Below are 144,179 nucleotides of genomic sequence, written 5' to 3' on the forward strand. Positions count from 1 at the left end.
ATGCGGTTTTATCATGTATTTAAAAAGTTATGTTAAAAAAACTCTTTCATATTAAATTAAAATTATGGTAAAAAGGGTGGTTTTTTCATGAAACCTTCACATGTTATATATTTTTAGAAAGCATATGAGAAGACCTTTCTTGTGGATTGACAATTTTCAAGATCTGACTTACCTATCTAAAATTACAAGAATTTTTAAAAATGGTCTGAATTTACATAACCTCAAATGGTCCCGTCTGATCGCCACGTAAAAAGCCTTGTAGAGCCATTTTCCTGAAAGGCGGTGTCTGCATAATCTTGACAAAAAGTCTGTAGGAAGTCTATTTTTTTACTCGTCACTTATTTTTATTAGGACCTCTTAGGTGCTGCGATCACGTTAGGGGAGATCCATAAACCATGTGGACACTTTAGGGGATTGTAATCACTTTATAAATGAGAGGAAGGCACCAACCACCTAAAGGTGGATTAAGTAACGTTTTTATACGTGAAAAAAATTGCCAAAATTTGCGTTACGTAATAAAAGAACGCTCCCTCAAATTCTGCTACATGCAATCAAAATGAGTAATTTTACAGTATAGATCGGGGACATTTACCGAAACATACGAGTTTGGGCAATATGGTATCAAAATTCATGTTTTTTAAAACTGGGCAACCTGGAGTGGAAGGTCCTTCTTGGAAGAATATTTATGACAATTTTGCCGACAAATCTATCAAACAAAATAAAATGATTTCATTCTCCATTTCACTAACAATCCGAAAACATCCACACTTAAATTTTATAACCGAATTCGGTAGTTGAAAAATCGGTAAAGTTTTGGTAAATCATCTGTTAAAATGAACAAAATTTTGACAAATTTCGGTTGTACGATGAACAATTGGCCGATGCAGGAAGTGATTTGTTTACCTTTGTTTGGTACCCTCCGCAAACGTCAATCCATACAAAATTGCTGCCAGATTTTTTTCCGGGAGAGATCCGGAAAATGATCCGGCAGCAATTTGTTTTGATTTGACGTTTGCTGAGGGTGCCGAAAAGTTTGGTTATGTTTGGCTTGCAAAAGACAATGTTTTGTGAAGGCAGACAAAAATCAAAATACGAGTGCAACCTGTCAAAGCCTGTTGCGCCACCACAGGCTGATGTACACGCTTACACCAAACCACTCAATTTTTTACCGAATTCGGTTGTTCTCGGTTAACCGAACTGTTCAGCAGTTGAAAATTCGGTAAAATTTACCGAATTCGGTAACCAAATCTAAGTGCATCAGCAATACCATTAAAAGAATAGTTTGAGGGCCTCGTGGCGCGGTGGTTAGAGGCTTCGGCTGCCGATCCCTAAGTTGCTATGGGGCGCGGGTTCGATTCCCGCCTTATCCTTCTGGTGTTTTTCGTTCTATGCTTGTCTCGTTTAATATTAGTATTCAGACTGCAAAGACGGTGTTATTGTTTTTAATTATTGTTTGGTCCTATGTCTTTCGGTTGTGTCTTGTACTTTTTAAAAATATTTCCAAAACCACCGGTTTTGATTTTTTTAACTGAGCATTAAAAAATGAACACAAAACTCAACCATACTTTAAAATAGTCCAAATTTATTCAATAATGCAAAACAGAGTGGAAAAATGCATTTTTCAACTACTATTTCTAATAAACCAATTGAAATTTGTTTTTTTTTTTGTATCTTGATTTTTGTTTGCGTTATGTTACAATACATTTCTTTGCAAGAATACTCTGCTGCTAAGCAAATACAATTACCCAAGTAACCATCCAGCACTAAAACAAGCTGTTGTTAAGCATGAAAAGCGCTTTTACAGCTACGAGCAAAAGCTAACATGTTTTCACATTTGCATTAAATGCGCTTTTACAGACGATTTGCAGCTGAGTTTGGACTTTATGTTGCTGATTTAGTGCTGGGCCCCTACTGTTGTTGATCCACCCCTGTAGAAATGTCAAAATATTTTTTTGACAAACGTCACAAAATTTAGCGCGGCGAGAGTGAGAGAGGCGACAATCGAAAAAAAAGCTGTCTTTCTTTTGCCAATGGAGCATTTCCATTCGAGAAGTTTTTGCTTTTTTCTACAATGTATTTCTTATGGAGCGAACTGTCAAAAACTGCTCGACTGCGGGTACTCCATTCTGTTTTCTGGTCTGTTTCGCATTTCCGAGGCATTTTTTTTTGCTAGCTTTCTCCCTCCCACTAACTGCAAACTCTTGCGGCTCAGTGTGTTGCTGCTGTCACGTTTCGTAAGTTGAAGTTTTTTGCTGCTATCTGCTGAGTAACGGTCCTGATCCTTCGTCCTTTACATTACCTTTTAGGCGCTCGTTCATTTGATCCATCCGGGCTCGGTTGGGTTCACTTAGTAGCTAGAGATATTAGTACTTTCACGGTGAGTAATAAATAGATCATTCATTATTTTCAACTATTTACCAAATGAATTGATATTTTTCCAGAAAATCATGTCGGCCAAGAAGAAGGAGCCTACGCCGGAAGAACTTTTAAAACGATTAGAGAGCAGCAGGCTAATCTTGCTTCCCATTCCGGCGAACCTATTTCGGTGACACAATTGGCTGAAATCGTGTCAAAAACTCTAACAGCTGTGACCGGTTTGGAACCATTGATTAAGACCCACACCAGGATGCTCTCTGAGCTCCACGTAAAAATTGACACGATCGGTGAGAACGTGGACAAACTCATAAAATATTTCGGCAGCGTTGGACCCGGAAGTGCCCACATTACCCCTCAAGCAGAACATCGAGAACCGAAATTCGCGCCGGTTAAATCTCTTGAAGGATTGAAATCCTCGAATCCAAAAGCGCGGATCCAAAGTTTGTGCAGGAGACTGTGTGGCATTTTTCGCGTTTGCACGGTAAAGATAGATTTGTTGGAAAAGGTTTAGACGTGTGCCATCAAATCGTCAACAGCTTTTGATCCCGAGTTTTTGATCAGCTGCTCCTGGACTGGAGGAGGCCGAAATGTGAAGAAGATTCCATTCATGGTGTTTGGGAAAGTGATTGATCTTTTCCTACAAGTCGTGCTCAATTCTGACCCACAATTTTCCATGGATCAATTGAAAGGATTCTTACACCAATGTTTGCGCAATGCAAAGCAGCGCGCTAAGAATTTGGGCGGCAAAAAACCCATGTCCCGGAAGCGGAAACTCCCAGATGGATTACTGGAAACGTCGTCGGAGCAAGGACCGGAGCTCCCAATGGCTGATGAAGAAGGATACGACGAAGTGGACGATGAAGCGGACGACGAAGAAGAAGCATTTGGTCAACAAGACTTAAGCGAACCATCGTTGAAGATAGAGATCCTCGACGAGGAGATCCTTTAGTAGGGCGGCAACAATTAAGTTGTTCTTTTATTATAACTAACCATAAAAACTAATTTTAAGTTGTTGTTTTTTTTATTATTATACGGACCATAAGATCAAACTAGTCAAGATCCATTGCAAGTAATACAGGTTGTATTAAATCTATAAGTAGTTCTATTTGTGGGAATAAAACTCATCAATTCAATTCAGTGCATTTTATTTTAACTCATTCATGACAATAAATCGATCCATTCACGGTAATGAATGAACAAGCGGTACAAAGGTAGTTTCTGATCTCACAGTTACAGCAACTAGTTTACAAAATATATCCTCTAATTTGTACTCCACTTCTGGTTCAAACTTATCAATTGTCTTAGTGCAGTACACGTTAATATAATCTGACGGCAAAGGTTTTCGAAAACTTTATAAGTATACTTTAATTGTGAACCATAAACAGAATGGTTGTTGGTAGCAAAGTTGATTGATGCAACCTTAAAATCGTTAGTAAGAAACCATTTGTCAGCAAAATGATTAGCTTTTAGGGTGAATCCATCCCTTATAACAATGCACGAAAATTTAGTACAATCATGTTTGAATGGAACTACAACTAGCGGGAACTTAAATATTAAAGGTTTTGTTTTCTGGGCAAGTAACTCTTTCTCGTGAATTCTGTTAATTATCTGGTTAAGGGGTAGCCTACCAGACCGTACCATATTTTTCAACTGGTATAAATGATTTTCAAATGGATAAGACGAATTTTTTGGTAACGGTCCAAACCTTTCTACCTCTTCTGCGACGTGAATCAAGTTGTGTGTGTTACTTGTTATACATTTGAAAAACTTCTTGTAGTTCTTTACATAGTTTTCAAAGAGAGTTTTAGCGACTGGAATAAATGCTTTGTAGTGATCTGACGAGCATATTGTGTTTGCACAAAACAAGCTCAAAAAGTGTTCGTAGTGTTCAGTACTAAGAAACGGTTTAAGAATAGCAATTCCAACATAGTTAAGAAAAGAAGCTAACTCTGTCCCTTTCCAGTGGCATAAATAGTTCAGGCTTCGCATCTGTCTGTGTATTTCTACTGGTAACTTAGTGTAAGCTAAAATTTCATTTAGTTCCTGCAGCGTAATTTGTGTCCATTTTTGCAGGTACATATTGCCATCTTTATACATTGAAAGCAATTTCTTCATTCCTCCCAAATGAAGCAGGTGCAGCGAATCCCCCACAATAATGTCTTCGATCATGTTGATGTTAAGGCGCAACAAAGGGCTCTCCACGTACGTTTGCTTTAACTTGCCAGCTTCTTTGTACTTGTACACTTGGTGATGACCATCGTAACATTTGTTACGGTAGCCCTGGTCCGTCCTCTTCGGGGCTAATGCTAGCGGGTAGGTATTAGTTCTCTGTTCCGGGCAGCGTTTTCCAACCGCTGTGCACTTGATGCACCCGTGGAAGGAGTTAAAGTTGACACAACCTGTTTGTAAAAGTATGGTTTAGAAATTAGTTATATAATACTAAGAATTACTTTCTTACCTTTGATAAATGATCTCGCCGGAGAGTCACAAATAAACATTCGAATTTCAACAGAAAGTAAGTGTCCGTTAATCTCGATTCCATTTTGAAAAATTAATTCACATTCTGAAACAAACTGATCCAAAACTGTTCGATCAGTTTTGGTTTCGTACGACCGCAATAAACACCAATTATCATGGGCTTCATGGTAGGTTCCTCGTGGACGTTGAACAGTATTGGCCAAAGTTGGTCTGTCCCGTTCTTGAAGATGGGAAGGCCATCAATATTGATGTTGATCGAGATGTTCCGAGGATTCGATAGTTTGTTGAACGCAATCCGTAGACTGTGCTCTGAAATATGTTTTTTTAAGTAAATAAAAGTTTTTAACTAAAAATAATGCCAAGTTTTACCCAATCCATGGTGCCAGTACTGGCCACCCTCAATCTGAATCAATTCAGGTTCCTTTCGGGGAGTCCCCAGCAATCGTCGCGGGTCTGTTGATAACGTTCGATCCACCAAACTCAATCGATCTAGTAAGGGCTTCAAGGCAGAGTGGGTGATTTTGTGTTCCAGACTCCAGCGTTGTAGAAAAACCTCCAAACTCTCAGGTTCAGTGTCCTCGATAGTATCTTCCTGGTCAGACCATTCATCTGGACTGTAATCGGCGGAATCGTCCGCAGGCTCCTCGGCATCGTCCGCAGGCTCCTCGGCATCGTCCGCTGGCTCCTCAGCATCGTCGTCGATGGTTTCGCCGGAGTTTTCAACAAAAAAATCGTCGACTGCGGCGGCGGCGTTCTCAATAAATGCAGATTCCTGAAGCGATTCTTCGTGTTCCTCTGGAGAATCCGGAACCTGGCTGTCTTCGGAATAACGCGTCTTCGATAGATATTGTTGCACTTTCCGTTTAAAGTTGGTACTTTTCACGAATGTTTCCCAGCAACCAGAGTTTTCCATGGTCGAAAAAGTGTGAAAATACTGGAATTGAACAGACAGATTTGCTCGATTTGCTGGATTTTTACGGTTTGACAAGCGAGACAAAGTTGCCAGTTTGTCAAAAATCTATATCGCTAGCAGTGTTTCCAGTTTTTGCAGGTAATCAGCAATAAATCAGCTGAGGGTAATGCAAATCGATTTAGAGCTAATTAGCTAACACTGTGCTGTTATATGACTGATTTGCTTTAGCGTGCTGGTTAATTACAGATTTATTACTAATCGTTAGTGCTGGATGGTTACTTGGGTAGTTTATCAGAAAAAGTTTGAATATGATGCATTGCTATGGTTAAAAGATTCAGTCCATCACTAATAAAGTACATAATAAAATCAAGTGCATTTGCCAAATTCTCCGCACTGCATTATCGTGTTTCGTCTAGCAAGATAAGATTATTTTTGGCAATTCACTGGCATCATTATAATTTCTGCTGTCAAAAGTTAAAAATAGCGTTGACGCATTTAACTCAATCTGAACAAAATCTGCGAATTTAAAACAAGGCATTAATCTAATCGTAACTTTCCCTTCCCCTACAGGCAACTTCCTGGGCACACTCTCCTCCCTCTCCGCCGCCGATCTCGGTGCCGTTGCCATCAAGGAGGTCCTGAACCGCGCCGGCGTCCCACCGGCCGACGTCGACGAAGTCATCCTCGGTCAAGCTCTGACCGCCGGCCAGGGTCAAAACCCAGCCCGCCAGGCATCGCTAAAGGCCGGCATCCCGAAAGAAGCGCCCGCCTACCTGATCAACTTGCTGTGCGGTTCGGGCCTTAAAACGGTCGCCCTCGGCTATCAGGCGATCCGCTGCGGAGATGCCTCGGTGGTGGTGGCCGGTGGCCAGGAGTGCATGTCCAAGTCGCCGCACGTGTTGCACCTGCGCAGCGGAACCAAGATGGGCGAGACCAAAATGGTCGACACGATGCTGTGCGATGGGTTGACCGATGCGATCTACGACATGCACATGGGCGTGACGGCGGAAAATCTGGCCAAGGAGTTTGAAATAAGTCGCGAGGAGCAGGACGCGTTTGCCGCCAAAAGTCAACAGCTGGCGGAGGAATCGCAGAAGAAGGGTTACTTCGTGGATGAAATTGTAGCGGTTCCGGTGCCGAGTCGGAAGGAGACCATCAACTTCGACAAGGATGAATATCCGAAGCATGGGACCACGGTGGAAGGGCTGGCCAAGTTGAAGGCGTGCTTCATTAAGGATGGAACCGTTACGCCGGGTAATGCGTCCGGAATTAACGATTCGGCGGCGGCGGTTCTGTTGATGTCCGGAGCCGAAGTTCAGAAGCGTGGAGCGAAGCCGTTGGCCAGGATTGTGGCCTTCAGCCAGACCGGAATTTGTCCCAAGGTTATGGGCGCTGGGCCAATCACTGCTGTGACGAAAGTGGTAAGTTTGATCGGTTTCCTAATCCGTTATCCCTCCTGACGAAAATGTCTCCATTTCAGCTCGAAAAGGCCGGCTGGAAGTTGGACGAGGTGGATCTGTTCGAGCTGAACGAGGCGTTTGCGGCCCAGGCACTAGCCGTCAACAAGGGTCTCGGCGTGAACCCGGAGCGGGTGAACGTTGGTGGGGGTGCGATCGCCCTTGGCCATCCGATTGGGGCGTCCGGTTGTCGGGTGTTGGTAACGCTGCTGTACGCGCTCAAGCGCACCGGAGGTAAACGGGGCGTGGCTTCGCTGTGCGTTGGCGGTGGAATGGGCGTGGCCATGGCGGTGGAAATTGTTTAAAGATTATTATGTTGTTTTTCTAGTTGTGTTATAGATTTCTACTAACAACGATAGATTTCCCTCCCACCAGATAACGATGGCTAGTATTTTGATTTTGGTACAACCGTTACTTAATGCCGCAAGTCAATTTTGTTCAAGTATTTTCGTTTTTGTACTGTACTCCTCGAAGTGTTGTAGAATAGTGTAAAAAAAGTGGAACCGAGGACAATAATAAAGCAACTTTTGTACTTACTTACCACGTTTTCTAGAAATCACTGTGTTTTGAAAGAAATTTCTTTGTGTTGCATGTATTTTGGATAAAAAGTTTTGAGTTATCGCTTTTTTGATATATTTTCGTATTAAGGATTTCAGAAAATACTGAAATTTTCACAATAAAAGTAGAAGCTTACGCTGTTGTTACAAATTCTCCTTGATCGTGCTATCTTACCGCATGTGCGTTTTAGGCAAACTTGAGCTATGAACGCGAATTTGTGTAGCTTTCAATTCCTCACCTTTTGACCTACACAGATCTCCAAAACTCGATTGCAATTCAGAGAAACCGTAAAAGCCCCGTACACTCTTGTCACTCTTCATATGAAATGTGGTTCCGATCGAGCGGGCTATCTTGGCACACCCTGTAATTGCGACATCTTGCCAAAGTGAATATTGGTCGAGACCGTTTCATCACTCTTGCATGCCCGTCGACTGTTTACATTTCTGGAGTTCTAACACGGGAATCGGGCACCCAAATTCAACCAAATTTTGGGTTAATTTTTACGCGGTGCTTGTTTGCAATATATTTTGATGATAAAATCATATAATTTGAATTTGGTTATTTGAATGTGCCTCTAGACGGGCTCCGATTTAAAAAAAACGCCAAAAATTCATTTTCAATTAATTTATGATATTTAAAAAGCATTAGAAAGAAGAACTCTTTAAATTTTACGAGAAAAATAAAAAAAATCGAAAAAAATTGCCCAGTAGAGGAATAAATGTCGAAGATTAAAAAGACAGATTTCGTTTTGTTGCTCGAAATGAAGTAAACCTGAGAGAAAAGAATTAAAAAAAAATTGCAATTTAAACTTTCAAAAATACAAAAACTCGAAATAAACAAAAATTAAAGAAATCAGAATTTACAAATTTTTAATCAACGAAATATAAAACAACAAAAATAAATAAATTTAGAATTCAAGACGTTTAAAAATTGACAAATCTAGCGATTTCAATGTTTAATTACAGTTTGTACACTATTACCAGATGTCCCCGCCAAAATTTCACTTAAGATAATCGAAACACGAAATTTTTCTTTTTGTTTTCAAAATGTATGCTATACCTAAAATGCAGGCCAAGGGTGCATGATACTGATGATACTCGTCGGTTGACACACCTAGGCGAGGAACATCCCGGAAGGAGCCCAATTACATCCGTAGTGCTGTTTAGACAAAACAGCATGGCTCTGGTTCCTTGCAAGTGTCCTATTTTCTTACCTCCACGTTGGCTTGGTTTAGTCATCATGATGACAAGGTGTAACCTAGCTGGTGGCCTGTGGAAACGACTCGTAAACCTTTGACCAGCGAGGGTCAGAGTAGAGACGGCTAGAAGAAAGGGGCGCGACATTGTGGGAAAGGAAAGTAATTTGTGATTGTAGACGGTATTGTTTTGATTCGCAGTATGTTGAGTCAACTGCTGTGGATGTACCTGAAACATCGCACAACGGGGTTTCTCTTCTCTTCATTCTCAGCTACCACCTATCTTCTGTTTATTTTGTTTCACTGATTTTCTAACGCGGCTTCTGTTTACTATCCTCCATTTGATTTCGATTTTACTCATTTGATTCTCTTATTTCTCAACGCTTTTTCACTCTATTTTACCAATTGATGCTGCTGTAACAAACTGTCTGCTTTCCCTTAATTTGGCAGCGAAATCAATTTTGTTTTGTTTATCATGTGCCTTTTGTTTATTTATCTATTTGAATAATTTCTCATCTTCCCTGTAAATTGCCCTCAATACAATCTAAGCTTGTTTGTTAAATTCTTTATCTACTTCATAAATTATTATCTTTCTTTTACTATTGATTCTTTACATAGTATATTTCCTTCACTGTCCATTGTTTTGAAACTTCACCTTTTTCTTAAGCAAGTGAGGTTCGAGCCCTTACTTAATTTATGGAATGATTAAAGTATTAACACAAATATTACTATTGTACTTTTGAAAAACTTTTTTAAAATGCTTAGGACCAAAATATTGTATCAAAACACCGCGACAAAAGAAATAGCAACATATAAACACGACTCAACACTAGGAAAGATTTCAGGAGAAAACAATACACAGTAAATAACAATAAGTTTTTGAATTCAAACTAAAAATAAAACAGTTTTTGCTTTGATGAAAGTTGATAGGCACACTATAGATGGTTAGGCGCTTATACTTACATCAAACCCTACGTAATGTACCACCCCCGGCCGAGTTAAAATGCGTAACCGGAAAAGAAGGTGTGCATGCCTGGCACGAACACTCAAAGCGTGTTCTAGCGTGCTGCTCGTACTGACTCAGAGCAAGGGTGAGATGTAGGTGTAAGGGCAGTGCGTGTTCGTCGGGAACCTAGTGCATAAGATCGGTCAAGGCCCGTTCTTACACTGAAAATTGCGAATTGCGAATTGCGAAAATATATGCTATACCTAAAATATGATTTGCAAAGTTCTATGATCTTCTGTTTTTTAAGATGACGGCAAACATGGCGACATTTAAGAACTTAATATTATTTTTTCAGACATTTTCAAATTTAGGATTTTAGAAATTTAAGAATTAATTAATTCAAGGATTGAGGAATTTTAAATTTTCAGAGACTTCAACTCTGTTACGGCAAAAATGGCAACATTTAAGATCTTGATATTTTTAGAACGTTTTAATTTAAGAATTTAGTAATTTTTAAGTGTATTCATTTAAAGATTTAGTAATTTTCCATTTTTATGATTTGCTTTTGATATTTTGATTTTTTTTACGTTTTGAATTTTTGAAGCCTAATCTAAGATGTAGGCAAAAATGGTGACATTAAAGATATTAATATTTTAAAACATTCTAATTAAAGAATTTTGAAATCAGACATTTTAGAATTAAGAAATTTTAGAATTGAGAAATTTTAGAATTTATTTTTTAAAAATTTAGTAATTTAATGTTTCATATTTTTGCATTTCAATTTAATTTTTTTAATGTTTTACTTTTTAAATTTGAAATTCGTTGTTTATATTTTTTATGATATTTTGTATTTTTTTACGTTTTAATTTTGAACTCTGATCTCAGAAGACGGCAAAAATGGTGACACTTAAGATCATAATATTTTTAGAACCTTAAAATTCAAGAATTTAAGAATTTAAAAATTTAAGAGTTTAAAACACATTAGTTTAAAAATTGTGCTTTTTTATTTTCTGTTTTTAATTTTCTATCACACTCTGCCTTATTTCATTTAATATTTCAGGTGAAGCCGTTGATCATTTTCGAAGAAAATTGATCATCAATCCTGTATTGAATTAAATATAAAGAATTTCAGCACCAGAATGAATCAGCATGTGCCGGTTGTTGCCTTCTTGAAGCCACTGAAAGAAGTTTTGGTTTTAATCAAATGTGTTTTAAAATCTATATATTTTTTTGGTACAATCATTGACGGACGTTTGGCAATCATTGATACATGACGATTTCCATAACTTTGTAAGGAATGGGATAAACGTTACCAAAAGGAATCAGCATTCTAAACAACTTGTAGAAGGAATATTGATAATTTATATCTTTGAACAAAAAATCATGGCAATGATGGAAGTCTTCACGTTAATTACTTTTCAGACAATTTTAAAGGTAATTTACTATATAAAATATCCTACATAAAATTATCTTCATTTAATATATAACATTTAACTATATATTTATACACTAAATACAACTTTCACAACAATAATGCAAAAATACACCGGAGCGTTTGGTACGGTATGTCCACGCATCCCTCCACCCCTGTAGATTCTGTGAAATGTGATCCGTTCAGTAGGGCTGGCCGCTTTAATTTTTGTATTACATTTTCGGGTGTTCTCGGATGTGCTACAATTATTAATATTGACAAGAAAAGTGCTTGGGGTGTAATCTAATCACAAGACTTTCCAGCATGATTTTATCGGACTGGCTACGTTTGTGTTTGATTAGATTCGATTAGATTTTCAGTTTTTAATTTTCTATGAAATAAAATTAATTCTGTTTATTTTTTGAATTGTCAAATTTGTAATGCCTAGATTTTTTCGATTTTTTGATTTTTTTTTTGCGATCTGAATAATTATTGATTTTTTACCGTTTTGAATTTTTGAAGTTATTTTCTTTTGAAAATTTGATATTTTTCAATGTAGGTATTTAAAATTTTACATTTTGTATTTGTATTCAGATTTTTGAAAATTTTAATCATTATTAATTTTCCCCAGAACCTCAAGTGAACCCACCGTCACACGCCCTCAAACCCGAACCACAGAACGAACTTCCAACATTTCTTGACCTCGTTTTTCACACACGATTAAGGCCGATGCAAATATTTAAAAAAGTTTTTGTCCCACGGCCCTGGCCGAGGTCAAGGAGGGGGGGGGGTCTTCACATTTAAATAAAAAAAGTGTTTTAAAATGCATTTTACACTAGTTCATTTGTTTGGAATCATTAGTTTTCAAAAAATCTAAGATCTGACAAAAACAAAAATTGTATCGAAAAAAAAAGATTTTGCATCGAAAATTTTCAAAAAAACTTAAGATTTTTTAATAAACCCAAACATGCTAAAAATTATTTAAAACGCAGAAGAATGTATTTTAATTTGATTTCAGCTGGTTGCACTTGAATTTTCATTGAAATTTTAAAGTTTATTGTAAAAATACTTTTTTTGCCCCCTGTTTTTTCGGGCCAATTTTGAAGGGGGTGACAAAAACTTTTAAAAATATTTGTACCAGCCTAAAAACAATTTCTGATAACTTTTTTATTTTATTTTTAATAAATTCACCAGACATTTTGTCGATGGATTTATGGTCCCTGAACTGTAAAGTAGGAAAAAAAAAGTAGGACCTTTTCAGTTAATTTTTGAAAATTGATTTTAAAATCCCTTTAAGGATTTAATTGCGGTCGTACAAAGGGTTATTGTATTCAGAAAAAAAAGCTTTATCGTAGTGACAAATAATATCACTATTTTGTGCTTAGTTTTAGGACGCAATGACCTAAAATTGTAAAAGTTTATGTAAAAAATCGGTGCTCAATGTGAAATCTAACTGAGTCCAATTTTCAAGCATTGTACACAATTTTTAGGTGATTGAACCACGGATTGAATGCACTTGGAAAGGAACCGGTCAAGGAAAATTTCCAAAATTTCAAATAAACATCAGCGGCAGCGAAAAAAAGCCAAGAAAGTTGATCCCTCTCCTTTGGAGCTGCGTATTATAATACAATACAATTACAATACAATTGGCCCTTAATTAAAAACTAAATTAATCCACCTATGTGGTTGGAGCCTTCCTCACTCATTACCAACAATGGCTGATTTGATGGGGTTGTACACAAATTTCATCTATTTTTTAGATCCGGAATAAAAAACTACATAAATATCACTTAAGTGACCATATCTCAAGACAGGGTTGCCAGATCTTCAATGTTTTGGACTCATTGGAAAGGTCTTTTGATAACCTAACCAATGATGGGTCGGATGGTGGAGCCGGACATAGTTTACATACATTTAAGTGAGATCCGGCTACAAAAAAATACATAAATATCACTTAAGTGACCATATCTCGAGACAGGATTGCCAGATCTTCAATGTTTTGGACTCGTTAAAAAAGTCTTTCAACTACCTAACCAACGATGGGTCGGATGAGGGATCCGGACATAGTTTACATACATTTAAGTGAGATCCGGCTTCCAAAAAGTACATCAATATCACTTAAAAGGCCATATCTCGAGACAGGATTGCCAGATCTTCAATGTTTTGGACTCGTTGGAAAGGTCTTTTGATAACCTATCCAACGATGGGTCGGATGGTGGATCCGGACATAGTTAACATGCATTTAAGTGAGATCCGGCTTCCAAAAAGTACATAAATATCACTTAAATGGCCATATCTCGAGACAGGGTTGCCAGATCTTAAATGTTTTGGACTCGTTGGAAAGGTCTTTTGATAACCTATCCAACGATGGGTCGGATGGTGGATCCGGACATAGTTTACATACATTTTAGTGAGATCCGGATATATGTGAAAACACATTTTTATAAATAACTTTTGAACTACTTATCGAAACTTCAATCTGTATAAAACTCGATCTATGGGACCCTAAACCAAGTCGAATGCAACAGGTTCGGGTCAAATCGGTTCAGCCAGTGCTGAGAAACATGAGCTAGTTTGTTGGTCACATACATACTGATAACCACGCGAAAGACAGGTATCGGTCGGAGCTAAATGAAAGAAGATGTTGTCTGCTTGCTGGTCGTAATCGAAAAGGGACGACTCGATCGTTCGGCTTTATTACTTCACCTCTGTTCACATTGTCATTTGTTTCCCTTAGTATTGGTGTGATCTCAAAAATAGTAGGGATGTTCACATCAGTTCTCCCTTCTTAGGAATGGTTTTACATAATAAAATAAAGAACATAGTTTAGAATTCATTCATGTATCAGTTAATACAAATTTAGAGCGCGAATACAATTCACTAGTTATAGTTAAATTCACTGTCCACTTTTGGATTCCTTATGCGTTTAGAACGCCGAAGACAAATCTCTGGCAAATCTGCCTCGGCGGCATCCCGCTTCCGTCTCCTCGCTCTTGGTTGAACCGGTTCCGGAAAACCTCGGAACGGGCCTTCACCGCATCCGGTGCCCCGCAATATCTCAAAATCTTCTCCCATCTCGAGCTCCAGGTTGTCTTCAGCTTCGTTCGTCACCGGCTTCGCGAGCGGCATCATCAAATTTGGATGCCCGTGCCGGCGTTCACGTCGCGGTTTAAGCTGTCCGCGCTGCGCGATTAGCACCGCGTTTCCAATTTGTATCTGGAAAATATTTTTAGAAAATTTCTTTAAGTACGTAGCCAAAATCCATTTATTTGGTAATTTAACGTCGTGATTTTTATACCAAATAGTATCTCCTGCAATCAGTTCATCCAACTCGTCATTCGACGATTTGTTGGATACTTTAGGTACTTGTACCTCATCACAAGGAGTTTGTTTACGAGCTAAATGATTTTTGTATTGACTTTTAGGATTTAATAAATCTAACATTATCTTTGGCTTATAAGAGAAAACTTTCTCTGAGGGAAATTGCCCTGAGCTCGTCGAAATGTTATTTCTAAAGTTAAATAAAAATAGATTAATCTGGTCTTCCAAATCAATGTTGTCCAACTCCGGATCTAACAAAAATTTCTTTAAAACGTCTTTAGTTGTTCTTACAAGTCTTTCCGCTTGGCCATTGCTCTGCGGGTTGTATGGAGGACTTTTCATCACCTTAATTCCTTGCCTTTCAAGAAAAGACACAAAGGAAAAAGAGTTAAATGGAGGACCATTGTCCGATACCAAAACGTCTGGCAGACCAAATCTTGCAAAATAAGCAACCAATTTCTTCAAGACCTTTGCACAATCCGTGCCTTGTTTCATCCATTCTACCTCAAGCCACTTGGTGTGTGAATCCACAATCAGAAGAAAAGTGTGGCGAGAAAAATAGAAGTAATCAATGTGAATTCGGCTAAAAGGTCTAGTAGTTGGCGTCCAATTAGACGAAGTTTGAATTTTTGGCACCACTGCCATACTACCACAAATATCGCATGTTGAAACATATTTTTCAATATCTTTGTTGATTCCAAACCAATAAACTTGTCTACGTGCCAATTGTTTCATTTTAACTATCCCTGCGTGATTGGCGTGTAAAAGTTTTAAAATCCCGCTTTGCATTCCACGTGGTATCACCACCCTGTCTTGGTACAATAAGCACCCTTCAACCTCTTCCAAATCATTCTGATTTGCAAATACGTCCATAAAGCGTTTGTCCACCTTTTCTGGCCAACCATCACGCAGATAGCTTGAAATTTGTTGTAAATAAACATCGTCAGTTGTCGCCTTGGCAACCAAAACAAAGTCTAATGGGAAATCTTTACTGAAGTTAATGCTCCTAACGAAATCTTGATCCAATTCGGCAGGCACCGACTGACTCAAAGGAAACCTCGAGCAAAAATCCGCATTTCCCATCTTGGCAGACGGCCTGTACCGAAGCTCAAATTTATAAATGGAAAGTTCCAAAATATAACGTTGAAGTCTTGTAACGAATATTGAATTTTTGCCTTCTTTGCCGAAAATTCCTAGCAACGGTTTGTGATCAGTGTAAGCAATGAACTCTTGTCCAAATAAATATTTATGAAATTTCTTGATGGTGCAAACCAAAGCTAAAGCTTCCAAATGAAGAATAGGATACTTCTTTTGTGCGTCATCTAAACTAAAAGATGTAAAACAAATAGGCTTCTCAACCCCATCGATCACATGAGCAATTACTCCTCCTAGGCCATAGCCTGATGCGTCAGAAACAACTACTATTTCCTTATTAGGATCGTAAAATTCCAGAATATTTGCCGAAAGCAACATTTGTTTACTTTCGTGAAAGGCTTTGTCGCAATCGCGATCCCAAATGAACCTCGTATTTTTCTTTAGCAAGTTATATAAAAAATGTAATTTTGCAGACATATTTGGCACAAATCTGTTGTAGTAGTTTATTAATCCCAAGTAGGATCTTAGTTCATTAACATTTGTAGGCACTTTTGCTCTCTGAACAGTCGAAATTTTGTCTTGGCAGGTCAATAAACCTTTGTCCGTAATAATATGCCCTAAATATTTCAATTCTGTAACAAAAAATTTGCATTTCTCCCAATTTACCTTAATATTTGCCTTTGCAATCCTTTTCAAAACAGTAATCAACTTTTCTCGACAATCATCAAGAGTTTTCCCTGCTATCAGAACATCATCTAAATAGCAAAACACATTGTCAATTCCACCCAAAATTTGATCCATAATGTGCTGAAAAATTGACGCACTAGGAGAAGCCCCCTGTGGTAAACGATGATAGGTAAATAAACCTTTGATTGTATTGATAACCATGAATTTCTTGGACCTCTCCGATAACGCAAGTTGTGTGTATGCACCCTCAAGATCTAAAGAACAAAAAACTTTGCAATTCGCCAATTTAGCAAACAAATCACTAGCAACTGGCAAAGGGTATGCATTCGCCACTAACACTTTGTTAATAGATACTTTACAATCAATAACAAGTCTGATTTTATTATCCTTTTTCATGACAACTATCACCGGAGATGCCCAATCACTGGCTTCAATGGGACTGATCACATTTTCCTTCTCTAATCTATCCAAATACGTTAAAACTTTCTCCCTTAACCTGTAGGGAACGTCATACGCTTTCTTAAATATGGGAACTTCACTTTTCAAGACCAATTCAGCCTCAAAACCCTTAATCGGAGTAGAAAAATCTTTCACAAAAACATCCGAAAAATCTCGTTTAATCTCTTGAATCAACTCATTACCCTTTGACGCACACACACTGTTAATTTGTTCATCAATCGTCACATTGTTAGAAAAGAATTGCCTTCATTGAGGGAAGAAAACATCCATCCAATTCCTGCCAAATAGCGGAATGAACTTGAAATCAGAATTTAATACAAGTAATTTCAACTTATGTTTGAAACCATTTAGTTTAACACAAACATCTGTCTCTCCCTCAATTTTGAGTTGATTTCCATTAACTACCAAAAGCTGTTTATCACATTTATTCAAAGGTTTGTCAAAAAGACTGAAATATTGAGTTTTTCCCATCACTGTTACCGTTGACCCACAATCAATCTCCATTTGGACGAAAACATTATCAATCATGACATTTGTCAAACAAGGTTCGCTTATTTTGTTAATGGACTCCACACACATACATTGTAAACTACCTGGATTCCACTCGGAGTAGCTTTCATCATCCGATGTCTCCGCCCTAGGAACATCCGTTGTCCTCATGCGCCCCATCAGATCTGACAACTCCTTTTCAGCACTGGTCCCTGGCTTCGCGGCCTCGATGAAATTCACCGCATCTCGCCGCAGGTTTCTCAATGTGAAACACTTTCTTTTTATATGACCTAACTCCCCGCAGTAATCACATACCATCTCTGAATAATCCCTCTTAGGCCAATTGTTGTAGTTGTTACGACCATTTAGTCTGTTATTGTTACTGTAGTTTGTGTTTCTTTGTGTGTTGTTACGGTTATTGTAGAGTTATGAGTTATTCCAAGTGTAGCATTTACACCTACCATTAGTAAACCAAGTTCAGCGTGTACGCGGAGAGAGCTGTCAGATTAACGAACGAACAGGAGCGAGAGAGTAAATGTCAATCGGCAGTTTAGATTGGATTGCAGCATGGAACGGACGTGTTCACGGGAGCGAGGATTCTACAATTGGCGCAGCCGGTAGGATACAATTTGATTGATGCTTGATGTTGTGATTTTTTTTTGCTTTGCTATTTGGTGGGTCAGCGGATGTTTTGATTCAGGTGAGAAGAGTGAACACGTCAGTGGCGCAACGAGCGAGTGAGGTGAGGCCGCCTGAAGCTGTATTTAATGATAAATTAGAAGTTTGGTTTTGTTGTTGTTGTTTTACTATTTGTGAGTAAATAAAAGAGCGGAACCGGTTGAAGCCCGAAGCGCCACGTAAATAAAAGAGCGGGACCGGTTGAAGCCCGAAGCGCCATATAAATAAAAGAGCGGGACCGGATGAAGCCCGAAGCGCCACGTAAATAAAAGAGCGGGACCGGATGAAGCCCGAAGCGCCACATATATAAAAGAGCGGGACCGGTTGAAGCCCGAAGCGCCAAATCTAGAGAAACAGGAACGAGACCAATTGAAGGGGAAGGACGGATACCACGAAAGAGGTGCAATACATTTGTTGTTTATATTGTTTACAGTTTTGACAGTTGCACGCAGAGAGGTCTGAAAAGGTCGACTCGATCCCTGGTTGAAATTTCCTACAAATGAGAGGATGAATTCGGTGATGTTGTGACAGATGGCCGCATAGGTCTAGCGTGAAGCGAAATTTGTCCACGGGAGAAAATACGTAAGTTGACATCTTACTGAAAGACGCGAGGGGTATGACAGCTCTTGACAATGCATTTGAGGTGGCTAGGTAGGACAGAAATCAAGATATGTTGATGTTGTAGCCGTTGCTAGGATACAGTGCAATGCTGATGAAACTGTTTATTGTGACCGACTTGTTGGGTAGTCGGGAACGAACTGTACTTGGAGTGCTGGTAGTTAGCATGGCCTACTACATCTTCCCCCTTAGGAGATTTGGCGGACGGCCAATCTTTTTGCTAGTGGATAGCTTCACCGGTGGACGAGCATCCGGATGTAAACGTTTAAGATCGTCTCGCGGTGGCCAAGCCAGGTGTGGTCCGCGATCGACGCTTGATGGCTTGAGATGCTTCTTGAACCAGGTGATGTATGTGGGATGATCTGTGACCACTTTTCCCCCTTCGGCAAGCCGTTGGAGAGATGCGATGCATGATCTTCATTGAGAGCTTTCGGAATGTCCACAGGGCCACCAACCAAGGATGAACGGAGTTGGCCCAGGAACTGCTGTCGGCGGTGTCGGCAAGCTTGATGGCGTCGTCGAGTCCGGGAACACTTTCGGAGGGCTCCGTGCGGTGTGCATCGTTGGTTTGATTCGAGCGATTCGAGACGGCCAGATCGACGCGTTGATCCAGAGCGACGACGACCTCGTTGCCTTGCATATTGTGTGTACGAGCGCTGCTTTTAGATTCATGGCACGCAGAACTGTCTTGTAGCGTCCAAGCGATTCGTGGTGTTGATCCGGATTCATGGCAAACAGCGTGGCGTCGGAAGCAGTATCCAGCTGCATCGGTAGGGTCGTCCCGTTGAGCGCTATGCGGATGTGCTTCTTCTTCAGGTCCGTCTACGCGACCTGCTTGAAGTTGGCCACACGATGGCACTCTTCCGTAGCATGGGCGCTAGACACAGAGATGTGTGCTTCCTCTTGTTCTCAGTGTGAGTATGGTGTGGTTTCATCTGGATGGACTGCTAACTGTTTTTTTCTTCAATATCGAACCTTGTTGTGCGCGTGATGCAACACACTTACTTTGTGGTGTGCTGCGGGGTTGTGTTCGCATGTTTCGCGAGATGAGGTTGAACAAGGGATCAGGATGATCGTGAAATTTATAGGTGTCATCGAGACAGCGGACTCGGAACATTGTGTGTATTGACGGTGTTTACTAGAGGAAGAATCTAGGGAAGGATGGCTTTGAATATTGTTGTCATTTCGGAAGTTGCACCGAGTGAAACTCTGCGCTGACAAATAGAAGACTCAGTAGTGGTAGCAATGTTTGGATGGGGCCAAACGAGGAGATACGATGAGCCTGTAACGGTAGATATTTGGTATGGATTTGGTCAAAGAGCATGTCTTCTGGGGGAAAGACTGACTGTTGAGGTTATTTGTTTGTGTTCTCTTTGAAAGGAAAAGAAGACTTCAACACCTGTATGATATTACAACAGAGAGCTGTGCATGAGATAAGTTCGATCAACTGTGGAAGACAGTTGATAGTAAGTTCAGGTATACTGGAGAGATAATGATAGCAAAGCAATCCAATTTAACGACCCCCGGGTCTTTTGTAATCTCTGTTGCAAGTTTCTGCTCATTTCTAGGCGTCCTAAAGTTATGTATGGTCATTGACCAATCATCCAAAACCTTTTTTACACAAATGGACCGACGTTTTACTTCCCCATTCGATAGAAGGCGAGTGCTAATGATAAGTTGATTTGAATCCTTGAGGAAAGTTAATGAAGTGTATGATTGTGGCAGTTATATGCAAGTTTATTCTTTTGATATAAATATAAGTATTTTTTTTAGAAGGCGAGGAGAGAGATGAAGTACTTATATTCATAAGAATCGATTCTAGCATTGCCTACATGTGATGTCTAGAAAGAGTTAAATCGTAGACAGGGTTGTCTATAAATTAATAGAATAATATAACAGAAGATTCAGTTGTACATGTGGTCTTGAGAATAAATGAATTGAAGGCAAAGAAGGTGTAATCATTATTTTCTACGGCAGTGAAAATTGAATATGTGAGACAAGCGATCATAACTTTAATTCTGCTCCATAAGGAGGTGATAGTGGTTGTTGAATTTAAAAAGGAAATTGTAACCATTGATTGATTGTTAATCTGCCTTGGGTTTTGGAAGCAAACGCGATCAGGCCCAGTTGTTGAATAAGCGAATTTCTAGTTCGGGTTGAGGTCTATTGGAGAAAATAGTTGATATTACAAGATTGCTCCGTAGCTGGTTTAGGAAACTATCGTGATGTAGCGGAACGTATTGAAATGAATCTGCTTCGTAAAAAGCTTCAAAGATGGATTATGTCATTGACAAATCTTTATTGATTTATAATGTTAAATGAGACGTATTAGTTGTTAGGATCGTGGAATAGTGTTAGATTTTTTTTGTGACAGTTTTAACAGGGAGTATTTTTTTTTCTCGTTTATTTTCTTCGGACAAGGAGAGAGATGTAGAGTTATGAGTTATTCCAAGTGTAGCATTTACACCTACCATTAGTAAACCAAGTTCAGCGTGTACGCGGAGAGAGCTGTCAGATTAACGAACGAACAGGAGCGAGAGAGTAAATGTCAATCGGCAGTTTAGATTGGATTGCAGCATGGAACGGACGTGTTCACGGGAGCGAGGATTCTACAGTTATCACCTTGGAATCGAACTGTACGTTGAGTGTTTTGTGAATTTTGTGTGCGATTGTGATTGTTGTTGTTGTAACCAGATCTGTTGTAGCCATTTCCCGATCTATTGAAACCGTTACTCTGTCTATTGACATTGTTTTGTGTGCGTGTGTGTTGTCTTTGATTGTAGGGATGGCCCAAACGCTCGTGAACTGGTCTTCTCACTTGGTTAATCATCTCCGGAGGAGGGTAGTTGTAATTAGCGCACGAATTTTGATTGAAAAGCGAATGTACATTGCGTTTAGCAATGTTCCATGTAGTGATAAACTTGTCCAATTTTGCCAAATCCAACTTTTCCTCCTTCAGAAGATTTTCCTTCAACACAGCATCACTAAGTCCAACCAAAACTCTATCAATGATTGCAACTTCTTTGAAATTTTCAAACCCACAAAACTCAGCTTGAAGTTTGACCGCTTGCACAAACTCCTCAGCGGTTTCGTCCGGTTGTTGCGTTCTTTGACTGAACCGAAACCGTTGTACAAGGTCAGGCTCAACTAAATCAAGTTTAAGCTTGAGTTTTGCCACAATGGTAGCATAATCAGCTTTGTCTAATTCATCCTTCTTGAAGAGAAGTTTAAGTTGAGAATAGATAAACGGACCACAAAGGTTCATAAAATGTGATTTTTTAAGTTCACCCTCCACTTTGTTGGCCTTAAACGTGTATTCTAGCCTATCGGCCCAATCTCCAAAGACTGCGCCTTTGCGGTACTGCTCGATACTCGATGCCATGCTCATTTTGCCCTGAATAAGTGCCCCAAAATTTGTATAAAATAATAAAACAAAGAGAAAACACAAAGTACGAAGACTAATTAGTCTTATGTTGCAGGGGTGAAAAAAAAAACTGAATCACTCACCGTTTCTCCTGTTCCGGCCGTTGCCAGCTTATTTGGCCTACTTAACTCAAGGTCACGCCAAACAATGACTTCCAAGCACCTCCAACAGCGACGTCCTCGAGCTTCCGCTGGTAATCACTGTCTCGATCGTACAAAATGGCGTCGTACCACCGCACCAGACTACACAGCGCGTCCTCACAGATGACCAATCGAGCTCGTTGTCCTGTTGCTCGCCCAGATGCCGGCCAAAATCACGTAAAGCTAGCACGACTCGGACCAAGAACCGTTTAAACGCAACCACTAATCTATTAAATATAAGAATCACACTCTTAATTGATCGAAATTAAATCAAACGTGAAAAATAAAGGCAAGCGCACAGCCTTGCGCACAGTAGAATTCCACCCAAGAGCAAAAGAAACAAAACACACTTTTTGTCGAACAAAGTTTAGTCGACTTCTTTTGTGATACGAACAAAAGAAATATTATTTGCCTCGAGACTTACGCGCACCGCCTGCTTTACCAATGTCGGACCAGCTCCAACAAAATGACGTCGTCCTTTTGTTCCTCCGCAGCACACACCACCTTTCAATGCGAGAACCCCAGCCGGAACCGTAGAAAGTTCTACCGGAACAGCCTTCCGCCGGACGTTTTCCGCTATGTTAAACGATTATTACGTGCTGCACACCTTTTTCCGGATTTCTGCCGGCCTACCGCACTTTTACTCCAGCTGGAGATCGAATTTTACTGCCAAGGCCACCACTAAGCAGACGAGCAGAAGGAAAAAAAATTGTGCCGCACCAAAAACAAAATGTTCACTTTTGAGCCCGTCACTCAAACAAAAGAAAACACGTGTTTTCGCTCTGTCTCGAAAAATGGTTTTACCGGTTGTAGTTCGCCGTTTTCACTGCGTGTTTTAATTACCCGATTTTACCAAACTCCCGGACAGTAAGCAAAAACTTCCAATATCCCCGTCGCCACTGATAACCACGCGAAAGACAGGTATCGGTCGGAGCTAAATGAAAGAAGATGTTGTCTGCTTGCTGGTCGTAATCGAAAAGGGACGACTCGATCGTTCGGCTTTATTACTTCACCTCTGTTCACATTGTCATTTGTTTCCCTTAGTATTGGTGTGATCTCAAAAATAGTAGGGATGTTCACATCACATACATACACACACACATACACACACACATACACACAGACATTTGTTCAGTTTTTGATTCTGAGTCGATATGTATACATGAAGGTGGGTCTACGACGTTTTTATACAAAGTTCATTTTTAGAGCAGGATTATAGCCTTACCTCAGTGAGGAAGGCAAAAATGGTTTCCTTGTTCAACTTGCGGTTCCTCCGGATTCACGCAGCTTGAAAATGGAGGTCTTCAAAAAATTTTTGGCGATAAATGCGAAACTTTGAGATGGTTTCAATAAGGCCGAACTGGAAGAAAATCGAGATTTTTTTTTAATTCTAAAACAGGTGAAACATTTGAGCTTAAGCTGATCAAAAACTGTTGATTTCGCTTGATCAAAATAATGTCATAAATTAAAGCTTTGAAACATTTTTAATTTCTTTGTTTAAACGTTACTTAATCCACCAGAAGGTGGTTGCTGCCTTCCTCCTGAAAGCTTTGGCTAACGCTTACTTAGTAAAGACACTATACATCTGAGTGCTGCCATCTATGATTAATTTTTATTATTCAGTTGAAAGCACTGCAGTGTTTGTATGCGTGCACGACGTGCACTGAGTGGAAAGTTCCGACAGCTATCCGCCGGAGCTTTCAAATTATGTAAATAATGACCCTTTTTAGTATCAACCAAAACAGTTTTTCTAACATAACTTTTGAAGTACTGCACCAAACCGGATGAAATTAAAAAAAGACTTAAAGGACCTGAAGGCAAATCTAAAAACATAGATCCGGACAAAATCGGTCGGGCCAGTTCCGAGAAAAGTGAGTGAGAAAAAAAATTCTACGTCCATCCACACGCACAGACATTTGCTCAGAATTTGATTCTGAGCCGATATGTATACGTAAAGGTATATCTAGAAGGCTTTTTTAAAAAGTTCAATTTTTGAGTGATTTTATAGCCTTGCCTCAGTGAGGTGAGGAAGGCAAAAACTTAGCCTTTTGAAAAACAACCCTTCATTCATAAGTTCACGCAAGGGCATTCATTCCATGTTTTCATTCGTGCCGGCTTGCCAACCTCTCCAGTCTCGTTTATTTCTACCACCCGCCCGACAGTGCTAGGACGGCTAGGTGGAACTTGTTCCCATATCCCCCCGACATCGACCTTCTCTCCCTCACTGGGTTCGAAACTGTCAAACTCGCTCGCTCGCGAGCATGGCTTTCTACCTAAGGTACTCGCGATTGAGTGTGTAGTAGTGCGGTTGTCAAAATCGCTATCTCTGACTCTCTCACTCCACTGACACTGGCATTGTTTATGTTTTGGTTTTCCTGGCACGGTCCATCGAGAAATTAAAAGTGCAACATGGAGTTAAACTTTTTGTCAACATGCTGTGAAGTTTTCCATGACAGCTGTGAAAGTTTCACTCCATGTTACCGGCTCACATCTCTCTTTTTAATTTCTCGATTGTTCTTTTGTTATTGTTTTGGTTTTAGTGGCACGGAGTCATGCACTCACACTCATGCAAAGCAAGATGGCGAGTACCTATGATATACAGCCTTGGCTCGCGAGCTCATCTTCTTAATATTTGCATCACATTCACTCCTCCTTCAGTGTGCCGCTGCAGGCTGACACGTCCCTTCTTTTCGCAGCGCCGTGCCGTGTTTTGTTTGCTCCGCGGAAATTAAAAAAAAAAAACTGTACCGTAACAACGCCGCGAGAACCCGTTTTAATCTGTCCGCGGTGGGATGTTTCGCTGAGCGCCGCGGGAGTCGTTTCGAAAATTGTGTGGTTTTTCTGTGGGGTAGCAACAGGAAAAAGAGGAGAAGGAGGAACCATGATGGCCCGGTTCCAGGTCGTTTTGCTGGTGGGGTTGGCGATGGTGGCCGCGGTTGCGGCCAGCGAGGCCGGTGCTGTCGTGAATTCGGGTGGACCGCAAATGGTCAAGCTGCTTGATGAGGAAGGCTGTGCCCAGCTGCGGAATCTGTGTCCGAACATTCCGCCCGGGGCGGAGGATCTGAAGGGGCTGGAGTGCGTTCAGAATCTGTCCCAGGAGCAGGTGGACGCGCTGAGTGACGAGTGTCAGCACCAGATCTGGAGCCACACGTTGGCACTGATGGACGACCGGAACATCCAGCGGCTGGTGCAGAAGGGTGAGTTGATGATAAATTGTTTTGAAATTTCAATTTTAATTTTATTGTGGTCACCCGATAAGAAGTGGGGAGGCCAGCATCAGGCATGAATGAATGAACGGAATGCACTCGGAAGGGGCAGTGGTGCCAGAGATTCTGCTAAAACTTAATTTTCTCTCCTTTCACAGGTTGTCCCAAGCACTACGACAAGTTCCCCTGCACGGTCAAGTCCGAGCCGGGTCAGTTCCTGGCGTGCGTGATCGACCATCGCGAGCTGGTCAAGGGCAACGGCTGTCGTGAGTTCATCCAACGGCTCGAGTACGTTGCCTTCTCCGATTACCGGCTGATTGGCCACTTCCTCAAGGACTGCACGCGGGACATTGAGGCGCAGGGCTGCGGCCGCATCAGCAACGACAACCGGAAGGTCTCCCAGGGTGAGACGATTTCGTGTCTGCAGAACCGGCTGGACAATCTGAACGGAGAGTGCAAGAAGGGCGTGCTGCACCTGTCGGAGATTCAGTCGGACGACGTGAAGCTGGACCGGCAGCTGTTTCTGTCGTGCGCCGTGGATGCGATCCGGTTCTGCCCCTCGATCCCACCCGGGTCGCAACTGGTGCTGCGGTGTCTGATGAAGCACCGCCAGGACACAACCATGACCGAACATTGCCAAAAGCAGCTGCTAAGACGGGAGCGACTGATCGCGCACGATTACAAGCTGAGCAAGGGACTAACCAAAGCTTGCAAGGAGGACATCAAGCTGCACCACTGCCGACGGGGCGTGTCCGACGACAAGGACGTCCGATTGGCGCAGATCCTTCTCTGCTTGGAAGCGGTTCAGAAGAACAACACCAAACTAGGGCCGGACTGCCTCTCGGAAATCAACGACCACCGGCGCATGCTCATGGAAGACTACAAACTGTCGCCGGAAATTCTAACCGGTTGCGCCGACGACATCGACAAGTTCTGCAGCAATCTGGACGCCGGTGGCAAAACCATCCACTGCTTGATGGACCACGCGCGCCCCAAGAAAAAGAAGGAACGTCGCGTGACGGAGGTGTGTCAGCGGGCGCTGGAAACGCTCGTGAAGATTGCGGACGTCGGTGAGGACTGGCGGGTGGATCCGGTGCTGAGGAAGGCGTGCAAACCCGTTGTGGACATGGCCTGCGCGGATGCGGAGGGTGGCGATGCGCGGGTAATGTCCTGTTTGATGGAGAAGCTGGGCACGAAGTACATGCAGCAGGATTGCGAGACGGCGTTGCTGCAGATTCAGTACTTTGTGGCGCGGGACTTTAAGCTGGATCCGCAGTTGTACAGGTAAAGTGGAAATTTTTGGTTTTGAAGGGTAAACCACTGCTTAATTTTGACGTAGAACTTCGTCTTTGGGCTCTATACGGGGTAGCAATCCAACATTTTCGAGTCACGAGATATCGAAAGATGAACTTGATTTCGCCATGGTAGTAAAGAGTTTGACGGTTTTGACATCTGAAAACGGCGGTTTTTCTGCTGTTGCGGCCAAGTGCCAGCAACAACAAGTTCAGTCCGCTGGTGGAGAACAACAACAACAACAATGATAACCCAGCTGGGACCGGACGCGTCCGACCGGTTCCAATGGCTAAGAAAACAGCACTTCGCCAAGCTGAAGGGTTTCATGTTGTCGTGCACAATCAGGTCAAGCTACAAGCTGACTCCGTTTGGGATCAAAATGCTGTGTTTCTCAGAAGACCGTTTCGAAACCGCGCGGGTCCACTTGATTGAGAACAAAGTGGAGTTCTATACCCACGAGACTCCCACCGGCTTCACCAGAATACTTCATGAAGAACCTCAAGGAATCGCACAACCTGGAAGTTGTGGAGGTGCATGACATCAAGAGAGAATTCGCCAAGTCCAAGACAAACCGAGCCGAAGCGGTGTGCTAACTGCTCTGGAGCCCACGAAGCGGGCCGTACCGCAGCTACCCCACGCGTTCGGATTCGAAAGCCCCGCAAACTTCGTTTAAAGCGGCATAAATGGACCGGAAAAAAAAATCAAAAGGGACCGGACTAAGGCAAAGTACAAAGACCGAAGGCAGAGCGGGTCATCGAATTCACGCGCCATTCTAAATAGAAACCCGAGTTATCGATAAGCTTCTTGCCAAATAGGACCTCCTAGGCCCACCTAGTGTGCAGTCAAACGAAGACACCTTGCATCAGTTGGAGAACTTGTCGAGGTGAGACTGAAGACCGCAGAAGTCAGCGAGGTTGTGAACGGACAGGAAGATTTCTAAGTCATCGGCATACAGGAGCTTGCATTACTCCCCTGTGTGACACCCGATCCGTTTGAGATCTCGACTGACAGTGATGTACAAATCCTTACTTGAATTATCAGTCCTTTTAGAAAAGATTCCAGTCAGCGGCACATGCGAGATGAGAATCCGAGCATAGCTAGTTTCTGGAGCTGCCTTCCAGTCGGTGTAAACTGCATCTATTTGTCGACCCGCAGCGATTCCAGGCATAAACTCATGTTGCTCGAGACAGATGAAGCTGCGGCAACGATTCTAATAGCTACGATCCAGGGCAGAGAGAAGTGCGCAGAGAGAAGTTGTGCCCATTTTAAATACCGGAAACAGCACGGATTTCTTCCATTCAGTTGGAAACTTGGATTGTTGTGAGTACAGGTTGACAATTTGGATTTTGCAAAGGACCAGAACTGTGACGGATTGCGGTGAAGATTTTTTTTGCGTCTTGCGGATGAAGCTTCTGCAGTGGCGCTTGTTGTAGGATTTGTATCGGTAAGCGGCCCGCGGATCTGGGTTTACCGCTCGAGGGAAGCAGCTCGTTGCTTTTTGAGCAGCTGTCCATACTAAAACGAAGTATGAAAATTCAAAAATCAAATTTTTTTTGATCGATTTGGTGTCTTCGGCAAAGTTGTAGGCAGGGCTGCGGAGTCGGGTCATATTACAAGCGACTCCGATTCCTGCTTTCTGAGTTAAGCCGACTCCGACTCCGGCTCCGGCTTTCCACAAATTGTTGACTCCGGCTCCGACTCCGACATCTAATCTGTACAGTAGTTGATCGGTAACTGGGCTGAGAACGTAGCCCAGTCGCCGAATGTTGCTCGTTAACTGGGCTGAACAAAAAATAGCGAGGGGACCACCGATGAATAATATTTTCCTGATGAAACATAAAATCAAAAGTTACTCAAATTTATTTACAAATCTTACTTTTCATATTTTTTTAATTGTAACTTGAAATTAAACAAAAGCTTGAAAAAAGTTTTTTTATTTATTGAATATGATTTTTGCATCCATTAACCCTTCGGTCATTTTGGTTTGTTTTGGTTTTTTGGCTACGGCCCAGTTATCGAGTGCCCAGTTAAAAAGCAGCCCAGTTAAACAACGCCCAGTTACCGAACAACTACTGTATTTTAAATATTATGCATTTTCAGCACAACAATTTTCTGAGTAAATTTGAATTTTGCTGTTTGAAAAATTGGAACATTCTATTTAACTACTTTAAATTTACAGTAATTTTTTTAAGTTAATAAGCTAGCTACACTAATTGTTGTTTTTTTTTCAGCAAGTTTTCATTTACTGAAAATTTCAGTAGTGCAGATAAATTTAACTGAGTTATCGGTAATGAGAAATTGGTGTGCAGTAACTATCAAAGTTTGAAATAAACAATTTTCAAAGTAACTATTTTTTAAAGTTTTGCCTTCCTCACCTTACTGAGGAAAGGCTATAAAATCACTCGAAAAATTAACTTCTCAATTAGACCTCCTAGACCCACCTTCATGTATACCGATCGACTCAGAATCAAATTCTGAGCAAATGTCTGTGTGTGTGGTGGGATGTTGACCAAAAAGTTGTCACTCGATTATCTCGACATTGGCTGAACCGATTTTGTTCGTTTTGGCGTCATTCGATCCGTCTTGGGGTCCCATATGTTGCTATTGACAATTAAGGAGTTTAGTTAAGTACTTTAAAAGTTATGCTAAAAAAACAATTTTAACAAAAGTTCGGAAGATTGTAAAAAGGGTGGTTATTGTAAGAAAACCCGTCATGCTATACATTTTCAGAAAAGTATTTAAAAGACCTTTTCAATGCGTCCAAGACATTGAAGATCTGAAAACCCTATCAAAAGTTATAAGCACTTAAGTGTTATTTACGCAATTTTTGGAGGCCGGATCTCATGATCATCTCATCTTATCTCATGATATTCATGCGACATATCTTTGGATAGACCTTTTCAACGAGCACGAATTGGATTGAAGATCTGACTACCCTATCATAAGTTGTAACCACATAAGTGCCCTGCAATATGAAGATCTGACTACCCAATCTAGTGGTATGAATAATGAGTCAAAATTGATAAAACTCTGAAAAATACCGCCATTTTGTGTCTATTTTGAATAGCACCCTTTAAATGTGAGGAAGGCACCAACCACCTAAGGGTGGATTAAGTAACGTTTTTTTTTTAGAAGACGTACAGTGAGTCAAATATTTGTCCGTACCCCCCCCCGTACGGGAAATGTTTGTGATATAAAAGTACATAAAATTCGACTAAAGTGCCATGTTTTATACATCAATCGACGCGGCAAAATGTCCTCTTTAAGACACTGTCATTGGATTTGCAAAAAACTTTTTCTTGAAAAATACAAAAATTGTTTACTGAAAAAGTCAAAAAGAGGTCAAATAATTGTCCGTACCCTAGTAAAAGTACAAAATCTGATCGATTTAAGTGAATTCATTTATGAAATGTTGTTTCAGTGTCAAATACTAGTACCTTTAGCCAGTTTGTGACAACTTTGAACTTCTGATAAGTTTGTTTAGTTAATTTATATTAAAATTGGATTAAATTTAGTTTTTAAAGTAAAACTTGTCAAAACATTAGTTTATAAACAACTATTTTTATAAAATTGCTATTTTGTGTTGTAAGAGTCTCTATTGAACAAGTTTCAACAATATTTGTTCAAAATATACATTGATTTCATCTTTTTATTGACATTTTTCGACCAAAATACTGTTTCGGAACAATACCGTTAAACAATCCGGATTGTCCCGGAACCCCTCGGAGGTTTTGTGGTGATCAGATAGAGGACAAAAAAACCCACCTCTTGCAATTTGAAGCATCCAATTTCGTCCACTACAGCCCGATTACGATTCCCTAGTCTGAAATTTGAAATTTTCAAATTCCCCAAGCAAAACATTCTGACCCAGAACGGTACAGAAATTCTCAGCACGGAAAGTGAAAATTTCAAATTTCAGTCTAGGGACTCGTAATCGGGCTGTAGTGGACGAAATTGGATGCTTCAAATTGCAAGAGGTGGGTTTTTTTGTCCTCTATCTGATCACCACAAAATTTCCTCCGAGGGTTGAACCGGTTCCGGGACAATCCGGATTGTTTAACGGTATTGTTCCGAAACAGTATTTTTGGTCGAAAAATGTCAATAAAAAGATGAAAACAATGTATATTTTGAACAAATATTGTTGAAACTTGTTCAATAGAGACTCTTACAACACAAAATAGCAATTTTATAAAAATAGTTGTTTATAAACTAATGTTTTGATAAATTTTACTTTAAAAACTAAATTTAATCCAATTTTTAATATAAATTAACTAAACAAACTTATCAGAAGTTCAAAGTTGTCACAAACTGGCTAAAGGTACTAGTATTTGACACTGAAACAACATTTCATAAATGAATTCACTTAAATCGATCAGATTTTGTACTTTTACTAGGGGTACGGACAATTATTTGACCTCTTTTTTGACTTTTTCAGTAAACAATTTTTGTATTTTTCAAGAAAAGTTTTTGCAAATCCAATGACAATGTCTTAAAGAGGACATTTTGCCGCGTCGATTGATGTATAAAACATGGCACTTTAGTCGAATTTTATGTACTTTTATATCACAAACATTTCCCGTACGGGGGGGTACGGACAAATATTTGACTCACTGTACATGGACATTGTGTGATCCAGCCCAGTACACACTTTAAACATACAAATCATGAGAAAATTCTAATATTTGAAAAATAAATTAAATTATATCAATTAGGCCGATGCAAATATTTAAAAAAGTTTTTGTCCCTCGGCCCTGGCCGAGGTCAAGGGGGCAAAAATAAAAAATATAAAAATTTAAATAACAAGCCATAGTCTTCACATTTAAATGTAAAAAGTGTTTTAAAATGCATTTTACACTAGTTCAGTTGTTTTGCAATCATTAGTTTTCAAAAATCTAAGATCTGACAAAAACAAAAATTGCATCGAAAAAGATTTTGCATCGAAAATTTTCAAAAATCTTAAGATTTTTAATAAACCCAAACATGCTAAAAATGATTTTAAACGCAGAAGAATGTATTTTAATTTGATTTCAGCTGGTTGCACTTGAATTTTCATTGAAATTTTGAAGTTTATTGTAAAAATATTTTTTTTGCCCCCTGATTTTTCGGGCCAATTTTGAAGGGGGTGACAAAAACTTTTAAAAATATTTGTACCAGCCTTATATCACCCCGATTTAAGGCATTTGTTCGATATTATTTAAGGATCAACACTTTAAGAGTTTTTAGAGAAATTGTAAACATTGGGGTAATCGATATATCTAATAAATTCAATGACTCGTATATGCAAAGTTGCATATGCGAGGCATAAGAGCACCGGTTTAACTGTATTTCAAAATTAGTTGCAACTTATTTTCGATATTTTTTGTCAGCTTGAAATGTTTTCATCACGACACTTTGATTTGTTTTTATTTACATACAAAATGAGCATGTTGCGTTCCAAGTAGAAGATTGATATAATAGTTGATAATGTTTAAACAGCATAATCATTTTTGTTAAATACTGTTAGTGAGTTTTCCAATCACAATAAAAATGCTTCAAAAACATCATGGTACTTGATAAATATCTTGAATTAACAAATAAATTAAACAAAAAATATCAACGCAGTGCACGCAATTCAATAAATAAATAAAAATATTAAAAAAAAACGTTACTTAATCCACCTTTAGGTGGTTGGTGCCTTCCTCTCATTTATAGTGATTTCAATCCCCCTAAAGTGTCCACATGTTTTTGGATCTCCCCTAACGTTCGCAGCACCTAAGAAGTCCTAATAAAAATAAGTGACGAGTAAAAAAACATTCTTCCTACAGACTTTTTGTCAAGATTATACAGACATTGCCTTTCAGGAAAATGGCATCCCTCTACAAGGCTTTTTACGTGGCGATCAGACGGGACCATTTGAGGTTATGTAAATTCAGACCATTTTTTAGAATGCTTGTAATTTAAGATAGGTAAGTCAGATCTTGAAAATTCTTAATCCACAAGAAAGGTTTTCTCATATGCTTTCTAAGAATATATAACATGTGAGGCTTTCATGAAAAAACCACCCTTTTTACCATAATTTTAATTTAATATGAAAGGGTTTTTTAACATAACTTTTTAAATACATGATAAAACCGCATGAATTTAAATAGCAACTTAGGGGACGTTAAGACGGATCGATTAAAACCATTCCGGCCAAAATCGGTTGAGCCTGTGACGAGATATTCCAGTGACATTGATTTGGTACACATGTCTACATACAGCCAAACACACAGACATTTGCTCAGCTGGTGATTCTGAGTCGATATGTACAAATGAAGGTAGGTCTAGGAGGTCTAATTAAAAAGTTCATTTTCCGAGTGATTTTATAGCCTTTCCTCAGTATGGTGAGGAAGGCAAAAATGGAATTAATTCGAATTATAACAAATATTGAACAATAAATAAGTTCGTAAATTATATTAATTTTTTGACAACTCCGACTCCAGCTCCGACTCTGGGTCTATCAGAAATTTACGACTCCGGCTCCGACTCCAGCTATAGAGTTATCTACGTGCGCATGTATTGCGTGTACATACACGAAAAAGATTGAGGTTAAATTTTGTCCGGCCAGCCAAATCAAATGGTGCGCTAGTGTGTGTACGCGAAACGTCATAAAGCTCTATTAGAGTTTTGACGACTCCGACTCCAGGTCCCCAAAAAGACCCGACTCCACCGACTCCGGCTCCGACTCCACAGCCCTGGTTGTACACTCAAAGTAAAAAGTATCCTTTTTTCAAGTTCACCCGTCGTCACCCTTTAAAAGGGTATCGAAAATGTACTGAATTTACCTTTTAAAAGGGTGACGCCGGGTGAACTTTAAAAAAGGATAGAAAGTATCTTTTTTGAGGATTGAAAGTACCCTTTTGAGGGATACTTCTGACTTTGAGTGTAGGTATGGATATGAACTACACTGAAAAAGATGATACACGGTAAACAAAATTTTGGTGATTTTTTTATTTAACTTTTTGTCACTAAAACTTGATTTGCAAAAAAAACACTATTTTTTTAATTTCTTGATATGATTTAGAGGACATCAAATGCCAACTTTTCAGAAATTTCCAGGTTGTGCAAAAAATCGAAATATTGGTCGCAAACATTTTTCAACTTCATTTTTTGATGTAAAATCAAATTTTAAATCAAAAAGTACTTAAGTGAAATTTTGATAAAGTGCAACGTTTTCAAGTTAAGGCCATTTATACGTATTTTTTTTTTTTTGAAAATAGTCGCAGCTTTTAATTTTTAAAAATCAGTGCACATGTTTGCCCACTTTTGAAAAGGCCGACATTAGAAAATGGTGTGTAGGTTGGGTGGGACTTAGAAAACATCAATTTTCATGTTTTTAAACCTTTGCATGGCAATATCTCAGCAACTAAGGGTCGTATCAACAATGTTCAAAAAAGCAAAATATAGAGAATTTTCTCAGCTCTTCAAAATTTTTTTTCAAAAGTGGGCAAACACGTGCACAAATTAAAAAAAAGGAAAAACTTCGACTATTTTCAAAAAAGTTACCCAAAAATGGTTTTAATTTGAAAACGGTGCACTTTATCAAAATTTCACTTAAGTATTTTTTAATTGAAAATTTGATTTTACATCGAAAAACGAAGTTGAAAAATTGTTGCGACCAATATTTCGATTTTTTGAAAAAAAAATCAGTATTGATTGAAAAATTCATAATTCGGTCAAAGATTTTTTTTACAACCTGGAAATTTCTGAAAAATTGGCATTAGATATCCTCTAAAATAAACCTAAAAATGAAAAAATAAAAATAAAAATTAAAATAGTGTTTTTATGCAAATCAAGTTTCAGTGACAAAAAGTGAAATAAAAAATCACCAATTTTTTTTTACCGTGTATCATTTTTTTCAGTGTAGTCCGTGTCAAAAGATACAGATTTTTGAATACATCATTTTTGTATGGACTGCTGCCAAATTTGTATGACAAATTATATGGACAAACTAATGATGCAAAATAGCTTCTTTGGACATACCGAAGGCACCAAAAAAGATTCAGTCGGATTAAAAAATACAAAAAAAAATCGAATGACCGAAATCTGAGAGAACTGCTCAGTATGAACATGAATTTGAGCCTTCTGTAAACTGTCTGGCGAACGAGAACTTTTTTTTTTTTGCAATTCCGTCGTGAAACTACTTACTTTTCCTGTCATTCTTGAACGACGAAATAGCCTACTTTTCTGTACCAAAAATAACAGAATCGAATAGCAACACTTTTCAAATTAAATGCTGAAAAGTTCAATTTTTCAGCACTTAAATGGGTGCTGAAAAGTTGAACTTTTCAGCACTTGTTTCGAAAAGTAACACTTTTCAACATTTTTTTGATTTAAACGATTTATTGACAAAATACATGAAAATTTGCATAAAATTTCACTCAGTGTGTGTTTTTTGGAATTGCAAAAAATGTTGTATGGAACTCGTTGCAAAACTTGATTTTTTCAGCACTCTTCGTATTTATCCAACTCGGTGAAAAAAAACTCTACAAAATTAAAAAAAAATCACGAAAATTTAATCCCTTTAATTCCTCCAACAGAAACTGCAAAGACGACGCCATCCGCTTCTGCAAGGCGAAGAAAACCTGGGCCGACCTGGACGCCGCCCAGATGGACCCGGAACGGGGCCCACTAATTCTACCCTGCCTGCACCGGTACGCGTACCACCCGGAGAAGGACATGCAGCTGCGACCGGAGTGCTTCCAGGAGGTGAAGCGGGTGATGCGACAGCGGGCACGGTCGGTCGAGTTGATTCCGGAGGTCGAGGATGAGTGTTTGGATGATTTGGCGTATTTTTGCTTCGATAAGACCGGGAAGGGGGAGGAGATGTTGTGCTTGCAGGAGAATTTGGAAAAGTTGCAGCAGCACTGCAAGGACGCGGTTTCGAGTTATACCGAGGAGGAGGCGGCGCACATTGAGTTGAATCCGGTGGTGATGACGGTCTGCGGGGATGCGATGCAGCGGCACTGTGCGGAGTTGCTGAAGAGTGGCAAGGACGAGGGCGAGATGATGGAGTGTTTGATTTCGTACAAGAACGATCCGGATTTGAGGGCGGATGTAAAGTGTCGGGCGGCGATCGAGCACTTTCAGATCATTTCGTTGAAGAATTACCACTTTACGTACAAGTTCAAGGAGGCTTGCCGGTCGTTTGTGACGAGGTTCTGCCCGCAGAGTAACACCAAGTACGACGTGGTGGCGTGCTTGTCCGAGGTGATGCGGAATGACACGATTAAGGGGGCGAAGCATTCGATTCCGAAGGAGTGCCGGCAGCAGGTGAGGGCGCAGTTGTACCAGCAGCGGGAGAACATTGACTTTGATCCGAAGCTGAAGGCGGCCTGCAAGGAGGAGATCGAGTCGTACTGCTTCAACGTTCCGCACGGATCCGGCCAGGTGAATACGAACAATGCAAGTGTGGTTTGTCTATTGCTTCTCTGTTTCTCATTCCATTTCTTGAAGCCGTCTTCGTCGAATATATCTTACCGATTTCCTATTTCCAGGTCCTGGAGTGCCTCCTCACGCACCACGGCAAGCTGGGCACGCAATGTCAGCACCTGCTCTTCACCATCAAAAAGTCCGAGCTCAGCGACTCCAGCACGGACTACGTCCTCCTCAACACCTGCAAGTCCATGATCCAGCAGTACTGCCGCGAGACGGAACCGACCGCCATGCTGGGCTGCCTCAAGATCCACAAGGACGAGAACCTGTTCGACGGGCAGTGCCACCTCGTCGTCGTGAACCGCATGATCGAGCAGAACATGGACTATCGGTTCAACCCGACACTGCAGAACGCGTGCGCCCGCGACATTGCCGACCACTGCACGGACATCGTGGCCGGTGCCAAAGCGAACGAAGAGCTCAACGGGAAGGTCGTGGGCTGTCTGAAGACCAAGTTCCGTGAGGGCAAACTGCACGCCGACTGCGAAAAACAAATGACCGAAGTCCTGCACGAGCAAGCCCTCAACTACAAGCTGAACCCACTCCTGCAGAGCGTTTGCCGGGACGAGATTCAGGTGCTGTGTAGTCCGGCGGTGGACGCCGCAGCCGTCGAAGATCACGGCACCGTCGAGGAGTGCCTCAAGCAGGCCTTTATCGGCAAGCGGCTGGTGAATCCGGCCTGTAAGATCGAGGTGGCGGAGCTGATTCAGGAGGGGAAGGCCGACATCTACGCGGACCCGATGCTGCAGCGAGCGTGCGCCGTTGATTTGCTCAAGTACTGCTCGAACGTGCAGAGTGGGAACGGAAGGCGTGAGTTGGATGTGCGTTTTTAAATGCGATTCGGTTTTTGTAACAGAAATTTTCGGTTTCATTGCAGTGCTGAAATGTCTCGAGGTGATTCTGCAGGACGAATCGAAAGCCCTGGACGACGACTGTAAAGGCACGCTGCTCAAGCGGTTGGAAATGTTCCGGAATGCGGCGGTGGTAAGTTTCACATGCAATTTTTTTAATTTTTTTATTTCAGGTTATTTTTGTGCAGAGAATATTGTTTTTTTTTTGTTTATTTTTCTCCGCTAACATTTTGAATAGCGTAGCCTTTGCGTGAGAAGAAAAAAATCCTTGCCGGTGCCCGGTTTTGGCAGGATTTTAGCAAAAATAATGTGTGGATCTAAAAATCTAATCTAACATATGAAAATGTTGGGGCTTAAGCGGTATACGCACATCGGAAGGAACCGGTCAAGACAAAAATCAAATGGGCAGCAGCGGCAGCGCAAGCAAGTCCGAGAGGGTGAAGAAAAGCCCCAAGAAATCGCTCCCTCTCCTTTGTTCTGCTGTTCGTAGAGCTGTTTCTTGACCCTTTTCCTTCCGATCTGCATACTAGCCTTTAGGGGGGTTGATTCCTGTCTTGCTGGAAATAGTCAGAATTAGAGAGCCTATATGGAGAGGCGAAATGTCACTCTCAGGGTTCCAATCGAACTGTCAAATCGGGGTTCCAATCGAGCAACAAGGTCATGTAAGAACAAGGTCGGAATCAATTTAAAATCATTTTGGCAAAAAAACGAGACTTATAACAATCAAAAGTATTGTAACACTGTTGTTGATAATAATCTGATAGTTTTTGTTATGTTTGTGCTTGTTCGGTACAAGAAAAGTGCCAGCACCAAAGAAAAACTACAAGTTTTTCAACCTTAAATTTGAATGACTTCACTCAGAAAAAAGTACTGGAGAAATCCATAAGAACGTCTTATGACCATTCGACATCAGGATTTTATTCGAATGTCATAAGATTTTCTTATGTCTGGGAGGGGAAATTTGACAAAGCCGTCATTTCTCAACACTTCAACAACACTTTGAAACCAATTGAGATTTGGCACAGGCAACACGAATCAGTAACTGTTACTAACCTTCGGGTGAACGGCTTTCGACGAAGCGATTTTCTCTTAGATTTTGATTTTCTTGTTAGGAAGGCAGCAACACCACCCAGGAGCAAAAATGCTAGCAAAACTTCCGTAGCATCAAGCATGATTCAGAAATGTTTTCAAAAAACACATGTCAAAACACAACATGACAATAGGTCTATTCCCGTACTTGCAGAATTGCAGAATTTCTGAAGCTTCTGCAGAATTCTGCAGTCAGCATAAGTCATTTTTTTTTTGCAGCACGTTCCCGTACTTTTCAGTTCACTCTCTTCATCTCTCTCTTTTGCAGAAGTTCTGCAAGGAGAGAAACCGCAAAACTTTTGCTTGGGTAACGTGTTCCAGTACTTTTTCTGCAATATTGTACACAGTTGAGTGGATTTACTCAAATTGGGTATTGAAGTTTTTTAATTATTTCAACAAATTAAAAAAATGGTTCACAAAAAAGTAATTGAAAGAAGTTTACCTCTATAACGGGGATATTATTTGTTATGCAGTACAACGTTTTATTTAAAAAAAAATAAGGATGTATTATTTATTAAGTAACTAGAAATTAATTATGCTTAGGTAGAAATTAATATTAGACACAACTCAAATTATGTACATTAGGTAAACAATTTTACAAATTAGAGCGGCAGGTACGTTTAATAAATATGATTAAAAAAAACAAACAAAGGTTTTATATAGAAGGGACCAAAACCACATGTTTTAATTGCTGAATGTTTGAGAGATTATTCATTATTCAAATAAATTATGACTGTATGTCACATGAAAGAACAACGGTGACGTAGCAAAATTGACAAATTTGAAAAAAATGAATCCATTACTCAAAATTTTTGAAAAACTTAAATTAAGAAATCTGGAAATGAAGAAATCCATAATTAAAAATATAAAAAAAAACTAATATTTTCAAATTGAGAAATTTTTAAAAAACATAAATCAGATACATGAGAAATTTAAAAATGCAAATAATTATATCAGAAAATATAAAAAAGAGTAATAAATCACAAATTCAAAGCTTAAAAATTCAAACAGTTGGAGCCTAACATTTCAAAAGGGCACATAACTTTTGTAAACAATAGTGTATCCCTTTCCCTCAAATGACAGTTTACATAAGGTGTGAAAGGGACACACTCTTGTCGAAAAAAGTTATGTGCCCTAATGAAATGGCAAGCACGAGTTGTAAACTAAATATTTTAAAATGTTTAAAATTTCAAAAGAATTTTAATTTTGAAAATTCAAAATAAAAAAAAAGATTGAAAAAAAAAATCGAAATAAAAAAAAAAACAAAAGTTTGAATATTTATGAGTTCAGAACACCAAAAATTCAAAAGCAGCAGTTAAAAATAATAAGAATAAAAATTAAAGAAATAATAATTTCAAAAATAAGTAAAACTAAAAAATTCTATTAGCCAAACATTTTAAAACTCAAACATAAATAAAATAGATACTGTTCAAATTTCCAATCTCTAAATCCTCTAAATTTAAGTTTCTAACCTAAAATATGACTCCAAAAAATGTAGGTTTTTTATGAATCAAGATTGCGAAGAATTTAGGAACTTAAGAATTTAATAATTTGAGAATTTAGGAATTTAAGAATTCAAGAATTTCAGAGTTTCAGAATTTTAGTTTTGACAAAATTACATTATTTTTTTTTTTTCATATAAGAATACAAATTGGTAGCATCGTTAAAGGTACAATTTATTATTTGCCAATTAGATTTACCTATTATTTTAACACTACTAAATATATACTAAATTCAAAATCAATTTAAGATCAAAAGTTATTCTTAAACAAATATTTATTAAACTCTTATTAAACTCAAAGGAAATGTGTCCTTTAAAAGTTTTAAAAACAATTTGTTTTTATAATACATTTTGTTTTGTTGAAGTACTAGCCGTTTTTATCAGGTAAAAACAAACACTAAAAACATCGCTTTATCATTTACATGAATGAACTAAGCCTGAAATCGTAAACTTAAAAAAATCGTTTTCAATAAAACCAGACATAAAAAAAACTACCCCAAAATCATTTATTATTACAACTAATAATAAAATGCTTGATTTCACCCAACTTGCAAATTTTATGTAAGCGTGTACTCAACATCCATCACACCAAATTGCAGTAACTTTTCAACAAGAAAGAGAAGAGAGAGCTTGCAGAAAAGTACGGGAACGGTTTCGCTGCAACTTCTACCTCTCTCACTGCAGAAGTTCTGCCTGAGAGGAAAGTTACTTTTGTTGCAGAAAAGTACGGGAACGCTCTGCTGCCGTTTTTGTGCAGAATTGCAGAATTCTGCAGTACGGGAATAGACCTAATATTTCAGCGATCGAACAGCTGTTCTCAGTACGCAACCATGGTGTTCGAGCCTGACAAGGTCAGCTCGAAGAAAATTTTGGTTTGATTTTGGCAGCACTGTGCCTGCTGCGACGAGAACGGAAAAGAAGGTGGCAACCCAGCCTGCGTCGTTGCCAACAACAACAAGAAGCGCGCGCAACGACTTGCGCGAGTTAGCACGACGACGCCCGAAAGGGAGAAAGAAGCGCACAAACGATGTGCGCGGCAACAGCGCGCCGTTGATGACGATGGTGCTAGAAAGAGAGCGACAACCCGAACGACGAGGAAGAGTGGAGAGTTTTTTGGCGCGCAACGGACGAGTTTGCGCGATCGTTCGAAGAAGCAGCAAGTTTGTCGCAAGCAGCCGAACCGGTCGGACGTAAAGTCACCTCGTCGCGATCGTCGGAAGAAACAGCTAGAATTCTTTAGATTAGTTATTAGCAGTAAATAGATTAGTTTAGAGAAACTTCTAGTGTTTTGTTGCTTGTGATAATTCCGACCCTCCCAAGCTGGTTCCCCAAGTCCGCCTGAAGTGAAGTAAAAATACAGTCCGCTCCGAACATGGTCCAAACGACCCGGATAAATTGAATTAGAAGTGGCGGGATTTGCGGGGAAAGTGAAGGAGAAAAGGCGGAGGGTCGATTCTATCGCGGCAAGTGGGCACAAGGCCCACAACGTGGAAAAAGTCGCCGCGAAGAAGAGTGAAAACGGACGCCATCTTGGCTAAAGCGTGGTGACTGGAAAAAAGTGCTCAGAGTGAAAAAGGCGACGCCATTTTGGAATCGACCAGAATGCGTCCGAAGAGCAAGTGTAAAAGTGCTAAGCGACGCCATCTTGATGCGTCCAGAACCTTCTGAAGCCGGAAAAAGGTTCCGGAAAGAAGGTTCAAGTTCCGGCCAAGAGGACACAAAGTTCCCCCAAGTACCGTGATTTCAGACTTGGCTGATTTCCGTGCTTGGTTCGGACACTGGGTCCGATCGTTGGTGTCCCTCTTGTGCCGGAAACTGCCATAAAGTGCCTGCAATAATTTCCGGGAGCGGCGCTGAGCAAGGACGCGTCGACTCCAGAGAAGAAGAAGCGGAAGTTGCAGGCAGAGACGAAAACCTTCTGCGAACTTGGTCCGGAAGTGAAGACGCTTGCAGTGAGAAGACTTCCGCGAAAGTGGTTCCGGAAAACGCGAAGAACGTTCTGGAAAGTGGTTCCGGATGTTCGACGTAAAGTGAAGTGAAAGCGAACGGTTCCAGCAGCCGTTCCGAGCTCAGTGCTCCGCCACTGTAGCATCGGTGGCCAAAGCGCTTCGCCCGAGGAAGTCACCGGAGAGGCTGGTGAACTCGGAGAAGGCGGCCACATTGAAGAAGAAGACCGGCGGCAAGTCCGGTCACTAAGTACACTGAATGATCCCCTGCGGAGCGAGCAGTGTAAAGGAGCTGGCGGAGATGGAGCGTTTCAACGACGTCGTCCACCAGCGTGAGCTGGCTCAAGGTAAGCTCACCACTATTCTTGATAGCTTGAAGATGCCACGACGCTCACATGGGCAGCGTTGAAGACGTGTCAGAAGGAGGTAGAAGCCGCGTACGATGCGTACCACACGGCGTACGGGCAGATCCTTGGCATGGTTCCGTCAACATCACGGGACGAGCAAGATGCCCTCTACGACGCCTTCGACGACCTGCACACAGAGGTCCTGACCGTCATCGAAGAGAAGCTGCTAGAAGTAGGCCAGCCCACACGACAAAGAATCGCGTACACGCCTGGTGTACCACAATGGGTGGACGAGACAACGAACCCAACAACAGCTAAGATCGTCGGATGCACCAACGTGATGGCCATCGACGAAACCCCGAAGAGTTCCTGGAAGCAGCTGGAAGAGCTGCTGGACAGTGATCAACCGGAGTTTACCATCCAGCATGGTGAACGGTCCGAGAACGCCAAGACTGAGCAGCCCGTCATCGAGACGAACAAGATCGCTGACGTGGAGGACACGTCACAAGCCAACAAGACACCCGGAAAGACTGCAACGGACGACTCGGGTCAGCAGACCACCGGGAGCGATCCGGCACAAACGTGTGACATGTGCGGACTTGGCCAGCACAAGAGCTGGGAATGTCCGCAATTCTTGGAGAAGACAGTCCCCGAGCGGCTGTTCAAGACAAAAGAGAAGCGCCTCTGCTTCAACTGCCTCCGGACGGGACATACCTCGGCGCAGTGTGTGTCCACCGGAGCGTGCGCGACGTGCAAGAAGCGGCACCACACCCTGCTGCACGCCGAGTGCCGGAGAAACCCCAAGCAACCGACAACACAAACGAAGGTGGAACAACCTGGTGCTCCACAACAAGCCAAAGCGAGTCAAGGGACGCCAGAGGCCAGCTCCTCTGGACATCTAGCGCCGGACGCGCTGTCAGCCGTCGCGGACTTTCGAGACGAACCCTGCAGCCCAAACCCCTGCCATGGTTTATTGATCCCAAGTAAGTTCGATACACACTTGACGAAAAACACTCTGGACGGACACAACGCGAACGAGATGGCTGGCGTCGAGCAGATGCAGCCACGTTCCGACACATCGATGATTCCTGCTGGAGTTCTACTCGCCGTCAGAGTCAACTTGGTGGCTCTGCGCGAGACGAGCTTCAGCCAGGTCTTGGAAGGCACGATTGGAAGTGGCGCAGCACACGAAGAAGCGGTCCTGATTCAAGGCACGAAGTTTGAGGATCGACCCAAGTTGGAGCAGCACACCGAAGCCTGCGCACGAGAAGTTGGAATCTACAAGGAAGCAAGTGGTGTGAGTGATCCAACGAGTCTGAAGAAGATTTACCTGTCGTTCCACGCGATGCCTCAAACATCGAAGACGACGCCGGCGTGCCAAGCCGAGCGTTTCCAAAGAAGAGATACAAAGTGCAGCATCCTGCTGCAACCGAACGCATCATGGCTCGTGGAGCTGACGATGGTGCGTACAAGGACGGCCTCAGCGCCGTTCACAGCTGCTGCCGCCTGCATGCAGCTGATGGTGGGTGAGCGGTCGAGGTTTCCAGGAGTTGCAGCACCAGCGAAGGCGAGGCAGATGAGCTGCGTTGGAAGATCCCATCCACACGAGCGGTCGGTGTATGCCGACCCACTGAAGCGAGTGACACCTGACGGGCCTGGAGAAAGTTCATGGAGAAGCAGAACAAGATGCCGGTTTCCTACAATCGGCAAGCATCAACAAGCACTGGAGCACATCCCACGGGTCGTCCAGGCCTTTTGGCAGCCCCTGCGACTGTCAATTGCGCTGACCGACACATCCTGTAAGAATGCAACGAAGTTAAGCCCGGTTTTGGAGAACAGGGCGAAAGGGGTTTGCATCGATTTGCGAATCCCAAGAGCGCCCGGCGAAGAATTGAAAGAACACACACCTGGTCAAAGTACGACCACACCTGGGAGGCGAAAGAATGACCTCTGGATCGCCTGGATATCAACGGCAGTTCTTCGCGGGTGGAGGATGTTCGAGCCTGACAAGGTCAGCTCGAAGAAAATTTTGGTTTGATTTTGGCAGCACTGTGCCTGCTGCGACGAGAACGGAAAAGAAGGTGGCAACCCAGCCTGCGTCGTTGCCAACAACAACAAGAAGCGCGCGCAACGACTTGCGCGAGTTAGCACGACGACGCCCGAAAGGGAGAAAGAAGCGCACAAACGATGTGCGCGGCAACAGCGCGCCGTTGATGACGATGGTGCTAGAAAGAGAGCGACAACCCGAACGACGAGGAAGAGTGGAGAGTTTTTTGGCGCGCAACGGACGAGTTTGCGCGATCGTTCGAAGAAGCAGCAAGTTTGTCGCAAGCAGCCGAACCGGTCGGACGTAAAGTCACCTCGTCGCGATCGTCGGAAGAAACAGCTAGAATTCTTTAGATTAGTTATTAGCAGTAAATAGATTAGTTTAGAGAAACTTCTAGTGTTTTGTTGCTTGTGATAATTCCGACCCTCCCAAGCTGGTTCCCCAAGTCCGCCTGAAGTGAAGTAAAAATACAGTCCGCTCCGAACACATGGGTTTGGCTGCTTTTGCTATAAATTGCATGCAATCTCGCATTCAATCTAACCGGGTCGCAACCTGTTTTGACAATAATTCAAGAGCAAGAAACAAGAATTCAGGAGTTATGAAAATGGACCCTTAAGATTTCCATTGAGCTATCTTATGATATTGGTACGAAGATTTCTTGGGGCAGAGGTGGAATAAAACACGTCTAGCGTGGGTTACGGTTTAGAACAGAATGAAAATTTATTGAGCTGCCAGGTAACAAACTAACAACTACAAATCCATAGGTTGCTTGATCATCTCCAACACTCCTCCTCAACCTAGGGATGCTGCAGACCAAGTTGATCTCGGCAGATCTCCATCTTCGTACGGCACAGCGGTTTGGTTAGACCATCCGCTGTTTGCTCCTCGCTCCGAACGTAGTCCACGACAACCTCGCCTTTCTCCAGTGCGTCCCGGATGAAATGGTGTCGTATGTCGATGTGCTTCGTCCTCGGATGATAGCCACCGTTCCGTGCGACCGCGATCGCACTTTGGTTGTCGCAGTGAATCGTAATCGCCTCCTCCGACTCGATACGTCCCCGCAACCGGCGCCACCAGAGCGCCTCCTGCACCGCAGCCGACAACGCCATGTATTCGGCCTCGCAGGTCGAGAGTGCAACGGTTTGTTGCCTCTTGCAGCTCCAGGACACGGCTCCACCTTGGGCGGTGAACACGTACCCTGTGATCGACTTCCGGTCCTCCAGATCTGCAGCCCAGTCGGCGTCCGAAAAACCTTCGATCTTTGAAGCTCCTCCTTTCTTGTAGGTCAGGCGAAACTTCGAGGTCCCGCGCAGATAGCGGAACAGATGCTTCACACCACACCAGTGCTTCTCACCTGGGTTCGAGTTGAAGCGGCTGAGGATGTTGACCGCGTAGCAGATGTCCGGTCTGGTGCTCTGGGCCAAGTACATCAAGCACCCAACGGCTTCTTGGTACGGCACGGACTTCATCCTCTCCTTCTCTTGGTCAGTCGACGGGCACGCGTCGCGCGTCAACTTCTCGCTCACGTTCATGGGCGTTCTGACGGGCTTGCAATCCGTCATCTGGAACCGACTCAGGATCGCTTCCACGTACTTCTCCTGGTCCAGAGCAATCTCGTCCTTGCTCCGGCTCACCCGGATCCCCAGAACATATTTCGCAGGTCCGATGTCCTTCATCTTGAACTCCCGGCTGAGTTGGGCCTTGATCTCCGTCTTCCAGCGGTCACAGTTCGAGAAGATCAGGACATCATCGACGTACACAGCGACGAACAACATCTTGTCGCCGCGCACCTTGGTGTACACACACGGGTCGTAGTCGGTGCATACCAGGTCGAACTTCCTCAGGGCAGCATCCAGCTTCTTGTTCCAGACACGACTGGATTGCTTGAGCCCGTACAGCGCCTTCTTGAGTCGGCAGACCTTGGACCGCTTCTTGCCGTCCACGAAGCAAGGGGGTTGCTCCATGTAGATCTCCTCCGACAGTTCTCCTTGCAGGAAGGCCGTAATTGCGTCCATCTGGTCGACCTTCATGTCCAGACGGGCAGCCAGCGCGAAGAGATATCGCAGCGAACTATAGCGAACGACCGGGGCGTAGGTCTCTTCGTAATCTACCCCCTTTCGCTGCGAGTATCCTTTGATGACCAGCCTCGCTTTGTACCGGTCGATGTCCCCGTTCACGTCCAGCTTGGTCTTGTACACCCACTTGCACTTGATCGCCGAACGTCCTTCCGGTAGATCGCACAGCTCCCACGTTCCGTTCGAGATGAGGGCTTCGTACTCATCCTTCATGGCCTGTTTCCAGTGTTCAGCGTCGTCCCGAGCAAGGGCTTGTTGATGCGTGAACGGATCATCCAGAAGCGGCTGTGGAGTGTCGATACCAGTATCGGGTGATTCATCAGGGTTGTCAGAATACTTGCCTTGGGGCGGGCGCCCCCTATCGCAAAGCATCAATCGTTGTTGACCGTCATCGGCAACTGATCTTTGATAAGAGCACGACGGGGCGCAGCGGCAGGATCCTCGGCCTCGCGGCTGCGTTGGTCATCGTCGTCGTCTTATCTGCAAATTTCGTCACGGGTAGGCCTTTGTTCCCAAGTTTAAAATCTTTATACTTGCCTGGAAGAAAGCGCTCCCTACCACTGAGCCTCAACCCCCCTTTGGGTGGTTCTGAAGATGATTGTGGCGGGAGCGCGGGCAACGGGTCATCTTCAGTAAAGGACACGTCGTCGTCGCTGCTCTCGGCCGACTCGAATGCATCTTCAGGTTCTTCGTCAGGCTCCTTTTGTGGTTCCGCGGCTTCCGGTGGAACAACCTCTTGAACGGCATCCGCTGGTACGTACTCCCAAAAGTCCAGCCGCACACATGTCCGCTCCGGTCCACTAGCCCTCGGTTCAGCGGTCACTCCACGTTTGACCACTCCTTCCGACACGAACGTCACGTCTCGGCTGTTGATGATCGACCTCGTCTTCTTGTCGTACAAGCGGTATGCCTTGGTGTCCTCTTCGTAGCCGGTGAGGATACATTCCACGGCTTTCTTGTCCCACTTGCGGCGCTTCTGCTTCGGTACGTGGGCCATCGCGATCGTGCCGAACACTCGTACGTGTGACAAGTCCGGCTTGCGACCTGACCACGCTTCCTCCGGAGTCATCTCGATGCCCTTCGTCGGCGACCTGTTGATCAGGTAGATCGCAGCAGCCACAGCCTCTGCCCAAAACGGTTTTGGCAGATCAGCTTCGAACAGCATGCATCGAGCGCGTTCCACGGCAGTCCGGTTGACCCTTTCTCCGAGTCCGTTCTGCTCAGGGGTGTACTCCACGGTGGTTTGGTGACGGATCCCCATCCCCGACAGGTAGTCCTGGAACAGCCGATTCGTGTACTCCAGGCCGTTGTCCGTCCGAATCACCTTCAGTTTGCGGCCCGTTTGCCGCTCAGCAGTCACGTGGAAATCCTTGAAGCACTGCAGAACCTCTTCTTTGGACTTGGTTCGCAGAAAGTAGACGAATATCTTGCGCGTCTTGTCGTCGGTGAAGCTAAGATAATAGCGACATCCGCCCAACGACTTCTCTTCCATCGGGCCGCAGATATCGGAGTGCACCAGGTCCAGGATTCCAGCCGCACGGGTCCCTGCGTGGCTAAATGGCAATCGCGTCTGCTTACCTTCTGCACAGACAATGCAGCCTCTGCCACACTCGTTGCCTTCGAACTTGATTCCGTTGACGAGACCATTCTTCAACTTGATCAGGTTCTTCATGCACATGTGTCCCAAACGCTTGTGCCATAGCTCAGCAGTTTCGCGGGAAGAGCACGCCAGCGCTCTCGGCTTGATCTGGTCCAACTTGAACAGCCCGTTCGATCTGCTCCCAGTTGCGAACACACTGTTGTCTTCATCGATCACCTCACATCCATCTTTGTTGAACACGACAGTATGGCCTTGATCCACGATCTTCCCGACGGAGAGTAGATTGACCGCCAACTCCGGTACCAGTTCAACGTTCTCGACCTCGATGGTGTCGTCGTAGCACGTCGGCTGCAACGTCATAGTTCCCTCTGCAACGATCTTCATCGCCTGGTTGTTCGCCGCAATTATGCTTCCAGACGTCGTTCGGGGGTTCTCCAGCAGCGCCTCGTTCCTGGTCAAGTGCTTCACAGCTCCCGAATCGAAGTACCAATCGTTGGCGTCGTCCGAATCCAGCACCGAGAGCACAGCACAGAAAGCTTTCTTCTTGCCGTCGCGGTCGTTGCGCACTGGTTCCTTGGCTGTGCAGTCCCTGGCGAAATGGCCAGCTTTGCCGCAGCGGTGACACTTCGATCCCTTAGATTTGCTTGGAGCAGCACTCGGTTGAGGCTTACCCTGCTTGTTGTCCTTGTAGCGTCCCTTGGACACGTACGCTTGTCCTCCGGCTGGTTCCACGGGCAGGTCATCCTCCTGGAGCAATTTGGTTTTGATGGCATCACCAGTGATTGCGATCCCGGAATTCTCGAGCCCCATGACCATCGGACGATAGTCCAGCGGTAGTCCCGCCAGCAGCATCATGCCGATCCATTTCTCGTCCAGCGGGAAGCCGATTCCGATGAGCTGATTCGCTGTAGTCGTCATCCGGTTCACGTACGCCTCCATGGACCCACTGCTCGCCAGGTTCGTCGTGATGAGCTTGTGCAGGAGCGCCCACTGACGGGTTAGTCCAGTGTCCTCGTACAGGCCGCACAGCTTCGTCCACAACTCCTTGGCAGTCCTCGCGTTCTCCGCGTGGTGGAAAATCGACGGATCGAGGAAGAAAATAATTTTCCCTCGAGCGATCCGGTCCTTCTTCGCGTCGACGGCCGCGCCTTGAGCTGGTTCAATCACGTCCCACAGGTCCTCTATCTCCAGGTACGTGCGCACTGCGAACCTCCACGTCCGCCAGTTGTCACGTCCGACCAGCCGCTCAATCGGCGGATGGCCCCCGGCTCCGTAGTTCTGGCCACGAGCCTCAGGTTGGACAGCACCTTGAGCACCAGCACCGCTTCCGTCTCCGTTAGGCATCTTCTCTAGATTTTTCTACTTCTTCATGAAAACTTCTTCAGGTTGAAAATTAAACTTCTTCGAGTAAATTCTTCAAGTTCTTCAACGTCCCGGAACCCACTCTGGGCCCATAACCTCTTGGGGCAGAGGTGGAATAAAACACGTCTAGCGTGGGTTACGGTTTAGAACAGAATGAAAATTTATTGAGCTGCCAGGTAACAAACTAACAACTACAAATCCATAGGTTGCTTGATCATCTCCAACAAGATTTTTATGACTTCAACAATTATTTTATTATGGATATCAGTGTTAATTAATAAATTTTACTCGTGATTTTCATAAGGCAATCTTATGATATTAAATTTTGTAAGAAGTTTTTTATGACTTTAATAATTATGTTATTATAGATATCAGTGTCAATTATTATTGGAAAAATATTGGCATATATCTGGAGCAGGGATGCCAGATACACAGATTTGTCTGTGTTTCACAGACATTTGATCGTGTCAGATCGATTCCACCGGATCGGTCTGTGGAGTGAAATTTAGGTTAAATTCTGGATCACTGTCCGCTTTATAAGCTGGATCGCTGTCCGCTTTGTAAGCGGATGATTCTGGGTTCGATTCCCATCTGCTGCAACCTTCCATCGGATGAGGAAGTAAAATGTCGGTCCCGGCCTTGGTTGTTAGGCCGTTAAGTCATTCCAGGTGTAGGAGTTGTCTCCATGCCATAAGTACAAACAACACACCAAACCAAGCCTACTCCGGTGGAATCGCTGGCGGCGGTTGGACTCGCAATCCAAAGGTCGTCAGTTCAAACACTGGGGTGGAAGGTTCCTTGGAGTAGAAAGAGGTTTGGGTGCTCTCCCCATTCAAGCCTTCGGACTCCTAGGTTCGAGCAGAAACTTGCAATAGAGACCACAAAAGACCCGAAGGGTCGTTAATGTGGATGGTTTGATTTTTTTTTCTGGATCAATTTCAAACATGTGTACTTACGTTAGAATTTGCGAGCCCGTTCTGGCCGGGGACAACAAGATCCGTGCCCTCCTTGCCGGAGCCTCCAACTGGCGTCTCGATCGGTGAAATTGCGCGCTGGGATGGGCTCGTCGCTTCGCTTTCACTGTTGATCTGGACCGAGTCGATTCCGTCTTCGATTGTGAAGTTGAAGTCAAGGTCCTGTAAAATAACTCATGTAATGAAGTAACAGTTTACTTTGCCATCATCAAAATTAAAAAAAGCAAGAACTTACGTTATGGGTCCTCCACTCGGAAACAACTTCCCACAAGTTGTTTACGACGAATTCAGGGAATAAGGCAAGCTTTGCTTCAAACTGTGATCGTTGAAATGTAATTAGCTCAATGCAATCGAGATTCGCTTGCTTAAACACGTCCAACGCTTCCTGTTGAAGATCTTCTAATAAAACGGTCTCGTCTAACACGACTTGCTCTTCTGACGCCATTTTTAAATTTGGGTGAAATAAAATTGTCTTATGCTATTTTCACACTGCTTCCATTTGTAAATAGCGAAATGTCCAAACCATAACATCCATAGGAAAATCTTTTGAACTTTGTTGCCAGTTCTCATAAAAAAAAAAAACAATAACATGGCATTGGTCGAACAGCATTGGAAAATCTTATGTAAAGCATGCGCTGATTCGATCTGATCTCATAAGCTTTGATAAAGCTTTCATAAGCCTAATTATAAATTTCGTGAGCGCCTCAATGGACACAGCTGGGACCTCGTTCATAAGACGTAACTTATAGTATTATTAGGAGCTTTTCTCTCAGTGTTTGAGTGTTTGAAATTTTTCCCACAACATTTCATTTCCCTATGTAGGTCCCTAGTCAGAATCCCCTAGTGCATCTCCAGCGCGGGTAGCAAACATCGAAGCAAATCAAATTTGCACCCGACGTCAACCCCACCGCGGTACCTGTCGCGGTAGCAAATTTGCTCTCAGTTCTTCGGGATTTCATTTTGCTATCCGCTATTTGGCTGGCTTGCTACTGCGGCAAATGGAATGATGCACGGAAAACTGAACCATGCACGGAAAAAAATGTTTTTTTAGGTATAAAAAATAAAAAAAATAAAAAATGACAAAACTAAAAAAAAAACAAAAATTAAAAAAAATTAAAGATAACAAAAAAAAATTAAAAAAAAAACGAAAAAAAAATAAAAAAAATATTAAAAATTTCAAAAGATAAAAAAAAAAAAATTAAAAAATTAAAGAAAAAAATATAAAAAAATTAAAACAGATAAAAAACATTTAAATTAAAAAAATTAAAATTTAAAGAAAAATTCATTTTTTTTAAATCAAAAATTACATGAAAAAACTAAAAAAAATAATAAATTTCAAAATATTTATAAAAAATTAAAAAAAAATAAAAAATATTTAAAAAGACTTTAAAAAATTAAAAAAAAATCAAAAAAATTTCAAAAATAATAAAAATAAGACCGTTGCAAATATTTTTCAAAGTTTATGTCCCTCGGCTTTGACCAAAGTCGAGGGGAGGGGCCTAGATTTCAACATTTGGATGAAAAAAGTGTTTGAAAATATATTTACAGGCGTACAGTTGCTTTCCAATCATGAGTTTTGAAAATATCAAGGTATTGACGGAATTTTTTCCCCAAATTTTTTTTTGTGGAACTGTACATTGGTATTTCATGAAAATTTAAAATGTTTTCAAAGGAGTTCAAACATGCTAAATATGATTATAAACGTGAGAAAATGCATTTTAACTGGTTTTCAGTTGGTTAAACTTTAATTTTCATGAAAATTTTAAAGTTTTTCGAAAAAATATTTTTTTTGTCCCCTGATTTTTTAAATTTAAAAAAATAATTTATAAAAATCAAAAAAAAAATGCTATTTAGGCCGTTGCAAATATTTTTTAAAGTTAATGTCGCCCCCCCCCCCTCCCCCTTCAAAATTGGTCTGATAAATCAGGGGGCAAAAAAAATATTTTTCCAAAAATATTCAAAATTTCCACGAAAATTGAAGTCTAATCAAATGAAAACAATCTAAAATGCATTTTTCTGCATTGATAATCATATTTAGCATGTTTGGGCTTGTTTAAAAATGATTTGAAGTTTTATAAAATTCCAAGTACAGCACCGCAAAAAAAAATATTTTTCGCAAAAAAAAAACAAAATTTTCGTCCCCCCCCTCGGCTTTGGTCAGAGTTGAGGGACATAAACTTCAAAAAAAAATTTGCAGCGGTCTTACATTTAAAAAAACAACAAAAATTAAGCTATTTGAACGCATTTTTGAATTTTTGAGTTTTAAATCTTTGAATTTTGAAATTTTCGAATTTCAGAATTTCTAAATTTTAGAATTTTTAAATTTTTAAATTTCTGAATTTTAGAATTTTAAAATTTTAGAATTTTATAATTTTAGAATTTTAGAATTTTGGAATTTTAGAATTTTAGAATTTTAGAATTTTAGAATTTTAGAATTTTAGAATTTCAAAATTTTAGAATTTTTAAATTTTTAAATTTCTGAATTTAGAATTTTAGAATTTCAGAATTTTAGAATTTTAGAATTTTAGAATTTTAGAATTTTAGAATTTTAGAATTTTAGAATTTTAGAATTTTAGAATTTTAGAATTTTAGAATTTTAGAATTTTAGAATTTTAGAATTTTAGAATTTTAGAATTTTAGAATTTTAGAATTTTAGAATTTTAGAATTTTAGAATTTTAGAATTTTAGAATTTTAGAATTTTAGATTTTTAGAATTTCAGGATTTCAGATTTTTTTGTTCCAAAATCGTCAAAAATTAAAAGACATTCCATTTTTTCAGGTTTCATTAAGAAGGTCCGACTAGAAATTGGAAATCCATTTTTTTTAAGTTTGTTTGAAAGTGAAAAATATACACACTTGAAAAAAGTAAATTTTCAAACTTTTCCTGGCAATATTTCCCCTTTTTTCAATCACAATCAATTTTTCTATAGGATATTACACCTTGTAATTCAAAGATTTTGAGAACATTTAAAGTGGCATCACTTCTTAGACCTTGGCAGGGACGGTATATATACCTAAATTAGAAATAGCTAAAAACCTTAAAAAAATTAAAAAATATAATTTTATCTGTTTTAATAATGTTCAAAAGTTTAGTTGTAATAAGCTGGATTTGCCCAACAAAATTTCAAAGGTTTCATCTTTCCACAGGTGATCCCCCAGGCGGAAAGCCTCGGCCAGCTGTACACGCAGGTGGTCGACTCGCCGTCGCGGCACTTTTTCCTGCTGGTCCTGTTCAGCTTCGTCGGGTTCATCTTCATCTTCGGGCTGCTGTGCGGACGCGTCACGCGGCGAACCATCGCGATGAAGAACAAATAGTCACGCCGGAGGTGCCAGCGCTGGTGGTGGCCTTCGCTTCCTTGGCCACGGTGCAGTCGTCTCCGTCGGCGGAGGTATCCGGTCGACGATGACGATGCCACCGCCAGACTGGTCGCTTATCTGTAAGGCGTTTCGCGTTTAAAATTTTGCTTAAGGTAAGTCGCCAAAAAGAGAAAAACAGCTCGCGCGGCTGTCGCGCTATTCTTGTCTGTGTTATAGACTTACGATTAACTAGCGAAAACTGCTTAGAATTTGCGGATTTTCTTCTTTCGAAAAACCAAACTGGTTCAATTTGTCATTCTAAGTCGAAACTTATATATTTTAACATTTAAAAAAAGAAAAAAAGCGGTCAGCCCCTCTATAAGTCCAACTTTTGTAATATATTAGTTAGATTATTTAGATTTTTTAACCCCTTATACAAAGCACGCTAAAACCCAGATCGGTACTCCGTTGTCACCTAGTTTAACTGAACGGTACACGCTATACGAGAAAAAAAAGTGACTAATCCATTGCAATCGTGTGCGCTCGGCAGCAGAGCGAGGGATAGAATGAAATTGTAAAGTGAAAAATATAAGAATAATACAAAAACTATAATTGTGAAGAGAAAAGAGCAACTAACCAGTGGGCAACTAAACTAAAGTTTTCCCGATATTGGCGAGAGTGTAGTTTTTGCCGCTCCCTTGTAGAAGACATTTTTTATACGTAGTTTTAAACCGTTATGCCGTAAGAATCCAAACTGAAAAGAGTGAATAAAGAAAATAAAACTGCAAGTTATAGAAAATAGAAGCGTTGTGTGTTGTTTTTTTTTAGTTGAAAGAAACTTATCGATTGAAGGTCTAGTCTAAAAGTTATTTTCATGGAACTTTGGTGAACTTCGCTAAATTATTTGATCGTGAATAGTAATAGGTTTTTCAAGTTTGTAGCAATGTTAAAAACTCGATTTAATATCACCAGAGGTGAAATAGAGCCTTTCTTACAAAATGATGAAACTCCGACAAATATATTGCTGCAATTAATTTTTCAGAAACAATATGGTACCACCCAGTGAGAATTTGACCTAAAGCTTCGAATATTTTCAGGCTAAACCTCGAATTCCATTTTTTTTAATTTCAGGGGTACATTATGGGTCGCAAGGTGTTAAAATTTAATTAAGAAAAACATATTGGATTGACATTATTAGAAAAATAAAAAGGGTACTCAGTCTTTAATGTTAGTCTATGATTAACTTAAAAAAATATGTATCGCTATTGCACTTTGTCGATCTATTATCAGAAGCCAAAAAGAACACTTTCACGCGCAGCGTAAAACGCGCAAGCGTAAATGTGCTGGCGTTTATGCTTCGACTTGACGACTTGTGGATCTTTCGAGCGAGAACGTGCCGGGACTTCGAATTTAATGTTCAGTACAGGGATGCCACATGATTTTTTAAAATGTCTGTGAAAAAGTCTGTGTATGTCTGTGTCTTTGCCTAAAATTCAAATAAATCAATTTACAGTCATAGAAATCTATCAAAAATTGTGTTTTTAAGCATTTGAAGACTAACGAAATGAGTTTCGATTGATATTTTAACAAAATAACAATTTAATGAAGTTTTTAAAAAGTCTGTGTACCTCAAAAAATGTCTGACACGAGCTCAAATGTCTGTGAAACACAGACAAATCTGTGTATCTGGCATCCCTGGTTCAGTATATCATTCTGTTTAAAACCAAAAATTTAATAGTAAAAAATAGGGTAAAATATGACGAAAAACACTAATATGGCTATATCTCTGGAAATACATTTTGGAAAAGCTTCAATTTTTGGGCCCAAGCAGTTTATGGCGCATGTTTTCGAATGGCTTTTTGTTTGAAACAGAATTCTTGTAATTTGATAGTGTTATCTGTAAAATGGTCCAAAAATTACCTTTAAAAATGGCTTTGACCACATTTATTGGTCGAAAATTGTGTATCGAAAAATAAAATGTTCGTCTCCGACCCCACGGCTACAAATCTGAAATATAAAAATTGTGGGTTTTGCGAGCGGTTTTCCAATAGGGGGATGGCGTCGCTATTTTTAGACCACATTTTCCACTTTTTCTCATCGAAACCGACTACTCTATCGACTTCATTTTGCTGGGCGAGATAGGACGCCGTCTATTTTTAGACGATGACTCAGCACTTTTACACTCTTGCGCTTAAAAAAACCAGGTGGCAGCACGATGTAACGCCACGTCCCTATGATGGAAGACACAAATTTTTAAGAGCGGATACAGACTTCGCTCAAGTATTTCAGAAAAAGAGCTCTCAAAAATCAGACTTTGAGTTCCGGGTTTTATAAAACCCGGTTTGGGTTTGGGTTTTATTTCGGTCAACTCCCAAAAACAAATTTAATGCTATTTTTTTTTTTTGGAAATTCAATAAATTATATTTATAACAAAAATCATGCCATATCAAAACGGTTCTTTCAAAAGACCGGAGTTTAAAAAGAACCGCGGTTCTTTTTTTTTGTGAGCCACGGTTCGTTCGCTCTTTTCAGTGAACCGGCTCTTTGAGCGGTTCGCTCTTTTTTTGCCCACCTCTACCTTAAACCATTTTTTTGTAAGAAAGGCAAAAAACGTTACTTAATCCACCATTAGATGGTTGGTGCCTTCCTTACAATTGTAGAGTGAATACACTACGCAGCCTCAAAAAAGCGTATAAACAACACTTATTTTATCAACATATCTGAGATCCGGCCTCAAAAAAGTGTATTAAAAACACTAAAGTATTCATAACTTTTGACAGGGTTGTCAGATTTTCAATCTTTTGGACTCTTTGGGAAAAGATCTCTTGATCACCCATCCAACGATAGGTCGCATGGAAGATCCGGACAACGTTTCCATCAAACCATGTGTGATTCGGCAACTAAAATGTGAATAAATAACACTTAAAGTTATATTTTTTGAAAGGGATTTCAGATCTTCAACGTTTTTGGTTTGTTGGAAAGGTCTTTAAAATACCTTTCTAAAAATACAAAAGCCACCCATTTTACAATCTTTCGAAGTTTAGCTAAAATCGTTTTTAAGCATAAATTTTGAAGTACTTTCTAAACTTTATAATATAAACTAGGGTCTTGTGAGACCCCAAGACGGAACAAATGAGACCAGACACACGCACAGACATTTGTTCAGAATTTGATTCTGAGTCGATAAATGTACGTGAAGGTGGGTCTACGAGGTCGAATAAAGAAGTTAATTTTACGAGTGATTTTATAGTCTTTCCTTATTGAGGTGAGAAAGGCAAAAATGTCCATGTGGTTCACGGTGCTTATTGGTCACCAAGTGTCAGGTTTCAAAGTGATATTCAAAATAAAATTTTAACCAGTTTATTAAAATTCGCTGGTAAATAATATATAAAAATAAATTGAAATTGTTGAAAACATTGCAGGCCAATTTCATGCGCCAAGTTGCATTCTCAATTGGAGATCTAGCATTACAACCGCTAAAAAGTCCCCATGCAATTTTCTCTTCAAAATGTTACATTTTTAAATTAAAATATCTCGAGTTTAAAGAAAAATATCCCTAAGATTTTTTAAGCGTTTTAGTGCTAGATGAAATAAAGTGGTAAAATTTTTATTTCATTTTATTTTTATTAAAAAAATGGATCTACAATGCGATATATCGTTGATTGAGTTATCAAAAGACCTTACAGATGAGCCAGAAAGATTGAAAATCTAACAATCCCAGCAAAAGAAACTAGTAATGAATAGTGTGACAATAAAAAATCGACCTCAAGGATAACCCCTGATTCGATTCCTTAGGCAAAATAAGTAACTGTGAAAATTTTGAGCGAAATCGGTTAGGATTTAAGGGTCGCTATAGACCGTTAAAGTTGGAGGAAAAAATCTTTTCATACAATAACGCCTTTTTTTTAATCACTTGTAACTCGTTAGGGTTAATTCGGATCGTTTTACGGTCTTCGACAAAATTGTTTATCATAAATTTTTTCGTGAGAACCTCACACTTGACAATGCGCATTGTCACATTTAACGTCAGCTTTTGGTTGAATTTTGAAATTTTTGCTTTTTCCCAAACATTTGTTTTCGATTTTTCCCATACAAATTTCAACGATAAAAAACGACCCTTGAGCAACTCTCTACGAAATCGGCCGATTTCGACCATTTTTATTTTTTGTATTTTTTTATTTGACTTAAACTTTGTGTGGGGCCTTCCATATGACCAAACAAGCTATTTTGCGTCATTGGTTCACCCATACAAGTCTCCATACAATTTTGGCAGCTGTCCATACAAAAATTGTATGTAAATATTCAAACAACTGTAACTTTTGAGTGAATTTTCTGATCAATCTGGTGTCTTCCGCAAAGTTGTAGGTAATCAGGACTATTGAGGAAAAAATAGGTACACGGAAAAAAAATTGCGGATTTTTTAATCAACTATTTTTACACTAAAACTAAATTTCCCAAAATAAGTATTTTTTGATTTTCGAGATTTTTTGATATGTTTTAGGAGACAAAAATCCGCAACTTTTGAGCCATAGAGAAATATGGTCAAAAAATCTGCCGCCGAGTTATGAATTTTTGAAAAAATAGTGATTTTTGGAAAAAATCGAAGTTTCATGCAAAAACAAATTTGACATTATTTTTTAATGCAAAATTGAATTTTCAATCGAAGAGTTCTTTACAAATTTATTGATAAAGGGCTCCGTTTTCAAGATATAGCCACCGAAAGCTCGATTTTAGCGAAATATTTGCAGTTTTTCGATTTTTAAAAATAGTGGCCATGAGTGACCATTTCTAAAAATATTTTTTTTTTGAAAAGTTCGGAAAATTTGCTATAAAATTGTCTAAGAGACATTGAAGATTGGACCTCGGGTTGCTGAGATAGAGCCGCTTTAAGAAAAAGAAACACGAAAATTGAAGTTTTCCTAATCTCACCAAAATAACCCACCATTTTCTAATGATCATATCTCAGCAACTAATGGTCCGATTATCAATGTTAATACATAATGCATTTGTGAATTTTTCCGATCTTTTCGAAAAAAATATTTTGAAAATTTTTAAATCAAGACTAACATTTTAAAAGGGCCAAACATTGAATAATGTCAAATTTGTTTTTGCATGAAACTTCGATTTTTTTTCCAAAAATCACTATTTTTTCAAAAAAATCATAACTCGGTGCCAGATTTTTTGACCATGTTTCTCTATGACTCAAAAGTTGCGGATTTTTGTCCCCTAAAACATATCAAAAAATCTCGAAAATCAAAAAATATGTATTTTGGGAAATTGAGTTTTAGTGGAAAAAAGTTGATTAAAAAATCTGCAAAAAAATTTTCCGTGTTCCTATTTTTTCTCAAAAGTCCTCAACAATACCTACAACTTTGCCAAAGACACCAAATTGATCAGAAAATTCACTCAAAAGTTACTACTGTTTGAATATTTACAAACCATTTTTGTATGGACAGCTGCCAAAATTGTATGGAGACTTGTATGGGTGAACCAATGACGCAAAATAGCTTATTTGGTCATAGGGAAGGCCCCCACAAAGTTTGAGCCAAATAAAAAAATACAAATAAAATCCATTTCCGGTTTTGGTAGAGAATTGCTCAGATGGAGAATTTTTTTACGGTGCCGTAAATTGTACACCGCTAGACGTTCTTTCGCAAGTTTAAACACAATTTTTGCCCAATTGTCTTTTATTCACATCCTTTTTTATCGATACTCATCCGATTAGTACACATCATTACATCATGTGGTTGGTAGATAGGTTTATAATATAGCAACCTTCTGCAGCTACTTGAAAGTGTGTTTAATCATAGTTTTAAGCTTTATTTTAAGGTTTCTCTACAGAGTCAGTTCTTACTAGAAATCTTTATGGGAGTACTAGAAAGTTGATTACAGTTTGCCTACTTTTGGTTACTCTTTTTCTCTCTCTAAAGTTATGTTTTCTTTTCCTACACGAATTTCAAGTTGATTAATACAAGTGATTAGTGGAGAGGGTTGTGGCAACGGAGTCCACTACGAATTCAGTGCTGGGCAGCATTCTTGTACATACTTGTGTTTGCATCTAAAAAATACTTATTCTTTCTTATTTGTTTCAAAACACTTGCACCAAGAAAGTGGTTATCTTAACGCTACGTCGTTCTTAAATTTTAGGCATCTTGGCACAAATTTGTTTTTCTGCGTTCAGTGTGTCGTAGTAGTGTTTGTATCAAATGGAACATCGTTTTTGCACGTGATATTTTGGCTTTAGGCTGACGGTTTTTGATTAGTTTCTATACAGTTTACACTTACTGTTTCATTATTGGAGGCCATCGGTTCGCTAACAGTTGATTTGGTTGTCTTTACTTGCTTAATGTGCTACCAGAAAGCTACAAATATTTGGTCTAATCGAATTGTTTTTTCAAAACCATTATGATTATCTTCAACACCGTTGTGGCACTGGTTCGTTTATTTTGGCACACTCAAGCTTTGATAAGTATTAGGGAAACTTTGACTAGCGTCGGGTTCTACGAAAGAACTACGCCGGAAGAATACATTATAGTACGGCCATACTATGAAAACAACTCCCGAGGTGGTCTTTTGTCGAAATAAGTCAAGTCAATTCTGAAGAAGTTTATAATAAAATTTCTTAAAACCATAAAATTAGTTTTTTTGACTCAAACATGATAAAACCAGCATTTATACTTTATATTTCAAACCAGAGTTGGTGCTTGCTTGAAAAATGTAGGGTTTTGTAAAATTGCAAAAATAAAGCCAATCAAACACAATAAAAAACAGATTGAATGCCAATTAGAAACTCAAATTAATCTTGAGTAGGACTGGAGGGCAATGTTTAGAACAAGCCTTAAAAAGAGAACGGTCGCTGACAGTGATTGCACGAAATTTGAAAATGCTTTCAGTAAGCATTCATCGTCAAAAACGATACATATTTGAAATCTCACTCACAGTGCCTGTGCCTGTGATCATAATTCGGGACGACCAACAGTGAACGCACACGAAGTCGGAACTAACACAAACCGAGTTCAACACTCAAGCAGCCGCACGTCTTTCTCTTTCTCTTTTTTTCACTCCCTTGCTCGTGCGGAGCTGCGTGACGACAGCAATCATTCGAATGCAGTCATGTTAAGGCTCTGAAAGGTATCATTCCTGATCGGCCATTGAGGGGATTGAAAATGTATCAATCAAGGAACGTTTTTTTTATTTTGCTTGTAGAAGCATTTAACATATTGTGATTATTTTTCCATTTCAATTTACTATTTCTGGGCCCTGAAGTCAGAACCATCATTGACAGTCATTGCCCCTTGCGCAATGCTCATTCGTTCATGTGTGAACGAACTAAAGAAAACTGCCAAAAATCAGTTCGCTACAAATGTCAAATGTTCACAAGCCCACAAGTAGTAAAATCGGTAGCTTTAATTTGAAAATGTTGTTTTGATCATTTTAAAATTTCAGTTTTCAATATTTGATTCGGAAATGAAATCTATAGAAAGACCTTCCTCCGGAATTATTTCCTTAAATTTTGCCGTACACATCCGAAGAGAATACAATGTAAAAGTTAAGAACAACAGTCTCTACCAAACAAGTTCTACAATAGTTTTGAAGTAGGAGTTCTTGAACCACGCTGACTGCCATTGGTAGGGTGTAATTTTATCTTTATGATATTTTGTTAACTTTGTGGTTCCTCTGAACAACCGGGCTTCCTATTTTACTTTACTTGATGAAGGGGTTCATGTGCATCCCTAGCGTGTTGAGCGAGCAAACGATTTCACCCAGTTTGTGCCGTCGAAAAAATATCACCAAGTGGGGCACTTTGCACCCTCCCCCACCTAGAAGTACTTTAACTTGACCAAACATTAGTAATCGTGGGCACACAATCGTCATAAGTTCACTTTGGCGGCTTTCCGTTGGCTTTCGAGCTTCAGTTCGAGCATGGTGTACGGAATCACCGAGATGACCAGCAGGATGGCCAGAATGATGATCTTGGGCGCTTCGCAGAGCAGTCCGTGCACGCCGAAGGTGATTCCGAGCCCGAGGAATCGGAGCGCCTGCAGTGGGGACATCACTTCGGCCACCTTGGTCGAGTGGCTCACGGTTACGAGCGCTCCGGTCAGGGTTTCCCAGACCGCGTTGCAGACGCCCCAGGCCGCCGGAATGACGTACAGGACGGCACTGTCGTCGCGCGAGGGCTTCCACCGGAGCAGAACTAGCAGCAGGCAGGCGTGGAATATGAAACCGGCAACTGGGGGGGAAAATGAAGACTGTTTAATTTAAAATTCAATACATTTAAGAAAATTGTGCAAGTCCTACTTATCACGACGACCCGCTTGGTGTGGCGCAGGAGCATGCTCAGGGTGCAGGCCGCAATCAGCTGCATCACCCCCATTCCGATCATGGCGCCGGCGACGCTGTTCGGGCCGAGCTCGCAGGATACGAAGGCCTGAAAATATAAGTTAGAATAGGTTACACATTTTAAATATTTATGTATTTTTTCTACATATGGTTAGACTCATATTTTATTATGTAACAATTGCTCACAGTAGAAAATGATTTTTTTAAAATGTTTTTTCAAGATATTTTACGTAACATATCAAAAAATGGTGACTATCTTAATATTAACAAGAATTTGAGAAATGGTTTCTCGAAAAAAATGACGGAACTCAGTACACTGAACATACAGCACCATGCGTCTCCAGTCGAATGTACTAGAAACTCACTTTGATGGAGAAGCATGGTACTTTAAAATCCTATATTTTGTCTTCAAAAACGGTACACACCATTTTTTTGACTGAAATTCAGTAAAGTTTTACTGAATTTTCATCTACTGAAATTTCAGTAAACGATTCAGTAATTTAAATTTTACTGAATTCTCAGATAACTGATATTTGTCACTTTCGTTGCTGATATTTCAGTTATCAAAATTTGATTTTGCTTGTCATTTAAAATGTTTCCAGTACTGTTATTTATACATTTATTTCATCAATCGTTCAAACCTAAAAAAAGGTGGTTATCATCGAGGCATTTATTTTTTACATTTTTCTTATCTTGGTTTATAAAGATCATAAGTGACATTTCAGTTTGACAGATATGCAGTTAGGCCGATGCAAATATTTTTAAAAGTTTTTGCCCCTCGGCTCTGGCTTGAGTCGAGGGGGGGGGGGCAAAGTAAATGTAAATATTAAAATAACATGCCATAGTTTCAACATTTGCATGGAAAAAGTGTTTTAAAATGTATTTTACACTAGTTCAGTTGTTTTGCAATAAAAGTTTTCAAAAAATGTAAAATTTGACGAAAACAAAAATTTTAGTGAAAAAAAAACTTTAGCGATAGTAGACATCGAAAATTTTCAAAAATTCAAAAGATTTTTTAATCAACCCAAACATGCTAAAAATGATTCTAAACGCAGGGGAATTCATTTTAAATTGATTTTAACTAATTGCACTTAAATTTTCATAAAAATATTGAAGTTTTTTGAAAAAATATTTTTTTGCCCCCTGATTTTTCGGGCCAACTTTGAAGGGGGGGGGGGGGGACAAAAACTTTAAATAAAATTTGTACCAGCCTTACTAATTTTTCAGCAATGTTTTTGTTCATTACCGAATTCAGCAAAAATGACGATTACTGAATCGCATTTAGTTAATTATTTTACTGAAATGGCAATCCAAAGTTTTGCTGTGTACTGTGTTTTCCTCAAATTTATTGGAAAATAATTGAAAACATTTCCAGCGGTGAGCTGTTTGGTTCCAAGCCCTTCAAATCAGCATACAAAGTCTCCCTCCCCCCCCCCCTCCCCCTGGCCCTATCCACAAATTTCACCTTAGTAGGCGATGATCATGCAGTACAAAGTTGTAGAACAGAGTGCTGATTTTTTGGAGTTCTAAACTATTTTTCCTTGAAAAGCCAACTAATGTATTTTTATTTGTTTCCAAGACAGCTATAACACTGGCCTATTACCACTGACCAAAATAACAAACTTTAAAAATTTAGGAAACTACAAGAATTCAAGATATTGATATAAAACACATAAAAATGGGTAAATGGGGCAAAATTGGACCTTGCCGCCATTAAGAGTGTCACCAATCGATTTCTCGTGGCTTTTTACATATAATAAGATTCTTTAGAAGTGCGGCAAACTAGGGCAGTTGAAGATATTGCAGAAAAACACGCTAAAAAAGTCTAAATGGGGTGAAATGGACCACTTCCCGTCATTTGCCGCTAATGAGAGTACCACCAATCGATTCCTCGTAATTTTTTACTTTGAAAATGATACTTTTGATAGGCAGAAACTGACGGCATCAAAAGATCCATATCCATAAACTAAATGGAATCTTTTTTGAAAATTAGGAGATTTTTTTGTGTCACGTTCAAATTTATGAAAGATTTTTTTGTTTATTGAAGATTAATATATAATAAAGCATGAAAAGTAGTTTCTGTGATTCAAACATAAGATTTTCAGAGTTATTTTAACATTTTTCACGTTCCGCGAAATTTGCGTGAAATTTGGTGTTTTGAAATTGAGATCCCCGTGAAATTTGCAATTTTTGAGCGTGAAAAATCACCAAGTCTAGATAATCTGGGTGCTGAAAAGACAGAATGCGTAACGTTATTTTCGAAAGCTCCCCACTGCTCCCCACTAATACAACAGCACTACAGCTGTAAACATAAACAAAGTAGAAGGCTATGGAGCAATTCCAGCTCAAATCAGGATTTTTCTGGTACTTTTGTACCCGACCCTCTCCGATTTCAATGAAACTTTTGAGACATGTTATCTTAGGCCTGTATAAGCCATTTTTGTGTATATGGAGCCAACAGTACTCGAAAATAACATTTAAGAAGGTCGAAGGGTTTTTAAATATTTTAGTATTTCGCAATTTAAAAATTACTGTATCTCGAAGCCATTGCATCGTATCAAAAAGTGGTCTAACACAAACTTGTAGGAAATTGGACGGGCTTTCTGAAAAAAATACACTGAAACAAAAATACACGCCACTTCTATGAGATTTTTTAATTTTTAAGTTTAAAAGTTAAATTTAAAGGTGATGACACGATTTTTTTTCGCTCAAAATTTTTTAGGAAATAGCCTAAAATGTTACAAAAAGACTCACGAAAAATGCAGAATGGTAAGTCTCTCCTAAAAAAATACAAAAATCATTTACTAAAACTGTTTTTTTGAAAAGTGGTCTAAACGTCAAAATTTTCTAAAATCGATAGTGGGAATCGATTCTCCGGACAATTTTACATAAACGTCTCCATATTGACCATTGTCCCAAGTCCAATCCTTGGGAAGATACAGCGGTTTTAAAAATAAAAATGATAAAAAAACTGTTTTTTGGTGGTTTTTGGCAATTTCTATACGACAGACTTGGTTTTTTAGTCTCGTAAATATTTTTACCGGAAAGCTCGTCCAATTTCCCATAAGTTTGTCTTTGACAACATTTCAATTGGATGTATGGCCTTACAAATATAAGTTAAATTACATTGCTCATAACTGTAAATAGAATATTTTTTTCAGTTTGGTAGAAACCTGGCTAGTAAATAAGGTTACGTAAATATTAAAACGAGTCAAATTGAAAAGCTGTCAGAGGCAAACTTATGGGAAATTGGACGAGCTTTCCGGTAAAAATATTTTCGAGACTAAAAAACCAAGTCTGTCATATAGAAATTGCCAAAAACCACCAAAAAACCAGTTTTTTCATCATTTTTATTTTTAAAACCGCTGTATCTTCCCAAGGATTGGACTTGGGACAATGGTCAATATGGAGACTTTTATGTAAAATTGTCTGGGGAATCGATTCCCACTATCGGTTTTTGAAAATTTTGACGTTTAGACCACTTTTCAAAAAAATAGTTTTAGTAAATGATTTTTGTATTTTTTTATGATAGACATAACATCCTGCATTTTTCGTGAGTCTTTTTGTAACATTTTAGGCTATTTCCTCAAAAATTTTGAGCGAAAAAAAATCGTGACATCACCTTGAAATTTAACTTTTAAACTTAAAAATCAAAAAATCTCATAGAAGTGGCGTGTTTTTTTTGTTTCAGTGTATTTTTTCCAGAAAGCCCATCCAATTTCCTACAAGTTTGTCTTTGACCACTTTTTGATACGACGCAATTGCTTCGAGATACAGTAATTTTTAAATTGCAAAATACTAAAATATTTAAAAACCTCGCGCCCTTCCCAAGTGTCATTTTCGAGTACAATTGGCTCCATATACACAAAAATGGTTTATATAGGTCTAGGATCACATGTCTCAAAAGTTTCATTGAAATCGGAGAGGGTCGGGTACAAATGTACCAGAAAAAATCCTGATTTGAGCTGGAATTGCTCTATGTTCAAGCTGAAGCGTGACATATTTTTTTGCTGCTGAAGTGAATTGTTTTGAAACATTTTGGATCTGTTGATTTTGTTGTTTTCGATGAAAAAATCAGTGCATCTCACTTTTTTCTTCGTATACTAAACGATGCAACCCAAAAGAGGCCTTTTTTTGTTTCCCACGTGATGAAAAATTGTGTCAAAAGTGGGTGGAATTTCGTGAATCAAAAGAGCAACCAAATGGAAATTCCAAGATTATGTATCTTTGATGTGCAGTCTTGTGTGCAGTGATAATATCGGAGTAAGATTATCCAATATTATTTGGCAGGTACCATTCATAGTTATTGATAATTCGTCGCTAGCATTTCAAAAAGCTGATAATCATTGAATTGAAATTTATTGTTGTAAAAGAACTACTTTTACTAGTAAAACAACAAAAAATGGCCTTAACAAGTCCCTGACAATAGTAATATGAAATGCAAATTGTAATAATATGAACAACGGTTTTTTTTTCGACATTTTAACCCGCGTCACAATTTAAAAATGGAAATCAATCATTCAACCGTTGGTAATTAACCCGAAATGCAGAACTTTTAATCCCAACAGAACAAAAAAAAATCCACCCAGCTCATCAATGCTGTCGAACTCGTCGTGTCGAACGCGTGTCACGGACAGCAACCGGGAAAAGTTGTGATAATACCCACTCAAAAAGTTTTTTTTTTTTTTGGTATCCCCACCCTTGAAAGGGAAAACCCGGCTCGGCTGCAACTGATACCTCGACCGGGCAAAAGTTTGGTTTCGGTCCCGGTTCAATGTGGAGCCGGGTGCTTTGGCATCTCGGAAAATTGTTGAGATGTTTTTGCTTTTGAGGTTTTTCTTTTTTGTTGTTTCAAAATGTTTTAAAATATTTCGCTCAGGTTTGTGCGAATGGTGGTACGAAGGAAGAAAGGCTGAATAATTAGAGGGAATTGGAGAGGTGCGCAAAGTTTGTGGTGCAAAATTGAACGTGGAATTTGCGGAAAAGTGAGTTCAATGCTAATAAACCGGGTATTATGTTGCAGAAGGCAGAAGCTTATTAACTCAGTTATGTACAAAGTTCTGCCTGGAATAAGAATGCAATTTAAATTGTATGTAAAACTGTTTATACATTTAAAACTGTACTGTAAAGGCAACTAAATGTGTTTAGATTTTTTTTTAATATATTACATGTTTAATATAAGAAGGCCGGTATGAAGCTATGTGAAAATTTAATCTTTATCATACTTAATATCAATAATCAAAACCTACCTTCATGAAATCCGCCAGCATGTACCCCTGCTCGGTCCCGATAAAGTACGCCATCGGTCCCGCAAACAGCATCGTATCGGTCATCTTTCGGATCGAATCGAACTTTACGTTGTGCTCGATGTGCGTGGTGAAACCGGTCACGGTCAGCGCAATCACCCCACCGATCAAGTACAGTCCCATCAGCGGCAGTGTCCCCGTGTAGGTTTGCATGCCCAGCGAGTTGATTGCACTGTTGTTGATCGGGATGTTCCGATCCCAAACGGGGCAGAGGTGCGACCCGCAGATCCGTTCGCCGTGGTCGTTGGTCTGGAACGTGCTGTACGGAAACCGGTCCAGCTGGAAACCGTCGTCTTCTTCGTCTTTGCTGTGATGCTGGAGCCGGATGTTGTACAGGAAGAAGAGCGTTTCTTTGAAACTGGGCATTCCCGGAGTGGTCACTTTGGTGGTTGGGTTCGGTTCGGGTAGGTTTGCGACGCTACTGGCTGAGGTTGGGGCAATGTCCACGTGGTTGAAGGCGATTCCGGCACTAGTGTTGAGTTGCTGCTGCGTCGTTGAGGTATTTGAAGAGGGCAGCGGCGACATGTAATAGCATCCAGTACCGTTCGACGAAGCGCACGTCAGGATGAAGGACGCTATGACGGTTCCCAGGATGATCCCGAAATCCCCGGCAGCTTTGTACCATCGTCCCAACCTTCGAATAGTTTCGTCCTTGCCGCACAGTAACTTGTGATCATCGAAACTGTCCGCGTTGATGCCGGCTATGCTGTTCCCCCCACATTCCGGCTGTGAACAGCTCAACTTGCCAGCCATCGACACCACCAGCGTTTGCTTGCAGATCACAGACGGTCCAAGAACAAGCCCCAGAATCAAATACCCAGGAACCAGCGAAACCAGAACCGGATAAATGTGCGCCGCCAAGAACACACAAAGCCCACCATACACCAGTGCCAGCACGATCGAGTAGCCAAATCTCCGCAGGATCTTGGTCGTCACCAGGCACATCAGCGCCGTCACGATGCAGGCCAAACTGAGCAGTCCCGAACCGACGTCCGGTCCCATCGGCAGCCACGCTTCCTGCACGAACCAGGTGGAATTCGAAGCCTGCAGTCCCAGCATCGGAACCAACACCATACACAACAACCCGTGGGCGATCGTGAGCAGAATAAAGTTCTTCGTGACCTTAGTCCGCACGTGCGTTGGAATCTTGTGCCGGCACCCATAGCTGCGGTTGTTCACGGTCAGCAGTCGGCGCACCGAAGTCGCCCCAATCGAACTGTTGACCGAGTCGCGCCTCCGGTTGCCCAGGGTTGAACTCTGAAACGGGTAGCCGTAGGCCAGGGGAGGGGCCACCGCCAGGCGATGGCTACGTGACGAGGCAGGTGAGTAGTTGGTGATGAATTGCTCGATCAACGGATCGTCCCAGATGTGGTGGGCCTGGCCGGAACTTCGCGTTCGCATCACCTTCCGGGCCGAGGGAGGGCATTTCTGCTGGAAGAAGGTTTTGGCGGCGGCAATCTGTGTGGCAAGAGGAAACAAAGGGGGAAAATGGTCACTTTGAATGAATAGAATGAATCTGTTTCCACGTCCGTGCTTTCTCACATTTTTTTAAATTTACGTTTTATAATTAGAGCAACTCTCTAAAAAAATGGCCAATTTCGACCGTTTTTATTTTTTGTATTTTTTGATTTGGCTCAAACTTTGTGAGGGCCTTCCCTGTGACCAAAGAAGCTATTTTGCGTCATTGGTTCACCCATACAAGTCTCCATACAATTTTGGCTGCTGTCCATACAAAAATGGAACGTAAATATTCAAACAGCTGTAACTTTTGAGTGAATTTTCTGATCACTTTGGTGTCTTCGGCAAAGTTGTAGGTTTTTTTTTTGAGGACTATTGAGAAAGATAGGTACACAAAAAATTCAGTTTTTTAATCAACTTTTTTTTTCACTAAAACTCAATTTCCCAAAATACGTATTTTTTGATTTTCGAGATTTTTTGATATGTTTTAGGGGTCAAAAATCCGCAACTTTTGAGCCATAGAGAAACATGGTCAAAAAATCTAACTCCGAGTTATGAATTATTGAAAAATAGTGATTATTTGGAAAAAATCGAAGTTTTATACAAAAATAAATTTGACATTATTTCGAAAAGTACTTTACAGAGTTTTTGATAAAGGGCTCCGTTTTCAAGATATAGCCACCGAAAGTTTGATTTTAGCGAAATTTTTGCAGTTTTTCAATTTTTAAAAATAGTGACCATGAGTGACCATTTCTATTTTTTTTTAAGTTCAGAAGATTTGCTATAAAGTTGTCTAAGAGATATTGAAGATTGGACCTCGGGTTGCTGAGATAGAGCCGCTTTAAGAAAAAGAAACACGAAAATTGAAGTTTTCTAAGTCTCACCAAAACAACCCACCATTTTCTAATGTCGATATCTCAGCAACTAATGGTCCGATTTTCAATGTTAAAACATGAAACATTCGTGAAATTTTCCGATCTTTTCGAAAAAAATATTTTTTTTAAATCAAGACTAGCATTTTAAATGGGCGTAATATTCAATGTTTGGCCCTTTTTAAATGTTAGTCTTGATTTAAAAAATTTCAAAATATTTTTTTCGAAGAGATCGGAAAATTTCACGTTTCATGTATTAACATTGTAAATCGGAACATTAGTTGCTGAGATATCGTCATTAGAAAATGGTGGGTTATTTTGGTGAGATTAAGAAAACTTCAATGTTCGTGTTTCTTTTTCTTAAAGCGGCTCTATCTCAGCAACCCGATGTCCAATCTTCAATGTCTCTTAGACAACTTTATAGCAAATCTTCTGAACAAAAAAATGAAAACTGCAAATATTTCGCTAAAATCAAACTTTCGGTGGCTATATCTTGAAATGGAGCCCTTTATCAAAAAATCTGTAAAGTACTTTTCGATTGTTTCGAATAATGTCAAACTTGTTTTTGCATGAAACTTCGATTTTTTCCAAAAATCACTATTTTTCAAAAATTCATAACTCGGCGCCAGATTTTTCGACGATGTTTCTCTATGACTCAAAAGTTGCGGATTTTTGTCCCCTAAAACTTATCAAAAAATCTCGACAATCAAAAAATACGTATTTTGGGAAATTGAGTTTTAGTGAAAAAAAAGTTGATTCAAAAATCTGCAATTTTTTTTACGTGTACCTATTTTTTCTCAAAAGTCCTCAACAATACCTACAACTTTGCCGAAGACACCAAATTGATCAGAAAATTCACTCAAAAGTTACAGCTGTTTGAATATTTACATACCATTTTTGTATGGACAGCTGCCAAAATAGTATGGAGACTTGTATGGGTGAACCAATGACGCAAAATAGCTTATTTGGTCATAGGGAAGGACCCCACAAAGTTTGAGCCAACTAAAAAAAATACAAATAAAATCCATTTCCGGTTCAGGTAGAGAATTGCTCATAAAGTTGTTTAGGAAAATGATGAATAAGTTTGCTTTTATAAACAAAAATAGTAAAAAAATAGTAAATCTAATGAAAACATGAGAAACTACAATTACATATTAATACCTGAAATATTTTATGACGATTCGGAAAGTATTAAATAAGCACTATAACATTTTCCAAAAAGATTTATTAAACGTTAACAATTAAAAAATATATGTGAATGGAAAATAATGCCAAACTTAAATTTCCTTTGTTAAAACATAGATTCTAACTTTATTCAAAAAGTAAATTTTATTTATTTTAAAATCATAATTCTGTGGACCCCTTCGGATCTGCCTGAGAATTAAAAAAAATAAATTTATTATTTTGTTTCATTGAAACAAAAATAATAAAACAATAAACAAATTTAAAATAACCTGACAAATGGCGATATTTTTTTAATCTTTATTTTGCAAATAATATCTCGAATCATTTGTATCTATCTGAAATCAATACTATCTAACAAGTAGGACATACAAATTTTAATCATTATTAGCAAAAAAAAGTCATAGTCCTAATAAATGTTGTTTAGGAAACGAATTCCGATTTTTCGTACCTATTTGAAATTTTCGTAAAATTTCTCATCAAAATAATTATTGACACTTAGAGTGGTACTAACTTGTGAAAATTGTTTTTAAATGCAAATAGTCCTAACTAAAATTTAAAACAAAATTAATAGCAAAAAATCGGTATCCATTTACAGTCAGTTAAAAATATTATATCAATAAAATGTATTCTAAAATAACATAAAATTTTAAGACGGAGTTGATACTAAACTGAGACAGGCATGGTTCTGGAATTTTGCAGATGATGCCAAGTGGTCCAAAAAATTCGACCTCAATTCATGCATTTTTTTTGTATTTGTACTCATTTTAAAGTTAAATTCTAAAAAAAACGAAGTTGACTTTATAGCTGTCGGCCACCATTGCTAGTACCAACCACTAGTGTCTTCCTTTTATCTACAAAGACTTCGCCGCCCTGGGCTCCTAAGTGTATGAAAGTATGGCACGGAGCGACGGCGCCGAATACCCATATTTACACAAAGAATTTTAAATTCTACTACCGAATAACAAAAAAAAATTATGATACAATTATATTTCGTATGATTCATATGTTTATTCCTTATCTTTTTTATCTTTTATTAATAATTATGAAATGATAAAATTTTGTACAAAAAAGTAAAGAATCAAATCAAACACATTTTTTAGATTTTTCAACATAAAACAACATTCTCTGTCAATTTAATGAAAAAGAAAACAATGGTAATGTTAAGATCGTTTTGTATCTCTCATTATTGCCTAGTAAATATTAAGCAGGAATATTTATTTATTGAAAAAGCGTTTGTTTTGTTCCAGTCAGATCGTAATAATTAAAAAAAAATTATTTGGATCTTTTTATACAATTAAACACTGAATTTCGAAAAACATCATAATTTGCATTGTGGCAATGAATAAGTTTCTCTGATGTAATTATTGATTAAATTTGTTTGTTTGGATTTTATTATAAAAATGTATGTTTCTATATTCATTCAAATAATTTAAAAATATTTGAAAAGAGTAGTAAATAAAATGTTTACAAAAAAGATTTATGTACAAACATATTTGTAAAACTGAAAAATAGATTACATTCCAAAAATCTTAAATTTGGTAAAACTTAATAGAATTAAAGTATCGAATTTAACAAAAATTATGTTTTGCACAAGACATTTTTAGAAGGAAGTTTATGAAAAGGGATTGAGACGGACGCAAATCTTGTTAAATATTAAAATGTAAAAAAAAACAATTACATTTAAAAATCATATCAAAGGTTGTGCAAAATGTAAATTTTTAGTAATTTTTATTTGAGTTTCACATGTAGCCCGCGATACTACGGTAAATCTTCAAAATGACTAGCGAGGTTCAGCTAGCTTAGAACCACTGATTTAGAACTTTTTCAAAGGAAACTTAGATATTTCGAAAAAATATTGTTTCATCTGTTATTGAGAATCATGAAAATTTTACAGTGTCTATGATAACCATTGAAAAAAATATATATTAAAATACATCAGCAAATAATTGTTTAAAAATAATTGAGAATAACATCAAACTATTTTTGCCCAAATAAATCATCAGCATCTGAAAGTTCATTTCAGGTTATCAATTACTTTGATAATTTAAATTCTGAAAATCAATTCCAAATTTTAAAACAGCACAACCAATTTCTAAAAAAAAGCTAAAGAATAATAAATATAACCAAATATTGTTCGAAATGATTTTTCAAATAGATCTGCGGTTGAAACTGTATCTACTGGCAGGTTATACTTAGACCTTCCTAAAAGAAATACGGTGATTGTCATTAAAATAATTTGCCGTTTTCTGCACCCTTTTATGAGCTTCCAGTTTTGATAACAACTTTGCCGAAGAAAACGAAAATAAAAATACATTCCGAGAAAATATTAAAAAAAATCAAACTCAAGAGTGGTTTGTCACAAGAACATTTTTACGAGAAAACATTTTCCATTTAACTCTTTTTATAAGGTTGTACATTTATAATATAGGGGTGACACCCCTTATATATTATTATCTTTATCAAAATTCCTTTATTTGATGATCGGGTGTCACCCCTGAATATTAAATTTTTGAAGTCTTCAGGATATGTCTAATATAAACATGCCCTTTTACTAAGTGTGAATACTTAACTTCATTATTACTATGTAAACATATTCTAAAACATGAGTGATACTTTTGGGTGTCACCCCCATTTAAATTCAATGTTTCAGAAAATTCAACTTTTATGTTTTGTTTAAGAAAGATGATATATATTAGTTAGATACTTGATGATTTTTTATGAACATATTTTAGGTAAATTATATTTTTTTCTTCGTCCGAGTCAGGTGTCACCCCATCAGCTCGGGTGTCACCCCAAGATGGGTGACACCCGGGGCGGGCCGCCCCCACCGCCCCCCCTTAGTACGCCACTGAATTAAAAGCTGTGCAATATGATAAAAGAAGAAAATTATAATGTTAATATTTACGTTTTTTTGTTTTCTTGTGGTTTTTTCGTGAAACAATCACCCACAATTGTATCCATCGCAATTCTACATGTCTGGAGTTTTTTTGGAAAAGGTCCAATAAACCAAATTTTCAGTTTTTGCTTTTTGGGTGTTTTTTAATACCCTTGACTCAAGGCGGTTTTAAAAACACCCAAAACGCAAAAACTGGAAATTTGGTTTATTGGACCTTTTAAAAAAAAACTCCAGATGTCCTCTCAAGTCCCACCCACTAACCAGAAAGAAAAATAGCACCCACAACCCACCAAACGATTCCACCCACCTGTTGCTGGTGCACAAAGACCGGTCGGTCCAGCCCGCGCAGTCCTGCTCCGCCACCGTCCCGTTGGTCCCGGGCAAAGTCCCGCTCGATGATCCTTTCACGGGCCTGCATCCGTTCCCGCTCCTCCAACCGGCGCTCCAACCGCTCCGTCGTCAGCTCGTTCAAATTTGGCAAGCTTCCCATTTTCGTCGTAATGTCCACCCACACCCACACCAAGGACACTCTCTACGCTACTCTAGTTTGGTCGGATCAAAAGTCGCGTGACCCGAATGATACAGAGAGCTTTCGTCTTTTCTTTTTGCCTCCTTGCTTCCAGATACAGATTGCACGTCGTGAGCTCTCATATAGAACCACCCCCCTGACCACCCAAGCCAGGGGAAGTTAACCTATTTTCGTCACTTGTATTATGTGTTCACTTCCATTTTGGCGCATTTCTCAAAGACGGCATGAAATAATCGCTCTCCCCTACTACAAGCTCTTGAAGGTCTTTTTAACGGCCAAACAACCACGCAGCTGAAACTTGTCGTTGCGTGGGCGACTTCTGCGATAATTTGATAGCCTGCCAGGAATCGGTGCTGGAAAGTCCTGGTGGAATTTTAACCGCTTGGTGAAGCTGTTGAAGTGATGGACGACTCCATCATATTCAGTGGTTGTGGTGGACCGCGATTTCATTCATTCAGCGAAGTTTGCGCCCGCGACGCGATCTGAAAGATAAATAGAGAGAGAGAGAGTTGTTTAAAGAGGGTGTATGATAGAAGATATTATTGAAATCTGATGGCAGTTTTATTGCCAATTTGGAAAGGGGAATCGTTTTGGCGGAAAGATTATTTCATTCTAGGAGTGTTTTAGATCATTAAATGATACATTTTCCAAACTCTCAAGCCCTTAATAGAAATCTTTAGTAAGAAAGCAAAACATTACAATCTATTTTCAATTGGTAGGTTATGAAATCAACATATACATAAAAAAAAAATGATGGTAATATTCATCAGAAAATTATGGAAATTATCAGGAACTGGTGAATTTTCATCAGGTTTACATTTACACACCTGTTTTATGTAATATTACTCAAAAAAGAGGTAATAGATTGGTGCGCTGGAAGTGGGGACGCGAAGTCGTGATTATTTAGGTTATTTTTTGCCTTCCTCACCTTACTGAGGAAAGGCTATAAAATCATTCGAAAAATGAACGTATTAATTTGACCTCGTAGACCCACCCTCACGTATACATAACGACTCAGAATCATGTTCTGAGCAAATGTCTCTGTGGATGTGTGTAGGTGGGTGGACAAAAAATTGTCACTCGATTATCTCCGGACTGGATGAACGGATTTTGACCGTATTAGTGTCATTCGATCCGTCTTGGGGTCTCTATTTAAAATCAGCAAGTTTAGTTAAGTACTTCAAAAGTTATGCTAAAAAAACGAATTTGGCGTATGTCCGGAAGATTGTAAAAAGGGTGGTTTTTGCAAGAAACCCTATCCTGTTATACATTTTTAAAAAGGTATTAAAAAGACCTTTCCAATGAGCCTAAAACATCGAACATCTGACAACCCTATCAAAAGTTATTAGCACTTAAGTGTTATTTATACACTTTTTGGAGGCCGGATTTCAGCTATTGCAATAGAAATATTGTCTGAATCTTCCATGCGAACTATCGTTGAAGGTTGAAGGTTTTTTATCAGACCTTGCTGATGAGCCAGAAATATTGCAGGTCTGCGAACCCTATCAAAAGAAATGAGTAAAAAGGTTGATTTGTTGAACATGTTAAGGGGGAGTGTTGCTATTTTTACTGAATGTAATGCCTTTATGAATGTGAGGAAGGCACCAACCACTTAAAGGTGGATTAAGTAACGTTTTTACTTTTGTGTCGCTGTTCGTATGGGGTGAGTGATTGTGGTATTCGAATAATGGCATCATTGGTGTGTTGACAGTTGAGACGGAGTTCTGTGGAAGGTCCGAAGCCACGTGTTTGGAGTTTTGTGTTTTTGTTGTTTTATTTGTGAATCCATATGGAGTGTAAGTTAAATTTTATGAGTTTTTTTGATTTTTAAGTTCAAAAGTCAAATTTGATGGTGAGCCCCCGATTTTTTTTTGTTCAAAATTTGTATGAATTTCCTACAAGTTTGTTTTTAACCACTTTTGGATACGATGCAACGGCTTTGAGTTATAAAAATATTTACATCTTGGATTACAAAAATACCATACGAGCAATTCCAGCTCAAATCATGATTTTTTTCTGGTACTTTTGTACCTGACCCTCTCCGATTTCAATGAAACTTTGTAGACATGTTATCCTAGGCCTATATAAGCCATTTTGTGTATATGGAGCCAACAGTACTCGAAAATAACATTTGAGAAGGGCGTAAGGTATTTAAATATTTTTGTATTTTGTAATTTAAAAATTACTGTATCTCGAAGCCGTTGCGTCGTATCAAAAAGTGGTCAAAGACAAACTTGTAGGAAATTGGACGGGCTTTCTGAAAAAATACACTGAAACAAAAATACACGCCAAATCTACAAGATTTTTTGATTTTTAAGTCTAAAACTTACATTTAAAGGTAATGTCACGATTTTTTTTCGTTCAAAATTTTTGAGGAAATAGCCTAAAATGTTACCAAAAGACTGACGAAAAATGCAGGATGGTATGTCTCTCCTAAAAAAAAAACAAAAATCATTTACTAAAACTGTTTTTTTGAAAAGTGGTCTAAACGTCAACATTTTCAAAAACCGATAGTGGGAATCGATTCTCCAGACAATTTTACATAAAAGTTTCCATATTGACTATTGTCCTTAGTCCAATCCTTGCGAAGTTACAGCGGGTTTAATAATAAAAATGTTGAAAAAACGAGATTTTTTGTGGTTTTTTACATTTTCTATATGACAGACTTGATTTTTCAGTATCGAAAATATTTTTACCGGAAAGCTCGTCTAATTTCCCATAAGTTTGCCTTTGACAGCTTTTCAATTTGACTCGTTTTAATATTTACGTAAGATGATTTACTATCCAGATTTCTACCACACTGAAAAAAATATTCTGTTTTCAGTTATGAGCAATGTAATAAAGCTTAAATCTGTAAGCCTATGAATCCAATTGAAATGCTGTCAAAGACAAACTTATGGGAAATTGGACGAGCTTTCCGGTAAAAATATTTTCGAGACTGAAAAATCAAGTCTGTCATATAGAAAATGTAAAAAACCACAAAAAATCTCGTTTTTTCAACATTTTCATTTTTAAAACCGCTGTAACTTCGTAAGGATTGGACTTGGGACAATGGTCAATATGGAGACTTTTATGTAAAATTGTCTGGAAAATCGAGTCCCACTATCGGTTTTTGAAAATGTTGACGTTTAGACCACTTTTTAAAAAAAACAGTTTTAGTAAATGATTTTTGTTTTTTTTTTTTAGGAGAGACGTACCATCCTGCATTTTTCGTCAGTCTTTTGGTAACATTTTAGGCTATTTCCTCAAAAATTTTGAACGAAAAAAAATCGTGACATCACCTTTAAATTTAAGTTTTAGACTTAAAAATCAAAAAATCTCATAGATGTGGCATGTATTTTTGTTTCAGTGTATTTTTTTCAGAAAGCCCGTCTAATTTCTTACAAGTTTGTCTTTGACCACTTTTTGATACGACGCAACGGCTTCGAGATACAGTAATTTTTAAATTACAAAATACAAAAATATTTAAATACCTTACGCCCTTCTCAAATGTTATTTTCGAGTACTGTTGGCTCCATATACACAAAAATGGCTTATATAGGCCTAGGATAACATGTCTACAAAATTTCATTGAAATCAGAGAGGGTCCGGTACAACCGATTCCCCATTTGACATGGAATTTCTCAATACAAATAATAAAATCGATGAATAAATAAAATGTCTTAAATCACAGAAAACTGTTGATTTTGTAGCAATTGAACTTTTTATAGATTTTCGGCTGTTCGATTTTTATACAAGGGTTAAGTATTTTATTGTATAAAGCTACCTTAACTGTCATCAATTCTAAATTTGCTATTGTGTATATGTTTATTTTGAAGTTAAAACCCAATTTAATACCACCAGAGGTGAAATAGAGCCTTTCTTACAAAATGATGAAACTCCGACAAATATATTTGTGCAATTAATTTTTCAAAAACACATTGATACCACCCAGTGAGAATTTGACCTAAAGCTTTGATTTTTTTTAGGCTTAACCTCAAATGCCATTTTTTTTAAATTTCAGAGGTACATTATGAGTCGCAAGATAATTATATTTAATTAGGAAAACAAATTGGATTGATATTATTAGAAAAAGGGGTACTCAGTCTTTAATGTTAGCCTACACGGAGAAAAAAGATTTCCCAAAATCGTGAACAAGCGTTCATGAAAATGGGAACCACGAACAAAGTGTTCAAATTTCATGGTACGTTTTTCAAAATCGTACCATGGAATTTGAACACTTTGTTCGAGGTTCTCATTTTCATGAACGCTTGTTCACGATTTTAGGAACTCTTTTTTCTCCGTGTATGATTAACTTAAAAAATATGTATCGATATTGCACATTGTCGATCTATTATAAGAAGCCAGAAAGAACAAAACAAATGTGCTGGCGTTTATTCTTCGACTTGACGACTTGTCGATCATTCGAGCGAGAACGAGCCGGGACTTCGAGTTTGATGTTCAGTATTTGATTCTGTATAAAACCAAAAATTTAATAGGAAAAAATAGGGTCAAAATAGGACGTAAAATGTGGCTATATCTCTGGAAATAAATTTTGGAAAAGCTTCAAATTTTGGGCCCAAGCAGTTAATGGCACATGTTTTAGAATGGCTTTTTGTTTGAAACTGATTTTTGCCTTCCTCACTGAGGTAACGCTATAATCCTGCTCTAAAAAGCAACTTCGTATAAAAACGTCGTAGACCCACCTTCATGTTACATATCGACTCAGAATCGAAAACTGAACAAATGTCTGTGTGTATGTGTGTGTGTATGTATGTATGTGACCAACGAACTAGCTCATGTTTCTCGGCACTGGCTGAACCGATTTGACCCGAACTTGTTGCATTCGACTTGGTTTAGGGTCCCATAGATCGAGTTTTATACAGATTGAAGTTTCGATGAGTAGTACAAAAGTTATGTATAAAAATGTGTTTTCACATATATTTGGATCTCACTTAAATGTATGTAAACTATGTCCGGGTCCATCATCCGACCCATCGTTGGTTAGGTTATCAAAATACCTTTCCAACGAGTCCAAAACATTGAAGATCTGGCAACCCTGTCTCGAGATATGGCCACTTAAGTGATATTGATATACTTTTTTGAAGCCGGATCTCACTTAAATGTATGTAAACTATGTCCGGATCCACCATCCGACCTATTGTTGGTTAGGTTATCAAAAGACCTTTCCAACGAGTCTAAAACATTGAAGATCTGGCAACCCTGTCTCGAGATATGGCCACTTAAGTGATATTGATGTACTTTTCTGAAGCCGGATCTCACTTAAATGTATGTAAACTATGTCCGGATCCACCATCCGACCCATTGTTGGTTAGGTTATCAAAAGACCTTTCCAACGAGTCTAAAACATTGAAGATCTGGCAACCCTGTCTCGAGATATGGCCACTTAAGTGATATTGATGTACTTTTTGAAGCCGGATCTCACTTAAATGTATGTAAACTATGTCCGGATCCACCATCCGACCCATTGTTGGTTAGGTTATCAAAATACCTTTCCAACGAGTCTAAAACATTGAACATCTGGCAACCCTGTCTCGAGATATGGCCCCTTAAGTGATATTGATGTACTTTTTTGTAGCCGGATCTCACTTAAATTTATGTAAACTATGTCCGGCTCCACTATCCGACCCGACGTTGGTTAGGTTATCAAAAGACCTTTCCAACGAGTCCAAAACATTGAAGATCTGGCAACCCTGGATCGAGATATGGCCACTTAAGTGATATTGATGTACTTTTCTGAAGCCGGATCTCACTTAAATGTATGTAAACTATGTCCGGATCCATCATCCGACCCATCGTTGGTTAGGTTATCAAAAAACCTTTCCAACGAGCCTAAAACATTGAAGATCTGACAAACCTGTCTCGAGATATGGCCACTTAAGTGATATCGATGTACTTTTTTGAAGCCGGATCTAAAAAATAGATGAAACTTGTGTACAGCCATTGTTGTGAGGAAGGCTCCAACCACATAGGTGGATTAAGTTAGTTTTTTAATTTGATAGTGTTATCTGTAAAATAGTCCAAAAAATACCTCTAAAAATGGCTTTGACCACATAATATTTACTGGTCGAAAATTGTGAATCGAAAAATAAAATGTGCGTCTCCGACCAAAAAAAAAAAAAAAAAAAATACAAAAATTGTGGGTTTTACGAGCGGTTTTTCAATCATGGAAACACACAAATTATTAAGAGCGGATGCAGGCATCGTACAAGTATTTTATTTAAGAAAAAAAGCACTACAAAATCAGGCTTTGAGTTACAGAGCGCATCAAAACCTTCAAATTAGTAATAGGATCTTTTTCAGGGACGATTTCCCGCCGTGCACGATTTTTTAAAGATTTATGAGAAAAGCGTTTTTCCAAAAGCAAACCTTAAACCTTTCTGTTGTAAGAAAGGCTAAAAGAAACCCCTTGAAGTGTTTGGTTTTGGATATGTGAAGAAAAAAAACTTTTTTGCAATTCCGTCGTGAAACTACTCACTTTCCCTGTCATTCTTGAACGACGAAATAGCCTACTTTTCTGTACCAAAAATAACAGAATCGAATAGCAACACTTTTCAAAATAAATGCTGAAAAGTTCTACTTTTCAGCACTTGTTTCGGAAAGTTACACTTTTCAATTTTTTTTTTTTATTTAAACGATTTATTGACAAAAAACATGAAGATTTGACTAAAAATTTCACTCAGTAATGTGTTTTTTGGAATTGCAAAAAATGTTGTATGGAACTCGTTGCAAAACTTGATTTTTCAGCACACTTCGTATTTATCCAACTCGGTGAACCTTGTTGGATGAATGTACGACTCGTGCTGAAAAAATCCTCTTTTTGCAACTTGTTGCATAAACTACTATTTTGAAATTCCGTTGTGAAGTTTAGCAGCCGACATTTCACCGTCAATTATACACTGTACTGAAAAGTACTTTTCAGCATTAATTTGAGTTCTGTTCTACCTGGATGGCAAATCATATTCATGCGTGGACATAAAAGTTTCACTGGAAAATTAATTTTAATAAAATATAAGTACTAAAAAACGTATTTTTTTGTTAATGAATCAATTATTTTTACAATACGCGTATGTTTTGATGCTAGCCAAAATGAAAAAAACAGTTTTCAAAAATCTTAGTCATTCACCCCGTACCAACTTCCGGTGAGTTGAGGTACATTTCCATAAATCCCGCCGACTTTGCCAACACGGAGAAAGATAAAAACCAACGTGATCGGCATACACGTGCACACAAACAACCCAAAGCTCCCGCCGTCGCAGCTTTGTTGAAAGTTCACGAAGGATTTCCATGTCCAATAAGTCAATCCCAGCAAAGAGAAGGAATGTTTTTGAGGTTTTTTCCTGTCTCCTGTTTTCTGTCCTTACTCGCCTGCCATTTGCACAGCTCTAAGTAACATTATTTGTAAACGTCACGTTTCACGTTAATGCATAAATGTCACATAAAAACTTTAGGATGACATTTTTGTTTTACCTTTTTGCCTTCCTCACTGAGGTAAGGCTATAATCCTGCTCTAAACATGAACTTTTTATTAAAAGCTCAAAGACCCACCTTCATGTATACATATCGACTCAGAATCGAAAACTGAACAAATGTCTGTGTGTGTGTATGTGTGTGTGTATGTGTGTGTACATATACATACGTATGTATGTGACCAAAATTCTCACTGAGTTTTCTCAGCACTGGCTGAACCGATTTTGATCAAACCGGTTGCATTCGACTTGGTTCATGGTCCCATACATCGCTATTGAATTGTTTGAAGTTTCGATAACTAGTTCAAAAGTTATGTATAAAAATGTGTTTTCACATATATCCGGATCTCATTTATATGAATGTAAACAATGTCCGGATCCATCATCCGACCCATCGTTGGGTAGGTAATCGAAAGACCTTTCCAACGAGTCCACAACATTGAAGATCTGGCAACCCTGTCTCGAGTTATGACCACTTAAGTGATATTTATGTACTTTTTTGAAGCCGGATCTCACTTAAATGTATGTTAACGATGTCCGAATCCATCATCCAACACATCGTTGGTTAGGTAATCAAAAGACCTTTCCAACGAGTCCACAACATTGAAGATCTGGCAACCTTGTCTCGAGATATGGCCACTTAAGTGATATTTATATACATTTTTGAAGCCGGATCTCACTTAAATGTATGTAAACGATGTTTGGATTCATCATCCGACACATCGTTGGTTAGGTAATCAAAAACCCTTTCCAACGAGTCCACAACAATGATGATTTGGCATCCCTGTCTCGAGTTATGACCACTTCAGTTATATCTGTGTACTTATTGTTCTGGATCTAAAAAAAAAGCTGGCAAACCACTTATATTAAAAATGAGGAAGGCATCAACCACATAGGTGGATTAAGTTAGTTTTTTGTGTAGTGATTGAATAAATCATGTGCGGGAAGCATTGACGGAAATAAAATAAAACCATCAATGATTTTGTTGATAGCTTGGTCTAAAAAAAAATAATCATCTTGTAAGTTTGACTTTTCGGCTAGATAAAATCAACTTGTTATTCGTCTTTCCATTAGAAAACTTTTCTAGCTAGATTAAAAAGAAACCATTTGTTCCTTGTCATGTTATCTTGTAATACAAATTCCCTAAAGCTTAACTAAGTGCCAGGGAGCAATCAAGTCCCACCCACAATGTTGTGATGTTTTATTACGCAGCAAAAGTAATCATATTTTTACCACCATCAATCATTTAAACGGTTTTCAAATTCACGTCCCTTGTATATACACTCAACCCCCGGTGGTTGGTCACTTTTTAGTTTGACACTTTTTTAGTTTGGACCCCGTTGGTTGGTCAAAGTCAAACTAAAACGGCGCTCACGCACACTATCAAAACAAACGGTTGGTAGTGTGTGTGAACTACGTGTAAAAGAGGTGTCAAACTTAAAAGTGACCCCGTTCATTTGACAACAGTAGGTGTCAAACCATCGGGGTTTGAGTGTACTATGTAGTACAGGAAAAAAGTAAAATCAATGTGTACTTTTTGCACTAATCGCAATCCTAAAATGGGATTTTTTACTGTGTAACATTTTACTCTTCCTTACCTGACTCTGGAAAGCATCAAACTGATTGATGATATTGCGGTGCAAATCGACGATTCCCCTGCTCAAAAGGTGAGTGTGACAATGAAATTTGGTCCGATTCCGCGCACGTTTTGTAGACCGATAGAATGTGGGTTTGTCGTTTTTTTATGCTGCGTGCGTGCAAATTTACATATTATACGTTCGGAATATCGACTCTTCGTGAGTGACCCCCGCCGTCGGGGTCGGGGCAAGTCCATGTGTCAATGTCACCGGCGGTGCAATTCAGAGGAAGTGGGGGATTGGTGGGAAAAATTGCTTTAAGGATTTTCAGGACGTGGGTGCATGAGATCGATTTCAATTATTGAAATTGCAGCAATCATTCACTCAAATCAATCAATCCAATATACACGGAAAAAAGGATCCATCCATTTATCTTGTCTTCTGGTTGATTGACATTTGTGGATTTCTGTCAATTATTTATCTACAGCAAATTTTTTAACCATGTAACGAAAACCGAGATATGACCGAACCGCTAGTTTAAAATGCAGCTGATAATCGCAAATAACATTCCAAACAGGCGTAAACCAAAACCAAAAACTAAAATGTTCGTAAAATATTGTGCATCGTAATTCTTGGAGCAGTTCTCTACTATTTTCAAAAAAGTTACCTAAAAATGGCTATAACTTGAAAACGGTACACTTTTTGAAAATTTCACTAAAGTACTATTTGATTGCACATTTGATTTTACATCGAGAAATGAAGTTGAAAAATTGTTGCGCCCAACATTTCGATTTTTGGAAAAAAACAGTATTGATTAAAAAATGTAACTCGGTCAAAGTTTTTTTGCACAACCTGGAAATTTCTGAAAAGTTGGCATTTTGTGTCCCCTAAAACATATCAAAAAAAAAATTAAAATAGTGTTTTTTTTGCAAATTAAGGTTTAGCGACAAAGAGTTATTTTAAAAATCACCATTTTTTACCGTGTATCATTTTTTTTCAGTGTAGTCCTTATCCATACCCATACAGATTTTTGAATTTCCATATATCATTTTTGTATTGACAGCTGCCAAATTTGTATGGATGTTTATATGGACAAACTAATGATGCAAAATGGCTTCTTTAGGCATACCGAAGGCACCAAAAAAGTTTCAGCCGGATTAAAAAATACAAATAAAACGAATGACCGAAATCTGAAAGAATTGCTCCTTGGATAAAATTCTATCATTCAATAACAAAATGGGGATTGCCTCAAAAGGCTGAAACTCAAAAGAAAGAAACCCGAAAGGCCGAATTTTGTCTTCTGCCCAAGGCAGAACGTCTGAAAAGGCCGAATAGCAAAACGTGCCTGAAAAGGTCACCTTTCGAGCGCAGTTTGCCTTATGTGATTCGGTTGTTCGAGAATTCTGCCTTTCAAGTAATTTGGTTTTTTGAATTTCGTCCTTTCAAGATTCGTACTTTCGTGGGAAACCCAGAAATTAATCTTAGTTAAGTACTTCAAAAGTTATGTTAACAAAACGATATTGGCTAAAGTTGGCAAGATTGTAAAAAGGATGGTTTTGCCTTCCTCACTGAGGTAAGGCTATAATCCTGCTCTAAAAATGAACTTTGTATAAAAACGTCGTAGACCCACCTTCATGTATACATATCGACTCAGAATCGAAAACTAAACAAATGTCTGTGTGTATGTGTGTGTGTATGTATGTATGTGACCAACAAACTAGCTCATGTTTCTCGGCACTGGCTGAACCGATTTGACCCGAACCTGTTGCATTCGACTTGGTTTAGGGTCCCATAGATCGAGTTTTATACAGATTGAAGTTTCGATAAGTAGTTCAAAAGTTATTTATAAAAATGTGTTTTCACATATATCCGGGTCCACCATCCGACCCATCGTTGGATAGGTTATTAAAAGACCTTTCTAACGAGTCAAAAACATTGAAGATCTGGCAACCCTGTCTCGAGATATGGTCACTTAAGTGATATTGATGTACTTTTTAAAAGCCGGATCTCACTTAAATGTATGTAAACTATGTCCGGGTCCACCATCCGACCCAACGTTGGTTAGGTTATTAAAAGACCTTTCTAACGAGTTCAAAACATTGAAGATCTGGCAACCCTGTCTCGATATATGGCCACTTAAGTGATATTTATGTACTTTTTGGAAGCCGGATCTCACTTAAATGTATGTAAACTATGTCCGGATCCACCATCTGACCCATCGTTGGTTAGGTTATCAAAAGACCTTTCCAACGGGTCCAAACACATTGAAGATCTGGCAACCCGTTCTCGAGATATGGCCTCTTAAGTTATATTTATGTACATTTTTTTATTCCGGATCTAAAAAATAGATGAAATTTGTCTACAACCCCATCATATCAGCCATTGTTGGTAATGAGTGAGGAAGGCTCCAACCACATAGGTGGATTAAGTTAGTTTTTGTAAGAAAATCCGGCATGTTACAGTCATCCCACATATTCGGAACACCCACAAATTCGGAACACTTTCGAGATAATTTGTCAATAGCATGCAAAATGCAGCTTTTCTGCCAACCCTACTATTTTTAGGACCTTTATTTGGACATTCTCTTGCTGTTTCATTAGTAAAAGTAGTATTTTTTAGACAAAAACTTCATTTCAAGACAATTTTATCCAGAGCAGCAAAAAACTGCCTCCAAATTGACTGTTTCATAATTGTGGGATGTTTTTGTGCCTCCCACAATTGTGGAACACCTGAATTTAACTGATATTTCCACAAAAAAGTCATCAGACCATGTTTAAAACATCACTAAGCATGAGTTTCATTGATTTCAGTGTGTGAAGTCATTATTTTGTTAAAAATCTGTATTCCTGGAGAGAACCAAGGTTTGTTTACATCCGTAAGAAAAAAGTGTTCCGAATTTGTGGTTTTCATGGGTCAATGTTTTTCTTTAAAAAATGATATAAAACGTAAAAAACTACAGCCGGTCTATACATCAATCGAAAGATCTCAAGAAAAGCTTCTACATGAAGGAAAAAGCAAAACATTATGTTCGACTATCGATTTTCTATGATTTTTCAACCATCGGCCGATCTGTAAACCATTCCGAATATGTGGGATGACTGTATATATTTTTAGAAAGGCATTTGAAAGACCTTTCTAACGAGTTATTTATACATCTTTTGGAAGCCGGATATCAGATTTTTCGATTAATACGTTGTCCGGAACTATTATGCGATCCATCTTTGGAAGGGTAGTTAAAAAAATGTTCTAAACAAGCTTAAAATATTAATGATCTGACAAGCTTACTTATAGAAATGAGTGATAAAGCTTAGCATGTTTGCAAACCCAACCACCTTACGGTGGCACAGTGCTCAAAATATCGTTAACATGAAAAAAAATATGCAATCCGAGATTTTGGTGTCTATCGATTCCTTACACCAGAACACATCTCTGAGCGACAAATTAAAACATTTGATGATGTAGTTTTCGAGATATAGTCCTTTTAAGATGATACATCCGATACATCAATAAGAAAACCAAAACTATCTAAAAAATGTCAGCATTTCATAGAATATGCATTCCGAGATAATTATGTATTTTGCTTCACGACGGGATTCAAACCCAGCACCAACAGTAAGGACTGGCGCCTTAGCCCACTCGGCCATCAGACCGATGTAAAGCTGTAAGGATAAACGCATATATGAGCTTGACATTTCGGTCAAGTAGGTTTTCCATACTGATGGGCTACATATTTCAGGGTGTAAAATCACATAAAATTGCATAAAATAATGCAATATTTATTTTACACCCAGGTCCTTTACACTCAGCTGGATTACTACTTTTTTAGCTGTGTATGACAGTCGACTTTTTCTAAGAAAATCTATAAAATCAATACAAATTGAGCACTTAAAAGAATATGCATTTCGAGATATTGACAGTCATATCTCGGATTAGTTTCAAAAAGACGTAAGAGCCATTTGTAGATATAGCTTTTTGGCATCGGTATTTGACCAACTTACGAAAAGCCAATTTTTAAAATGCTTAAGACGTCTATTCACGTGCCCCAAACTAAAAAAAAGAAATTTTGTTATAATTTAGAGAAAAACGAATTTTAATGTCAGAAGTCACGGTGGCTCTTACGGCTTTTTACAAAACTCAACCCGAGATATGAAGCAAAATACATCATTATCTCGAAATGCATTTTGTTCAAAGTGCTCAATTTGTATTGATTATATAGATTTTTTTAAGAAAAAGTCAGACATAAAATTTGAAAATGGCTATATCTCGAGAACTACATCAGCAAACCTTCTGAAACTTAGCCCAGAGAAACATAACAGCCATTTGAAGCAAAATGCATAATTATCTCGGAATGCATATTCTTTGAAATGCCGAAGTTTAATTTTTTTTTTGTTTTCTTATTGAAAATCTGATGTATCATCTCTAAAGGGCTATATCTCGAAAACATCTCTAAAGGGCTATATCTCGAAAACTACATCAGCGAATGTTTTCATTTTCATTCAGAGATGCGTAATGGTGTTCGGAATCGATAGACACCAAAATCTCGGATTGCATATTTTTTCATTATACAGAGAAACCTCTTTTTACGCGGTGGCATTACGCTTTTTATTTCGTCGATTTCTCTAAAACCCATACAATATTTTTGCAAGCTTCAAAAAGCGTTTTGTAGAACTGAACAAATTTTTTTAAAAGACTGCAAAAATGTTGCGTCGTTCCAGAGAAATCGACAAATTAGAAAAAGCGTAACGCACCGCGTAAAAAGAGGTTTCCTTGTAACGGTATTTTGAGCACCGTGGGTGAATTAAGTAACGTTTTCTTAACTAAGGAAACATTGTTCCTAACAAGATAATCTGACATTTAAGAAGTGAGTACCTTAAATACCTCGACATGACCTCAAAATAAGACATTTTATGCCCATTCAAAAATTTATAATTTCCCGACAACTTTATTTATTTCAGCCTGCTACTTTGCAAAATATGTCAAAGTTTAAATAAAACATATCAACCAGGGCAAAAAAGCACTATTTCAAAAATGCACAAGATTGTCCAAAAGTATATTAAACATTAGACCTCAACCCACATCTAACCCCACATTTATGATTGTTTCTGCTAAAGGCAAACGAATTTTCAACTTAATGAGTTGAAATTTGGACTAGAGGAGAGGCATCATTTTCGTTCAAATTATTGGGGAAATCTGGTGCTGAGTAATTCTGTATGTTTCGCAAAACGACTTTTCTTTATATTTTTTTTATTTGGGTGAAACTTTGTTCATACATTTCCTATAGATGTCAAAAGTGCCAATTTTGCTTCATCAGTTATTTTTTGGAAATCTAACCCCCCCCCCCTTCGTGGACAATTGTCCATACAAAAAAAAAAACATTATTGTATGGATCGTGGACAATCGCCAGGAAAAAAAAAGTTGTTAAAATTTAGTGAGCACAATGTTATTTATGTAAACGACTCTCCAAAGTTTGAAAAGTATTGGTGTAGTTCCCACATTGTGTAAAACTTTTCAATTTTATATGTGGAGTTTTTTGTAAAAGGTCCCATAAACCAAATTACCAGTTTTTGCTTTTTGGGTGTTTTTGAAACCGCCTTGAGTCAGTGGTTTTAAAAAACACCCAAAAAGAAAAACTGAAAATTTGGTTTATTGGACCTTTTCAAAAAAAAACTCCAGATATAGGCCTTTTTCTAAAATCTTAGAAATACTCAGTCCTCTTCCAATCTCAGAACTATTACTCGATGTGTGCCTACCAATTCGACTACACTTTGATTAATTCCAAGGAAATTACTTTTACGAAACATTTGCAGCGACGGCAGCAAAACAACACCACGTGTGCGTGTATGTCTACTCGGTAAACATGTAATTGTGCAGTGTGTACACACGTGTCATCACCGCAAAATGATTTGTGGTGATTGGAGGCGTGCTGCATCGTTCTTCTACCGCAGGGCGGCAAGGGCAATATTTATTTATAGAAAAAAAAATGATACAGTTCCTATGAAATGTTCATATTTTACCGAGAAAACGTAAATGAAAATGCGTAGAAATTCATTTTAAAAAGGAAAATTGTCAAGTTGGTAACTCTGTAAGATTTCTTCCTGAAAATCGATTTCACATGTGATGTGAATAAAGATGTTTCTATTGAAAATAAGTAAATTAGCTCACCCAAAAATGTTATCCTTGCGATCTGAGAAACATTCACTGACATTCGAAAACTGCTTGCAGAACAAATCCAAGTCGTAGTTTATCCTATCGCGATGGTACAAATATATCCGAGAACCAACTTCAAAGCTGGGTATTTTCCTCCCTTGTCTCCCTCGACACTGCTGTCACATTTTTGTAAACAGCACCGTGAATCAGATGACTCCCCCTCTTTGGGTACAATCTCTACCACCTTAAAAGAGGGTCTTCCAAGAAGCTTAGGAATTCTGACGGCAGAATCTGAGGAATCATGAGACAGGCCGATGTGTGAATAAACCGTGAAGTGGTGGTCAGTTCGGAATCATCGATAATGTATCTTATTTGATTAAATATTTTATTTATTTAATTTAAATTTATGAAATAATAGTAGAAAACTTCATTACATTTACATTTAAACATACAGATACAAGCATGTTAAATAAAAATAACATTTGAACACTTCAACAATGTGGTGTGAATTCGATCACGATGCTAGTTTTAACCTTTTCATAAAACTAAAGTGTTAAACAATAGCTGGCCAGCTACCTTCCAACACTGCGGGTTTAGTTAAATAGTGACCTGTTGTCTCGTTAATTGCAAAATAGTTCAAGCTGTCAAAATGCTTATGCGCCATTTCAAAATGTTGCTTACGACTTGACGGCTAATTTTGGCATCTGATCACGAAAAAGGATGAGATTGTTCTAAAAAATCTTTTTTTTTTGCTTATCAGGCGTTCAAAAATTAATGGTAAAAAATTAAAATTAAATGCACTAACTTACGATAATTTGTAGAAAATGCAAACGAATCCCATACTGGGCACAATCTTTTACTTGATTTTGTTTTTTTCAAATTCACTCAACAATACGGCACCCGTAGTAAATAAATGATAAACTTTCCCCTTTTCTCACCGTAATGGCTCCAAATCTCTTCTGTATGAGTAGTTGCCATGGCTGGAAAAGTTGGAACCCTTGGACGAAAGTTTTTGCGCTCTTTTTCTGCTTTGATTGGTATTAGCTTCTTCGCCGGGGCCAGACTGTGTCCACCCTCCTTCTGTTCTATTTTTGATGATGGGGTAAGTGTCCTTGGTTGAGATCCTTTGCCTTGTGATTTTGCCCCCTTAATTTTTTTATTATTTCTACATTCCGATGCCCACACACTCAGGATGAGGAGAGTGAGGTCGAGGATCAAATTCTGTGGTTGTAGGCCGAAAGTTGAATTTGCATATTTGTGGGTAGATTTTTGTTTTTTTTTTCTCCATTTTTGTCTTGTACCATCCTGACACAGGGAAAATAGGACGTCCTTTTACCCACCCACATCCCCACGGCGTGTTTTCTAGAACAACATTATCAAGAATAAATAGTCATCGCTACTTTCAAATAAGTCTTATAGGAAATTTTCTCAGCTTTCCAATGCTTCTAAGAGCGAAATGTTTGATCGGGAATTTTTTGAGATATCTCTTTTTTAAGTTTTTTGGTTTTAAATTTCTTTATTATTTTTTTGGAAATTGTATACTAACTGTTCAGAAAACTTATGAAATGATGTGTTTCATGTGTCATTTACTCATCAAAATGTGTAAAATAAGACAAGAAACAACTATGTAGATGGTTGCAAATCGCTAAACATTTTGAAAATGAAGTTTTAACCAATTTTTTTAATATATGGAATTTATTCAGAAATTTAAATCATAAAACAATGTAAAAATATATTTTTATTACATTATTACATATATTTTTTGTATGCAAATATCACGAGTCTGCTCTCATTCAGCTTGTTTAACCAAAACTTTGGCAGGTTTGTGATTGTAGGGGAAATATACCCATTTTAATCACACTAAGCCGTTTGACCAATTCTCATCACTTTTGCCGTTTTTCGCTATTAAATCAACATTTTCAGATGTATCAACAATGGAGAGTCGCTTGCTCACTTTTATTTGAGCTATTTATTACTTTGTAACAGTCAAAAACACTTTATTTAAGCTGTAATTCATGATCAAAGTGCTGATAGGCCGATAATAGAAATAGGCTGAGAAAGGGTAGTTACCCTAAATAGTTTTATTGAATTTTAATGAATAAATTTGATATTTTCTTAAGCAAACATTAACCAGGAACATAAATACAAATATGGTTTAAAATCGAAATGTACTACATATTACTGTTGCAACCTTCAAAAGTCATATTTTCATGAGACTAAAATAAATATGAAATTTTATAAAATGTTTACTGTTGAAAATGCACTTAAAAGTAGCAATAAAACTCGAGTCTTCCAATTCAGAATGGTGAAAACACCGCCACAAACTTTTTTTTTGTTTGAACAATATTATTTATTATTTTAACAAAAAAAAAAAACAAAAAAAAGTCTTTCCAAACTATTTGAACAAGAATCAAGAAATGAAACATTTTTTAAAAAAGATGAGATTAAAGATGAAAGTCTTATAAACTTCTAAAATATTGCTTTTTCCTTGATCATTTAGTATAAAAAAACTAAAACAATCATTTCATACTAATGGAAGGTATTTCTCCTAAAGCTTGCAACAGTAGTTTGCAGTTTAACTTCGAGTATTAAACATGTTTTGTATTCATCCAACTGGTTAATGTTTGATTAAGGAAATATGTTATTTATTTATAAAAATCTTGTAATACCCTATCAATCTCAAACCTGTAAAAATTTCGGTTGTATCAGCTAATTCCAAGCTGAATCAGAGTAGACCGGTGATATTTGTACACAACAATTATGTAATAATCTATTTATTCTTGTAAAAATAATGCATATTTTAATGCGGGTTTATGATTTTAATTTCTGAATAAATCCCACATATTCAAAAATTCGGTTAAAACAAAATTTTCAAAATGTTTAACGGTTTGCAACCTTCAACAAAGTTGTTTCTTGTATAATTTTGCACTTTTTGATGAGTAAATGACACATGAAACACATCATTTGACAAGTTTCCTGGACTGTTATTTAAAAGTTTCCAATAAATGATTAGGGATTTTAAAACAAAAAACATAAAATATAGATATCTCAGAAATTTTCCGATGAAACATTTCGCTCTTAGAAGCATTGGAAAGCTGAGAAAATTTCCTATAAGATACTTTTGAAAGTAGCGATGACTATTTTTTTTCGTAAGGTTGCCCAGAAAACACGCCGTGTCCCAAATAACCCCACAAAACGGCGGCCTAATCTACACGCGGCACAAATCTGCCGATGCTGCCTCGAGGAAATGCGTAGTAGGTATTTCCAGAATGGTCCAGATTAAATTGTTTACGTCGAACTGTGTGCGAGCCATTTTGCTGTCTTCCATTTCAATTAATTAGGGGCCGCTTCAGCTTATTGACAGAATCTGGGCGTGCGTTTCGACAAGATATTAGGCAAACTGCGTCCAGGTTGTGCTCTTCTGTTGTAATTGCGACGTCTAAGAGAGTTCACAAGCATAGACTAACTGGCTAGTAAGTTAGTCTATGGTTCAAGTATTCTATTCAAATTGAATTGAATTTCATTTTTGTATTTTAAATAATTATAAATGGACAAAATTTTAACCATCCATAATCAAATAATGTCAAATTCGCTGAATATACCTAAAAAATAAAATGAATTGAAAAAATTTGAAATACTTAAGATATTTAAAACACTTGATATTGTTAATATTAATATTTATAATATTTATATTGAAAATACTCAAAGTAAATCCGGCTTCTTCAGATTCAGAGTTTCAGAGCCAACGTGACATTTTGCAACAAAGTGATCTTGTTTCTATCAGGTGCATACCTCGCTTTGCATTATTACTTCGATAAATATGCTGTTTTTTTTATCAAATATAAATAACATCATGACAATCAGAGGACATCCATAAACTTCTTGGATACATTTTTAGAAATTGCAGAGCCCCCCTCCCCCCTCTTCTCTTGTGGACAAATGTTTAATACAATAAATCTTTTTCGCGGTCAATCGCCAAAACACGCCCAACCACACCCTAAACTTGTCGCGTGGTTTATGGATGGCCCAAAAACTGTTTTCTGCTATTTCGTTGCAAAAATGTACTATTTATGGCCTATCTACAATCACTTAGCTTAGAATAGTTAAGTAAAGTAAAACTTAGAAAATGTACACAACTTACGGCCGTCATCCACAATCAATACGTTGCTATGCAGTTGTTTGTTTACCTTTGATATGGAAACGTCAACTTACCGTAGATTTTGAAATTTTCCAAACCATACGTCAAGTTTCTAATTTTATTCCTTTTCATAGTAGAAGATCAGATTCATTTCCATTGATTCAAACTCCTAAGCTAAGTGATTGTAGATCGGCCATTACAGATCTTTACATTACGGAAGCAAAGAGTGCTAAAAGTAATACTTTGCGAAACAAGTGCTGAAAAGTTACACGTTTTAGCACTAAAATGGATGCTGAAATAGTAGTTTATGCAACAAGTTGCAAAAAGAGGATTTTTTCAGCACGAGTATACATTTATCCAACGAGGTTCACCGAGGTGGATAAATACGAAGAGTGCTGAAAAAATCAAGTTTTGCAACGAGTTCCATACAACATTTTTTGCAATTCCAAAAAGCACACACTGAGTGAAATTTTATGTCAAATTTTCATGCATTTTGTCAATAAATCATTGAAATTAAAAAAAATGTTGAAAAGTGTTACTTTTCGAAACAAGTGAGTGCTGAAAAGTAGAACTTTACAGCATTTATTTTGAAAAGTGTTGCTATTTGGAGCGGCCGTGGCTGACTGGCTACGGTGTTCGCTTTGAAAGCGAATGGTTCTGGGTTCGATGCCCATCTGCTCCCAACGAGAAAGTTAAGAACACATTAATTTGAAATGATAAATATGAACGAAAAATCAAAGTCGCACGAGACGGGGTTCGATCCCCGTCCTTTGGATTGGTAAGCAAAAATGCTAACCACTAGGCCATGGCGACTTGGTATGCTTGGACTGGAATTAGGAATACTGTTACAGAGAGCGAGTTGTGGCGCTATAACCACGGCAAATAGTGTCCAGGGCATTCGTGGAAATACAATGTCCCATCCCAGAGGATCCCGGAGTACCAAACCTTCTTAGCATGGTGCTCCCAACGAATACAACCAGATCACGGAGCGTATGGTGGTGTGTCCCCACGCTCTTCCTCCCCTGTCGATTCAGAATTGTGTTGTTGTTCGAACACTCAGTGCTCAAACTCAACCCAATAACGAATCATCTCTGCGATACGGCTTTACGCAGTTGGCCTGGCCGCTTTAACGCTTGTGATGTTTCAATGCATTCTGATGCAATGGCGCACTACAAATGTTAATAAATGACAAGAAGAGTGCTAGGCGTCATCTAACCTAAGGCACTCTCCAGGATCCCTTCGAAAGATTGGCTGCGCTAAGGTCTGATTAGATTAGATTAGATTAGATTTATTTTGAAAAGTGTTGCTATTCGATTCTGTTATTTTTGGTACAGAAAAGTAGGCTATTTCGTCGTTCAAGAATGACAGGAAAAGTAAGTAGTTTCACGACGGAATTGCAAAAATCTACTTTTCAGTTCTGAGCAGTTCTCTCAGATTTCGGTCATTCGATTTTTTTGTATTTTTTAATCCGACTGAAGCTTTTTTGGTGCCTTCGGTATGCCCAAAGAAGCCATTTTGCATCATTAGTTTGTCCATATAATTTTCCATACAAATTTGGCAGCTTTCCATACAAAAGTGATGTATGAAAATTCAAAAATCTGTATCTTTTGATGGAATTTTTTGATCGATTTGGTGCCTTGGGCAAAGTTTTAGGTATGGTATGAATAAGGACAACACTGAAAAAAATGATACGCGGTAAAATTTTTGGGGATTTTGATTTAACTTTTGCCACTAAAACTTAATTTGCAAAAAAAGCAATTTTTTTTGGGGGAAGTGCAAAATTATCGGTCCTCGATCACCGGTCCCTGTCAAGGTAAACATCCCGCGAACAAAAGGGAATCGGAGCCGAGGGCCATGTATTAGTTCACTGGCACCGGTTAATGTGGAACGCAGTCGCAGCAAGGAGGTTCAGTTGCCGCAGCGACAGAAGCTTGGAAAAATCCTACAAAAGAAGGACGACGAAGCGGATTACGAGTGGAGCGGTGACAAGCGGAAGCAGCCCAAGCGGGAACCGGCCTTTTTGTGCGGGTACCAGCCAGGGATGCCACATGATTTTTAAAAATGTCTGTGAAAAAGTCTGTGTATGTCTGTGTCTTTGTCTAAAATTCAAATAAATCAATTTACAGTCATAGAAATCTATCAAAAATTGTGTTTTTAAGCATTTGAAGACTAACGAAATAAGTTTCGATTGATATTTTAACAAAATAACAATTTAATGAAGTTTTTAAAAAGTCTGTGTACCTCAAAAAACGTCTGACACGAGCTCAAATGTCTGTGAAACACAGACAAATCTGTGTATCTGGCATCCCTGGTACCAGCCCCCGTTTGACGAAGACGATTGAAGATAAGCTGGTTTTGAAGAAATTGTTGACTCGTTCTTTTTATAAGACCACAATTCTTTCATTTATTCTGACATACGTACACATAATTCAAGACAAAACCGATAAGGTGTTTACAAGGAGTAGCCGTGGCTGACTGGTTATGGTGTTCGCTTTGCGAATGATCCCGGGTTCGATGCCCATCTGCTCCCAACGAGAAAGTTTAAGACTTAGAAATACTTGAAATTCTTTAATATGAACGAAAAAAATCAAAGTCGCTCGGGTGGGGTTCGATCCCCCGTCCTTTGTATTGGTAAGCAAAAATGCTAACCACTACGCCATCACGGCTGCTTGGTGAGCTATGACTGGAATTAGGAATACTGTTACTACCACCTATATACGCGCTGGGCCTTTGTCCATTTGACAAGGACTTGGAAGTGCTAAATAACGTTTGAATCCGATTGATGCAAACGTTCTTCAGGGCGGGGCTTGTCGATTCAAGCTGAGGTACCTCGCGCACGGCTAGCCTGCGTAGAAATGGGTCACCGAAGCTCGGCAGAGCTAACACCACCCAAATGCCTATGCGAGTTATTTGCATGTGTAGAATATAAAAATTCTAAAATATATGGTAACAACTCAATTTGTAAGAAGCGACCGCGTGGTCCCGTTTGATTGGTTGCACACACACACACAAAGCTATTTTTTTGTATGTTTTTTTTGTATGTTTTAGGGGACATAAAAAGCCAAATTTTCAGAAATTTCCAGGATGTGCAAAAAATCGTTGACCGAGTTATAATCATATTAATCGATATTGATTTAAAAAAAATCGAAATATTGGTCGCAAAACAATTTCAACTTTTTTGAAAATAGTCGAAGTTTTTTTTTTTTAAATAAGTGCACATGCATGCCCACCTTTGAAAAAAATATTTTTGAAAAGCTGAGAAATTCTCTTCATTTTGCTTTTTTGAACTTTGTTGCTACGACCCTTAGTTGCTGAAATATTGCCATGCAAGTGATTAAAAACAGGAAAATTCTAGCAAAACATTGTAATAGGGCCGAAGCTGAAGTGAACAAGAGCCTATCCTGCTCACGTCAGTTGATGTTTATATCAGGAACAAGCAGGATAGACTCTTTGTTTACACTTCGGCTTCCGCCCTATTACAATGTTTTGCTAGAATTTTCCTGTTTTTAATCACTTGCATGGCAATATTTCAGCACGAATTAAATGCAACGAACAAAGGTTCAAAACAACAAATACAAAAACTCAGTTTTCAAATATTTTTCTCGGGGGCATGCATGTGCACTTGACGAACAAAACTCAAACTATTTCAAAAATTATGTTTTTGAATCAGCGTATCGATTAATAAAGAATTGTATTTTGCACATCGAGAACAATTTCTGTGTACTTATGTTAAATCGAATTCAAAAAAAAAACTTACAAAAAATAACTTTCTCTGTGTTTCTGACTTCAGTGTGTCACAGACATTTGAGCTCGTGTCAGACGTTTTTGAGGTACACAGACTTTTAAATTCATTAAATTGTTATTTTGTTAAAATATCAATCGAAACTTATTTCGTTAGTCTTCAAATGCTTAAAAACACAATTTTTGATAGATTTCTATGACTGTAAATTGATTTATTTGAATTTTAGACAAAGACACAGACATACACAGACTTTTCACAGACATTTTTAAAATCATGTGGCATCCCTGGCTGGTACCCGCACAAAAAGGCCGGTTCCCGCTTGGGCTGCTTCCGCTTGTCACCGCTCCACTCGTAATCCGCTTCGTCGTCCTTCTTTTGTAGGATTTTTCCAAGCTTCTGTCGCTGCGGCAACTGAACCTCCTTGCTGCGACTGCGTTCCACATTAACCGGTGCCAGTGAACTAATACATGGCCCTCGGCTCCGATTCCCTTTTGTTCGCGGGATGTTTACCTTGACAGGGACCGGTGATCGAGGACCGATAATTTTGAACTTCCCCCAAAAAAAATTGCTTTTTTTGCAAATTAAGTTTTAGTGGCAAAAAGTTAAATCAAAAATCCCCAAAAAAATTTTACCGCGTATCATTTTTTTTTCAGTGTTGTCCTTATTCATACCATACCTAAAACTTTGCCCAAGGCACCAAATCGATCAAAAAATTCCATCAAAAGATACAGATTTTTGAATTTTCATACATCACTTTTGTATGGAAAGCTGCCAAATTTGTATGGAAAATTATATGGACAAACTAATGATGCAAAATGGCTTCTTTGGGCATACCGAAGGCACCAAAAAAGCTTCAGTCGGATTAAAAAATACAAAAAAATCGAATGACCGAAATCTGAGAGAACTGCTCAGAACTGAAAAGTAGATTTTTGCAATTCCGTCGTGAAACTACTTACTTTTCCTGTCATTCTTGAACGACGAAATAGCCTACTTTTCTGTACCAAAAATAACAGAATCGAATAGCAACACTTTTCAAAATAAATCTAATCTAATCTAATCTAATCAGACCCTAGCGCAGCCAATCTTTCGAAGGGATCCTGGAGAGTGCCTTAGGTTAGATGACGCCTAGCACTCTTCTTGTCATTTATTAACATTTGTAGTGCGCCATTGCATCAGAATGCATTGAAACATCACAAGCGTTAAAGCGGCCAGGCCAACTGCGTAAAGCCGTATCGCAGAGATGATTCGTTATTGGGTTGAGTTTGAGCACTGAGTGTTCGAACAACAACACAATTCTGAATCGACAGGGGAGGAAGAGCGTGGGGACACACCACCATACGCTCCGTGATCTGGTTGTATTCGTTGGGAGCACCATGCTAAGAAGGTTTGGTACTCCGGGATCCTCTGGGATGGGACATTGTATTTCCACGAATGCCCTGGACACTATTTGCCGTGGTTATAGCGCCACAACTCGCTCTCTGTAACAGTATTCCTAATTCCAGTCCAAGCATACCAAGTCGCCATGGCCTAGTGGTTAGCATTTTGCTTACCAATCCAAAGGACGGGGATCGAACCCCGTCTCGTGCGACTTTGATTTTCGTTCATATTTATCATTTCAAATTAATGTGTTCTTAACTTTCTCGTTGGGAGCAGATGGGCATCGAACCCAGAACCATTCGCTTTCAAAGCGAACACCGTAGCCAGTCAGCCACGGCCGCTCCAAATAGCAACACTTTTCAAAATAAATGCTGTAAAGTTCTACTTTTCAGCACTCACTTGTTTCGAAAAGTAACACTTTTCAACATTTTTTTTAATTTCAATGATTTATTGACAAAATGCATGAAAATTTGACATAAAATTTCACTCAGTGTGTGCTTTTTGGAATTGCAAAAAATGTTGTATGGAACTCGTTGCAAAACTTGATTTTTTCAGCACTCTTCGTATTTATCCACCTCGGTGAACCTCGTTGGATAAATGTATACTCGTGCTGAAAAAATCCTCTTTTTGCAACTTGTTGTATAAACTACTATTTCAGCATCCATTTTAGTGCTAAAACGTGTAACTTTTCAGCACTTGTTTCGCAAAGTATTACTTTTAGCACTCTTTGCTTCCGTAATGTAAAGATCTGTAATGGCCGATCTACAAGAGCAAGAGCCTATCCTGCTCACGTCAGTTGATGTTTATATCAGGAACAAGCAGGAAAGACTCTTTGTTTACACTTCGGCTTCCGCCCTATTACAATGTTTTGCTAGAATTGATGTTTTCGAAGGCTCATCCAAACAACCCACAATTTTCTAATGTCGATATCTCAGTTACTAATGGTCCGATTTTCAATGTTAAAGTTTGAAACATTCGTGAAATTTACCGATTTAAAAAAAAATATATTTTCAAAATTTTTAAATCAAGACTAACATTTCAAAAGGGCGTAATATTCAATGTTTGAAATCATAACTAGGTCAAAAATTTTTCGCACAACCTAGAAATTTCTGAAAAGCTTTTGATGTCCCTTAAAACATGTGAAAAAAAAAATTGTGTTTTTTTTGCAAATCAAGTTTTAGTGACAACAAGTTAAATTTAAAAAAAATACCAAAATGTTGTTTACCGTGTATCATTCTTTTCAGTGTAGTCCGTATTCGTTTCGTACCTACAACTTTGCCCAAGACACCAAATCGATCAAAAAAAACCTTCAAAAGATACAGATTTTTTGAATTTTCATACATCATTTTTGTATGGACAGCGGCCAAGTTTGTATGGAATGTTATATGGACAAACTAATGATGCAAAACGGCTTCTTTGGGCATACCGAAGGCACCAAAAAAGTTTCAGCCGGATTAAAAAATACAAAAATTAAAATTGAAGAAAAAATACCGATTTCGTAGAGAATTGCTCTTCTATTGCATTTGGCGATGAAAATAGTTCGTTTCGTCAGTTGAGATCGACAGGAAAAGTAAGTAGTTTCAACAGTTAAATAAAACAGATCTGCTCAATTCGTTAGTTCTAATGACACAATAAAAATTTAAGAAATTACGGCTTTAAAAAATAAGAGCAGTTCTATCACTACAACGCTACTAAAGTCGCAGTATTGTGGCAAAATACCATGAGCACGACCGTCTGTTAGCCGGAACCGGAACGAGGAACGGGGTTTATTATGTCGTTCGTCGTAGCCATCCAAACGCGTGGCTGTTGTTTTTGAAGAGCTTTTAAAGCTCGATGATTCCAGGATCTGGCGCGTGCTCTTTGCAACCAGGTCTAGGAAATTGAGCTCGAAGCGTGATTAGAAATTGCCCCGAATTGATTATGTTTTTGGTTCACTTTTTCGAGGAGCGAGCACTTTTCCCCGGATAATTGAATTATGGAAAATTTTGATGAGATTACTTTTTGATTCGATTTTTTTTTCAGGATGAAGCGCTTTCCATTTGGAGATGGGTTCGTGCTGCTGCGTCATGAATAAAACGAGAATTCATAAAAGCAGTGTCAAAACTATTTCTAAAATGCCAACTTTCCGCCACACCGGAAGCACGTCCTCGTATCAAACTGAGCTTCAGAGCTTCAGAGCTCGTGTGGTTTATTGTAGTCAGTTCCATTGAAAGTACTCTCTCTCATATTCAGGAAGCAGAACGATATAAAACAATCACCGTACTGCTTCTGCTGCTGTGCACGTCAGGAGGGATGCTTGTTGTAATAACTTTTACCCACGCTGAAAGCCTAGTATAGGCAAAGGAAATCATAAGAGTTATGTTTACACAGAATGCTTTATCTGTAGGTAGCAAATCTATTGTTGTAAGAAAAGGTAATGTAAATATCTAAAAACTGCATGTTTTAAAAATCGTTGTCTCAAGAGATGGTATGGTATGTATGAGAAAAAAATGATTCTTATGTAAAATCGTCTGGGAACACGATGGTGAAGTTTAACTCAAAATTAAATCGCATGTATATTGAGAAAATTGCATGTAAAGTTTTCAATTGCGCAAAATGTTCCAAAGCGGATGACGCCATTCAATTTCCTTTAAAAATTGCTGTCGAGATTTGCACTATCATTTTTGTTTCAAAGTTATGGCCATTTGAAAAAGAGGTTTTTTGATAAAATTACAAAAATCACAAAACTTTGGAGCGGTGCCAAACAAGAAGGGGTACTGTCATGCCCCGGTTTTGATTCGTTCAGCTGCCTCGGTTAATCACGGCCCAGTGCTTAACTGAAGCGCAGAGCTTATGGGATTTTGTCTAAATGGGAGACATTAGCTATAATCGTAAGAAAAATCATACTAACATCAAAAAATTATAATGTTTTAGAATCGGGCTGATGTCAGCTATCGATTGCACTTATAAATTTAAAAAATCACAAAAATATGTATTTTTCCTGTATTTTTAAAATGCAATGTTTCTCGAAAAAATACTCAAAATTATTGTTATTGCATTATGGATATCGGGATTTTCCATGCAATTCGAATGTAATTTTTTTGTTGAAATTACTCAAATTTTTCACAAAGCTACGTATATTTGAAACAAAAACTTTTTTTTTATTGGATATCAATTGATCTGAATTTTTTTATACATTTTGAATGTAATAAAAGCATTTTATGAAATACTAAAAAAAATCACAAAACTGCGTACCGTAAAACGGGGTGACTTTGATAGCCGGGGTGACTTTGATAGGTTTGCGATTTTTCCGCAAAATGAAGAGTACAATTAAAAAACGTAAGGAATGGTTCAGAAACATACTGACCGTGGTAGAGAAGTGTTCAAAGTTCCTCAAGAAGAAGTTTTCATAAAATTTTGAAGAGTTTAAAAAGTTAGTTAACTATAGTTAAGAAAATGTTAATGAAAGTCATTATTTTAAACTTCTCAAAGTGTCATGATTTTCTCAATGAACATGATTTTGAATCGGAAAACGGAATGCATTTTCGGATTCTTTGGACAATTTTCCACTACACAGAAAAAAAATGGTAATATTCATCAGGAAATGGTGACAGATTTTGTGGCAAAAAATATGATTAATTTTACCCCAGAAAATGATGAATTTTCATCAGTTTTTGATTAATATTCATCAGGTTCACATTTTTACACATTTTTTATGTAATATTACACAAATAAAGAGGTGATATTCAACCTACCAAATTTTCAACATTCCAAAATTCAACTTTTTTTTCTGTGTAGGAGAAGGTTAAATAAGTTTGTAAATAATAAATAATATGTGTTTTTGAAGCACAATTAAAAAAAATCTCCAAATTTATTGGCAAATTCAGTTGAACAAATTTCATGTAAAATGTGAAAACTTGTGATTCGTGCTTCGAATTCAGTTTAAAATGCAATATAAATCGATAATTTTATAAACAAAACTATTTTTAACAAATTTCAGGCAAAATTCCGACTTTTTAACAATTTTACCTAAAATTTATATGTATAAAATTAGTTAACTTAATATAAACATTGATTTTTTTTCTTACAAACTATATCAACTACTTTAGTGATGGTACATTTAACGTACAAATAAAGTTTGAACATCTTAAATATGATTTTAACAAGAAAAACTATGACTATCAAAGTCACCCCGGAATTAAAACCAAGAATTTTTAACGTAACTATTTTTCTAAACACTATTGAAAAAACTTTTTTTCCAAAATAGTGCATGGACTTTGTGTGGCCTACCCCAGTACATGTTTTAAAAATAATAATCTTGAGAAAACCCTTACCAGTTGGAAAATATTCTAAAAACTATTTGAAATCCTATCAAAGTCACCCCGGTTTACGGTATTTCCGAAAACTACCCAAGGTTTCAGTTTTTTTAATTTTGGGTATCAAATGATTGGAATTTTTTCTTACATTTAGAATATAGTATCATTTTTTTGAAAATACTCAAAATTTTCAAGAAACCACATATTTTCGAATAAAACACTACAAATTTCAGTTTTTTACAATATGGATTTAAAACAATCGGGGAAAAAGCTGAAACCGATCATTTGATAGCCATATTGAAAAACAGAAATATTGAGTATTTTTTCGAAAATACGCTGTTTTGTGAAAATGTTGAGTATATGAAAAAAATGTTATAACATTCGAAATGTATGAAAACATCCCAATCATTTGATACCAATATTGCAAAAAACTGAAATTTTGAGTATTTTTTTAAAAATACGTAGTTTTGTGAAAAATTTCAGTATTTTCAAAAAAAATGTATGACATTGAGGGGGTTGTCAAGATTCAGTTGTGAAGCTATGAACTCCTATGAAGTTCTTATAAATAGGCCATAACAACCTTTTGGGTCTGTCTTTTTCTGTTTTCTTTAATTTTTAAATTAGTTTGTTTTTCGGCTCAGCAGTCAGAGAACATTTATTTTTTTTGACGAAAATGATAAAAAATTAAAAGAAATTTTCATAGAACTTTAAATGACAGATGTATTTTTTGTCTTTTAAATTGAGATAACGTAATTTCATCTTGAAAATAAAAAAACACATTTTGCCCGCAAGCATTTAAAAACTTTGGGCACCCCTGGACTAAATGTTCTTAAGGGGTTACATACATGTAAATCGTCAGAAAAGTCAGAGGCTGGTGTGAGCACAAACTTATTTTTATTTAAAATCTGTTTTCAGGGAATTAAAATATACATTTTCATCTATTATCATAACAATTTTCAGACATTTGGTTGTATCATTGCCGAGATATAGCTATTTGCAGTTTTCAGTTTCAAAAAACGGGTGCCACGATATCTCAACACTGCCTTGACCAAATTAGCTCAATATTTTGGTGAAGACTAGAGCGTCCAATTTCCCGTCCCGGGAAAAAAATATTTTTCCCGTTTCCCGGGAAATTTGTAAATTTCCCGGGAATTCCCGAAATTAAGCGGAAGTATACATTTTCTAAACTTTTTGGTACATTTATTTTTTTGATTAACGAAAAAAAAAATAATGAAAAAAAATAATGAACTCAACTTAATTTTAATACATTCAATTCACTACTCTTATTGAATTTATCAGTTCGTCTGAAAGTTTCATGTCAAGGTTTATTTCAGATGATATTAATTTCTGAAGCATTTGGGAATAGATCTTTGTACATTTGTTCGGCAACAAATATTACAATATTATGGAATAAAAATAAACTTTTATAATTTTGGCAAGCTTTTGAAACGAAAATTGTTGTTATAGCATTTGAAAATAAGGTCCCTCTTCTCGCCAAGAACAAATTTGAGTTTTGTTTACGTTTGTGTTAACCATGGCCAAATTGGATGAAAATTGAATTTGTATTATTAAATGTCTAAAATTGGGTTTTACGAAAAAAATAAGGTTAGTTTGTTAAAAGTGTTCGAGAAATGATAATTTAACGTTGAAATTTCATTGAGCACTACATTTACCAAGGACGTAACAGGTTTAAACATGCAACTACTAAACAACTTTTTTTTTGCTATGTTTTTTTTTATCCGAAGTCATTTATTAGGCTTAATCAATTAAAAAACTACGTCGTTTTATTCAAAATGTGCCCGAAAAGGAAACTCGTTCCAAATATTTGAAAAATTTGAGTTGTAATTGCTTAAAAATGGTATTTCAAGTAAAAAACTGATTTTTAAGGAAAATTGAATGCTTATCTATTCAGTCATGAGCTCAAACCAGTAACATTTGTTCTGGAAAAATATTAGACATGAAAAACATATTAACTGCTTTTTTTATTTCAACTTAATTATCAATATTGTTTTTTATCAAATTTTCTCCATCTGATCACAGAAACAAATTTTTATGCATTTGTTTGGTTTTGGAGATTGGATTAATTTTACTCACTGTCTAAACACTGTGATTATAAAAATAGCACCTACTTCTTAACAAAAACTGCTCATCATTATTTTATGATATTTTGAACGAATTGATATATTTTCTTGAAATTGTATTGTATATTTATTCACAAGCAGTCAAGGTATTAATTGATCCTCACACTTATTTTGACCATTTAAGTTGCAATTCCATGCAATTTTGTTGCAAAATATTAATCAGAAACAAAGTCAGAACAATTTTTGATAAATTTCAAATTTCCCGGGATTTCCCGGGAAATTTGCTGAAAATTTCCCGTTTCCCGGGAATTTTGTAACCCCGGGAAATTGGACGCTTTAGGTGAAGACTTTTTAAATCGGTCCTGTGTGCATGATGAAGGCCGATTTTCAAAAAAACTTATTTTAAAAAAAGATAAAAATAGTTTTGTGTTTTTCATATCTGGAGTTTTTTTTTAAAAGGACCAATAAACCAAATTTTCAGTTTTTGCTTTTTGGGTGTTTTTCAATACCCCTGACTCAAGGCGGTTCTAAAAACACCCAAAAAGCAAAAACTGGAAATTTGGTTTATTGGACCTTTTCAAAAAAAAACTCCAGATATAAAGAATCGTCAGTTTTTGATTTTTGTATTTTTTTTAAGCAAAATTTCAAAATCGGGCTTCGTCATGCACACGGGATAAGTTCTTGACCCCGAATTTCAGCCAATTCATCCCATCTCGAGATATCGTGGCACCCGTAAATCAACTCAACTCTAGATGTATGTAACCCCTTAATGTATGTTTTGAGTGATAGGTTTTACAGAGGTTGTAACAGGTTAGTGAGGGGGGTTGATAACTGGATTTTGTTGTTAAATAAGTAAAAAAAAAAATACAAAAACATTATCTTGAGTTTTTTAGAAAAGGTCCTATAAGCTATTATGTTTCATATGTTTTTAGAACCTTTTCAAATAAAACTTCAGATTGGTTTTTTATAATTCAACTATCCGAAGTCCAGATAATCAAAACTTCGGGTAATTGAAACTTCTGATAATCGAGGTTTCAGTCTGGACAATACCCCATAGTTTTTTTTTCAGAAGGCTTTTTTTTAAGCTAGAACTAAAATTTTATGAAAACTCAAAACAACTCTACTGGTGTATCATGCATTTTAAAACTTTTTTTTATTGAATGCTAAAGCTATAGCTTGTAATGCATTTTTTTCGCGAAGGATGAAAGAGCAAAAGGATTATTATTAGTTTTAAGATATACTTTCAAAAAAACTGAAATTATAGTTAATTTAACTTGTAACGGTTGCTCATACAGGTTTTTTTTAATATGCGAAAATAAGCAATAATTCATTTCATAAGTGTCATATACCTTTGCATGTCCCGGCACCAGCAGAAACCTTAAAACACGATTAACTCCAATCAGTAGCCAAACCTGACCATCCTGTCCTTTTAGCCTTGAACAAGATTGGTCACTTTATTATCCTACAACTTTTTGCTGAGCCTTGCTAAACCACCTTCCTTCACCTTCACCTCAAGGCAACTAAAAAAAACGCGTATTTTGCTTTTATTGTCGCTCTCGATAAAATGCGACAATTGCCAGGTGTTTTTCCTCTCAGGACGTTGAGTAGGAACCCAAAAGGACCAGATGAGCCACTAACGAAGCTGTACACCTGTTGTGATAGCTAGATAGATATCGTCCTGACACGCAGCTTCTTCACTGTACCAAAACACTGCACTGCCTCTACCGCGCGACGTCCATGGCCATTTTCTTCTTCTTTTGTTGTTTGTTTTCCCACTCACACACCGACACCATCGCACGTAAAACGAGTAATCCAGTCAGCCTTGAGCTTGGCACCTTCCGAAGGATACTTGGCAATCTTTGATCAATTTCCCGATGAAAAACACTTCATTATCCTTCGCAAACACAATCCAGAATTGCTGAACGTAAATCCTTGAACCTCTTCACACCGCTAATCGCGAATCTTCCAGAGTAATTTCAAGGATATCGGCAAAAAGAGGATGTTCACTGCAGAAGGCACTACGAATTCAATTTTCACATATCCCCCCCACATACACACACGAACTAGCAATCTGTCACATCTCCACAACCTGGGTTGGTGGCTATGGAAACGTTTGGTGGAAAACCGGGACGGGAAGGAAACGTCCCTCAATCGTAGTAGAAAATCTAAGGGGGCCGTGACGTTTACACCTGCAGCGGGGTGAATGCTAGCCGACCTGGAGCGCGTTTCGTGAAAAACTGAGAGGAAAAGCGTCTCGACGGGTGCATAAATACAGGAACCGATGGATGACACCACTCGGGATGTTTTCCCAGGATGGTACCAATACATGCGCAGAAAAGGAGGTGGTACAGTGGAGGCGAAGTTTAGCGAAATCTTTGAAGGATCAGAATTTGATTTTTTTATTGAATTTTGTATGATGCTTTTTTTAACAGGAAAAAATATTACAGTTCAGTAATCCCAAAAAATCAAAACAATTTGGAATTCGTCAACAGTTTAAAAAAAAAATCAAAAAATAGATTAAAGCCATAATTTGCAATGTTTGCTGTTTGCAACGTTCATGCTGCAAACGTGTTTTGTTTTCCATTTAACAATAACTCTAAAACATTTAGATTTTTTAACTTTGGTGTCCGGGACGGGAAGTAAATGTTGGCCCCGGACTAACATAAAAATGTTAGGTCGTTAGCTCAGTCCAGGTGTAGGAGTCGTCTCCCTGATTCCTGCCTCGGTAGAGTCGCTGGTAGGCAGTTGGACTCACAATCCAAAGGTCGTCAGTTCGAATCCTGGGGTGCATGGAAGCTAAGATGTAAAAAAAGGTTTGCAATTGCCTCAACAATCAAGCCTTCGGACACCTAGTTTCGAGTAGGAATCTCGCAATCGAGAACGCCAAGGCAATGATGTAGAGCGAATAATTTGATTTGATTTTTTTTAACTTTGGTGTACAACTCAAGAAATACAAAGAAACAACATTTGTTTGCAAAAATAAAATAAATACGCATCCTTTCCAAATTGTTGTTTCATTGGCTTAATATTTTCAATCTTAATTTTTTGCATATTTTGGCAGAAACTTTTTACTATAAAATGATTATTTTCTGAGTCGATTTCGGGCAACGGGGTCACGCATTTGCCTGACAAGTCAGCAATTCTCTACGAAATCGGTATTTTTTCTTCAATTTTAATTTTTGTATTTTTAATCCGACTGAACCTTTTTTGGTGACTTCGGTATGCCCTTAGAAGCCATTTTGCTTCATTAGTTTGTCCATATAATTTTCCATACAAATTTGGCAGCTGTCCATACAATAATGATGTATGAAAATTCAAGAATCTGTATCTTTTGAAGGAATTTTTTGATCGATTTGGTGTCTTGGGCAAAGTTGTAGGTATGAATACGGACTACACTAGAAAAAAATGATACACGGTAAAAAAAAACCTGATCTCTAGAGTTAGTGAAATTTCACGATTTTGCGGACAGCGTGAAATTCGCGAAATTCGGCTTTTTCCGCGAAATTCCGTGAAATTTTATGTTCAATTACTTATATAGGGTTAGTGCATTATGACGATTCCGCGGAAGGGTGAAATTTTTTTGAAATTTATCAATTTTCTCAAATCAATATTTCAACCATAAAGACTATTTAAATAAATTTGATTGGTCTTCGTTTGATAAGCTTGATATGAACCATTTGAAGAATAATTAAAACTTTCAGGGCCTCGTGGCGCGGTGGTTAGCGGCTTCGGCTGCCGATCCCTAAGTTGCTATGGGGCGTGGGTTCGATTCCCACCTTATCCTCCTGGCCTTCTATCGGATGGGGAAGTAAAACGTCGGTCCATTTGCATAAAAGAGGTTTTGGGTGACTCACCACACATAACCTTCGGATGCCTAAAAATGAGCAGAAACTTGCAACAGAGCCCACAAAAGACCCGGGGGTCGTTAAAGTAGATTGCTTTTTTTTTAATTTTCAGTTTCGAAAGAAACTAACTAAGTTTAGTAATATTTTAATTCGCTGTAGTTCAAATTTTACTGTTTTATTTTAAAAACATTTGATTATTTGTGTGAATAGTTTCCTTGAAAGTTAAAAAATACACTTTTTTGTTTTCTGTTCTTATTTTGAATAAAAATTTCGATTTCGTAACAATTTATAATATTTTTGCCTATGGATTTTAAATTTAGTTTTTTTTAAAGAGAGATGAAAACCTTAAAAATTATTTTGAATGGTCTATATGTTGAAGAAAATTTAAACTATTTCACGGCGTGTTTTCTGGGCAACCTTAACGAGAAAAAATAGTCATCACTACTTTCAAAAGTGTCTTACAGGAAATTTTCTCAGCTTTCCAATGCTTCTAAGAGCGAAATGTTTCATCGGGAAATTTCTGAGATATCTCAATTTTAAGTTTTTTCTTTTAAAATCCTCGATCATTTATTGGAAACTTTTAAATAACAGTCCAGGAAACTTGTCAAATGATGTGTTTCATGTGTATTTTACTGACCAAAATGTGCAAAATAAGACAAGAAACAACTTTGTAGAAGGTTGCAAACTGCTAAAAGTTTTGAAAATTAAGTTTTAACCGATTTTTTGAATATGTGGGATTTATTCAAATAATAAAATAATAAACCCGTATTGAAATATTATGTTTACAAGAACAAATAGATTATTACATAATTGTTGTGTACAAATAACACCGGTCTGCTCTGATTCAGCTTGGAATTAGCTGATACAACCGAAATTTCTACAGGTTTGAGATTGATAGGATATTACAAGATTTTTATGACTAAATATAATATTTCCTTAATCAAGCACTAACTAGTTGCATGGATACAAAACTTGTTTTATACTCGAAATTATACTGCAAATTACTGTTGCTAGCTTTAGGAGAAATACTTTTCATTAGTATGAAATGATTGTTTCAGTTTTTTTTTGTATTAAATGATCAAGGAATAAGTAATATTTTAGAAGTTTATAAGGCTGGATTTTCATGAATTGTGCAACGACATCGAGAGCACGAGCATCGAACCAACTCGATGCTTGTGGCTTGCGTTACTTCATTTAGCTTAGACACAACCCCAAAATCGACTTTCCGGAATAAGGAATACTTGCATGCAAGTTAACGAAGGATGGAAAATGACAGGTTCAAACGTAAACAAAGCAGCATTGCGTGGCGATTGGAATTCCAGAACAACTTTTGAAATAAGCTGATGTTGTTCAATAAATCTTTTTCAAAAAGGCGTATGATTAGACTAGCGCATAATTTAACTAAACAAAGCAGCATTGCGTGGCGATCGGAACTCCAGAACAACTTTTGAAATAAGCTGATGTTGTTCAATAAATCTTTTTCAAAAAGGCGCATGATTAGACTAGCGCATAATTTAATTAAATAAAACTTCTTGCCTCATGTTCGTTGCGAAAAATCATGCAAAATAGATGAGAGATAATTGAGGTTTTGCAGCGCGACTGTGTTTCAAATGTAGGTGGCGCCAAAATGAGGTTACTTGCCAAAAATCGTATTTCTTTCTGCTGGATTGAAGAACAAAATTGCTTATTTCTCATGGTTCCCTGCATCAATCTTAATGAAACTGGTTGCAAAAGACGAGAAAATTTTTTTGCTTTAAAATAATGAACATCTTTTTTTTGGGAGCGCAGAAATATGTGACTTTTTCTAAAAAAATAACATGTTTTGGAACACTAAAAATGAGTTTCCCCGTTTATATCAATGAAATAAACAGTTTTATAATTGATAACAGATGTGTTTACGTATATTCAACAATTTTTATTGATTTTTGACAGACTTTCTTACCAAATAGTCCAAATTACTATCTTTTTCTAAATTTACAGTTTTCTCATAGAAAAATCAAACAAATATTGGAAAGTTGTACACCAAATTGTTGGAAATATTTTTTCTCATCCGAATCCGGCATAAGTTTAATAAAAATGTTGATTATGAAGGAAAAAACACATATTTTTCAAAAAATAAATCATAGGTTTACGCTATTTGTTCATAGGTGGCGACACGTGTCTTTTAGCTTAGCTGCAAATTCTCTATAGAGTGGACTAAAAATTGGAAAAATTTCAGGAATTTCAAAAAAAATTAAGTAATTTATTTTTTTTTTGAAATTTTAAGAAATAAATAATTCAAGAAATATGAGAAATTAAAGAAATAATTAAGTGATTTAGAAAATTGAGGAAATTTAAGAAATTAAAGAAAATAAAAGAATTAAGAAATTTAAGGAATTAAAAGAATTAAAGAAATTTTAGAAATTTAAAAAAAAATCAAAATTTTATAAATTTTAGAAATTTAAGAAATTTAAGAAATTTTAGAAATTTTGGAATTTAAGAAATTTAAGCAAAATTTATGCAAGCAATCCGTCCAACGGTGCACGGCATCCTCCTGCAAAACAATGCCCAGAAATCCGGCCACCGGTGGACGGATTCCTCCTGCAAAACAATGCCCCGAAATCCAACCACCGGTGGACCAGTTCCTTTTGTCAACTTGGCCAGGCAATCCGTCCATCGGTGCACAGAATCTTCCTGCAAAACAACGCCCAGAAATCCGTCCTCCTGCAAAACAAAACCCTGAAATCCAACCACCGGTGAACGGATTCCTCCTGCAAAACAATGCACCGAAATCCAACCACCGGTGGAGGGATTCCTCCTGCAAAACAATGTCCAGAAATCCAGCCACCGGTGGATCGATTTCTCCTGCAAAACAATGCCCCGAAATCCTTCTACCGGTGGACAAGTTCCTCTTGTCAACTTGGCCAGGCAATCCGTCCACCGGTGGACGGATTCCTCCTGCAAAACAATGCCCTGAAATCCGTCCACCGGTGGACAGATTCCTCCTGCAAAACAATGCACCGAAATCCAACCACCGGTGGACAAGTTCCTCTTGTCAACTTGGCCAGGCGATCCGTCCACTGGTGAACGGATTCCTCCTGCAAAACAATGCCCTGAAATCCGACCACTGGTGTACGGATTCCTCCGGTAAAACAATACTCCGAAATCCAACCACCGGTGGACGGATTCCTCCTGCAAAACAATGTCCACCATTTCACCATGCAAAATCAGCTGTTTTGATTGTTGACAAGGTCTGGTTTGACAGATAGAATTTGTTTCGTCAAGTTTCATTCCCATCCCGTACCAAGCGTTTCAAAGCGTTATTTAGGTTTGTGTCTAGGGTGCCGCTGAGTTAGCAAAAAGGCACTGAACGAGCATCGAGTTTCAATGCACGGACATTTTAGCAAAGCATGGTCGTGAGTATGCTTTCGATGTCGGTCGTCTAAAGATGCTCGTGCATCGAAAATGAAAAGTCGGAAAATCACATTTTCGCAACTTTCCGGCGATGGGTATGTGTTTGTTTGTGCTTATACTACCATAAAATATCAATCCAAACCATTTTGCGATTTAACCTGATTGATAAAAATGAGTTTTCGGCAAAATATGACCACGAGCATCGAAAGCCGCTTTCGATGTCGGTCATCGAAAAATCCATGAAAATCCACCCTAAGACTCTCATCTTCAATCTCATCTTAAAAAAATATATATGTCTTGATTTTTGTTCAAATAGTTTGGAAAGAAAGTTCATGTTAGATTTTTTTTTGTTAAAATACTATTTAATTTTTGTTAAAACAAAAATAAATGTTTGTGACGGTGTTTTCAGAATTCTGAATTGGAAGACTCGAGTTTTATTGCTACTTTTAAGTGCATTTTCTACAGAAAACATTTTATAAAATTTTATCTTTATTTTATACTAATGAAAATATGACTTTTGAAGCTTGCTACAGTAATATGTAGTACATTTTCGATTTCAAATCATATTTGTATTTATGTTCCTGGTTAATGTTTGCTTAAAAAATATCAAATTTATTCATTAAAATTCAAAAATACCATTAAACAATCACAAACCTGCCAAAGTTTCGGTTGAACAAGCTAAATCAGAGTAGACACGTGATATTTGTACATAAAAAATTGTAATTATCAAATAATTCTTATAAAAAAAAAACATTGTTACACTGTTTTATGATTTTAATTTCTGAATAAATCCAATATATTCAAAAACCTAGACAAAACATAATTTTCAAAATGTTTAGCGGTTTGCAACCTTCTACAAAGTTGTTTCTTGTCTTACTCATCAAAATGTGCAAACATTTTGATGAGTAAATGAAACATGAAACTCATCATTTGATAAGTTTTCTGAACTGTTAGTTTAAAGTTTCCAAAAAATAATAAAGGAATTTAAAACCAAAAAACTTAAAATCGAGATATCTCAGAAATTTCCCGATGAAACATTTCGCTTTTAGAAGCATTGGAAAGCTGAGAAAATTTCCTATAAGGGTGGATTTTCATGGATTTTTCGATGACCGACATCGAAAGCGGCTTTCGATGCTCGTGGTCATATTTTGCCGAAAACTCATTTTTATCAATCAGGTTAAATCGCAAAATGGTTTGGATTGATATTTTATGGTAGTATAAGCACAAACAAACACATACCCATCGCCGGAAAGTTGCGAAAATGCGATTTTCCGACTTTTCATTTTCGATGCACGAGCATCTTTAGACGACCGACATCGAAAGCATACTCACGACCATGCTTTGCTAAAATGTCCGTGCATTGAAACTCGATGCTCGTTCAGTGCCTTTTTGCTACCTCAGCGGCACCCTAGACACAAACCTAAATAACGCTTTGAAACGCTTGGTACGGGATGGGAATGAAACTTGACGAAACAAATTCTATCTGTCAAACCAGACCTTGTCAACAATCAAAACAGCTGATTTTGCATGGTGAAATGGTGGACATTGTTTGCAGGAGGAATCCGTCCACCGGTGGTTGGATTTCGGAGTATTGTTTTACCGGAGGAATCCGTCCACCAGTGGTCGGATTTCAGGGCATTGTTTTGCAGGAGGAATCCGTTCACCAGTGGACGGATCGCCTGGCCAAGTTGACAAGAGGAACTTGTCCACCGGTGGTTGGATTTCGATGCATTGTTTTGCAGGAGGAATCTGTCCACCGGTGGACGGATTTCAGGGCATTGTTTTGCAGGAGGAATCCGTCCACCGGTGGACGGATTGCCTGGCCAAGTTGACAAGAGGAACTTGTCCACCGGTAGAAGGATTTCGGGGCATTGTTTTGCAGGAGAAATCGATCCTCCGGTGGCCGGATTTCTGGACATTGTTTTGCAGGAGGAATCCCTCCACCGGTGGTTGGATTTCGGTGCATTGTTTTGCAGGAGGAATCCGTTCACCGGTGGACGGATTTCAGGGTTTTGTTTTGCAGGAGGACGGATTTCTGGGCGTTGTTTTGCAGGAAGATTCTGTGCACCGATGGACGGATTGCCTGGCCAAGTTGACAAAAGGAACTGGTCCACCGGTGGTTGGATTTCGGGGCATTGTTTTGCAGGAGGAATCCGTCCACCGGTGGCCGGATTTCTGGGCATTGTTTTGCAGGAGTATGCCGTGCACCGTTGGACGGATTGCTTGCATGAATTTTGCTTAAATTTCTTAAATTCCAAAATTTCTAAAATTTCTAAAAAAAAAATAAAATTTTCTTAAACTTATAAATTTACTAAGTTTTTTTTTTTAAATTTCAAAGTATTCTAAAATTTCAAAGCATTCTAAAATTTCAAAGTTTTTTATAATTTCTAAAATATTAAAAATATATAAAATGTCTTTACTTACTTTAATTTCTTCAATTCCTCTAATTTCTTAATATTTATAATTACCTGAATATCGTAAATTTCTTAAATTTCATAAATTTCTTAAATTTCTTAAATTTCTTAAATTTCTTAAATTTTTAAAATTTGTTTAAAAAAAATTTCAATTTCTTTAATTTTTTAAATTTCTTTAATTTTTTAAATTTCTTAAATTTCTTAAATGTCTCAAATTTCTAAAATTTCTTAAATTTCTTAAATTTCTCAAATTTCATAAATTTCTTAAATTTCTTAAATTTCTTATTTTTTTTTAAATTTCTTAACCCGGGCATGGTCTTCGGGTCTATAGGACCCAGTAGCACTATAAAAGTAATTGTAACTTTTGACCAAAAACACCTAGAGATCTGAAATTTTGTGACTTTGTGTATCTTACTAAGACACACATTCTGGCCAAAAATGAACTTCCGGTGGCCACCGGAAGTGCCCACCAAAAAACTGACACCAATGGTATTCCGGGTCTATAGGACCCAGAAATGTTTTCAGCTGCCAAAATTCGACATTGTAACCGATTTTGGATGTCTTGACCGCAAATGAAAGGCTAGGATGTCTACTTTCTGAACCCAACCGGCAGAACCGGTTTTGGACACCGTGGCCACCGGGAACCTGCTACAACCGAAAAAGTTCTTTTGAGGCCCCTACTTTGAGGACCTGTATCTCCGAAACGATTGCACATAGCAGGTTGCTTCCGGTTGCATTCGACAGATAATAACCTGAATTTTAAGCCCCAGAAAAAATAATTGGTCCATAGTGGCCACCGGTTCCGGTAACCCGGAACTTCCGGACAACTTGATTTTTGCAGTTTTTGACATAAAACCGTCACACAGACCAGTATTTTGAAACGGATTATTTTCCAAATCATTGCAGAAGGATACTACATACTACCCTGACTGTTTGGTATCGGTTCTGGCCAACTCTGGCCAATCCGGAACCGGTTCCAGGGTACCACTAAAACGGTTCCAATAATTGTCACGCTAGAAACCCGTCATGTTGCATATAAAACTTCATGAAATTGCATGTTATGACCATCTGAGGTCATGCCGATGTCCTCTGACCCATCCTGGTCACTCCGGAACCGGTTACCGGTGGCCACTGGGGGACACTATCGGAATATGCAATGAACCCTATCATCCGACGTATCAAACTTCATGAAATTGAAAGTTATGACCATCTGAGGTCATGCCGATGTCCTCTGACCTATCCTGGTCACTCCGGAACCAGTTACCGGTGGCCACTGGGGGACATTATCGGAATATGCAATGAACCCTATCATCCGACATATCAAACTTCATGAAATTGAAAGTTATGACCATCTGAGGTCATGCCGATGTCCTCTGACCCATCCTGGTCACTCCGGAACCGGTTACCGGTGGCCACTGAGGGACACTATCGGAATATGCAATGAACCCTATCATCCGACGTATCAAACTTCATGAAATTGAAGTTATGACCATCTGAGGTCATGCCGATGTCCCCTGACCCAACCTGGTTACTCCGGAACCGGTTACCGGTGGCCACTGAGGGACACTATCGGAATATGCAATGAACCCTATCATCCGACGTATCAAATTTCCAGAAATTGAAAGTTATGACCATCTGAGGTCATGCCGATGTCCTCTGACCCATCCTGGTCAATCCGGAACCGGATACCGGTGGCCACTGGGGGACCATATCGGAATATGCATAAACTTTATCATCCGACGTATCAAACTTCATGAAATTGAAAGTTATGACCATCTGAGGTCATGCCGATGTCTTCTGACCCATCCTGGTCACTCCGGAACCGGATACCGGTGGCCACTGGGGGACACTATCGGAATATGCATAAACCCTATCATCCGACGTATCAAACGTCATGAAATTGAAAGTTATGACCATCTGAGGTCATGCCGATGTCCCATGACACAACCTGGTTACTCCGGAACCGGTTACCGCTGGCCACTGAGGGACACTATCGAAATATGCAATGAACCCTATCATCCGACGTATCAAACTTCATGAAATTGCAAGTTATGACCATCTGAGGTCATGCCGATGTCTTATTACCTAACCTGATCACTCCGGAACCGGTCGCCGGTGGCCACTTGGGGCACTATCGAAATATGCAATGAACCCTGTCATCCGACGTATCAAACTTCATGAAATTGAACATTCTTACCATCTGAGGTCATGCTAACGTCCTTTGAACTTATCTGGTCACTCCAGAATCGGTTACCGTTGGCCACTTGGTGACACTCTCTGAGTATGTAGTAAACCCTATCATCCGACGTATCAAACTTCATGAAATTGAAAGTTATGACCATCTGAGGTCATGCTAACGTTCTTTGAATTTATCTGGTCACTTCGGAGTCGGTTTCCAATGGCCACTTGGGGAAACTTGTGGAATATGCTAGAAACCCTATCATCCGAAATATCAAACTTCATAGAATTGAAAAATTATTTCTATCCAAGGTTATGCCGACCTAAACTAACCTTACCTGATCAATCTGGAACCGGTTACCTATGGCCACTGAGGGCCACTCCGGGACCGGTTACCAGTGGCTTTGGGGAACATTATCGTAATATGCAATGACGGCATATCGAACAACATGAAATTGAACAATATTATATCTAAGGTAATTACGCTAACATCCCTAACTCTATCTGGCTTTTGGAATCGGTTACCGGTGGCAACTGGTGTACACTTGTGGAATATGCGGAATAGAAACCCTATCGTCCCACATATCAAACTTCATGAGGCCGTCTTTCTCTCAAACCGAGTGTTGCCGAGATTTGGGTGCAGAAACTCTTTCATCTAACCTTTGATTTTGATATTTTAGAAATTATAGACACGCAAAAATCGGTATTTTCTCGGATAGCTAAGCTGCACTATTGGCGTTAAAATCCTCTAAATGCGAATCCAAACATGTTTGGAACTTGCTACTCGGCATGTTGTTTAGGGTACCAGGATACTGCGGTATTGAAGGCATTGAAATGGCTGATGAACTTGCCAGACTAGGCCTATCAAACATATTCGTGGATCCCGAGCCGTTCCTTGGAATCTCAAAACGTGCCGTGAAGCAAGAAATTACTAATTCGTCGCTTGTGTGCTATCTATCTCCTATCTTTTACAGCAGACGTGTTACAAGATAACACAAGTGACGAATTGAGGACAATCGCAGTGGCCATCGTAAACCGATTCCGAAGTGACCAGATAAGTTCAAAGGACGTTAGCATGACCTCAGATGGTAATAATGTTCAATTTCATGAAGTTTGATACGTCGGATGATAGGGTTTATTACATAATCAGAGAGTGTCACCAAGTGGCCACAGGTAACCGGTTCCGGAGTGATCAGGTTGGGTCAGAGGACATCGTCTTGATCCCAGATGATCATAACTTTCAATTTCATGAAGTTTGACACGTCGGATGATAGGGTTCATTGCATATTCCGATAGTGTCCCCAAGTGGCCACCGGTAATCAGTTCCATCGAAAACCGGTTCCGGGCCAGGTTAGGTCAGAAGACATCGGCAGGATCTCAGATGGTCATAACTTTCAATTTCATGAAGTTTGATACGTCGATTGATAGGGTTCATTGCATATTCCGATAGTGTCCCCCAGTGGCCACCGGTAACCGGTTCCGGAGTGACCAGGATGGGTCAGAGGACATCGGCATGACCTCAGATGGTCATAACTTTCAATTTCTGGAAATTTGATACGTCGGATGATAGGGTTCATTGGATATTCCGATAGTGTCCCCAGTGGCCTCCGGTAACCGATTCCGGAGTGACCAGGTTGGGTCAGGGGACATCGGCATGACATCAGATGGTCATAACTTTCAATTTCATGAAGTTTGATACGTCGGATGATAGGGTTCATTGCATATTCCGATAGTGTCCCCCAGTGGCCACCGGTAACCGGTTCCGGAGTGACCAGGATGGGTCAGAGGACATCGGCATGACCTCAGATGGTCATAACTTTCAATTTCATGAAGTTTGATATGTCGGATGATAGGGTTCATTGCATATTCCGATAATGTCCCCCAGTGGCCACCGGTAACTGGTTCCGGAGTGACCAGGATAGGTCAGAGGACATCGGCATGACCTCAGATGGTCATAACTTTCAATTTTATGAAGTTTGATACGTCGGATGATAGGGTTCATTGCATATTCCGATAGTGTCCCCCAGTGGCCACCGGTAACCGGTTCCGGAGTGACCAGGATGGGTCAGAGGACATCGGCATGACCTCAGATGGTCATAACTTTCAATTTCTGGAAATTTGATACGTCGGATGATAGGGTTCATTGATATTCCGATAGTGTCCCCAGTGGCCTCCGGTAACCGATTCCGGAGTGACCAGGTTGGGTCAGGGGACATCGGCATGACATCAGATGGTCATAACTTTCAATTTCATGAAGTTTGATACGTCGGATGATAGGGTTCATTGCATATTCCGATAGTGTCCCCCAGTGGCCACCGGTAACCGGTTCCGGAGTGACCAGGATGGGTCAGAGGACATCGGCATGACCTCAGATGGTCATAACATGCAATTTCATGAAGTTTTATATGCAACATGACGGGTTTCTAGCGTGACAATTATTGGAACCGTTTTAGTGGTACCCTGGAACCGGTTCCGGATTGGCCAGAGTTGGCCAGAACCGATACCAAACAGTCAGGGGTAGTATGTAGTATCCTTCTGCAATGATTTGGAAAATAATCCGTTTCAAAATACTGGTCTGTGTGACGGTTTTATGTCAAAAACTGCAAAAATCAAGTTGTCCGGAAGTTCCGGGTTACCGGAACCGGTGGCCACTATGGACCAATTATTTTTCTGGGGCTTAAAATTCAGGTTATTATCTGTCGAATGCAACCGGAAGCAACCTGCTATGTGCAATCGTTTCGGAGATACAGGTCCTCAAAGTAGGGGCCTCAAAAGAACTTTTTCGGTTGTAGCAGGTTCCCGGTGGCCACGGTGTCCAAAACCGGTTCTGCCGGTTGGGTTCAGAAAGTAGACATCCTAGCCTTTCATTTGCGGTCAAGACATCCAAAATCGGTTACAATCTCGAATTTTGGCAGCTGAAAACATTTCTGGGTCCTATAGACCCGGAATACCATTCGTGTATGTAGAAAACGAAGACCATGGCCAGGTTAAACTTCTTAAATTTCTTAAATTTCTTAAATTTCTTAAATTTCTAAAATTTCTTAAATTTATAAATTTTCTAAAATTTATAAAATTTATAAAATTTATAAAATTTCTAAAATTTCTTAAATTTCTAAAATTTCTAAAATTTCTTAAATTTCTAAAATTTCTAAAATTTCTTAAATTTCTAAAATTTCTAAAATTTCTAAAATTTCTAAAATTTCTAAAATTTCTAAAATTTCTAAAATTTCTAAAATTTCTAAAATTTCTAAAATTTTCTAAAATTACTAAAATTTCTAAAATTTCTTAAATTTCTAAAATTTCAGAAATTTCTAAAATTTCTAAAATTTTTAAAATTTTTAAGATTTTTAAAGTTTTTATAATTTCTTTAATTTCTAAAATTTCTATAATTTCTAAATTTTCAAAAATTTCTAAAATTTCTAAAATTTTGATTTTTTTTTTAAATTTCTAAAATTTCTTTAATTCTTTTAATTCCTTAAATTTCTTAATTCTTTTATTTTCTTTCATTTCTTAAATTTCCTCAATTTTCTAAATCACTTTATTATTTCTTTAATTTCTCATATTTCTTGAATTATTTATTTCTTAAAATTTAAAAAAAAAATTAAATTACTTAATTTTTTTGATATTCCTGAAATTTTTCCAATTTTTAGTCCACTCTATAGAGAATTTGCAGCTAAGCTAAAAGACACGTGTCGCCACCTATGAACAAATAGCGTAAACCTATGATTTATATTTTGAAAAATATGTGTTTTTTCCTTCATAATCAACATTTTTATTAAACTTATGCCGGATTCGGATGAGAAAAATATTTCCAACAATTTGGTGTACAACTTTCCAATATTTGTTTGATTTTTCTATGAGAAAACTGTAAATTTAGAAAAGATAGTAATTTGGACTATTTGGTAAGAAAGTCTGTCAAAAATCAATAAAAATTGTTGAATATACGTAAACACATCTGTTATCAATTATAAAACTGTTTATTTCATTGATATAAACGGGGAAACTCATTTTTAGTGTTCCAAAACATGTTATTTTTTTAGAAAATGTCACATATTTCTGCGCGCCCAAAAAAAAGATGTTCATTATTTAAAAGCAAAAAAAATTTCTCGTCTTTTGCAACCAGTTTCATTAAGATTGATGCAGGGAACCATGAGAAATAAGCAATTTTGTTCTTCAATCCAGCAGAAAGAAATACGATTTTTGGCAAGTAACCTCATTTTGGCGCCACCTACATTTGAAACACAGTCGCGCTGCAAAACCTCAATTATCTCTCATCTATTTTGCATGATTTTTCGCAACGAACATGAGGCAAGAGGTTTTTTTTTTAATTAAATTATGCGGTAGTCTAATCATGCGCCTTTTTGAAAAAGATTTATTGAACAACATCAGCTTATTTCAAAAGTTGTTCTGGAGTTCCGATCGCCACGCAATGCTGCTTTGTTTAGTTCAATTATGCGCTAGTCTAATCATACGCCTTTTTGAAAAAGATTTATTGAACAACATCAGCTTATTTCAAAAGTTGTTCTGGAATTCCAATCGCCACGCAATGCTGCTTTGTTTACGTTTGAATCTGTCATTTTCCATCCTTCGTTAACTTGCATGCAAGTGTTCCTTATTCCGGAAAGTCGATTTTGGGGTTGTGTCTAAGCTAAATGAAGTAACGCAAGCCACGAGCATCGAGTTGGTTCGATGCTCGTGCTCTCGATGTCGTTGCACAATCCATGAAAATCCAGCCTAAGACACATTTGAAAGTGGCGATGACTATTTTTTCCTGATAAGGTTGTTCTAGAAAACACGCCGTGATTTCACATATTTTGGATGGGCAAGATTGTTGAATCTTGCTATGATATGAAATTCAATTAAATTTAAACTGATAAAACAGAAGCAAATCAGCGAAAACTTTTTAACCTTTTTTAGTTGAATATTAAAAAAGCAATTCAATAAATGAGAATACGCATGCCTTACATTTAGTTTCAAAATATAAATTGAGCCCATCCGTAAACAAGACGGATTTTTTTTATAATTAGTAGATTTTTTTGTCACGTTCAAGTCAGTTTATTAAAGAATAATGTATAACGAAGCATAAAAAGTAGTTTCTGTGATTTGAACATAAGATTTTCAGAGTTATTTTAACATTTTTCATGTTTCGCGAAATTTGCGTGAAATTCGGTGTTTTGAAATTGAGGTCCCCGTGAAATTTGCTATTTTCGAGCGTGAAAAATCACTAAGCCTACTGATCTCATACCCGTCTTACTAACCCCTTCAAAACTTACGTGATACTTTGTCTTTTTTGTGATACTTTGTCGGAGATGCAGTCGATTTGCCAGTCCTTATCACTCAAGTATCGGACTAACAATCAAATCCGCTTCCAACCCTACACCTGGTCGTAGCCGGCGCCGGTAATGATCATTAGTGGATTTTTAATCCTCCCTTAACTAAACTTTTGTTTACTATGTACTTACCATTCAACAATTTAGTAATAATTATATAACATTTTTTTACAACACTTAAAAACATGAAAAAATCGAAAAAAATATTTATATTTCATAATATTGCAATAATGTTAGATTTATAAAAGGGGTGGGAAATTTTTAGCATCGTTGTTCGCAAACATAACACAAAATGCTAATTTTGTTATTCCTAATATCCAAAAATGTTTTTGTTTTCGATCTCAAAATTCCCAAAATTTTAAAATCCTGTAAATATGTTTGATGAAAAAGTTCATTTCTATTGAAATTCTGGTGCCGAATTCAATTCACTTCCTTACACGTGTATGCGTGTAGAATTACACGTGTGCTGGGACCAATTTCGGACACTGCGCCTGCGCTACTATTACTACTCTTTCATTGCTGCGAATTCAAAATGCATTTTTTCTTATACACAACCTACATCGAGAGCTGTCAAACTTGACAGCAGTAAAATGGACTCATGAAAACTTTTGTGAACCAATGTTGCAAGATAGGCGGAATATTACAAAAAAAAACATACAGTCATCCCACATATTCGGCACACTCACAAATTCGGAACACTTTTGTGGTAATTTGTGAATAGGATGCATAATGCAACTTTTCTATCGTCCCTGCTATTTTCAGGACCTTTATTTGGACATTCTTTTGCTATTTCACCAGTGAAAATAATATTTGTTGAACAAAAAAAAACTAATTTCAAGACTGTTTTATCCAGAGCAGCAAAACTCTGCCTCAAAATTGCCTGTTCCATTATTGTGGGATATTATTGTGTCTCGCACAATTGTGGAACACTTGAATTTAATTGATATTTTCTCAACAAAAGTTATCAGACAATGACTAAGCTTGAGTTTTATTGGTTTCAGAGTTTGAAGTCATTTTTTTGTAAAAAAATATGTACTATTGAAGAGAAAAAAAGTTTGTTTACATTGTAAGAAAAAACAGTTCCGAATTTGTGGATTTCAAGGGTCAATGTTTTTCTTTAAAAATTTTATATAAAAAGTACAAATGCACAGCCGGTCTATACATAAATCGAAAGATCGCAAGAAAAGCTTTCACACGAAGGAAAAAGCAAATCATTATGTTCAATTATCGATTTTCTATAATTTGTTGAACATTGGCAGATCTGTAATCTGTTCCGAATATGAGGGATGACTGTAAATGCTTTCAAGATAAAAAAAATGTAAAGAGTTTATGCCGTAAAATCACAGACAAATAGTAGTGAAAATTTGAAAAAATTGTGTTCCAAATGTTGGACCAGATTAAATCTAAATTTAAGTATACAAAGTAACGACATTTATAGCCAATTCCAAAAATCTCACTCTCATAAATGCCAACAGTGGGTTAATGGTAAATGAATGCAACTCAGTAGATATGGCAGTTTGTAGAAAAATGTGTTTTAACATAAAATCAGGATGCCATAAATAATTTTTTATTAAGAAAATGATAATTATGTAAATTAACACTTCAAAAATAATAATTTTAATTAAACTCAGAGAACAGTCATGCTCTTCCATGCACTATACCGATATATTTCAAGTGCAAGATACAAAAAAGATCGCGGACTAATCTTCCTCCGATGATTTATGAACCCTGCGATGACTTTGGCCAAACCGTGAGACTTTTATTTCAATTAAATATAATTATCGATTCTAAAAGGCTTGCCGTCAAGGTATTCAACGCCCCCTTGTGATGATATGAGATGATCGTGTTACAGCATTATAATATATAATAGTTTGAATTGACCTACGTGTAGTCGATTGGGGTTGAGACGAGCGCCAGTACACCAATGAGGATAAGAGTATGCCGAAACTCATTGACGTCACCGACGTCACATGAAAAATTCTTTTCGTTCCATCAATTAGATGGTTCATTGATTCGCCCTTATAAAGATGAAAATTGCCCAGTCATTTTCAAATCCGATGTAATTTAGGATCGCTGTGCGTTGGACGTACAGTGTGATAATTTAATTTATCGTTTTGGAGGTTATCTCACACTGGTTCCCGATGATTCTATGAGACGCGGGTTCGATTCCCGCCTTATCCACTGAGCTTCTATCGGATGGTGAAGTAAAACGTCGGTCCCGGTTTCTCCTGTCTCGTCAGAGGCGCTGGAGCAGAAATCCCACGTTAGAGGAAGGCCATGCCCCGGGGGGCGTAGTGCCAATAGTTTCGTTTCTCACACTGGTTCAAACCTGGCAATAAATGTTCGCGATAAACGGATCAATTAAAAATCAAAACCTCGTTTTACACAGCTATTAAAAGTTGAAGCAGTTTGAAATAAACTTGAATTGGTGCGCTTAATTAGTCGCTCTCAACGCTTCAATTTAGAAACAACATGCAAATCAACGACCGAAAATCTTTTGTCAGTGGCCTATCATCGTCCACCGATTCTGATTCTGATGGTAGATGAATTCCCAAAGCAAAAACATCGCCTCAGACAAGCCCATTTGCGATGGTCACGATCTCCGCCTATTGCTGATTGATTGATTCCACACTGCGACCGGGTATAATATCCAAGAATATACTCGGCGGGAACATCGAGCAATAAAACTCTTGCCAATGTTGAGGACCGGTTAGAACAGGACAAGTTAATACGGTTTGGGCCGAGTGCAGGTTGAAAAAAAGGGTTTCGGAAGCAATCTATAGTAAATCTGCGGCTCATAATGACGAAGCGATTTGGTCGGGCACTAATCTTGTTTGGTAAGGAATGTTGTTCCCTGTAGTTGGTGTGGCTGTATTATGTAATTCAAAAGTACAAGTTCAATATCTGTCGTTAGAATCTTTTGCATTCGGTTTGGTTCTGTTTGTTTGGTTGTTAGTAGATCCGTGATCCGGATTCTTGACCTGACCAAATAAATCAATTCGTCGCTGTCTTGAACAAAAATCAAACGAAAATCTGACGTCAGCACGTAGATGCCAAAGTGTTAGTTTATCTGAAGCATCTATTTGCTTACCATTAAACTGAGACAAAGAGATTTAGAAAAAGAAATCATAAAAATAAATAAAATAATTTTAAAAAATAGACCGCAGAGGGATTAAATTGCATTGTTGGTAGATGGTACACCACCAAAAATTTCCGATGTGTAAATTGTCTGGATTTTTCGCTGTTGAATGTAACACTTAATCATCATTACTTCTGATGCTCTTCTCCGCGCTTCAAAGGCCGAGCAAGCGGTGCAGCGAAAGTTAAGAGTGGGAAATCCAAACAAACAGGCTGAAGATGGCATCCGGGAATCCCCGGTTGAATTTAATTCCAGTTGCATGCAGGTTTCAATTTTGGTCGCCTCACCAGTTCTAGATGACGCCCGACAACTCGCAAGCGACTTCAACGCCTGTACGAACAGGTGTCACCGACGAACAATCACTTCCGAAATGGTCAATCAATTGTACCTCATTGTTGTCATTGCATTTTAGGCGCTTTGCGCCTTGTAAAAATCAGCGTCAACTTCCTCTTGTCGTGTCGTTTGTAGCTGATATTAATGCAAATGCAAGATCCTGATCAGCTGACCCGGTAGGACCTCCTGCTGCGAGCAGGTGCCCAGGCGAACTCATTAGGAGTCGGCTTAACCCTTGAAGAGATTAAATCGAAAAATAATGACTGCTGAAATAAAATAGAGTAGAAGTAGAAGTAGAAGTAGAAGCAGAAGTAGAAATAGAAGTAGAAGTAGAAGTAGAAGTAGAAGTAGAAGTAGAAGTAGAAGTAGAAGTAGAAGTAGAAGTAGAAGTAGAAGTAGAAGTAGAAGTAGAAGTAGAAGTAGAAGTAGAAGTAGAAGTAGAAGTAGAAGTAGAAGTAGAAGTAGAAGTAGAAGTAGAAGTAGAAGTAGAAGTGAAGTAGTAGAAGTAGAAGTAGAAGTAGAAGTAGAAGTAGAAGTAGAAGTAGAAGTAGAAGTAGAAGTAGAAGTAGAAGTAGAAGTAGAAGTGAAAGAAGTGAGTAGAGTAGAAGTAGAAGTAGAAGTAGAAGTAGAAGTAGAAGTAGAAGTAGAAGTAGAAGTAGAAGTAGAGTAGAGTAGAAGTAGAAGTAGAAGTAGAAGTAGAAGTAGAAGTAGAAGTAGAAGTAGAAGTAGAAGTAGAAGTAGAAGTAGAAGTAGAAGTAGAAGTAGAAGTAGAAGTAGAAGTAGAAGTAGAAGTAGAAGTAGAAGTAGAAGTAGAAGTAGAAGTAGAAGTAGAAGTAGAAGTAGAAGTAGAAGTAGAAGTAGAAGTAGAAGTAGAAGTAGAAGTAGAAGTAGAAGTAGAAGTAGAAGTAGAAATAGAAATAGAAATAGAAGTAGAAGTAGAAGTAGAAGTAGAAGTAGAAACAGTAGAGAGTACAGTACAGTACAGAACAAAAAAGTTAAACACAGACATAAATTCAATCATTCAATAAGAACAAAGCTAATAAAAGAACTGTATTGTCAAGGGTTAATGACAACGTGTAGATTGTGCAACGATCACAATTGGCAAAGCACCAGTATCGCAACATATTCTACCTCTCTGGAACTTGGATCGATGGTTGGTGCTGGGTCAGTCCGGCAAATGCACAGTCGTGAATTGTAATATATTTTATCACCAAGGCAAGGCGTTGCACCTCTCGACCGACTGTGAGATTGCAGTCTAGACCGCGCTGCAAAACCCTTCGATTGTCACGAAAAAGGTGCTCACTGGCCGGCTGCCGGGACTCAGGTGACCTTTACGGTATAGGATAAAATTAATACACGTGATATTTAGAACGAGACCAACTTGGATTAGAGGTTCGTGTTAGGTTTGATTTTCATGCTGAATAAATCACCCTGTTAAGTACTATTGCGAAAGCCTGAATTTCCATACAATCTAAATTTCTCAAGAATTTTACACGTTTAAAAAACGAATCAAGCAAACCTGGAAGCAAAAACGGCCATTTCCTGAAAGTTGATCACAATTTTAGCGGGACAATCGATCTTGAACTCGCAACGAAACGGTACTGTAGGAAGGCACAAGCAAATCGTGAACGTGGACCGCCAACAAAATTAAGGTTACGCGCGATTTGGCGTTGGCGGCTGCGAGAATCAGAATTCCGCATGTTTAAATTTTGGGCTTTGCTTTATTTAATTTTTTGCGTTTTCGTTTTGGTGCGTAAATTCGGCGGCTTTATTGGTGTTTATGGATATTGTCTTTGAGCATAATTGCTGCCGTTAAAGGTTAAACGTGGTGCTGACATTAATTCACTGGTTGGTGGGTTTTTGTTTGATTTATGGCCTGCTTGATTGTATTGTTTTGAACGCATTTTTGTTTGTTATTTTCGTGTGTTATCATACCTACATTCAAAAAAAATTATCAACAATTTATCAAAATACATTGGTGTTGTCTTGTTGTGGTGTGGTGTGTTGTAAATAAGTTTCCGAACAAATTACTAGGTTTTATAGGTTTTTCGAAACGAAAAAAAAGTCAGAATCGTCCAAAATGACATTGTTTTGTTCCGCGAATAACTATAATTCTCCTGTTTTATATTGTTTTTTGTTGTACTGTATTTAAAGTGTTTTATTTAAATTTCTATCTGTTTTGTATTTTGCCTTCCTCACTGAGTCTCGGAGACTCACCTTCATGTAGACTAGAGGTGGGCAAAAAAAGAGCGAGCCACTCAAAGAGCCGGTTTACTAAAAAGAGCGAACCAACCATGGCTCACGAAAAAAGAGCCACTTTTAGAAACCCCGGTCTTTTGATAGAACCATTCCAAGATGGAATAATGTTTAAGCCTTTGTAAATTTGTATGTTTATAAATATTTTTAATTGTATTCCCAACAAATTGTAGCATAAAACATGTTTTTGAGAATTAAAAATGTAGTTTAAAAATTTTCAACGCTTATAAGTTAAAGTCAAATATATCAGATTGTGTACACGGTGTACTTTTTCATGTACTTAAATTACTTCAAAGGTGAATGATTTTCCAAACAAAATAAAAAAAAAATTTATTGCACAACTGATCCTAAACAAACATTAAAGAATTACTTGAATACAAATATGAGCATTTTAAAATTCTTAACTTCGCAAATTTTGCCGAAAAACTTCTTAATAGCCATATCCTTACTCTTCTTGCCCGATAAAACTTTGGCATTTTTAGTCTTTTTTTATTGAATTTATTGAAAAAAGTTCGCAGAATATTTTCTTAAAATGAAATACCAGAATTCATTTAATTTTAGCATAAATGAACGCAATTTCGTAAATTGATAGTCATTTTTTAAAGAGCGAGCGAAAATGAGCAGCTCCTAAAACAGAGCGGTTTTGTCCACCTCTAATGTAGACCCATCTACCCACTGAGAATTTTGGCTTGAGCCTCGACTCGATTCAGGCTCGATCACGAGCCAGACCGACTCGAGGCGCTAGCCAAAATTCTCAGTGGGTACTCAGAAGTATTATCTGTATGTGGGTGTGTAAAGTTTTAGTTTTTTGTTATAAAATTTTCATTGAGGCATTTGAGTAATTTAAGAAAATACGATATTTTACAAAAAATTAGATACTTCGCTTTTAAACATGAAATGTTTCGATAATGTGATGAGGAAACTCGGATCAAAATCCAAATAGGGGAACAGCATCTAATTCCAGCGTGCCTCTAATGTTGGCAGGTCGGAACTTTGACATTCAATTAAAGCTAATTTAAAGCGTTTTCAACTGAAATCGAGTGATAAATAGCTCAATAAGAAGTGAGCAAGCAAGTTTTTATCAAAAGTTTTGCAAAATTAGTTGTTTGAATAGTGAAAATCAGCATATTGGATGGAATTAGGAGCGAGTGCTTAACCTGCCAAACATACGAGAATTTCCCCTACTCATAACTTTGCGAAAACAGACCGATTTAAATGCTACAGAAAGCAATTAAATTTAAACTTATTCTGGTCTTTGAATATGAACTAAATTTAAAATTTTTGAACATCAATTTTTAATTAAAATGTTTGTGGTTCCAAAGTTCAAAACATGTTAACAGATTAAAAAATCTAAATATTAGTAAATGTATATAAATACTGCTTATTAGAGAAAAAAAAGTAATATTCATCAGGGAATGGTGATAGATTTTGTGTGAAAAAAGTATAATATTGAGCAGTTCTCTACGGAATCGGTATTTTTTCTTTAGTTTTTGTACTTTTTAATCCGGCTGAAACTTTTTTGGTGCCTTCGGTATGTCCAAAGAAGCCATTTTGCATCATTAGTTTGTCCATATAATTTTCCATACAAATTTGGCAGCTGTCCATACAAAAAAAATATGTGAAAATTCAAAAATCCGCATCTTTTGAAGGAATTTTTTGATCGATTTGGTGTCTTCGGCAAAATTGTAGGTATGGATATTAGGGTGGGTACGTTTTTCAAAAAGTTCTCGGATCAAGTTTTAGTATGATTCCTCTTGTAGGGCATGCCCATAGGGGCTTTCATGCCAAATATCAGCTCATTTGGTTGTAAACTGGCTGCGCGCATCAGGGTTAAAGATTACATGGGAATTACTATGGGAAATTGGAACTTTTTGTTCAAACGCTCCTACAGGTCTGGGAAAATCACGCGCCAACTTCTGGTATGGTCTGGCCTATGGGGAATGGTCTGGAGAACACTTTTCCCGAAGAGAGCATATGGATTCGTTGTCCCTAGACCTGGCGCATCGGCAAACAATCCGATGTCTCCGGAATCAACGGTTTTCACTCAAAAAGCATCAAATTTTCCTTAGCATGCTATGAAAGCTTGATGAACACCGCGACGCCATATGTCAGACAGCTACCACGTGGGTGAGAAACGGCTGGAATATTTCATTGCAAACCTTCTTTTAACTAGAAAATGATCATTTCGTGTAATCCTGATATTATTTAGTCGAATTCAAAATCTTTGCATATCAAATTTGTATTTTTTTGCAAATATTTCAACCACGTGGTAGATGTCTGACATATGGCGTCGCGATGTTCATCAAGCCTTCATAGCAGACTAAGGAAAATTTGATGCTTTTTGAGGGAAAACCGTTGATTCCGGAGACATCGGATTGTTTGCCGATGCGCCAGGTCTAGGGACAACGAATCCATATGCTCTCTTCGGGAAAAGTGTTCTCCAGACCATTCCCCATAGGCCTGACCATACCAGAAGTTGGCGCGTGATTTTCCCAGACCTGTAGGAGCGTTTGAACAAAAAGTTCCAATTTCCCATAGTAATTCCCATGTAATCTTTAACCCTGATGCGCGCAGCCAGTTTACAACCAAATGAGCTGATATTTGGCATGAAAGTCCCTATGGGCATGCCCTACAAGGGGAACCATACTTAAGCTTGATCCGAGAACTTTTTGAAAAACGTACCCACCCTAATGGATATGGACTACACTGAAAAAAAATGATACACGGTAAAAAAAAAATTTGGAGATTTTTAATTTAACTTTTTGTCACTAAAACTTGATTTGCAAAAAAACACTATGTTTAATTTTTTTTATTTTTCGTTTAAAGGACATCAAATGCCAACTTTTCAGAAATTTCCAGAATGGGCAAAAATCTTTGACCGAATTATGATTTTTTGAATCAATACAATTTTTTTCAGAAAATCGAAATATTGGTCGCAATTTTTTTTCAATTTCATTTTTTGATGAAAAATTGAATTTGCAGTCAAAAAGCACTTAAGTGAAATTTTTTAAAGTGCACCGTTTTCAAGTTATAGCCAATTTTATGTAACTTTTTTCAAAAAAAGTCGCATTAATTGATTTTTTAAAAATAGTGCCCAAGTTTGCCCACTGTTGAAAAAAATATTTTTGAAAAGCTGAAAAAATGCTCTATATTTTGCTTTTTCGGACTTAGTTGATACGACTCTTAGTTGCTGTGATATTGCCATGCAAAGGTTTAAAAACAAGAAAATTGATGTTTTCTAAGTCTCACCCAAACAACCCACCATTTTCTAATGTCGATATCTCAGCAACTTTGCCGAAGACACCCAATCAATCGATACAGATTTTTGAATTTTCATACATCATTTTTGTATGGACAGCTGCCAAATTTGTATGGAAAATTATATGAGCAAACTAATGATGCAAAATGGCTTCATTGGGCATACCGAAGGCACCAAAAAAGTTTCAGTCGGATTAAAAAATACAGAAAAAATCGAATGACCGAAATCTCAGAGAATTGCTTTATTACATCAGGAATATGTCAGTTTTACATGGGGTAATATTCAACCAACCAAAATATCATCCTTCCAAAATTAAACTTGTTTTTCTGTGATTATACAATGTATTCTGAATAGCTTACAATCGATGTAACTAGTTTTTTAATGGAAATATCAATTTTATAATTTTTTTTTTTAATATTTGAATAGCCATATTGTGATATTATAGAGAATTGATTTAACTATAGTCAAAAAAATAAACAGAAATATCCACCATAACAACATATTTTCTAGAAATTCAATTCTCAGCACAACAAATAAAAAGATTCATCCTGAGCCACCAAATTTACGTCTCTACGATGACACTTAAAATTGATTGCCCACGCTTCGTTGTAAAGTAAACTTTACCGCCCCAGCGAAGCCGCGAAGATCGAGCCAAACATTTCATTAGGGCACAAAACCAAAAAGTAAACATTCGGGATTATTCCACTATTCCACTCCATAGTACACTCCCTACATGCCCTCCAAGAATCAGATTGATAGCAAACAATTTCCTATTGAAAAAATCAAAAAAACAAAAGGGCACATAACAATGTTCACTCCAAACCAGAAAAAAGTTCAATTGTGCCCTTTTCTTTTCGTTAGTTTTTCGTGGTTAAGGAACTTTCTATGTTATAAAGTGAACTTTTCATACATTCTTAACACTAATTCTCTTCAAAACAAAGTTTGGTTAACGTTTCACCAAGGGTTTCTGCAGAAAAAACTTCGTCGAAATACAATATTGAATACGGCCCGCGGCTGCTGTTCAGTACACTTTTGAAGAATTTTAATGTTTCACATACCTTATCTGCTCCATTCGATCATAAAACTTCACCAATTATCAAAATTTCCACTGAATTCCTCATTATTTCTAACTAAACAAAAGGGCCCATAAACATCATTCAAAACAACAATCCGGTGACAGCGCTTTAGTGCCCTTTTAGTTCTCTTCGAAATTGCATTTAGAAAGGGCCCATTATGAACAGCAGTTGGAAAGCTAAAAGGGCCTAATAACGAGATTTTTTAAAATTATGAGTTTTATTGCGAAAATCAACATAAATTAAGAAGCAGTAAAGCAGAGTTGAGGATAATGGTGTGTTTTATCGAATCATCAGTAAAAATGCCATCAGTCATGCTTATTTTTTAAATAGGAATTGAAACAAGTTGTCCATTTTTTGCAAGCGATTTTCTCGAATCGCGGTTTTTGCTTTTGTGCCCTAATGAAATGTTTGGCTCGAGATCTCGGCGAAGATGGTATCGCACCGCGGAAGCCAAAAAGCTGCCCCAGAAAACCCCAAAATCAGCATGAATCACAAGGTTAATCCCACAGAAATCGGACCAGCATCCCATCCCATCATCGCGGTAGACAATATTAGTTATTTACAACGCGTCATCCTCCCATTCCTCCGAAAAATGTGACTGACTTGACATTCCGGTTTGTCCTCACCGGCAAAACTAGAAGGAGGGGGACGCTGGAGGTTCATCCTAATTAGCACGTTCCATGTGTGACATCGCAACTTTGGGCCCTGAGACCGTTTGGCGGGTCGATCTATTTCACCACGCCACAATTGTTGTATTTCCCGCCAGCTGAAACGAAGACCCGCAAGTTCAAGTTCAGTGTTGTCTAGCAAACTGCAAGAAGTGACCAGAACCAGTTTTATGCTTCTCGTTTTATGTGGAGAATGTAAGTCTTTGGGTTTAGCTAGTATATCATGTACAAAGCCCTCACATAACCGCATGTCAGTCCGGGTTTGGTTGTTGGTACACCCGTTCCCGATCAATCTTGCTCCTCCTGTTTGTGGTGGTGTAGCTAATTCTTGCCCCCGTTCGTTTTGCTGTTCCTTTCGATTTCGATGTTGCTTGGTGGCTCTCGGTTTCGCCAAGACAGGCTGGCAAATTAACTAAGACAGAAGACATAACATAGGGGAAATATACCCATTACCTAATAAGCGGTCGTGTTTGAATCATGCTGGATAATCTGGAGTGTTCCTTGTAATTTACTAAAACCAAGTACACTATCGAGTAGAGCAACTTTTTATGAACATTTCTGTATATTTGCACTTTTACTAAAAGTTATTGTACCGTAAACCGGGGTGACTTTGATAGGATTTCAATTTGTTTTTAGCATATTTTCCAACAGGTAAGGTTTTGCTCAAGATTGTTATTTTTAAAACATGTACTGGGGTAGACTACACAAAGTCCATGCACTATTCCGGAAAAAAGTTTTTTCAATAATGTTTAAAAAAATAGTTACGTTAAAAATTCTTAGTTTTAATTCCGGGGTGACTTTGATAGTCATAGTTTTTCTTGTTAAAATCATATTTAAGATGTTCAAACTTTATTTGGACCCTAAATGTGCCATCACTAAAGTAGCTGATATAGTTTTTAAGAAAAAAAAAACAATGTTTATATTTAGTTAACTAAGTGTATAAGCTTTTAAGCAAAATACATATAAGTTTAAGGTAAAATTGTTAAAAAGTCGAAATTTCGAATAAAATTTGTTAAAACTGGTTTTGTTTATAAAATTATCGATTTATTTTGCATATTTTACAGAATTTGAAGCACGAATCACAAGTTTTCACATTTTAGATTAAATTTATTTAACTGAAATTGCTTATAAATTTGGAGATTTTTTTTAAATGGTGTTACAAAAACACATATTATTTATTATTTACAAATTTATTTAACCTTCTCCTAGTGGAAAATTGTCCCAAGAATCCGAAAATGCATTCCGTTTTCCGATTAAAAATCATGTTCATTGAGAAAATCATGACACTTTGAGAAGTTTAAAATAATGACTTTCATCAACATTTTCTTAACTATAGTTAACTAACTATTTAAACTGGTTAAAATTTTATGAAAAGTTCTTCTTGAGATACTTTGAACACTTCTCTACCACGGTCAGTATGTTTCTAAACCATTCCTTACGTATTTTAATTTTACTCTTCATTTTGCGGAAAAATCGCAAACCTATCAAAGTCACCCCGGCTATCAAAGTCAAGTCAAAGTTTTACGGTATTCCTTTTACAAGCATGTAAAAAATCCCAAATGTATTCATATCAGTCGAGAATGCATTGAGCCACGCCCATTTTCCTATTTTCAGTCAAGTTCTTTTTTCTTCCAGCGCATTTTGGGTCTGCTTAGTGCTGCCAAAATTGATGAAATTTTAAGCAAACACTCACGAAAAGTAGCATTTATAGAGAAAATTAACTGGCATCACTGGCTCACTCCAACAGGCGCTGCTGGTTGTGTTGTTCCCTTTGTTCTTTTTTTGCCTTCGCTTCTCGCTCGGTTTTCTTCAGCCTTCGATTGGAACGGGTAGTCAAGAGTCAAACGTCAAAAGACTTTGCGTGTTTGTTTTTTTTAATGGCGCTTAGTAATTATTTACATGTTTCGGGATAATTTTTCAAGTGAGTGACTACACGGAGAAAAAAGAGTTCCTAAAATCGTGAACAAGCGTTCATGAAAATGGGAACCACAAACAAAGTGTTCAAATTTCATGGTACGTTTTTCAAAATCGTACCATGGGATTTGAACACTTTGTTTGAGGTTCCCATTTTCATGAACGCTTGTTCACGATTTTGGAAACTCTTTTTTCTCCGTGTAACTAATGTTCAAAAGTGCATAAAATTTGATTTTTTTGGCCAGTAAATGGCATAAAATTTGCGTGCTTACTTGAGGCGGTGCTGTTGCTGATAAGTTTATAGCCTAAATTGTATTTTTGGAGCTATAATCGAGCATCAAACTCTCCATATAACGATGATAGGTGTTTGATTAGAAAGGGTATATTTCCCCTAACTAGTTCATTGCACATGGGTTCTCGAGAAATAACTGCACCGATGATAAGTTGTCTGATATTTTTGCTTTCATCTTTTTTGCTAACCATTCCATGTACAGTTTGCGCTATCAATTACATTTCATACTGGGACATGTACAATATTCGGTATAGATTTGAGACCTCAATTAATAAACAATTAAAAAATTTCTTTAAAAATTATTTGTTTTTTCATCAGCTATTTATCAAATGTAAAAACAACCAACTTCCTCACAGTTTGTTGAACAATTTACCAAAGCAAATTTACTCGCCAAGCCGCGTCCAACCATCACAAATCCAACTTCGATTAAGCCAATATTGACTGGATAAAAAGCGAAACCAGCTCGTGAATTTTATTACCTTCAGCCATTAGGAGATCGCAGCGGAGATCCTATCAGCAAAGTACTCGCCAACTCCAACAATTTCAACAACAACATTTTCAACCCAAGCCAAGCTTCGACAAGAATCAACGAACTCCGCAGTTCAGTTCCCGTCGTGGAATCTATCCATCTCTTGGCATCAGCCCTATGCCTGACGACTGTCTTGTTTTATTGCCTTAGCAGCCGCGGTCCTCTTGGACACATGATCCACGCCGTACGTACCCAATTGAACCACACTCAACCATCCCGTGACCAGTTACGTCTCGTGACGACCACTCTCCGGCCCTTAACGGAGGGAGGAACCTTCGAGCAAAAAGTTACTATTGCAGCGTATGTATTGCTGATGTTTTGCATAAATGGTGGAAGGTTTTCGTTTCGGAAAAAGATGTTTAATAAAATCATATTCAAATCTATTCTTTAAAAAAAAATCATGTTAAAATAAATTTAATCCAAATTACAGCCCTTTACCATTTCTAGTTGCAACGGGGTGCACCAGGTTTTTCCTTTTTTTCTAACCCCCCCAGTAGAGCAACATCGCCACGCTTGAGGAGGCCAAAAGGTGGCGTCCACGTTGGGATGTTTCATGCTAGTTTCCCGCGCTTTTTTGCCTGAAAGATCCAAAAGAATGAAAAAAAAATTCTTTAAAAACCTGTTGAGGCTGGGAGGCGTGCGAAATGAACGGGAAACCCCAAGAAAACGAGATAATAAGACCAATACGATGGCACCAGCGTAATAATGTTGGCCTCGTCAGTTTTATGTTTCGAACCTTCTTGCAGCTCCGGAAATACTGATAGCGTTGAAGGTTCTCCAGAATGGATCACTCAAATTGTCATGATGTTACGAAATAGATTCTGTCCATTTTGTCAAATGTGTTAAATTTTTGGAAGAAAACATCGTTTGAATTCGTTTTAATTTTAACAGAATAAGGGGAACTATACCCTTTCTCAGCCTATTTCTATTATCGGCATATCACCATTTTGATCATGAATTACGGCTTAAATAAAGCATTTTTGACTGTTCCAAAGTAATGAACAGCTCAAATAAAAGTGAGCAAGCAACTCTCCATTGTTGATACATCTGAAAATGTTGATTTAATAGTGGAAAACGGCAAAAGTGATGAGAATTGGTCGAACGGCTTACTGTGATTAAAATGGGTATATTTCCTATACTCAATTTAAACTTAAACTTAACTTTAATATAATTATAGCCAGCGCCGTACCTAGGGGTTGGCGCAGTTGACGACCGCCAAGGGCGCCAGCCCTTGGGGGGCGCCGAAAACGATGATTGTACAAATTTGTCATGTTATTATAAAATCCTAGAAAGGTATTCAAAACAAAAGGGGCGCCAAATTTTAAAGTAGGACTACAAAATAGCTCGATAATCTTGGTCGGAATATTACAAATATTACTTATAACACTTGGGGCGCCATAATCAACTATTTCAATAATTGTACCAGAATTAAATTTAAAATTAAATTCTCTCAATTTATTTATCAAAGGCGCTCAAGTGGCAAAAATTTCAGGGTTTTATAACAATTCTTTGAAATAGCTAGAGATTTTATATTTCAACTACAGTATATAAAATTCAATTTAAATTTCACCATTTTTTCCAGCATCAGGAACCATCAAGCTTTTTTATGTTATGAAGTATTTTTTTATATATAATCAGCTATTTAATTGAAATTTACACATTTCTATTGAAAATCTGAAATAAAAAGAATAAGATATTTCAAGTTTAAAGAAAATGGCATTTTCACCTCCGTGTACGCACGAGAGCAAGCAGCAGTCAAGTGCTCAGTGCTCCATCGTTTTTTCGATTTTTTTCGCCGTAGTTTACCGTGATTAGCCGCGAGTTTGCTCCTGCAGCATGCCAAAGGCCGGTCGTGGCCGTGGAAGTTCGAGTGCGGCCTCGAAAAACCCGCGAAGTTCGTCTACCGGCCGTGTGCAAAAAGGTAAACAAACCAACGCCGTGTCGGCCGCCATCGCGCAGGGGAGCGTGAGCGCAGATGGAATCGACAAAAAGTTACTACATCCCGGGTATGTTCCGAGATCACCAGTGCGAACCCGTTCCGGTACTTCCGGTGCCACGACCAGTGGCACATCAACATCCGCCAACATCCCCATCAGGAACGAGTTCCAGATGCTGAGCGACGACGAAGAAAACAACAACACCGACGGTAGCAGCACTACCGACGACGACGACGACGACGATGGTCGTGCACGGAAGAAAGTGTCGACGCCAAAAAAGAACAATCCTCCAAAGGAACGTAGACCACCTCCAATTTTTGTTTTGGACACGTTGGCGGACGATGTTGACGAGTTGCTGGAAGGCCTCGGATATTGTCTGAAAATCGGTAAGTCGGCAGTGCAAGTGATCACACTGAACAGAAAAGATTTCGACCTGGTGCTTGAAGAACTGAAGCGTAGCAACTTCAACTTCTACACATACGACCCAGAGAAGCCCCCTGTTAAGGTCGTCTTGCAGGGTTACCAAGACCGTCCGATCGCCGACCTGAAGCGACACCTCTCGAACGCCGGAATAAAGCCACGGGAGATAAAAGTGCTCTCGCGAAAGACAACAGTCACAGGTACACACACCCTGTACCTGTTGTACTTCGACCGCGGCACCGTCAAGATCCAAGATCTGCGGCGGACTAAGACACTGGACGGTTTTTGGGTAAACTGGCGGTTTTACACCAAGAACCCGACAGACGTAGCGCAATGCCACCGTTGCCAGAAATTCGGCCACGGCTCACGGAACTGCAACCTCCGGCCCCGCTGCGTGAAGTGCGGCGAGTCACACCTCTCGGAGGCGTGCGCACTGCCACGAAAGGCGGACTTGGGGGACAAGGCAGACCAAACCAAGCCGCGCGTAAAGTGCGCGAACTGTGACGGCAACCATACCGGTAACTACCGCGGATGCGTCGCGCGCAAGGCCTACCTCGAGGAGCAGGAAAAGAGGAAGAAGAAAGCAGCAGCGTCCCACTCTCCTCAGCGAAGTACGAGCGCAGCCGTTCCTGCAGCTGGGCAGCGTACGGTTCCAGCGGACAACCCAGCGATCCCTCCTGGATGGGGGCGCTCGTTTGCCAGCGTGATCGCTGCCGGTAGCGGCGATGCGGCACAGCAAGGAGTAACCGGGGAAGATCTCTTTACCCTGCCGGAGTTCTTTGCTCTCGCGGGGGAGATGATGACGCGGTTTCGGAGCTGCCGTAACAAGGCGGAGCAATTTCTGGCCCTCGGGGAGCTGATGATCAAGCACATCTATAATTGATATTATTTTTGTCTGTGATCTAGTTTTAAGCTTTCTCTCTATCTATCCTTTTCCCATTGCACTTTCTGTAAGTTTTTTGAAAACTTTTTCTTACTCTTGTCTATTCCATAGTTATAAGTAATAATTTTTCGATTGAATTACGATGTAAATCACAGCTGAAAGGAACACCAAAACTCTGTTGTGTACCTAAATGAACTCATTGTAAATTGATTATTCACAAATAAAACCGAATTGAATTGAATTGAAAATGGCATTTGAGATATTTTTATCGTTTTAAATGCAAACTTGTGCGTTGAGATTGGCCTACGTTTTCGAAATACTGAAGTGTTTAAATTGAATATTTCTAACACAAAAAATGCTTTGACTTTTGTTAAATTTCCAGCAAAATATTTTTTTTTCAACATAAAAATGTTGGTTTTTTAAGAGCACATAAATTGCTCTAAATATATTATATACTGCTGCTTGTATTCAATTGCTTGTAGCAAGAGTGAAAAAGTAAAATTTGGGTGTCTTCGACAAAGTTGCATAGATTGGCATGCCCACCAACTTTTTTGTCGTAAAGTAAAATATTATACAATTTCTTGTATAATTTTGATTTGCAGAAACACCATTATCGCGGACCCATTAGAATTTAAACCAAAGCAAAATTCCAACTCCAAAAACAGCAATATTTTTTGGGAAAACACAAAGTTCCACTTAATTTTGCTTCTAGGGTCAATAATAATTTGAAGAATGTTAGTAACATTTTCCTTGAAAATTTTTGTTTTGTTATGTTTTAATGGAATGGATAAAGTTGCTTATCTTTCACATACATTTTTTTTTATTTCATGGATTCCATGTGTTGGGCTATCCAGTGTAATTTCGCCAAAATTTTCACATTTACACAAACGGTTCTAAAAGCTTTGTGTGTAGAGGGTGACTATTCTCGAGATTTTCAATTTCCCGGAAATCGAGAGTTGAAATTGGAAATTTCCCGGGAATTCCCGGGACCTGGTAGTGTTTATAACTAGTGCCAGTAATGTATAAAGAAAAGTTATAAATGTGTTTCTTTTCAATGAATTCAGTTACGATTTATTCATGCTTATTTAATGAAACGTTAATTAGTAGCCTCATTATTTTTGGGAACTATGATCTACTTCTTGATTTTTTTCTGAATCTGCAATACAACTTGTTGTATGAACTTGTTATTAGATTTTTGTGAAATAACAAAATAGCTAATATAAAATTTCCCAGTATCGGGATTTTTACAATATAATAAATAGCGACTCAAAACTACAATTTTAATATTTTTTTCTTTTTTAAAACTGTAAATATGCATTGAAGAAATAGTGAACCGGAAAACCCGAATGTTCACATTTGGCGGACTTTACAAAGATTTCCAGAGTTTTTTTCTAAGATATAATTTAATATAATTAAAAAAGGAAATTACCTCATAATTTTGAGAGTTTAAAGAAATAAAAACCATAAAAACCCCATATAAAAGGGGAGGGGGGGGGGGTCTGGCATAATGTGACGTACTTTTTGAGGGGGGGTTCAACTTTGTGTGACAAAGTTTGACATAGGGGGGAGTGGGGGTTAATTTTGGCCGATTTTTGCGTGACATACTTTATGGATGACGCCTTACATTGAACACCCAATGTTCTGAACAATTTCGAATTTTCAATTTTTTTTTTATTTGTTTATATAATTTTGCTTCGACCAAATTTCCCGGGAATCGAGAGGTCCGAAAATGGTCGATTTCCCGGGAATTCCCGCTCGTCACCCTCTATTTGAGTGTAATGGTTTTTATACAAAATTTTAAGAAACTTTAGATGTCGAAAAATAAACACAAAAAATGTCAATGTGTTAAAAAGGTAAAAAGTAATTGCCTTTGTTTGAAGCTATGAATTTTCAAAAAACAAATTTTAGGAATTTTATATCAATAAAAAACACAGTCACAGAGAAGAGAAATATTGTTTTCAAACATAAATTGAAAAAAAATAGTTTCAAAAGGAATCCATCCAAAAACAAGTTTGAAAAGGAGTCCATTTTCTAATCAGTTAAACTATTTTTTCAGGAATGCAGGAAAATGCTGATACAATGAAATTTAAGCTAGGTCAGATCAAATTCTGTTTAAAACGATAAAACAACACTCTGCTATTTTCAGTCAACATTAATCCTAAAGCACCTTTTCGTTACAACCTATCAGTATTGGAAAGATATAAATCGATTGAAATGGTTTAAAAATAATAAAACATTAATTTGAATATTCTTCAAACAATTAAATTGTGGTTGGATTTTTTAGCTGTTATATTTATTCAATCAATTACCATTATATTATTAAAACTCTTTGAAGCAATCGCTGAAAATTTAAGTAAACATATCAAAATGATGAAAAATTTGGAGGGGCGCCAAATTGATGCTTCGCCAAGGGCGCCGTGGACCCTAGGTACGGCTCTGATTATAGCTCTTTTTGACTCTGTTATCCCTATTTCGAAGGTTCTTTTTTGTATTTTTTTTTCCTTCTATGTCCGTTCTCCTTCAGTAAACTCTCTCCCCATTTCGAACAAATCAGCTCTTGATGAGTAGTCCATATCTCAGCTCAGGATAACAACTGCACCAATATAATTGTTAAAGCAACCTAATAAAATGAAATGATATGAAATGACTCTGTTATCTGATTTCCTAAAGGTTAAAACATACACATTTTGACCCTTTGCAAACACTAGACTTGATTTTAAAAACAAAGTAAATAGAAAAAACGAAATCGGTCTTTTTCTTAAATTTTAATTTTTGTATTTTTTAATCCGACTGAAACTTTTTTGGTGCCTTCGGTATGTTTTCAAAATTTTTAAACAAAGACTAACATTTTAAAAGGGCGTAATATTGAATGTTTGGCCCTTTTGAAATGTTAGTCTTGGTTTAAAAAAATTAAAAATATTTTTTTCGAAAAGATCGGAAAATTTCACGAATGTTTAATATTTTAACATTGAAAATCGGACCATTAGTTGCTGAGATATCGACATTAGAAAATGGTGTGTTGTTTGGGTAGGACTTAAAAAACATCAATTTTCCTGTTTTTAAACCTTTGCATGGCAATATCTCAGCAACTTAGGGTCGTATCAACAAAGTTCAAAAGTGCAAAATATAGAGAATTTTCTCAGCTTTTCAGAACTATTTTTGTCACAAGTGGGCAAACATGTGCACTAATTTTAAAAAATTAAAAACTTCGAATATTTTCAAAAAAAAGTCACTTAAAAATGGATTTAACTTGAAAACGGTGCACTTTATCAAAATTTCACTGAAGTACTTTTTGATTGCAAATTTGATTTTACATTCAAAAATGACGGGACCCGTGGTGTAGGGGTAAGCCTGGTTGCCTCTCACCCAGTCGGCCTGGGTTTGATCCCAGAAGGTCCCGGTGACATTTTTCGAGACGAGATTTGTCTGATCACGCCTTCCGTCGGACGGGAAGTAAATGTTGGCCCCTGACTAATCTAAAAAGGTTAGGTCGTTAGCTCAGTCCAGGTGCAGGTGTCGTCTCCCTGGGTCCTGTCTCGGTGGAGTCGCTGGTAGGCAGTTGGACTAACAATCCAAAGGTCGTCAGTTCGAATCCCGAGGTGAATGGAAGCTAAGGTGTAAAAAGAGGTTTGCAATTGCCTCAACAATCAAGCCTTCGGACACCTAAGTTTCGAGTAGGAATCTCGCAATCGAGAACGCCAAGGCAATGCTGTAGAGCGATTAATTGGATTTTTTTTTTGATTCAAAAATGAAATTGAAAAATTGTATGACACTTTTTGTTATGATGGTGTGAGTTGGTAGCATTATTCTTTCGATTTTGCCTCTGAGCCCTCAACAAAATTTGAGGGAACGATTCTCTCGACTCTGAATTGTGGGTTAAGCTGTGTTCATTTAAAGATTTAAATGTATTATTGATTCGATTGTGATTTTCCAGAAATTCTTCGTCCACACGCCTCCCAATCAGCGATGATGTAGGAAGGACTTCATTCATTAAAACAATTTGTGCAATACTCAAACCCTTACAAATATTCAGCACGCCTTATGATCATCGATGATGTAGGGAAGACTTAATCAAACAACACGACTTGCTTGTATCAAGAAAATTTGTCCTATTTCTATCGAAAATAATAAATACACGCATGAAAAATAAGGCATATTTGAGTCAACAAAACGTTTTGTTGATTTGAAAATCAAGGCACATAAAAATCACTTTTCACTCCGAACAATGCCTTTACAACCACGCGCTCTTGGACCCTGGGTTTGGCCAGGACCAGGCATTTATTTCTCCATCAGATGGAAGGCGTGATCAGACAAATCTCGTCTCGAAAAATGCCACCGAAGCGAGCCCAGGTCAACTGGGGTAAGAGGTAATCACGCTTACCACTACATCAAATTTGCCTTTCAAATAAAAAAAATCATGTGTTGTATTTTTGCAGGTATTTTTGAATTCGCACTTGAAAAACACTTCATATTTTTTGATAAATTGTACCGTTTTCATGTTATAGCTTCTTTCAAGCAGAGGAAATCAATTGTCAATAAATCGTTTAAATCAAAAAAAAATTTAAAAAGTGTAACTTTTCGAAACAAGTGCTGAAAAGTTCAACTTTTCAGCACCCATTTGAGTGCTGAAAAGTAGAACTTTTCAACATTTATTTTGAAAAGTGTTGCTATTCGATTCTGTTATTTTTGGTACAGAAAAGTAGGCTATTTCGTAGTTCAAGAATGACAGGAAAAGTAAGTAGTTTCACGACGGAATTGCAAAAAATACCTTTTTCAATCAAACACCTATCTTCGTCATATTAAATTAAAGCTCCAAAAACGCTTTAAACTTACCAGCAACAGACTTTTGACTTTTGACCTCCCATTCCAATCGAAAGCTGAAGAAACCCGAGCAAGAAGCGAAGGCAAATAAAGAACAAAGGGTGGCCACCAGGTGGCCACCTGTTGGAGTGAGCCAGCGATGCCAGGAAACTTTCTCTACAAATGCTACTTTTCGTGAGTGTTCGCTTAAAATTTCATCAATTTTGGCGCTGGAAGAAAAAAAAGAACTAAGCTGAAAATAGAAAAATGGGCGTGGCCCAATGCACTTGACTGATTAGAATACATTTGGGAAATATTTTTTTTTAAATGCTTGTAAAAGGAATAGAATACCTTTTAGTAAATGTGAAAATAAACAGAAATGTTCACAAAATGTTGCTCTACTCGTTGGTGTACTTGGTTTTAGTAAATTTCAAGGAAAACTCCAGATTATCTAGCATCATTCAAACACGAAGGCTAAGCCTTCGGCTTAAAATGGGTATATTTCCCCTACAAATTTTCGATTTCCATTCGTTTTTTTTTTTGCATTTGTAAAATACTTCTTGAAAAAGCACCCATGAAAAAACATTTTTGAAAAGCTGAGAAAAAGCTTTGAAAAATCGGGCAATGAATTTCTCAGATACAACCTCACAATGAAATTTTTTTTTCTAAGCGTCTAAGAGCTTTTTCCCGAATTCATCTATGCTATGCCGAGGGCATTAGTATATCATAAAATTTGATCTCAAGATACAAATTTGAATGGAAACTTCTATGGACAAGTAAAGGAGGTAAAATTTATTCTTTGGACAAAGTTT

General features: G+C 38.0%; 5 protein-coding genes across 9 annotated transcripts in view; 2 read left to right on the plus strand and 3 right to left on the minus strand.

Moving 5' to 3' along the window:
- The window catches only part of LOC6048854 (acetyl-CoA acetyltransferase), an 18,069-nt gene extending 10,305 nt beyond the window's left edge, over nt 1-7,764 (plus strand). Inside the window, exons 3-4 of the mRNA XM_001865658.2 lie at nt 6,338-7,188; nt 7,248-7,764. Of these exons, the coding sequence (XP_001865693.2) occupies nt 6,338-7,188; nt 7,248-7,529 (1,133 nt within the window). The 3' untranslated portion in view covers nt 7,530-7,764. The remainder of the gene's footprint in view (nt 1-6,337; nt 7,189-7,247) is intronic.
- LOC119769477 lies at nt 3,733-6,210 on the minus strand. The gene is made up of 3 exons (XM_038262060.1): nt 5,224-6,210; nt 4,835-5,163; nt 3,733-4,775 (listed from the first exon to the last, which is right to left on the minus strand). Exons 1-2 carry the CDS (start codon nt 5,765-5,767, stop codon nt 4,928-4,930), a joined length of 780 nt encoding a protein of 259 aa, XP_038117988.1. The 5' UTR covers nt 5,768-6,210; the 3' UTR covers nt 3,733-4,775; nt 4,835-4,927.
- Nucleotides 7,765-13,981: 6,217 nt separating the features above from the next.
- Nucleotides 13,982-23,326, minus strand: LOC119770158 (putative mediator of RNA polymerase II transcription subunit 29). 4 transcript variants are annotated; one of them, XM_038264554.1, is made up of 5 exons: nt 22,670-23,326; nt 22,189-22,472; nt 21,301-22,075; nt 17,490-17,804; nt 13,982-14,550 (listed from the first exon to the last, which is right to left on the minus strand). In XM_038264554.1, the coding sequence occupies exons 3-5, from the start codon at nt 22,067-22,069 to the stop codon at nt 14,504-14,506; spliced, it is 1,131 nt and encodes a 376-aa protein (XP_038120482.1). In that variant the 5' UTR covers nt 22,070-22,075; nt 22,189-22,472; nt 22,670-23,326; the 3' UTR covers nt 13,982-14,503. The 4 variants fall into 4 exon arrangements, 2 of the variants coding, with proteins under 2 accessions (XP_038120482.1, XP_038120483.1); XR_005278683.1 differs by lacking the exons at nt 17,490-17,804; nt 21,301-22,075; XR_005278682.1 differs by lacking the exons at nt 17,490-17,804; nt 21,301-22,075; nt 22,189-22,472; nt 22,670-23,326 and adding an exon at nt 16,417-16,997.
- A 1,550-nt stretch (nt 23,327-24,876) lies between these two features.
- Nucleotides 24,877-54,090, plus strand: LOC6048882 (Golgi apparatus protein 1). 2 transcript variants are annotated; one of them, XM_038259230.1, is made up of 6 exons: nt 24,877-25,442; nt 25,610-26,735; nt 35,303-36,167; nt 36,260-37,007; nt 37,075-37,181; nt 53,137-54,090. In XM_038259230.1, exons 1-6 carry the CDS (start codon nt 25,127-25,129, stop codon nt 53,302-53,304), a joined length of 3,330 nt encoding a protein of 1,109 aa, XP_038115158.1. In that variant the 5' UTR covers nt 24,877-25,126; the 3' UTR covers nt 53,305-54,090. The 2 variants fall into 2 exon arrangements, with proteins under 2 accessions (XP_038115158.1, XP_001865721.2); XM_001865686.2 differs by having other exon boundaries at nt 35,303-36,152.
- A 4,865-nt stretch (nt 54,091-58,955) lies between these two features.
- LOC6048876 lies at nt 58,956-106,925 on the minus strand. Its single transcript, XM_038263828.1, has 5 exons — nt 106,051-106,925; nt 73,654-74,357; nt 66,879-68,393; nt 61,588-61,717; nt 58,956-61,519 (listed from the first exon to the last, which is right to left on the minus strand). The coding sequence occupies exons 2-5, from the start codon at nt 73,834-73,836 to the stop codon at nt 61,158-61,160; spliced, it is 2,190 nt and encodes a 729-aa protein (XP_038119756.1). The 5' UTR covers nt 73,837-74,357; nt 106,051-106,925; the 3' UTR covers nt 58,956-61,157.
- Between the last annotated feature and the right edge of the window lie 37,254 nt (nt 106,926-144,179).

The sequence above is a fragment of the Culex quinquefasciatus genome, chromosome 3 (assembly GCF_015732765.1).
Source record: "Culex quinquefasciatus strain JHB chromosome 3, VPISU_Cqui_1.0_pri_paternal, whole genome shotgun sequence".
Lineage (NCBI taxonomy): Eukaryota > Metazoa > Arthropoda > Insecta > Diptera > Culicidae > Culex > Culex quinquefasciatus.

Bases quoted from the DNA above. Each gene is read 5' to 3' on its own strand.
- LOC119769477 (XM_038262060.1), bottom strand. From the start codon at position 5,767: ATGGAAAACTCTGGTTGCTGGGAAACATTCGTGAAAAGTACCAACTTT. The intron at 5,164-5,223 runs GTAAAACTTGGC...AACATATTTCAG, and splicing joins GTACTGGCACCATGGATTGG to AGCACAGTCTACGGATTGCG.
- LOC119770158 (XM_038264554.1), bottom strand. From the start codon at position 22,069: ATGAGCATGGCATCGAGTATCGAGCAGTACCGCAAAGGCGCAGTCTTT. The intron at 17,805-21,300 runs ATAACTGTAGAA...CATAACTCTACA, and splicing joins TACAGTTCGATTCCAAGGTG to ATAACCGTAACAACACACAA. The intron at 14,551-17,489 runs GTAGTTTACAAT...AATATTTTCCAG, and splicing joins CTACTCCGAGTGGAATCCAG to ATACAAATTGGAAACGCGGT.
- LOC6048882 (XM_038259230.1), top strand. From the start codon at position 25,127: ATGATGGCCCGGTTCCAGGTCGTTTTGCTGGTGGGGTTGGCGATGGTG. The intron at 36,168-36,259 runs GCAAGTGTGGTT...TCCTATTTCCAG, and splicing joins GCCAGGTGAATACGAACAAT to GTCCTGGAGTGCCTCCTCAC. The intron at 37,182-53,136 runs GTAAGTTTCACA...ATCTTTCCACAG, and splicing joins TGTTCCGGAATGCGGCGGTG to GTGATCCCCCAGGCGGAAAG.
- LOC6048876 (XM_038263828.1), bottom strand. From the start codon at position 73,836: ATGGGAAGCTTGCCAAATTTGAACGAGCTGACGACGGAGCGGTTGGAG. The intron at 68,394-73,653 runs GTGGGTGGAATC...CTTGCCACACAG, and splicing joins TCTTTGTGCACCAGCAACAG to ATTGCCGCCGCCAAAACCTT. The intron at 61,520-61,587 runs GTAGGACTTGCA...TTTCCCCCCCAG, and splicing joins CAAGCGGGTCGTCGTGATAA to TTGCCGGTTTCATATTCCAC.